Source organism: Microtus oregoni, unplaced genomic scaffold, assembly GCF_018167655.1.
Source record: "Microtus oregoni isolate MIOR12 unplaced genomic scaffold, Mior012 000005F_ref0000423, whole genome shotgun sequence".
Taxonomy (NCBI): domain Eukaryota; kingdom Metazoa; phylum Chordata; class Mammalia; order Rodentia; family Cricetidae; genus Microtus; species Microtus oregoni.
Genome location: NW_024543064.1, coordinates 11,610,878 through 11,741,584, shown reverse-complemented (window position 1 = coordinate 11,741,584; position 130,707 = coordinate 11,610,878). Strand labels below are relative to the sequence as shown.

The following is a 130,707-nucleotide window of genomic DNA, read 5'->3' as shown; positions in this document are numbered from 1 at the left end:
TTGTCTTTGTCACCCTGTTTTCTGTAATCAAGTAAAATCTTAAACTGGGAAGTTAATAATAATATGGCCAACCGGGTGATGGTGTATGCTTTTGATTCCAGCACTCAAGAGGCAGAGACAGGTGGATCTTTGTGAGACCAGACCAGCCTGGTCTATAGAGCTAGTTCCAGGACAGGCTCCAAAGCTATAGAGAAACCCTGTCTCAAAAAACCAAAAATAATAATAATATCATAAAGCAAGCAAAATATACTATCAACTGATAGGTTGACATTCAGAGAATGACTGACCAGCAGTTACAGAGGAAGGTCTGGTTTTAATTTTGAATTATAATTCCTTGGGGCCTTTTTGTTGTTTTTGAAACAGCACAGACTGGCCTTGAGAACTCATCTTCTTATCTGAGGATAAACTTGAACTCAAGAACTTCCTGTCGGGACTGGAGAGATGGCTCAGAGGTTAAGAGCACTGGCTGCTCTTCCAGAGGTCATGAGTTCAATTCCCAGCAACCACAAGGTTGCTCACAACCATCTGTACTGAGATCTGGTGCCCTCCTCTGGCGTGCGGGCATACATCAAGGCAGAATGTTGCATACATAATAAATCTTTTTTTTAATATTTATTTATTTATTATGTATACAATATTCTGTCAGTGTGTATGTCTGCAGGTCAGAAGAGGGCACCAGACCTCATTACAGATGGTTGTGAGCCACCATGTGGTTGCTGGGAATTGAACTCAGGACCTTTGGAAGAACAGGCAATGCTCTTAACCACTGAGCTATCTCTCCAGCCCTAAATAAATCTTTAAAAAAAAAAAAACTTCCTGTCTTGCTGGACAATGGTGGCACGTGCTTTTAATCCCAGCACTCAGGAGGCAGAGGCAGGCAGATCTCTGTGAGTTCGAGGCCAGTCTGGTCTACAGAGCTAGTTCCAGAATAGGCACAAAAGCTACAGAGAAACCCTGTCTCGAAAAACAAAACAAAAAAAAAAAAAAGAGGGCTAAGAGGTCAAGCATGCCCTGTAATGTTACAGGGTCTTGAAGGCTACTCTCTCTAACAAGGAGATGCTTCTGCAGGAGCCAGGGAGCAGGTGCTGAGGGAAGACTTTCTAGCCAGAGCCTTCAAGTAGGAACATAAGCAGCACACAGAAATAATGTGGCTGAAAAACAAGCAAAAGCATGTAGGATATGAACGGTTTTTGTTTATTTTTACATGGAGATGTTGGATACTACAGTGTGGGGTCTTCAAACTTGTCCTGTACTAAAGGTTGACCTTGAACTGAACCTCCTGGCCTCACCTCCCAAGTGTCAGGATTATATACATCCCTGGCCACACCAAGCTCTGAAATAAGATCCACTCCATACATGTGTTTATGTCTCTTTTACATGTACATGTATATATCATGTGCACAAATTCATGCTTCACTGAATGGGAGGGACACATTTTGAGAGGGGTCATTAATTTTGCCTTTATTGGAGCATCATAATATCGCTTGTCAAACCAAAATGGCATGCCTTCCTGTGTGATGTCTTTTAGGACCACCTTTTTTCTTGGCTTTTTGAGACGGGGGTCTCTTTACGTATCCCTGGCTATACTGGAATATGCTTTGTGGGCAAGGCTGGCCTTGAACTCACAGAGATACTTCTGCCTAGTGCTGGGACTCAATGCCCAGCTTCAGGGCCCCTTTGATAGTCATCAATCTTTGCCAACTCTATGTGTAAGGCGAGGAGGTCCTTGTGCTCACAGACAAGGACCAGAGGATGCAGAAATATTAAAACACACTGTAATGACATTTTCTTGATGTTTTTTTTAATATTTATTTATTATGTATACAATATTCTGTTTGCGTGTATGTCTCCAGGCCAGAAGAGGGCACCAGACCTCATTACAGATGGTTGTGAGCCATCATGTGGTTGCTGGGAATTGAACTCAGGACCTTTGGAAGAGCAGGCAATGCTCTTAACCACTGAGCCGTCTCTCCAGCCCCCATTTTCTTGATGTTTTAACAAATAAAGCTTGCCTAAAGATCAGAGTACGGAGCTAAGCCACTAGAGGCCAGGAAGTGATGGCAAACAGCTTCAATCCCAGGACTCCGGAGGATCTCTGTTAGATCAAGGCCACCCTGGACTACAAAAGATTGAGACTGTCTAAAAGAAACAGAGCTCACACAAAGGTAATCCCAGCCCTTGGGAACACAGGCTTTAATCCCGGCACTAGTGGTGTGGAGATAGGAGTGACGTGACTGGGTGGAGGGGGGTGTGGAGACAGGAGGGATATAGCTGGGTGGAGGGGGGTGTGGAGACAGGAGGGATATAGCTGGGTGGAGGGGGGTGTGGAGACAGGAGTGATATATCTGGGTGGAGGCGGGTGTGGAGACAGGAGTGATATATCTGGGTGGAGAGAGGAACAAAGGCAGAAAGAGGAACTCAGTGCTGCCTGAGGTTTAATGGAGGCAGTCTGAGGACAGGATCGCCCCTTCGGTCTGAATATTGGTAGAGGTAAAAGAACTCTCTAGTGGCCTCTCCGCTTCTCTGATCTTCAGCATTAACCCCTATGTCTGACTCTTGGTTTTTATTAAAACCAGCTAAAACTCATGTCACACACACAAGATTGTTCATTTAAAGGGAGGGACACATAACCTATTATCTGCCCAGAAGGCTGGGAGCAGATGTGGTTAATAACCTGGTGACCTTTGCACTATTGGTGTGACTGAGCCTCTCTCAGACGCTTATCATGAGCGAGTCAATCTATAGAACTTATCTTTATGGATGACGTCACGTGTACTTTACAAAGAGTTTGATGTAGTCGGTTCTTAAGCTGGATTGAGTTAATTAGCACAGGACTGAGTTAATTAGCCCCAGGAAGTTTTTCACCAAATTGTGCTATGCTTAAAAATAAGCAACTTGGGGTCAGACTCCTGAAGTTGGAACCAACACTAGCTACTACCTTAGCTGTGCGGTGGTGGAAAACACCTTTAATTCCAGCACTCGGGAGGCAGAGGCAGGAGGATCTCTAGGAGTTCGAGGACAGCCTGGTCTACAAGAGCTAGTTCCAGGACAGGTTCCAAAGCTACAGAGAAACCCTGTCTCTTTAAAAAACAAAAAAAAAAAAAATAAAACAAACAAACAAAAACCAAACTACCTTGCCTCCGGTGATTGTCACTCTGCTGGCCTTGGTAGTCACAAGGCCACCCCTCCACCCCACCCTGCATCTGACATCTTTAGGCTTGGGGGTATTTGGACTGTGTTCTCCCCGTAGAGGTAGCACTTAAGGCCTGGGAACTAAGTGAACTCATAAACAGAGACAGGAAAAGGGAAGTCCTTTATCTATAAAAGTGTGGAAGGTAGGAATCAGCAGAGCTGAGTGGGAGGAGCCACAAGTGAGGCAGAAAGCCAGGTGGAGAGTAGGGTCCAGAGAGCCAGCTGAAGAGAGAGCAGCAGCTATGGAATGACAGACTGTTGCCTGGAAAGGAGGGAGCAGAGCCCTTCACTGGGATGAACTGGAGAAAGTGATTGGATTGTTCCATCAGAGAAGTCAGAGGACCTGGCATTGTGGTCCTCCATAACTCCAGATTCAGGGAATCCAAGACCATCTTCTGATTTCCAAGGATACCTGCATGCAAGTGTAAAGACATACACACAGACACATGTATAAAAATAAAATATCGGGCTGGAGAGATGGCTCCGAGGTTAAGAGCGCTGACTGTTCTTCCAGAGGTCCTGAGTTCAATTCCCAGCAACCATCTGGTGGCTCACAACCATCTGTAATAAGATTTGGTGCCCTCTTCTGGCCTGCAGCAGGGAAAACTGTATACATAATTAATAAATAAATCTTTAAAAGAAAATATCTTTCGAGACCAGCCTGGTCTACAAGAGCTAGTTCCAGGACAGGCTCCAAAACCACAGAGAAACCCTGTCTCGAAAATCCAAGAAACAAAAAAAATATCTTAGCCAGGTGGTGGTGGCATATGCCTTTAGATCCAACACTCAGAAGACAGAAACAGGAGGATCTCTAGGAGTTTGAGGTCAGCAAGTTCCAGGCTAGCCTGCTCCACATAGTAAGACTCTGTCTCAAAAACACAAACAAAACATCAACAAGTAAAGCCATCAAGGAAGACCCATGACACGGTCATGTGCATACAACTGGACACACCACAGTGGGTGTACACAATTGCACATACCACAGCAGATACACACAGCCGCACACACCACGTGAACATCACATAACAGGAGAAAAAAAAAACACCTCTTAATCTAAGTGTGGGAGGTAGAAACAGGAGGATCAGGAGTTCAGGGTCAGCCTCCGCTATGTAATGGGGTTGAGGCCAGTCTGGAATGCGTGAGACCCCATCTATCTCAAAAAGAAAGGAAGGAAAAAATAAATAAATAAATAAAAAAAGAAAGGAAGGAAGGAAGGACGGATGGAAGGAAGGAAGGAAGGAAGGAAGGAAAAGAGAGAGAAAGAAAAGAAAACAAACAGGCTGTGGAGATGGCTTAGCGGTGTGGTGGCTTCAATGTAATTGGCCCTCACAGCCTCACAGGGAGTGACACTATTAGAAGGTGTGTCCTTCTTGGGGTAGGTGTGACTTTGTTGAAGGAAGTATGTCACTGTGGATGGATTTTGGCATTTGAAATGCTCAAGCCAGGCCCATTGTCTTTTTCTCTCTCTTCCCCTTCCCCCACTGCCAGCAGATTGGGGTATAGAACTCCCAACTACCCTCCAGAACCATGACTGGCTGCATGCTACCATGCTTCCCACAATGATGACAATGGACTAAACCTCAATTAAATGTTTCCTTTAGCTGGGTATTTGTGGCATACATTTTTAATCCCAGTACTTGAGAGGGAAGAGGGAGGTAGTTCTCTGTGAGTTCAAGGCCAGCTTGGTATACAGAGCAAATTCTAGGACAGCTAGGGCTGTTACACAGGGAAACCCTGTCTCAAAAAACTAAAAAACAAAACAAAACTGGGTTTTCCGGTTTTCCTTTTAAAACCCAGTGGTGGTAGTGGCGTATGCCTTTAATCCCAGCACTCAGGAGGCAGCAGAAGCAGGTGGATCTGTATGAGTTCGAGGCCAATCTGGTCTACAGAGCTAGTTCCAGGACAGGCACCAAAGCTACACAGAGAAATCCTATCTCAAAAACAAAACAAAACAAAATTTCCTTTATATGAGTTGCCAAGGTCATGGTGTCTCTTCACAGAAATAGAAACCCTAACTAAGACAACAGGTAGGTAAAAGTACTAGCTACCGAAGCCCTGAACACATGTAACTAGCTGGATTTGGTGGTGAGCATCTGTAATACCGTTACTCCCGTTGGGGAATAGGAGGTGGAGACAGAAGTCAGCTAGCCTGGAGTGTGCAGCTGCCATGAGAGAAACAAGAGAGACCCTGTGTCAGCAAAGAGGAAGCAGGAACTGACACCCCTAAATTATCCTGTGACCTCCACACATATGCTATGGTATGAGAGCATGTGAGTGTTCTCTCTCTCTCTCTCTCTCTCTCTCTCTACACACACACACACACACACACACACACACACACACATACATTGAACCAAAGCCTACTTTAACAAACCAGTCAATCGACTCAAATGTATCTGTAATGCTCTGAGTATCTGATTATTTGTTCTTTGTACAGGGGTTTTGTTTTATTTATTTATTTATTTTAGTATTTTTCGAGACAAGGTTTCTCTATATAGCCCTGACAATCCTGGAACTTGCTCTATAGACTAGGCTGGTCTTGAATTCAGAGATCCCGCCTGCCTCTGCCTCCTGAGTGCTGGGACTAAAGGCGTGCCCCACCACCACCAGGCCATTCACGGAGGTTTGTTTTGTTTGTTTTTGAGACAGCATTTCTCTGCATAACTGTCTTGGTTGTCCTGGAACCTTACTGGAGGTTTTATCATGAAAATCCTACTTCCTTAAAAGAGCCAAGAGAAATATTGGAAAACGTTAAATGTTTATGTCTCCTTTCAAAAAGAAGAAAAAAAATAAGTGTGGTATCCATTATATTGGGAAAATCGAAACCATTTGTGCAAAGATCATCCGGGTGTTTTTCTAACCATTGGTTATTGGCCTTCTGAAGAAACTGGACCAAATTTTGGTTTTAGACACAAGTTTTCTATTTACATGAATTTACATACAGTATCGTCTTTATGCTAAACTTCCCTGGATAATATTCTGCATTTGTTGAGTAAATATTTTGTTGGCAGGGGTTTGCTAAAAGCATACAAATTTCAAGAATAAATCAGAGTGTAGCAGCAGCAAATACCCGTAATCCCAGTCCAGGTGAGGTTGAAGCAGGAGGATTGCCAGAAAGATGAGGCAGTGGATAGTTCACAGAAAGACCCTATTTCCAAAGAAAGAGAAAATAAAGACTGGAATGGCAGGGGCTGAATATGTATGTTGGTGGTAAAGGTTTTTTTTTTTTAAGTGTTTATTATTTATGTTTTCTAACCTAGTACCTTTGAACTGGATCCTCCTACATTATCCTTCACAAGCCTACTTTTGTCTTTTTCTGTTTTGAGGTGGAGTTGTCTTACTGTGTCTCCCAGGCTCTTCTCAGACACCTATAAACAAGTGATCTCTCACCTAAGCTTCTGGAGTAGTTGCAACTACAGGCATTTATTTGCTTTTTTTTTTTTTTCTTCCTGGTTTTCCAGGACAGAGTTTTTCTATGTAACCCTGTCTCTCCTGGAACTCGCTCTGTAGACCAGGCTGGTCTCAAACTCACAGAGATCCTCCTGCCTCTGCCTCTGAAGTGCTGGGATTAAAGGCGTGTGCCACCATCACCTGTTTTATTTGCTTTGAATGCAGAAGAAACCCAATGCGTTTGTACAGCCCTGCTGATGACAAAGGAAGTGTCTGAGTGTGCAAGAATGGAAAGAGTTAAGCACATGGTCCATGTCCTAAAGAGCTGGGCTGCCTGAGGAAAGACTGCTCGCAGATGGGAATATAAATAGCTCTCTAGCAGAGGGCTGGAAGCAGAATACATTGAAACAGATGCTGGCAAGCAGATGCGGTTGAGCGAGTCTATGCAAGAAATGCCACTAATTGGCTAAGAAGACGACATGATCACCATGACTTCATTCTTCCAGCTTCAGTACCCCATCAAAGGCACTGGATTCCCATTTTGTATCCCGGGTAGGTTATGTAAGTATTTGGGGCTGTGTTTTGTATGTTTTATTCCACACGGAGTGATCATCTTCTAGAGCAGTGCCTAGCAAATGGTGGTTACTCATTAAATATTCATTGGGTTCTAGAAATGAATCCATTATCTGTACTGCCTATGGTGCAGCCTGTGATGCCAGCACTAGGGAAGGGAAAACAGCCAGCCTGGGCTACATAACGGGCTTGAGGGTAGCAGTCTGGGCTACATAAGACTCTCAAAAAAAAAAAAAACCGACATCATTGTGTTACACCCTTACCATCCCAGCTCTTAGAAGTTAGAAGGCTAGCCGAGTGGTAGTGGCACACACCTTTAATTCTACCACTCGGGAGGCAGAGGCAGGCGGATCTTTGCAAATTTGAGGCTAGCCTGGTCTACAAGAGCTAGTTCAAGGACAGGCTCCAAAACTACAAAGAAACCCAGTCTCAAAACAAACAAACAAAAGAAGTTAGAAGGCTAAGACAGAAGGACCAGAATTCAAGTCCATCTCTAGCTATACCGTGTGTTTCAGACCTGGCTGGGTTACAGAAGACTATATATCTCAGGCTGGAGAGACGGCTCAGCAGTTAAGAGCAGTTATTGCTCTTTCTGAAGACCCAAATTTGATTCCCAGCACCTACGTGGCAGGTCACAACTTTGTATAAGTCCAGTTCCAGGGGATCGAAAGCCATCCTCTGGTCTCTCCAGGTACCAGGTATGCTTAGGGTGCACATATGTTGTAATAGGAGCGGTGGGGCTGCATCCCCGGCACCCGGCCGCCCACACGGCTACCTTATGCCCAGAAATAATTACACGGAAACTGCATTCTTTTAAACACTGCCTGGCCCATTAGTTCCAGCCTCTTATTGGCTAGCTCTTACATATTGATCTAACCCATTTCTAATATTCTGTAGAGCCTGTCCTGGAACTAGCTCTGTAGACCAGGCTGGTCTCGAACTCACAGAGATCCGCCTGCCTCTGCCTCCCGAGTGCTGGGATTAAAGGCGTGCGCCACCACCGCCCGGCTCCAGGGAAGATCTTAACCTGTGTCTGTGTTGGGTGGGAGAATCATGGCGACTCACTGACTCAGCTTTCTTTCTCCCAGCATTCTGTTCTGTTTACTCCACCCACCTAAGGGTTGGCCTATCAAATGGGCCTAGGCAGTTTCTTTATTAATTAACCAATGAAAGCAACAGATTAGAAAGAAATCACTCCCACATCACACATATATACATTCAGGCAAAATGCACAGGAAGTAGTAAGGAGGGACTTTGTCTGTGGTGGTCCTTTTGGATCTGGGACAGTGGAAGATACTTTCTCTTGCTGGGTTGCCAGCTAAGGAGGAATGTCAGCTGGTTGCTTCTCAGCCTTCTCCAGCATCTGACTCCCGAGTCTCTATTGGTAAACTGAACAATAGAGACTTAGTTAAAACTACATGTGGCTGCAGAGGAGGGCTCAGCCAGAACAGCGCGGCAGTGATTGCAGAGCTGCAGTCAGTAGCTGAAGCAGGAGCAATTCAGGTGCAGCCGCTGTACCAACGATAAACAACACAGCTGAGTATGTCAGTGCACATCTGTGATCCAGTGCACAAGAAACTGCAAGTGAGAACGTCAGTGCACATCTGTGATCCAGTGCACGAGAAACTGCAAGTGAGAACGTCAGTGCACATCTGTGATCCAGTGTACGAGAAACTGCAAGTGAGTACGTCAGTGCACATCTGTGATCCAGTGTATGAGAAACTGCAAGCTAGTGTTTTAAGTCATCTTGAGAGAACCTCATATAAGAAAGTGCCTCCAAGCTGGACAGTGGTGGCACCTGCCTTTAATCCCAGAACTCTGGAGGCAAAGGCAGGCAGATCTCTGTGAGTTCAAGGCCAACCTAGTCTACAAAAAGAGTTTCAGGACAGCCAAGACTACACAGAGAAACCCTGTCTTGAAAAAAAAAAAAAACAAAGGGGCTGGAGAGATGGCTCAGCAGTTAAGAGCATTGCCTGCTCTTCCAAAGGTCCTGAGTTCAATTCCCAGCAACCACATGGTGGCTCACAACCATCTATAATGAGGTCTGGTGCCCTCTTCTGGCCTTCAGGCATACACGCAGGAAGAATATTGTATACATAATAAATAAATAATTAAAAAAAAACAAAACAAAAAGAAACACAGAGAGAGAGAGAGAGAGAGAGAGAGAGAGGAAAAAGAAAATCCCTCTATAAGATTGGACTGTAGGGCTGGAGAGATGGCTCAGTGGTTAAGAGCACTGCCTGCTCTTCCAAAGGTCCTGAGTTCAATTCCCAGCAACCGCATGGTGGCTCACAACACTCTGTAGTGAGATCTGGTGCCCTCTTCTGGCCTGCAGGCAGACATGCAGACAGAATACTGAGAATACTGTATACATAATAAAAAATAAAATCTTAAAAAGAAAAAAGATTGGACTGTACATGAGCCTGCAGGTCATATTTTTAATTAGTGATTGATGGGGACAGGCCGAGTCCATTGTGGGTGGAGACATCCCTGGGCTTTGATGGCCTTAGGTTCTATAAGAAAGCAGGGTGATGGGGCCCGGTGATGGTGGCGCACGCCTTTAATCCCAGCACTCGGGAGGCAGAGGCAGGCAGATCTCTGTGAGTTCGAGACCAGCCTGGTCTACAGAGCTAGTTCTAGGACAGGCTCCAAAGCCACAGAGAAACCCTGTCTCGAAAAACAAAAAACAAACAACAAAAAAAAAAACCCAAGAAAGCAGGCTGAGCAAGCCAAGCAGTACCCCTTCATGACCTCTGCATCAACTCCTGACTCCAGGTTCCTGCCCCGTTTGAGATCCTATCCTGACTTCCTTCAATTATGGACTGTGAATGTGGAAATGTAAGGTGAATAAATCCTTTCCTCCCCCAACTTACCTGCTGTGGAACAGTCTTTGTACACTGTAAATATGTATTACTCTTATTGTTAATAAACTGCTGATAGATCAATGGCTAGGCAGAATTTTTGGGAAAGAAAGAGTGGTGGAGTCAGAGAGGAGTCACCAGCGAGACATGGGGAGGAAACAGGAGGTGCAAGGTGAAAGAGAAGGAATGCCATATGGCAGAATGTAGATTAATAGAAATGGATTAATTTAAGTTGTAAGAGCTAGTTAGTCATAAGCCTGAGCTAATGGTTGAGCATTTATAACTAATAGTGAGTCTCTGTGTTGGTTATTTGGGAATTGGCTAGTAGGAAAGAAAAGTCTACCCACACTTGTCTTTTGTTCAAGGTATTTCATTGCAGCAATATAAACCTTAAGACAGAGACTGAAGCAGGAGGATCAAGAATTCAAAACCACCTTCGACTCCACAGTAAGTTTCAGGCCAATTTGAGCTACATAAGACCTGTCTCCACAAAAATGACATTATACTCTATGTATTGAAATTATCAATTAGGAAACAGGAGTCTGGGGGCTGGAGAGATGGCTCAGAGGTTAAGAGCACTGCCTGCTCTTCCAAAGGTCTTGAGTTCAATTCCCAGAAACCACATGGTGGCTCACAACTGTCAGGAGCCATATCCCCCAAAAAGTATGGCAGGGACCATTTTCCTGGGGATGTTTGCAGAGAGCCCCACACCCCAACTGTATTGAGAACTGTTTGTTGGTGGAGCCCACCCCACACCCAACTATCTTGAGAGCTATCTGTTAGCGGAACCCGCCCCACATTCCAACTCTCTAGAGAACTGTGTGTGGTTGGAATCACAAAAGGAACGATTCCGCCGTTTATTTTGTATACAATATTCTGTCTGTGCATATGCCTGCAGGGCAGAAGAGGGCATCAGACCCTGTAACCTCCCAGCGGGTCAGTTAGTCTAGGGTTGTAACCCGCCTGGTAGGTCAGTTATTCCAGGGTCCCGAAGAGGCGCTATCTGAAAAAGACATGGGCAAGAGAGAGGAACGAGGCCAAGCAAGATGTTGTCAAAGTCTCCATTTATTAGCATAATGGCAGCAGCTTATATAGCCCTTGGATGAGGAATTTGGCTTGGGATGGGGGCAGGGGGCAGGGGCATGGGATCTTGCCGGGGCAGCAATGGTCACGAGTCAGTCACAAGTTGGCACATCTAGAGATGGCTCAGAGGTTAAGAACACTGACTGCTCTTCCAAAGGTCCTGAGTTCAATTCCCAGCAACCACATGGTAGTTCACAATCATCTATAATGAGATCTGGTGCCCTCTTCTGGCATGTGAGCATACATGGAAGGAATGTTGTATACATAATAAATAAATCTTTAAAAAAAAGAAAGAAAGAAAAAAGAAATAAACTAATGTAATTGCTGCTTGCTTAACCAATTATATAGCTGTACTTAAAAGGAGCCTGCACATTCCTCTGGAGTCATGACCATTCTGTACAGGTGAACAACCCCACTGCATGCTGATATAATCAATACTCTTAACCCTTACATACCATTTGAGTCTGGGGTTTTGCTTCAGCGTTTCCTCAAACCCTACAATTATATTACCTCTTTTTTAAGACAAGGTCCCATGAAGCCCAGGCTGGCTCTGAACTCCATGTGTAACCTAGGATGACCTTGAAGTTCAGAGTTCTCTTTCTACCTTTAGAGTCCTATGGCCAGTTTATATGGCCCTCAGGATGTTGTGCATGTTTGGCAATTGAACTACACCCCAACCCTCCTCCTCCTCCTCTTCTACTTCTTTTCTTCTTTTTGGGTTTTCTGAGTCAGGGTTTCTCTCTCTAGTCCTGGTCTTTGTGAGTCTGAGGCCAGTCTGGTCTACCAGTTGAGTTCTAGAACAGCCAGGGCTATACAGAGAATGCCTGTCTTGAAAAAAAAAAAGAAAGAAAAAGAAAGGAAGGGAGGGCCGGGCGCTGGTGGCGCACGCCTTTAATCCCAGCACTCGGGAGGCAGAGGCAGGCGGATCTCTGTGAGTTCGAGACCAGCCTGGTCTACAAGAGCTAGTTCCAGGACAGGCTCCAAAACCACAGAGAAACCCTGTCTCGAAAAACCAAAAAAAAAAAAAAAAAAAAAAAAAAAAAGAAAGAAAGAAAGGAAGGGAGGGAGGGAGGAAAGGAGGGAAAGAAAGAGGAAGAAAGGAAGGAAGGAAGGAAGGAAGGGGAGTAAGGTAAATCTGATACAGCAAGAGCAAGGCCCCTTGACATCCTCTTCTGACCTCTGTAAATGCCTATGTGTGCACACGCGTGCGCACGCGCTCGCACACGCACTCACACACACATTAAAGAAGTCAGTGCCTTCCCTTATCTGTCAGCAGCCCTTATTGCTGAGGTCTGCAGGCTGCTTCCTCCTCTGCTTTAGTCTTCGGACGAGCCATACTTGGGTCCTGATCTATCCTGCGAGGGGAAGAGAATCACCTGAGGGCATCATCTCCCTATCGCTCACTTTCACCGCTAGAGACTAAGATGTTACATAATTAGCCAAAGTCACATAAAAGGATTCTATGGAACAGTTTAGGATTAAATTTAGGAAGGCGACATTAGGAACTTTTCAGGGTTCCCATATGTGTTCCTAAGTGTGGCAACGTGGGGATGCTTAATTAGACTACCTGCTGTTACCCAGCACCAGGCCTTTTAGGATTAATTAAAAACAAACGCTCGATTCTCAGAAAATTGCAGAAGCCAATGGCAGGCTGAGGATAGAGGTTTGCTGAGTAAGGAGATGGGTCCCCTTCCGGTAAAGCCAGGAGCCCCGCGTGTGCGCTTCTAAATTGGCCCCAGCAGATTTTTCTAGGCGAGTGTGCTATGGTGAAGTCAACCATTTAGCCTCTGGGGATCTCTGCCGTTTACTGTGAAATTTCTCTCCCCCCACTATGGGAGTCTGCCTGTACTTGTTTCCTGTGGCCCAGTTCTGGGTCGCGTTGTAAGGCGGTGCCACGTGATCTTAACCTACTTTGTTTCCCCCAGTGCCTCAGCAAATAACAGCTGCAGTGACACCCACAAAAAATACGCCTGCCCTCCAAGCAGCACCCACAAAATACGCCTGTCCTCCAAGGAGCACCAGTTCACCTTGCTGTGCGCGCTCTCTCATCTGAAGGACTCGGCGCCTAGCAAACGGTAATTACGCTCCTCAAACACCTCATTGACACGGAGTTGCTTGCCCTGCTACCTCCGTCTTATGATTGGACAGCCTCCGATGAAGGACAAACCTGGGTCAGGAGCCCAGCTCCATTTGTCTGCTTAAACACTTGGCTCTGAGCCTGTGAGAAGTAATGGCCCCAGCCCCTTGCTCCGAGGAGTCTGCAAACAAACGTGACTAGGGGCGCCTCTGAAAGGCCGGGCTGGCTTTTGCCGCTGAGTCGGTCTCTTTATTTAGTCTGGCTAAATGTCTTTTGTGCTTGAATTCTCTAGTCAAAAAAGAGAGAGGGAGGGAGGGAGGGAGGGAGGGGGAGAGAGAGAGAGAGAGAGAGAGAGAGAGAGAGAGGAGAGAGAAGAGAAAAGACAACCCTTTACATTTATACTATAGCGTGTGTCTATGTCGTCATCCCGAGCAGTTCCAGCCGTTTCTGGTCTTTTCTTCCCTTTTTCCTTCCTCTCAGGACAGGACAACATACTCTTTTTTTTTTTTTGTTGGCTGTCAGGGTGGACTTTGGAATCAAGCTGGCCAGTGCTGCCCCCCGGAGGTTGCACTTGCAGCTGCGGGTAGAAGACCTAGCTAGACAATAGGTAAGAAACAAGGACAAAGGTTCCAAGAAAGGACCCCAGGGGTTGTTGTCATTGTAACACAAGAAACTTTTGCTCACGTACTGTTTTGTTTTGTTTTTTGAGAAGGGTGACCTGGAATTCACTGTGTAGCCCAGTCCTATTCCCAGCTAACCTCACACTTAAAGCAATCCTCTTACCTCAAAAAGGCTGGGATCACGCGAATGGACCACCATGCCCAACTCCTCTTGTTTATCCTACTTGCTCGGCATCTTGCTGGCAAAATCAGCACACCTAGGTTCCTCTCCTGAGGTCTCTGCCTGGAAGTCCCACCTACCTCTCCTGCCTAGCTATTGGCCATTCACTTTTTTATATTAAATCAATTACAGCAACACAGTGTAAACTAATATCCCACAACAATACTTGGGTCCTCTGCAAAGAGCAGCCAGTGCTCCTAACCATTGAGCATCTCTCCAGCCCTGCTCTTTTTGTTGTTGTTTGAATGATGATGATGATGATTATTATTATATTATTATTATTACAGAGTGTACATAGCCCTGGAACTCAGTCTGTACACCAGGCTGGCCTCAAACTCACCGAGATCCACCTGCCTCTGCTTCAGCCCTAGGACCTGAGTTCAAGCCTCAGGACCCACATAATGGAAGTAGAGAGCAATTTAAAAATTAAATAAACTGGGCGGTGGTGGCGCACGTCTTTAATCCCAGCACTTGGGAAGCAGAGGCAGGTGGGTCTCTGTGAGTTCAAGGCCAGCCTGGTCTACAAGAGCTAGTTCCAGGACAAGCTCCAAAGCTACAGAGAAACCCTGTCTCAGAAAGAAAAAAAGAAAGAAAGAAAAAGAAAAATGAAATAAAAGGAAGAGGACCGACTTCTCCTAAAATATGGAGAGGTTTTTATTGTAGATATAAGGAAGAAAACCGAGGAAAGAGTCCAGGCTGAACACGGCCAGCAGACTAAACCAGACCAGGAGAGGAGAGAGCAAGAGAGGAGACAAGAGGCCGGATGCTAGATGGGGATCAGGAGAGGGGGCAGTGGTGAGGTGCAGAAGCCCAGCACCTGGGAGGGAAAGGTTTAGAGTTGGGGTGTGTCAGGAGCCAATTTCCTCCTAAAAAAAATCATTACAGGAACCATCACCCAGGGGAGTCTGCAGAGAACCCCACACCCATAATTGTGTTAGGAATCGTTCTATTGACAGAGCCTGCCCCACACCCAAATTGGCTGTTTATGGAAAGCTATCTGTCAATCAACAGGGGTGCAGCGAGGAATGCTGGGAGGGGCCACAGGTACTGCATGGTGCTGGGAGAGCTGGCCAGCATCTGCTTTGAGACATACCAGTCACCTCAGTTAGCCATTTGTCCCTGGTTTCTGAGACCTAACAGAGACAGACTTCCACAGTGCCCACCTCTCTCCGCAACATGAAGGTAATAAAAAAAAATCTTAAATAAAAATGAGACTGTCTTAGAGGAGCCCAAGCTCATGTTCTCAGGCGTGTCTTACTTTCTCCTCAAATGCCTCTGGCTTAGCATCTATATTTAAAAATATCTTGTAGGCTTGGCAAGATGGCTCAGAAAGAAAGATAAATGCTTCCAAGATCGGGGTCTGAATTCAATCTCCACAGCCCACAAGGTGGAGGGAGATAGCATATTGCAGAAATTGGAATGTGTCCACATCCCCCCCCACACACACAAATAAATAAATAACATGAATGCAATTTTAAAATGCCTTTAGGGGCTGGAAAAATGGTTCCGTGGTGAAGAACACTTGCTGTTCTTCTGGGAACCGAAATTATGTTTTCAGCACCCACATTAAATGGTCCACAGTGCCTGTACCTTGACCTCAGAAGACACAACACCCGCTCTGACCACTATGGCCACCCACACACATATGGCCTTCACTCACATACGCATATACACAAATACTTGAAAGGTTGATTGATTTGATGTATTTGGGTATTTTGCCTGCATGTATGTCTGTGTACCAAGTATGTGCCTGGTGCCCGTGGAGGCCGGAAGAGTTCACTGGATCCTCTGAACTGAACTTATAGATGGCTGTGAGTTGTCATGTGGGTGCTGGGAGTCAAACCCAGACCCTCTGCAAGAGCAGCCAGGGCTCTTAATTGGAGCCATTTCTCCTCCCTCAAAAATTAAGCCTTTTGTGCTCGCTTCGGCAGCACATATACTAAAACTGGAAGGATACAGAGAAGATTAGCATGGCCCCTGTGCAAGGAGGATGTGCAAATTCGTGAAGCGTTCCATATTTTAAAAAAATGAACCTTTTTAAAAATAGAGATAGATAAATCAAATAGAAAGTTTTTAAAATCTGGTTTTTCTTTATATCTACATTCCCCAGCTTTGGTTAAGATGGTTCACCCTGCTGGGCAGTGGTGGCACACAACTTTAATCCCAACACTGAGGAGGCAGAGGCAGGAGGATCTGTGAATTCATGTCCAGCTTGTTCTACAGAGCAAGTTCCAGGATAGCCAAGGCTACACAGAAAAATCCTGTCTTGAAAAACCAAAACAAACAAAACCCCAAAAGACAAAACTTTTCACCCTGCTGGTAACCTATCTGGTTCAGGTAGCAAGCTTTCTTTGGGGGAATTCCCTGTCTCTGTCTCCCGCCCCCAACCCCCCCTCCAGTCTGGAATTATGGGTAGGCTGCCATGTCCAGTCACATGTGTGCTGGGTGTTACAGTGGTATTATCAGAGGTGAGCAACAAGACACAGTTTATAGACAATTGAAAATCTTTATTCCAGCCAGCTGGGACAATACTCAGGCACTGGGGACCCAAGCATGGCCCCAAGTGTATTTTTTGGTTTTTGTTTTGTTTTTTGAGACAGGGTTTCTCTGTGTAGCTTTGGAAACTCACTATGCAGACCAGGCTGTCCTCGAACTCACAGAGATCCACCTGCCTCTGCCTCCCAAGTGCTGGGATTAAAGGTGTGAGCCACCACTGCCAGATGGGTAAAAGGTATTTAAAGGCAAAAGCCACATCCTGGCATCTTGTTTGGCAGCTGCAGGGGACACTTCACACCTCGGGAAGTTTAACAGCAGCTATGAGAAGTTAGTTGGGGCATCTTGACCTTGGGCTCTAGAATGAAGCTGGACAGTTTTCCACGGGGTTCACCATCAAGTTTTAGTTAAACCTAAAGTGATCCCATTCCAAAGATGGGTGCCAGGGGTTGGGATGAGGCCCCTGAATTTAATAACCCCCCTCCAGGAACCTCTTGGCCTGCCGTCTTGGCCTGTCACACGGGGATCCAAATGCCCTAGCAGCTTTTCCCCGTGAGGCATCTTTCCAGGGCCCCGAAGAAGGTTTTTCTCCTTGGCTCCTCTTTTTAGCTCTCTCCTACACACGCGGAGGTTTTGCGTTTCTCGCCCTAACTACTAAGCTACATCTAGAAAGTTCCTATCTACCCCTTTAGAAGAGGAGGGGGCCTCGGGCCTAAATGAATACCTAGCCTAAACCTTTCCCCTAGTGACCTGGTCCTTCCTTCCCTGTCTCTGAGAATTTTTGCTTTGGTTTCTTGGAGGCCTTCAGTGTGGGGTTTCCTACCTAAATTCGGCTGGCTCGGGGCTGGAGGGATGGCTCAGGAGTTAAAAGATTGCAGAGGACTTCGCTTGGCACCCAGCACCCAAGTCAGGCATGCTTTCCATTACTCTGGGGGACCGGATACCCTTTCTGGCCTCCAAGACCACCTGTGCTCACGTGCACGCTCCTCCACACATAATTAGAAATGAAAAGATTAATTAAAAAAATAAAACCTTTTTGGGTTTCTCTGTTAAGTGTGCCCCACCCCCCACCCCATCCTGTGACTCATTTTGTACACCAGCCTGTCCTGGAACTCAGAGATCCACCTGCCTCTGCCTCTGGAGTGACGGGACTAAAGGTGTACGCCGCCACCACCCAGCTGGGAAAAACAAAATGGAAAAAACGAAAACTCTTTTTTAAAAAGAAATCTGGTTCAATGATGCTAAATACAGAGCAATGGAATTCGCTCTGTTTCCCCTCTACACCCCCAGCCCCCGGCTGAATGAACGTAGAGAGCCTAACAATGAGCCCGCAGGGAACGGCTTTTGGTTAAAAATGGGGAGGAATGTTTCTGGCCAGCTCTGGCTGCTGTAATCCACCCATTGTGGTTTAGAGCTCTTCCTGCTGTTCTTTAGAACAAGTGAATGACAAAGCCTCAATTTCTTTCCTTCCCTTCCTTTGAAAAGGTGGTGGAAGCTGGATTAGGTTGCACGGTAGGTGGCGGAGGTGGGGGGGGGGAAAGGGGGGGGGAGCAAGGTTATCCAGGGTCTCATAGAGTCTGAGCTGGGCTATAAGGGACCCTGTCTATGAAGAAAAGAAGGATGAGAAAGAGGACCAGGAGGAGAAAAAAAGGAAAAAAAAGAAAAAGGGAGGGAGGGAGGAAGCATTGCTTATTCTTAGGGCAGTGGTACTCAACCTGTGAGTCTCGACCTCTTGGGGTTGAACGACCCTTTCACAGGGGTCGCCTAAAGACCACTGGAAAACATATTTACATTACGACTTATAACAGTAGCAAAATTACAGTTATTGAAGTACTACGAAAATAATTTTGTGTTTGGGGTTCACCATTAAAGGGTCGCAGCATTAGGAAGGTTGAGAACCACTGCCCTGAAGAGCTGTCCCCTTTAAGACGCTGTTCACGCCTTAGAGTTCACTCTTACCAAAAGGCTGAGTTTGGCCCTGGGGGGAAGAATCAGGCTCAACAAGTAGGTTAGGTGAAGATTCCTCAGAGTGCTCTGAGCCCCAGGCTGAAAAGGGAATCCTGGAACTGGCTAGGCTAGGTCAGGTCCTCACCAATTCACCACCCACTTCCTCAGTCCATTATCAGAGTAAGTAGGGCTGGGGCTTAACTCTGGCCTCAGGCATAGCCTTTGGTGCGGGAAGATTCTTAAAATTTTTCCCTCATTCAGGTTGAAGAAGTGGCTCAGAGTTTAAGAACACACAGCACACTCTGCTTTCTGGTTTTTCTAGTTTTTTTTTTTTTTTTTTTTGAGATAATGTCTCACTAAGTAGCCTGGATCTCAACTGTGCAGACCAACCTGGTCTGGAACTCACAGAAATCCACCTGCCTCCGCCTCCTGAGAGCTGGAACCACACCCAGCTTACTGGTATTAATTTTTGTTGTTGTTGGTTTTGTTTGTGTTCTGTTTCTTGAGGAAGGGCTTCTTTGTGTCCCAGCCTGAGGTGTCCTGGAACTCACTCTTGTAGACCAGGCTGAAGTTGAACTCACAGAGATCTGCCGACCTCAGCCTCCCAAGTGCTGGGATTGAAGGAGTGCACCACCACCGCCCAGCCCAGTTATTCAGTTTTTTTTTTTCGTTTTTTTTTAATTGAAAAGAAAAAAAATTTCCGCCTCCTCCCAGCCTCCCATTTCCCTCCCCCTTCTCCCACTCCTCTCCCCCTCCCCCCACTCCTCTCCCCCTCCCTCTACAGTCTGAAGAGCAGTCAGGGTTCCCTGCCCTGTGGAAAGTCCAAAGTCCTCCCCCCTCCATCCTGGTCTAGGAAGGTGAACATCCAAACTGGCTAGGCTCCCACAAAGCCAGAACATGAAGTAGGATCAAAACCCAGTGCCATTGTCCTTGGCTTCTCAGCAGCCCTCATTGTCCCAGTTATTCAGTTTTTAAAGATCTGAAGCACCTCCCAGAATGGAAGCATTCCAGGGTCCACAGACCATAATTTAGAGGCGTTTTCCTGTGAACCTGTAATTGTGCTTATTAACTCCTTCTTCACAGAAGGCTCTCCCACCCTGCCCAGTAGCTACCTTCATACGTGGTGGTGGAAAGGAAGACACCCTTAATTCAGCAGGGCTGTAAAACACAGAACTTGGGACTTTGGCCTTATTTCCCCAGAAGGCCCAGAGGGCAGATCTTGGTCTTTGCTCTCCCAGACGTGTTTGAGTGTTTTCCATACATGTATGTCTGCACAGGTGTGCCTTGCTCAGAAGCGGACAGCAGACCCCCTGGAACTGTTGTTATTGATGGCCGTGATTCATTATGTGGGTGCTGGGATTGGAACCCAGGTCCTCAACCAGAGCAACAAGTATTCTTAACCAGTCAGCCATATTTCCAGTCCCTCTGGCTTTTTTAAAATTGATTGTGGTGGCGCACGCCTTTAATCCCAGCATGTGGAGACAGAGACAGGTGACTCTCTGCAAGTTTGAGGCCAGCCTGGCCTACAAGAGCGAGTTCCAGGACAGGTTCCAAAACTACAGAGAAAACCTGTCTCAGAAAACAAAAAAAACAAAAAAAGATTTTTTTGTGTGTGCATACAGGTGTGTGATGGGGGAAGGGTGTCCCATTGTGTCCCTGTGCTGGTCAGAGGACAACATACCAAAAAAAAAAAAAAAAAAAAAAAAAAAAAAGAGTAGGGAGGGCTGGGTAGGTAGCTGTCAGGTAGGTTCATCATCATAAACCTTACCCAACTGAGCAGGTGTCACACTTAGTGGGAGGTGGTTGAGGAGGGTCACCACAAGTTCGAGGCCAGTCAGTTGTACATAGTGAATTCCAGGCCAGCCCAGAGCTGCAAAAACAACAATAGGGCTGTCCCAATGACTCATGGGTAAAAGGACTTGCCACATATGCCTGATACCCTGAATTTTATCCATGGGACCCACATAAAGGTTGGAGAGAATTGACATCATAAAACTGCCCTCTAACCTTCAGATGCATGCCATAGCATGCTTATCTGCATGTATCATACACAGATAGATTTATATATGACAGACCTGTGTGTATAGACACATAGGGCTCATAACGGGGAGGGGTCTGAAGGTGTGGCTCAGTAGTAGACTTGCTTAGCATGAAAGAGGTTCTGAATTGTCCCTCATCAGCGCTACATCAATAAATAAATTATAGGGGCTTTTTGTTTGCTTGTTTGTTGCTGCTGTTTTTGTTTGTTATTTACTTTTTTTTTTTTTTTTTTTTTTTGAGATAGCTGTGTGTAGCCCTGGCTGTCCTGGAACTTAATCTGTAGACCAGGCTGGCCTTGAGTTCAGAGACCCACCTTTCTCTGCTTCCGGAGTGCTGGGATTAAGGTGTGCTCCACCACCACCCTTCTTTAGGTTTATAAAAAGTATTGTGGGGCTGGAGAGATGGCTCAGTAGTTAAGAGCATTGCCTGCTCTTCCAAAGGTCCTGAGTTCAATTCCCAGCAACCACATGGTGGCTCACAACCATCTGTAATGAGGTCTGGTGCCCTCTTCTGGTCTGCAGGCCTACATGAAGACAGAATATTGTATACATAATAAATTTTTATAAAAAAAAATCAAAAAAAAGTATTGTGTCTGTTCTAAGGGATTCAGGTAATGAAGAAATGAAGAAAGCAGTACCACAGGGCCCAACAAATCACTTGTATACTTAGGAGGCAGAAAAGCATTTGTCCTCACACAGAGCCAGTATGTGAATGTCTGCAGTGGCCCTCTCTGCAAATAGCTAACTGTGAGAAAAGGCTTTGTCAGTCAGCTGAGGAGTGCCCAGGCAGAAAGGGCAGGTTCTCACGTGGGGTATTACTTCACAATAGAAGGACTGAGTATGTTACACGCTACATCTGCCCCGTACATGGCTCCCTCTCCCTTTCAAAACAGGGTCTATGCTGGGCAGTGGTGGCACATGCCTTTAATACCAGCACTCGAGGTAGAGGCAGGCGGATCTCTGTGAGTTCAAAAGTCAGCCTGGTCTACAGTGCTAGTTCCAGGATGGCTAGTCTGTTACATAGAGAAACCCTGTCTGGGGGAGTGGAGGTAGGGAGCAGGGTCTAGACGGGTAATCCTGGCTGGTCTGAAACCCTAAAACTGGCCTTGAACTTGGGGTATTCCTTCTGCATCTGCCTCCTGGAATGCTGTGGTTAAAGGTGTGCACCACCACATCTGGCTTTTCTAAAACTTTTTAAAGTTTATTGTTTTTTTTTTTTTTTTTTTGGTTTTTTCGAGACAGGGTTTCTCTGTGGTTTTGGAGCCTGTCCTGGAACTAGCTCTTGTAGACCAGGCTGACTTTTGAACTCACAGAGATCCGCCTGCCTCTGCCTCCCGAGTGCTGGGATTAAAGGCGTGCGCCACCACCGCCCGGCTAAAGTTTATTGTTATATGTTTATGGGTGTTTTGTCTGCATACAGGTCTAGGAGAGCATCTGATCACTGAGACTGGAGTTACAGACAGGTGTGAGCTGTCATGTGGGTGCTGAAAATTGAACCTAGGTCCTCTGGAAGAGCAGCCAGTGCTCTTAGCTGCTGAGTCATCTCCCCAGCCCCCTGTAGCCTGCTTACAGATCTGGTCTAGAAAAAGAGATTTTTAGAATTTCTAGGTCAATAGGTCGTAACAGATTTCCACATGACTCTTGGTTAAAATTCTTAAGTTACTTCTCTTCAAATTCCCAATTGGTTATGCATTCACTGAACAAATATTTACTAAGGGCTGGTCCTGTACGCTGACAATTGAGTAAAACAAACAAGTCAACCGGCCGGAGAGGGGGCTCACGTCCATGACCTATGACCAGAGACTGCCCTTCCTCCATGCCTTCCACAGACTGACCTCAGCCCAGCATCTTCCCTTCCTTATAGCAGTCCACCCCTCCCCCACAACCGCACCCCATTCCTTTTGGGTTGTTTCATACCGTATCTCACCTGAGAAAATCTGGCCTCTGCCCGTTTCCCCACCTGGCCTCCTGGGAGCTCACGGTCACACGCAGTCTTCGTGGGTAGCGCGCTCATTTGCACTCCGTGTTAGTCTCTCTACAACATAAGGAAATAATTCTCTTTCCTAGGGCTGTCCCCGCCATGTTAGTGCCTGGCACCTGCTAGGTCCTTTATCTGTGGTTGCCACCTGGTGGTTATTTCCAAGGTCCTTGGTCCAGGAGTTCCCTGGTCAGTTTGGTCTCTGGGGAACCCTGCAACCAATTTTTGTTGTGGTGCTTAATGAACCATGTTTTCTGATCAGCCCGGGGGGAAGGGAAGGATCCAGTCAGAGCAGGGGATTTGGCATTGCTTAGGCCCAGGAGAAGGAAGCTCACTCCAAGCAGCCTGCGCCCGGGTGGCAGGTCAAGCCTGACTCAGACTGTGGAAGAGCCACAGTGGAAACTTACCGGCCTCGGATGGAGGGTGTGTGTGTGGGGGGGGGGGGGGGGTTGGGGGGAGGGCGGGGAGGGTGCTGAGAGGGAAATGCAGACGTGGCCTCCCAGTCGGTGCCCAAAGGGCAGAGCAAGGAAAGGAAGCCAGCTGATGTCCCTCCCACGCAAGCCGCGCCCCTCTCCCCCGGGCATCAAGGAGGTTGCACCTCCCTCCGGAGAGCGAGGATCAACCGTAGCACACAGGAGGAAGTGTGAACCTTGGATACAGTGACGGACTTCACCTGGGGCAAATCAACTGTGACGCGTGGAGGCTGCTTATTCTGCTTCCCAGGACAGGACTGTCCGGCCCTGGCCCTCACGCTGATTCTAATTTCATCTGTGCAGCCCCATTCCTCTACCTTCCCTCCTCCAGCCTGATGCTGTCTGTAAGTGGATATTGGAAGGTCATAGACTGTGCCAAGGTTAGGCAGGAAGTGGAAGTCAGGGCACCTGGGGTGTGGCTACTACCAGTCAGTGAGGGACTCTCACCCACTCTGAAGTCCGTCTCCTGGGAGCTGGGCTCCGTATCCTAGGGGTTTCTTACCTCTACAGGCTTTTTTTTCCTGTCAAGAAAGGAGCGGTGGTGGCGCACGCCTTTAATCCCAGCACTCGGGAGGCAGAGGCAGGCGGATCTCTGAGTTCGAGACCAGCCTGGTCTACAAGAGCTAGTTCCAGGACAGGCTCCAAAACCACATAGAAACCCTGCCTCGAAAAACCAAAAAAAAAAAAAAAAAAAAAAAATAGGAGCTCGCTATATAGCTCAGGCTAGACTGAAACACACTATGTAGACTAGGTTAGCCTCAGCAGCAATCCTCCTGCCCCTGCATTCCAAGTGCTGGGATTATATGCCGCCATGCCCTGCTTTCATCTCAAAGATTCTCCCTGGCTTGTGGACGCTCCTTCTTGCTTCCACCTTCACCTTTTAGATCTGTTGGGATTGTCTGACTGTCCCACTCCCCAGGACAGTCGATTGTGTCCTGTACATGCTCTGCTACGCACCTTGCCTGGCTGTGCCCCCAATACTCTATGCTCACCCCTTTTTCCTGCCTTGCTCTTCAGGATAGCAGCGGAGCAGATGCACAGCACACAGTTCCTCTTGTTTCTACCCCACGCGACTGACCGCTGTGCCCAGCACTGGCCTGCCTTTCGAAGGAGTCCAAAGGGGATGAGAAAGCCAGACCACAATACTCTGACCTGAAATCCCAGCACCTGTGAGGGGGTGGAGAATGGGGGTTCAAGGTCATCCTGGTCTGCACAGCTGGAATTGGAGGCCAGCCTGGGTTACATTAGACCCTGTTGAAAAATAAACAAAATAGATGGGGTGGAGACACGGGAGGACCCCGTGGTGGGAGTCCACAGTGGCTGAATCTTCCACTGGAGTCACATGGAACCTTTGCTGCGTGTGCAAATGACAGGCATAGCTAGTCACCTTCAGGAGGCCATGATTCAATGCCTTCCAAAGTGTGGGCTGTGCCCCCAAAATGGTGGTGTCTCCTGTTAGCAAGACTTGATGCATCCTCAGCTGTCTGTCACCTGACTAAGAACCTGCCAGACCCTAAGTCTACCACTAACCCAGGGGAACATGGCTGCCTTTCCCCTGGCCTTCCAGCCTCACCCCAAACAGGAATTCAGGGAATGTGTCAGTTATCTTTCTTTTGTCCCCTCAAATCTTAAAAGGGACCCTGGCAGCAGTGGCACACACCTTTAATCCTAGCACTTGGGAGGCAGAGGCAGGTGGATCTCAGTGAGTTCCAGGTCAGCCAATGTATTTATTTTCATGTGTATGTGTGTTGTTAGGGTTTATGCAGTAGGTGAGGGCCAAGGTTTGCAGCAAAGATCACACTATGCAACAGGTCTCACGGAGAGTGTATATATATATGTATATATATATATATATATAAAATTTATTTTATGCTCATTGTGCTTATTGGGTGCCTGCATGTATGTCTGTGACAGATGGGAGTCACCATGTGGGGTGCTGGGAATTGAACCCAGATTCTCAGAAAGAGCAGCCAGAGCTCTTAACCACTGAGCCACCTCTCCAGCCCCAATGAGAGAAATGTATTGTCGGGTGGTATACAGAGGCTACCTCTGAGGGAGGAAGAAGGGGAAAGAGAGACAGGACAGACCAGGAGACAGACACTGGGTTCTGATATGGGGGACCTTTTAAAGGGCATTGTAAATCCTGAGCCTCCGTCTTTGCAGGCTCCGCCCCTGTGCCCCTTGCACCTTGACCCCACCCCACCCCAGGAGGGTCAAGGCAGCCCACCAAACCTTGTCCCCTCCCCAGAGGAGGTCAGGACCACTCCCCCCAGTCTATTTAAACTGCTCCCCAGAAAGTCCCTTCTTGGCCTTCCCTCTTTCCTCCCAGTGGTTGCGTTGGCAGCTTCCAGGTTCCCCTCGGGGCCACCCTAGAGCGCTGGAGTCCTATTAAACCTGGATATCTTTTAATTTGGCTTGTTTTGATTCGGCTTGATTGATATTTTTGTGTCGACAGAGAGCTCGTATTAGAAAACGTTTCTAACAGGCATGAGTGTCACATTTGGAGGCTGCGGCTGCTGTGGCTGCAGGCGTTGAGCCACTGAAGGCGAGCTAGGGCTACCACGGGTACCTGTGTGTAAGGAAGTTCATCTATACCCCGTGTGTGTGTGTGTGTGTGTGTGCGCGCGTGCGCGCCGCACAGCAGCCCTCAGAGGCCAGAAGGTGTCAGATCCTGTGGCACTGGAGTGGTAGATGCTTTATGGGTGCTGGGAATAAAATGTCGGGGTGCACTGTGTAAGGTGGGTTGAAGAAGGAAGGTACTCCAAGATGAAATTTTAAGGCCTGTCAGGGACCAGCCTCGACAAAAATACCTCTTGCCAGGGTAAGGGTGTGGGGGTTAGAAATATAATAAAGAATATGAAGACACAAATGAAAATAATAAAATGGAAAAATATGTAGGATAGTATTGGGAAGGAATTCCTGTGGGTACTGAAAATTCATCCCTGTTTAATTTTCAATTGCTTAAAATACCCCAACCCCCAAAGGTAGGAGTAAGACAAAAGACTGCATCAATGTCGAACAAGGAAATGAACATACCAACTGAAGGTCACGGGCAACATTCATAGTTAATCATTCTGTAGCTAGAACAAAACAAGTCACACTTAACACCCTAGACCAAAATGTTCTCTAGGCAAACCACTCCCTGGGTGGAATCCCAAGTTATCTCTATAATGGGAACTGTAACTTAGATGGACCCTAACACTCTTGTTTGAGGTAGGAACTATCTACTTCTCTATTCCAGGAGTACAAGGTCTGGCTTTTAGCCACACCTTTGACAAGAACCTTGTGAGAGTAGGAATCTCTGATCTACGTCTCGGTGGGCCCATTGTTTGGGGTAGAAGCGTGATAACCTTGTAGGAACTAGAGGAAATGTCCAACTCTCTGACCTTTGGTCAACATGGAAACAGGGCTCACATTTCTCCACAATGAACTTACCTCTAGTTCTTAACTGCTGAATCATCTATCCAGCCCTAAGAATTAAAACAAGAAGAAACAAGATAATAGTTATTAAAAAAAATAAAATGAGGAGCTAGAGAGATGGCTGAGTAGTCAAGAGGCTGCTCTTCCTGACGACCCAGGTTTAATTCCCAGCACACACTTGATGGCTCACAATGTCTGTAGCTTCATTTCCGGGGGACCCTTTCTTGGTCTCTCAAAGCACCAGGTGCACAGACTTGCAGGCGGGTGAAACACCCTTACAGATAAAAGAAAAGAAAAATAAATTAAAGATAAAATGAGATAAAAAAAACCCCAACCTTCAGGGTTTTGTCCATTTATTTATTTGTTTTGGTGAACAAAGCAAATATTCGAGAACATTTGGAAATATGTTCTCATGTATTCGAGGCTGGCCTCAAAATCTCTACAATTAGCTTGAACTTCCAATCCTCCTACTTCCATCTCCAAAGTGCTAGGATAACAGTCATGCACTGTGATGCCCCAGATTGCAGAGATCCCCCAAAACCAACAAAACTGAGTTTGAACTCTGATTGGCACAATCAGAGTCTCGAGCTCAGTTGGGGTGGGGTTTTTATCATAGTAGAGGTTGGGGTGAGGGATTTTTAAGGTTTAGGGCACCTGATTGGCTGACATTTGTCTAGAGGTGTCTTGGTGAAAAGGGATGGGTGTGTGCTGGGCTAAAGAACATCAGGTGTTCCTATTTACAAAGGTTTGAACGTTAGGAATTTCCTTTGGAATGTTAGGTCATTTCCCCTTGGAAGGTCTCAGTTTGTGGTGTTTCTTGGAACCAGGTATCGCCTTAGGATCTGAAACTCAAGCCTCTGACTGAGTCTTAAATTCCCCCCTCACAAGTACCAATTACAGGACCAAATCCTGGGTTCTGCTTGCTCAGGGGCTTAAGGGAATGGTACTGGTGAAAGACCTGGATAAATCCAGACCCCTCTAGCAGGAAAAAAAATAGAGCCAAAAATTTAAGCAGGGTAGGAAGAATTAGAAATCAGGAACTAGCTGAAGATAAAGTTAGAGTGTAATCTTGAGAATAATCTTGAGAAACAGGGAGTTGCCCCCTTGTGATTATCATTGGTATTTTTGGAATTTTCTATGATGCCCTCCCTACCCCTTTGGATTACTGGGCTGTGGTTTCTTCCCTTAAAAATCCCTTCTCTTGGGGGCTGGAGAGATGGCTCAGCAATTAAGAGCATTGCCTGCTAGAGAGATGGTTCAGTGGTTAAGAGCACCACCTACTCTTCCAAAGTTCTTGAGTTCAATTCCCAGCATGGTGGCTCACAACCATCTGTAAATGAGATCTATGCCCTCTTCTGTCCTGCAGGCACACTGTGTCAGGGGTTCAGACTGACAGAACTACTTAGAGAAAACTTTTAAATAAGCATGCCTGAGTGGTTTTGAGTAACAACATTATACAGTAATTGCCCAGCCATCTTTTTTTTGTTGTTGTTTTTTTGTTTGTTTGTTTGTTTGTTTTTTCGAGACAGGGTTTCTCTGTGGTTTTGGAGCCTGTCCTGGAACTAGCTCTGTAGACCAGGCTGGTCTCGAACTCACAGAGATCCACCCGCCTCTGCCTCCCAAGTGCTGGGATTAAAGGCGTGCGCCACCATCACCCGACTGCCCAGCCATCTTTCCATGAGCCACTTGTCAGATACAAGGGATCTGACAAAAGCTAAACCAAAAGGCAAAGCTTTTTGGTGTTATTGATTGTGAATAAAGTGACTGTCCTTTTCTGTAGATTTTTCACTGTGCCTGACTTCATATTATGTTACATATTTGGGAATTAGTTCCCCACCATTCAGAACTGTTTCGTGAAGAGTTTCCCACTGCCAGGCCTTCATTCCTCTCTTTTAGGTAAACACAGATCTGCCTTCCGGCAATTATCTTTATCAGCAGGCATTTGGTCAGTGCCTAGGGTCCAGGAATAGAGCATCCTATTTAAGATAGTCACAGATATCTAAGGACATAGAAGACATAGAATCACTTTCTGCCCAAGCTGCTGCTCTGGTTTTACCTCACTCAAAAGATTCTTTTTAACACCTTACACTCACTTTCACCTCAGTTTCCTGGTGATTTTTTTTTAAAATTATTTATTTATTTATTATGTACGCAGTGTTCTGCCAGCATGTATCCCTGCAGCCCAGAAGAGGGCACCAGATCTCCTTACGGATGGTTGTGAGCCACCATGTGGTTGCTGGGAATTGAACTCAGGACCTCTGGAAGAGCAGCCAGTGCTCTTAACCTCTGAGCCATCTCTCCAGCCCCTCCTGGTGATTTTTGTTCAGGAAATTTACAGCCTTGTGTTTTACTCTCAATGACAGCAGAAGGGATAATTAACTGCAACCCAGAGAAAGACGCACAACACCCACGATCAGAATGGCTGATAACAGCATAGACTGGGACTGATTGATAATTTAGAGGTCTGGGTCTCTTCTTGGCTTAGAGCAGTAAGTCTAACTCCAGACCCAGGCCTGTAGAAATTATAGTGCCTGGTATGTGCTATCAGATTCAGGGATCATTAGCTTCCCCTTGACTGTTTATGTAGGTTGCCTAGTTACCTGGCATCCTCTATGCATGTTGGGATATAAAAAGCAGCAAACTGATTTAAGCAATTTTGTTACCTGTTCATAATTTTACTAAAAATAAACTTTTTTAGTCCTTTACTAACCACCTAAAATTGTAGCATAGCTGGGTGGGGGTGGCGCACGCCTTTAATCCCAGCACTCGGGAGGCAGAGGCAGGCGGATCTCTGTGAGTTTGAGACCAGCCTGGTCTACAAGAGCTAGTTCAGGGACAGGCACCAAAGCTACATAGAAACCCTGTCTAGAAAAAAAAATAATAATAAAATAAAATTGTAGCATAGCACACTAACTCTCTAGAATTCCCTGATGATTTAACTCCTTTCTTAACTTTCTCCATTAAGGAGTTCAGGGGATGTGTACTAGCTGCTCCCACAGATCTGTGTATGTGAGCACGAGCATGTGTGAAAACCCTTATCTGATTTTCTATGGTGGAGCAATAATTAGCCCTGCATGGCTTAGGCTCTGTTGTAATAGTCCGTATGTCTCTAGTAAAATCTCCTCATCTCTATGAGCAAGCAGTATATCATCTACATAATGGATAATATAAACCTGTGGAAATTGATCTCTAACCTTTCGTATAGCCTGAGCTACAAACTTCTGGCACAGGGTAGCACTGTTTGCCATACCCTGAGTTAAAACGCTCCATTGATCTCTCTCTCTCTCTCTTTTTTTTTTTTTTTTGGTTTGGTTTTTTGAGACAGAGTTTCTCTGTAGCTTTGGTTCCTGTCCTGGAACTAGCTCTTGTAGACCAGGCTGGCCTCCAACTCACAAAGACCCGCCTGCCTCTGCCTCCTGAGTGCTGGGATTAAAGGCGTGCTCCACCACTGCCCGGCCCCATTGATATCTCTTCATTGGCTCTCTGAAATTAACTGAGGGGATATTAAAAGTAAATCTTTGGCAATCTGTGGCACCAAAGGGATGGTATAAAAACAATCTTTTAAGTCTTAAATGATTTTATGGGTGCCCTTGGTATTGCTGTAGGAGACGGCAGCCCTGGCTGTAATGCCCCCATTGGCTGCATGGTTGCATTGACCTCCCTTAAATCCTGAATCAATCTCCACTTTCCTGATTTCTTTTTAATACCAACAATTGGAGAATTCCACAGTGAATTAGATGGTGAAATGTGACCATTATCCAGCTGTTCCTGCACTAACTGCTGGGCAACTTGTAATTTTTCTTGTGTTAGAGGCCACTGATTTACCCTTACAGGTTCATCGCTTTTCCATACTATTGTGTCTGCATGGAGTGCAGGTTTTTCAGTGACCTCTCCTAAAAATACCCTAATCCTGCCCTAGGAGGTCTATCATCTGGTATGACAAGATCGATCTTTCCCTTATTATCCTTGCCGAGACCTTGATTAGGTAATAATTCTTTTTTTTTTTTTTTTGGTTTTTCTAGGTAATAATTCTTGTTGAAACATCTGATTAGTAACGGCTGTGCTAGGGGAATATAAATATACCCCCATTCTGGACATAATATCTCAGCCCCATAAATTTATGGGTAAATAAGGAATAATATATGGCTGGAAAGTTTCCTCATGGCCTTCTTCATCTTCTCAATGCAGTTCATTACTACCCTGTCCAGGATTTCTAGTCTGACCAATTCCTTGTATTTGTGTAATACTCTCTGTTTTGGGCCACTTAGAAGGCCATTGATGGGTGGTTATAATCAAAATATCCGTGCCAGTATCCAGAAGACCAGAAAATCTTTTTCCATTTATAAGCAAGTTAGTTCTGGTTTCTGAGGACCTCCGTCTTGTAGCCAATATGCGTCAGATGAACCAAATCCGTCCTTTTCTCTCTTTTCTTTCTTTCTTTTTTTTCTTTTCTTTCTTGCTTTGACTTTTGGTTTGCACGGCAGGAAGTAAAATTAATTGTGCAAGCCTCTGACCTGCTTTTACTATAGAAACTCCACTTGGTGAGTGAGTCATCACCTTGATCTCTCCCTCAAAATCAGCATCAATGACTCCAGGAGCAACAATTCCTTGCATAGTTGTGCTACTTACTTCTCCCTAACAATAATCCTACAGTGCCTTTTGGTAAAGGCCCATAAACCCCCATGGGGGGAGCTTGCATCCTCTCTTCAGGTGTCAGAACCGTGTATACATAAGAACTGAAACCAAAAGTCAAGCCCTGCGGATCCTGGGGTTGCTTTGAAAAGGTCCAATATAGATTTCCATGTGGGGAAACAGATCGCTGGATTGCCCCATAATTTTGTCTCTGGGCCTGAGGCTGGCCCCAGCATCTGTTTCCCAAAAGGGGATTTCCTAGATCATCTCTTTTTGATCTGCACTCACTAGTCCAATGTTTTCCTCTCCTGCATAATCCTGGTTCTCTTCTTGTCCTCGGGCTTACTCTCCTATCAGGACATTGTCTGACCTGATGCCCCATAAGACTGCATCCAAAACAGCCTCCAGGAATTTCTGTAGTTTGCATTCTTCCTGGGCTTAGGTCGCTCTGTTGGGGTAAGACATCATTAGTTGTCTTTCCCTGCAAGGCAGCAGCTATGGCCATTCCCCATTCCCTGTGTATATGATTGGCCGATATCCGAGCAAAATCAGATATAATCTGCAATGTTACCCTGCTTTTTAAAAGGTCTTAGAGCCCACCTTACATAGAACATTGTTGTTCTCAAAGGCTAGCTGTTTAATTATTACCTGCCCTGCTTCTGTGTCTCCAATCAACCTATTAGATGCCTGGAATATGTTGGTCTGGAAACAAAGTCCTGAAATAATTCATCTGGTCCCTGTCTTATACTAGATAACTCCTCTCCTGTTCTTTTGATGATGGAAGTCTACTCTAGGCCTTCTTGGTCGCTGCATTAATTTGGACATATGCTGCCATATCAGATTCTAACCGCTGATCTGTTCCCGTATAAGGTCCATCACCTGCAGCATCTCATACGAAACAGGAGTCTGCTGAGCCCTGTTTCTCTCAGATATGGTCTGACATTGTTCTGCAAACTCAGTTTTCCACAATAGATAATCTCCTCCTGACAGGCAAGCCTTGGCTATCTGCTTCCAATCTGCTGGCGGCAGAGTTTCCACCACTATATTTTCTAACAGCGTCTGGGTAAATGGCACTGTAGGACCATACTGAGTGCAAGCAGTTTTTAATTCTTTGAGTAACTTAAATGATATAGGAGTATGTATCCTAAGCAAATTTCTTTGCTCATCTCTTTGCTCTATTACGGGAAACAATTGAAATCCTTGCATCTCTTCCCCTCTGCTGGTGGCTTCTCTGATACAAGCTTGTTAAGGAGATTCATTACTATTGCTATGCATCTGCTTCACTCTCGGAGTGCTCTGTACCATAGGGGGATCTAAACCAGCTATTATGGTAGGAAGAAAATTGCTCTTTGGACAAGAGTCCTGGATCTGCAGAGTTTCTAGTCTGTGTGATAGCAGGGTTACCATCCTCAAGCCTTTTAGCCCCTTCTGAACCTCCTTATTCTGTCCCTGTCTCTCAGCATGGCTGGTTGCTAGATGAAGACTTCCCCTTCATAGTCTAAACCATTAGTCTCTGACTGATTGTAACTACTCGGTTCTATAGAAGCATCTAACAACTCCTCTGGTGGTGCAGAGGGAAGTACCTCCTGCTGGTCAAGATTTAAGTCCAACCTTTCCTGTATTAGCGTCCTGAAAAAAAGCGTGTCTACAGGGATGCTTTCTGGTCCATAATTACAATAATGTTGTTGAATCCTTATCCCTACTTCTTTCCTAAAGTACTGTGCTCAGAAAACTGAGGGCATATCTCCTCTATAAATTCTAAAAATTCCTGTATCTGATGCTGCTGTGCTCTTTCTCCTCTGTCCTTTAAAATATCTCCAATCAACTTCTCCAATCAACTGTACAGCCATTTGATGGCTTTTTACTTGCCCCATATTTCTATATTTACAATTTTACTCCCAATATTACTGTCCTGCTTTATCCTATGCTTCTTTTTTTTTAATAAAGATTTATTTATTTATTTCTTGTGTATACAACATTCTGCCTCCATGTATGCCCACACGCTAGAAGAGGGCGCCAGATCTCATTACAGATGGCTGTGAGCCACCATGTGGTTGCTGGGAATTGAACTCAGGACCTCTGGAAGAGCAGCCAGTGCTCTTAACCTCTGAGCCATCTCTCCAGCTCTTATCCTATGCTTCTATAATTCTGTTCTTGAGCGCTTATTACTCATGTATCCACCCATGGTGCAGTTTTCTCTCACGGGTTCCTTACTTTCTCCTCTGTACATCTGGTCACTTCTCCAGCATTTATTGGGGTTCAGTGGTCAGTCCCACGTTGCAGGCACCACTATGTCAGGGTCCAACCCCAACATAAATTATCTTTCTGGAGCAGCGTATAGGCACAGGAATAATTGAGACACAGTTCACACAGCAGAAGAGAGTGTCAGGGTACATTCAAATAACAGCTTTTATATCCAAAGGTAAACTGAGGGAGAAGTTCATTAGCATTTTGTTTCCAGGGTAGCAGGACTAAAGTCACACCAGCAACTATGGCTGCCCTATCACGTAGCTTAGATTAACACCTCTTTTTTAAATTTGCTTTGTTTTGTTTTTTAAGGCAGGGTTTCTTTGTAGCTTTGGATCCTGTCCTGGAATTAGTGCTTGTAGACCAGGATGGCCTCAAACTCACAGAGATCCACCTGCCTCTGCCTCCCAAGTGCTGGGATTAAAGGCGTGTGCCACTACCGCCCGGCCTGGGGCTGCTTTCTTTAGGAGATAGTCCCTGGCCAGCCCTTGGGCGCACCCTAATAAAAAAATCAAGTTTGCTTCAAATTTGGCTCAAATTGTGGTAGTGGTCTTATTCTTGATGTTGGAACTAACAGGCCCTTTTCATTGTTTGTTTTGGGGACATGTTCTCTCTGCACATCCCAGGTTGGCCTTGTACACCTTCCTATGCCCTCTGATTTCTGAAATTACAGGTATGTGCCACAAACACCATTCCTCTTACACCTTTTCAAAGTAGGTCAGGCAGACCTGATATTTACTACATCTTCAGCCTTGAATGGTGTGGGGAGACGGCCCAGTGGTTAAGAGCACGGGCTGCTCTTCTATAGGACGGGGGAGGTGAGGAGGAGAGGGGAGGAGAGGGGAGGAAAGGAAAGAAGGAAGGAAGGATGACCTCGAAGTTTAGAGCCTTCTGCCTCAACTTCCGGGATTTCTGGCTGCTTAGACTTGCCATTAGCTGAGCCCTTCCGATGGTTATTCTAGCTGGGTAGGAAGCTGCAGGCCTTACTGGAGGGGCAGGAGCATGCTAGTGAGGTCCTACTCCAAGTACCTGGGTGTGGCCTCCAGTGAGAGGGACCATGGAACAGGACTATGGAAAAGTTCAAGGCTCCCAAGCTACTCCTGCTCGTGTTGTGTTCGGAGTTCATGTTCTCAGGTCTCATTCTGGGTTTTTCTGGTGCTCCCTCCCTAGAAGGTGAGAGTTTCGGCCCGTGAGGGGCTTAATCTTCAGCTGTAGGTCTTCTTCCGAGAGAACGCATCCTGGTACAGGTGGAAAAGTTTCGTGGCTACGTCACTCTTTAGCGATGTTCTTTGTCTCTGCCGTTCTGCAAACCCGGGTACTTGATGTGCCCGAGTAGCTTTCTGCCGGCCCCACGCAGTGAGAAGCTGCTGAGACACTGAAGAACCTCGGCGCCCGGGTACCACTGCCAGTTCATTCATTGGTCCATGCTGCCCCCTAGTGGCCGTGCGCCACATCTGCCTTGATAGAGCCCAGGGTCCGCAGCTGCAAACTACAAGCAAGCCAGCCAGCATCCCAAGACCCACAAGCAGGGGGATTCAAGTCCAAAGGAGTCCAGAAGCACGTCATCACTTTATCAGCTTCTTTGTTTCTCGATATCTGCTTTCTTTTTTTTTTTCTCTTTTTTCGAGACAGGGTTTCTCTGTGGCTTTGGAGCCTGTCCTGGAACTAGCTCTGTAGACCAGGCTGGTCTCGAACTCACAGAGATCCGCCTGCCTCTGCCTCCCGAGTGCTGGGATTAAAGGCGTGCGCCACCATCGCCCGGCTCGATATCTGCTTTCATTAAGATATTTTTTGTTTGGGTGCTGGGGATGGAAGCCAGGGTCTCAAAAACATGATTTATGTATTCAATCCATTGCACTACATCCCTAGTCACCTATATATACAGGACAGGGTCTCAGTACCTCTGGGTTCGAGCCCTAGAAACATCATCCCAGAATATAGGTGGAGACAGGGGAATTCAAAGCCAAGGCAATCCTGGACTATATAGGTAGTTCAAGGCTAGCCTGGGACACATAAGATGCTATTTCACACAAATGAAACCCAAAAGGAAAACAACTCTTCCCCCGCCAAAAAAAAAAAAAAAAAAAGATGCAAGGAAGGAAATCATGTTTAATTTGTTCTATATGCAGCTTAGACGTTACAAAGCCCAAAAGTGATTTCTTTTCCTTTTTCTGTTTTATATTTTCTATTACTTGTGTATACATGTGTGCAAATGCGTGTGCAAACCAGACGACAGCCTATGGGAAACGGTTCTCTCCTTCCATGAGTGTCCCAGGGACAGAACTCAGGCCTGGTGGCATACACCTTTACCGGCTGAGTCATCTTACCAGGCCTAACATGAATTTCTCTGAAAGGAAGAGCGCTCTCGTGTGGTTATGGGTAGCCCGGCTGCAGGGCCTGAAGTGGGTGCTGGGAGGTACAAATGGGAGACAAAAGGTGTGCCCTTCCCTGGGCTCATCCTGGAAAGACAGAGAAGGAGCCTGTGCAGGCTCAGCCCCAGTGAAGGCTGGAGGGCTGGAGGGAGGAGGCCAGCCTCACCCTTGTTACCTAGCAAATCGAAGGCACTTAATCCATGCCCACAGAGCACTCACTAAAGCACCCAGGAGTGCCGGTAAGCTAGTGGGGGCTACAGGCCACCCTCCTGCTCCTTGACCCCATCCCTACTTCAGCACGTGTGCCACAGGCAGGGAGGAGGGGTGGCCAATATGTCAAGTTCCTAGAATGTTTCTTTTTTCTTTTCTTTTCGATGTGGTCTCTGAATGAAGCCAAGGTTGATCTGGAATTCTATGAAGACCTGGCAGGCCTCAAGCTTCGCGTAGTTCTCCCAAGCACTAGGATCATAGATGTGAACTGCCAAACCCAGCTAATTAAAAAAAAAATACAGCATTTCTCTCTGTAGCCTTGGCTGCCTTCAAATGCAGAGATCGCCTGCCTTTGCTTCCCAAGTACTGGGATTAAAGGCATGTGCCACTACAGCTGATTATAAAGGTTTGTGTGTGTGTGTATGTTCATGCTTGAGTATATGTGCACCACATGCATGTAAGTGCCTGAAGAGGCCAGTAGAGGGCACCATATCTCCTGGAATTGGAGTTACAAATCAAGCATTTAGGAGGCTCCATGGAGATGCTGGGAAGTGAACCCTGGTCCTTCACAAGAGCAGCAGGTATGCTCAGCCACCAAGCTACACTCTTTTTCTTTTCTTTTTGGTTTTTCGAGACAGGGTTTTGTTGGGTAGCTTTGGCTGCCCTGAAACTAACCTAGTAGATCAGGCTGACCTCGAACTCACAGAGATCCTCCTGCCTTTGCGTCCAGCCCCAGCATAAATTTCTTAATTTTCTTTTTTTGTTTTTTTTTTTGTTTTTTGTTTTTCGAGACAGGGTTTCTCTGTGGCTTTGGAGCCTGTCCTGGAACTAGCTCTTGTAGACCAGGCTGATCTTGAACTCACAGAGATCCGCCTGCCTCTGCCTCCCGAGTGCTGGGATTAAAGGCGTGTGCCACCATCGCCCGGCAAATTTCTTAACTTTCAAAATACACTTTCTACAGTAACTGGGCAGGCACACTTCAAACAAACACCTCGGTTCAATACACTAAGCTGGTGTCAGCACTTTCTGCTAGGGAGCTAAGCATCATGGTCAGAGACGAGGGCACCATCCTGAGACTCGTCCCCACAAATGGGTCAGGGCCAGCACCAGAGAGCAGCCAGGGTCCCAGTCTTGTAGTGAGGGGCCTTCTGGTCAGCGGAGGAGGAGGTGAAAGTCTGGGGGGTGCTGTGTACTAGGAGGCCAAGACCCCGTGTCTCAGGCCTTTGTGTCTAGACACCGTGGGCTGAGCAGTGCACTGGTACCCAGCGAGGCTCGAAAGGAACGGATGCAGGGAAGTTAGGCAGGGAAACCAAGTCAGGGCCGGGCCGGCCACAGGGCTTCTCAGCGGCACCCAGCAGCACTCCGCTTGATGTGGCAAGGCTTGCAGAAGAGGTGGTCATTCAGCGGGTAGCAGCCTTGGTCGGTGGGCTCCACAGAGAGGAGGACACTGCAGTCCTGGGGAGACAGAGCACAGGTGGGATCATGTCCTAGGGGACACTCGGCTCTTATGTTTCTGCATTTTGAGACAAGAGTTTTTCTTTTTCTCTTTCTTTTTTTTTTTTTCTTTTTTTTGAGACAGGGTTTCTCTGTGTAGCCCTGGCTGTCCTGGAACACACTCTGTAGACCAGACTGGCCTCGAACTCACAGGGATCCGCCTGCCTCTGCCTCCAGAGTGCAGGGATTAAAGGCATGCACCACCACAGCCGGCTTGAGTCAGGATTTTAAAGCTGAAGCTAGTTTCAAGCCATGCAGCCAAGGGTGACTTCGAACTCCCTGACCCTACACCCAGCTTGGCTTTGTTTTTTGTTTTTAATAATTTATAATTTATCTATTTTTATTTTATGTGCATATGTTTTGCCTGCATGTATGTCTGTGTGAGGGTGTCATATCTCCTGGAACTGGACTTACAGACAGTTGTGAGCTGCCATGTGGGTGTTGGGAATTGAACTCAGGACCTCTGGGTTAACCCTGAGCCATCTCTCCAGTCACGGCTTTGTTCGTTTTGAGACAGGCTCTCTCCATGTACCCCAGGCTGTCCTGGAAAACTGAGTGTAACCCACGGTGGCCTGATCTTCCCACCTCAGCTTCCGGTACTGGGAATGACAGCTGTAGGCCACTATGCCCAGCTTCAGTTTCCTCAGCTGAAATGGGGACAGTACGTCATCTTCCAAGATTGTCATTAGGATTTAATAAGGCAATGTACATGACAGTCTTTTATAATTAAAAAGCACTTTCCACTTATAAAATATGGTCACCCTTCCATCAACAGCAATAAAAGGCCCGGAGCACAGCGTCAGCGGCAAGGCGGAAGGATACCAAGGGCACTATGTGGAGCCGCACTTCTCCCTCTTCCCTGGGAGAATCAGTTCTGTGCTAGACTGCTATGGTGTGAGTTTTACATCTGTGAGATTTTTTTATTTGTTTTTAGGGGTCAGTTTAAGATACAGTTTAGCCTAGGGGTGGTGGCTCATCTCATCACTCAGGAGGCAGAAGCAGGGGGATCTCTGTGAGTGTGAGGCTAACCTGATCTACAGAGTGAGTCTGAGGACAGCCAGGGCCACACAGAGAAACCCTGTCGAAAGAGGGAGAGAGAGGGAGAGAGAGAAAGAAGGAAGGAAGGAAGGAAGGAAGGAAGAAAAAAGATAGGGTTTAAGCCAGGCGGTGGTGGCGCACACCTTTAATCCCAGCACTCAGGAGGCAGAGGCAGGAGGATCTCTGTGAGTTTGAGGCCAGCCTGGTCTACAGAGCTAGTTCCAGGACAGGCTCCAAAGCTACAGAGAAACCATGTATCAAAAAAAAAAAAGTTTAATTCAGCCCCCGCTTGAGCCACCAAGCCTGGCTGGGCCTCACCTATCGGAATGTCACTTTAGAGTCCTGACTCACTAGGCAGCTTTGGTCAGAGTGACCGCGGACAGGAAGTGCGGGTTATTTGCTCAGTCAAGCTTTAAGAGCGCCTGGTACTGGTGGATTTCATCAGGGCTCCGGGACTAATAACAGCTCTGGAGCTTCCTCATCAGCTGGCCAGACCTTGAACTCTAACTGACAAAGTCAGATTACATAGGAAGCAATCAACTTCTCTCCCCAAATCCTCTAGGCTCTCCATTATCTTCTCAAATAAACACAAGGGAATAAACGAAAGGACTATCAGCTGATTGAGAGATCCTGTTCTGGGGTGCTCCAGGAAGGTGATGTAATCATCATCGCCAGAGGGTAGAAAGCTCAGAGCTACATGGATGGCAGTAAAGTGAGGGGGTGGGCAGCTTGGAGCCTCATTGCTGGACCAAGTTCAGCGCCTGCAGGGTCCAGGCAGAAGGAAAGAGTGCAGCCCCAAGATTAAGAACTTCGCCAGGAGTGGTGGTGCACGCCTTAAATCCCAGCACCCGGGAAGCAGAGGCAGGTGGAACCCTGAGTTTGAGGCCAGCCTGGTCTACAAGAGCTAGTTCCAGGACAGCCAGGGATACAGAGAAACTGCATCTTGAAAAAAAAAAACAAAAAAAAAAAAAAGAAAAGAAAAGAAAAATACAAAAACAAAACAAACAAACAAACAAAAAACAAAACCAAAGAGGTCTTGGGCTGGAGGGCTGGTTCAGGAGTTTCGCAGGCTCACTGCTTTCGCAGAGGACCCAGGTTTGATTCCCAGCCCCACATGGTGGCTCACAACCATCCACAACTCCAGGGCCAGGGGATCAGAGGCCCTCGTCAGGTCTCCACAGGCACCAACACACACGGTACAAACATACACAAGCAGGCAAACCACTCATACACATTAACTAACTAAATAAACCTAAAAAAGAAAACAAAAAATAAAGCAGTAGCAGCTGACCCTTCTGATCACCTGACCATTGCCTGGCATTTCCTGCTGGGGCTGCAGAAGGAGTTTCTAAGCAGCTCCTCAAGGAAGCCCAGCCCCTCCCTTTCTTGGCTCCATCTCTTACCCTCCCCCTCCCAGGCACGCTGCATCCCAGACCACCTAGAAACCTCCACTCCCTCTAATCTTCAGTTTCACCTGCTGCAGTGGGTCACCCCCAACCTCCTCTCTCCCCTCTCCTCCTTCCTTGTGCAGGTGTGTGTGCACACAGTCAGAGGATAACCTGCTGTTCCCGAGGACCACCTGGAACTTCGTCAAGGAGGCTGGGCCAGCGACCAGTGCTCCCGAGCCCCTCTTCCCAGCTCAGCCTCGCTGAGATCACAGACTGTGCCTGGCCTTTCAGAGGGGCTATGGGGATCTGAACTCAGGTCCTCATGCCTTTAAGGTTTTCTCTCCTTCTGGATTTCCTTTCCCCTCTATGCAACTGGCAAGCCTATGGTGGGGATCTCATGTAATAGGCTAAATACCCTCTCCTCTACAAAAGTACTTTCTACCCTTCTCTCTCGCAGAAAGGATCTCACTGCGTGTTCCAGGCTGACCTCAAACTCAGGTTCTCCTGCCTTAGCCTCCCCTGGGCTGGGATTACAGTCATGGGCCACCACTTTCTGATACAAGAATTATTTTCCGGGCTGGAGAGATGGCTCAGAGGTTAAGAGCACTGACTGCTCTTCCAGAGGTCCTGAGTTCAAGTCCCAGCAACCACATGATGGCTCACAACCATCTATGAGATCTGGTGCCCTCTTCTGGCCTGTAGGTGTACATGCAGGCATAACACCGTATACATAATAAATAAAACAAAATAAAAAAAAAGAATTATTTTCCTTGTAGTACCCCCTGGTTAGTCCTGGTTAGACTCTATCACAGCCTTTCCCCTCTAAGTGCCGTTTAAATTGCTATTTACAGGGGGCTGGAGAGATGGCTCAGTGGTTAAGAGCATTGCCTGCTCTTCCAAAGGTCCTGAGTTCAATTCCCAGCAACCACATGGTGGCTCACAACCATCTGTAAAGAGGTCTGGCGCCCTCTTCTGGCCTTCAAGCATACAGACAAAATAATGTATACATAATAAATAAATAAATATTTAAAAAAAATAAATTGCTATTTACATTTTAATTTATTCACTGTGCACATATGTGTGGGCATGCTTGTGTTGCCTCGGGGCGTGTGGGTAAGAAAGAGGACAGCGTGCAGAAGTCGGTCCTTTCATTCCACTATGTGGCTCCCAGGGATCGAGGTTAGGTCTCCAGGCTTGGTGGCATGCACCTTTACCCACTATGTCATCTCACTGGCTCCTAAACCCCATTTTTTAAATATTTATTTATTTGTTATGTATACAATATTCTGTCTGTGTGTATGTCTGCAGACCAGAAGAGGGCACCAGATGGTTGTGAGCCACCATGTGGTTGCTGGGAATTGAACTCAGGACCTTTGGAAGAGCAGGCAATGCTCTTAACCATTGAGCTATCTCTCCAGCCCCTAAACCCCATTTTTTAACCTTTTTTTTTTCCTGGCACCTACAAAGGTTTAAGCCTGCCCAGGATCCCTTTCTCTCTGTCTATGGTAGTCAAACCCTGTTCCATGAGGCCACGTGTGATGGTGCACACTTTACTCTTAGCACCAGAGAGGCAGAGGCAGAGGCAGGGGGATCTCCATGAGTTTGAGGCCAGCCTGGTCTTTGTAGTGAGTTCTGGGGTAGCCATGGCTACACAGTGAGACCCTGTCAGGGTGGGGTGAGGTAGGGAGACAGGACAAGACTGGACAGACGGACCTGTTTCATGGGTTCCGTCTTCTGGTTCTAGAGGCTGTCGATCCTAGCTCATCAGCTCCCAGGCTGCGATAGGCTCAGAAGGTATGTTAGCGTCAGCTGTCTATCTGACATGGTGCAGTTTCAGAGAGTCCCAGTCGGGGGACTGCCCAGAGCAGACTGGCCTGTGGCATGTCTCTGGGGGCATTTTCTTGATTGCTAGTGGATGTGGGGGAGCCCAGCTCACTGCAGGCAGTACCTTCCTGAGGCGGGGGGGGGGGGGGGGGGGTCCTGGGCTGTTTAAGAAATCTATCTGAACAGATGCCAGGGGGGGGGGGGTTCGGGCCAGTAAGCAGCATTCCTCCGTAGTTTCTACTCCAGGCTCCTGCCTTGATTTCCCTTAACGATGGATTGTAACCCGTACAATAAATCTTTTTCTCAACCAGTTTGCTTTTGATGATGGCATTTATCATAGCAACAGACAATGACCCATGCCAGGCCAAGCAGGAACCTTCTTGGGACGGGATGCCCCTCCCACAACGGGGTCCACTCTCATTCTCTTGGGGCTTCTAACGACACAAACCTGAGCTATGTGTGCCCACGCGCTGTGCCAACCCTCAGAAAAGAAAGTAAAGGCAGGACCAGGAGGCAGTGATTGGGTTCGGGGCTATCATTTGTCACCACTGTGAGCTAACACAGTCTCGCCACAGGAAGTGATGTGAGCGCACACTGAACTCTGATGGAACCTCGCATGTTCTTATCCACCTTTCCTGGCCTCTGCTGAGGGCAGTGAGCAAGGGAAGGGTGTCCCTGGCCACAGCACTTTACAGCACCTCAGCTCCACTCACCTCACAACGGTAACAGTTTTCGTGGAAGTTCCTACCCATGCACTCAATTTTGTAGGCGTCCTTCCCGTCGCTAGGGATGATGGGATTCTCACAGACGCTGCACACAGGGGCAAATTTCCTAGAGGGAGGGGGAAGCACATGCCAGGAATGTCAGCTACTCACACCGACAACAACATCAGCTGGCAGAAACGGGGTGGCTGCCGTCCACCTCCCAGAGCCTCCACCTCCCACCCGGGGTTGCTAGGTGACAGAATCTGCAGGGACAGTCACAGATGTCCGCCCTTCCTGGCAGAGGCAGGAGGAGGGACCAGTGCAATGACTCCAGCTTCCTAGAGTATAAGTAGCTGAGGCCAGTGATTGATGGGAAGTATCAGGGCTGAGGAGGGTGTTGGTGGACCTGGACATCCATTGTCTTGTACTTTGCTTCATTTAAAATTTTTTAGCAAGCCGGGCGGTGGTGGCGCACGCCTTTAATCCCAGCACTCTGGAGACAGAGGCAGGTGGATCTCTGCGAGTTCGAGGCCAGCCTGGTCTACAAGAGCTAGTTCCAGGACAGGCACCAAAAACTACAGAGAAACCCTGTCTCGAAAATCAAAAAAAAAAAAATTTTTTAGCATACTTATTCAGTCGTATTTGGAGGTCCAAGGACAAAAAGCAGGAGTCAGGTCTCTCCTACTTGTGGGTCCCAGGGATTGAACTCAGGTCATCAGGCTTGACAGCAAACTCCTTTAATCCACCGAGTCACTCCTCAGCCTTATTTATCTATTTTTTGTTTACTTATTTATTTATTTATTTATTTATTTTGGTTTTTCAAGACAGGGTTTTTCTGTGTCGCTTTGGTGCCTGACCTGGAACTAACTCTTGTAGACCAGGCTGGCCTCGAACTCACAGAGATCCGCCTGTCTCTGCCTCCCCAGTGCTGGGACTAAAGGCGTGCGCCACCACCACCAGGCTGTTTACTTATATTTTGAGACAGGGTCTCACTGGGTAGCCCTGGCTGGTCTGGAACTTGCCATGTAGACTAGGCTGGCCTGGAATTCACAGAGATCTGCCTGCCTCTGCCTTCTGAGTGCTGCTGTTTGCTTATCTTATGAGACAGGGCCTTACTCTACACTCCAGGCTGACCTCAGACAGGCAGCACCAATCCTCCTGCCTCCGTCTTCACAGGCAGGAACCACCATGCCCCATCTCTTCCTTTCAAATAGGGGGACAAAGCGCAAATCTCTTTTACTTCTGTATCCCCAGTCCCCCGCTCCAGTTCCCAGGGGAGGGGACATAGCCTAGGATCCCAAGTCAAATCCTTTTCATTTTCTTGAGACAGGGTGTCATATAGGCCAGGCTAGCCTTGAACTTGCTAGGATAGCCAAGGATGACCATAAATTTCTGACCGTCATGCTTCTAGGTCTGGAGTGCTGGGATTCCAGGTGTGTGTCACCATGGTGTGTTTACACGGTGCTAGGAATCCAACCCCTCTGGGCTTTATGCAGGCGAGGCAGGGACTCTGCGAACTGAGTCACACCTTCAGCTCCCAACTCAAGTCCTTAAACGGAAGCCTCATTGCACCTTGGTTACCGTGTGCCTCAGTTTCTATTTCCGCTAAAATGGACTCTTTCACTGGGCTCTCTGGCCATAGAAAGTGTGAGGATTGCATGGAGTACCTCAGATGATGAACCTGAGGAGCGCAGGGACTCAGAGGCTTCCAGCAGACGCCCCACGGACCGTATGGGGAACCTAACAGGAAGATGGCATCTCTCGGCACAGAAGCTGTACAAGTACTGGCCTGACCCCCAGTCCTGCCTGGTCTTCCCCACTGCCCAGCCCCAATCTCCTCTCCCACCTGTAGAAGTCAGTCACGCAGTACACCTGGTTCTGGTTGTCCAACGCGAAGCTCTCATCCCCGATGCACCGGGCACAGGTAACACAGGTGAAGCAGGGTGGGTGGAAGGCCTTGCCCATGGCGCGGATGACGCAGTCTCGGACCACCTCTCCACACTTGCCGCACTTCTCCAGAGTGTCCTGGGTCAGAGAGCCACTGTATGAGCCAACCCACAAACACGCCTACCCAGAGACAGGAGGCGTCTCTAGCCCTCACACACACCTACCCTGAGACAGGAGGGGTCTCTAGCCCCTCCCACACCTACCCTGAGACAGGAGGGGTCTCTAGCCCCCTCAAACATGCCTACCCAGAGACAGGAGGGATCTCTAGCCCCCACACACACCTACCCTGAGACAGGAGGGATCTCTAGCCCCTTCAAACACGCCTACCCAGAGACAGGAGGGGTCTCTAGCCCCTTCAAACACGCCTACCCAGAGACAGGAGGGGTCTCTAGCCCCTTCAAACACGCCTACCCAGAGACAGGAGGGGTCTCTAGCCCCCACACACACCCACCCTGAGACAGGAGGGGTCTCTAGCCCCCCCACACCTACCCTGAGACAGGAGGGGTCTCTAGCCCCCTCAAACACGCCTACCCTGAGACAGGAGGGGTCTCTAGCCCCCTCCTTGTCTTCATCTCTCCCACCCTCTTTCCCTTCCTTCTTTCAGTACCAGGGATTGAATCTGGGGCCTTGTGAGTGCCGGGTAAGCACACTGCCACCGAACCACACACTCAGTCTGAGAACTCCCTTAACAATTTTTCAAAAGGCTCTCATCCCCTTTTCTTGGTTACTTTTGAGACAGGATGTCATGTCACCCAGGTTGAACTAAAAAATCACTAAGGATGACCTGGAACTCTTGAACCTCCTGCCTCCACCCAAGTATTTAGATCTCAGGTGTTTGCTTCATACTCAGGCCTTCTTAACAAATTCTTTTTGTTTGTTTGTTTGTTTTTTCTGAGACAGGGTTTCACTGTGTAGCTCTGGCTGTCCCGGAACTCTCTTTGTACACCAGGTTGGCCTTAAACTCACAGAAACCCACCGACCTCTGCCTCCCAAGTACTGGGATTAAAGGCGTGCAACACCATGCCCAGCTCTCTCTTTTTTTTTTCGGGGTGGGGGGGGGAATGAGTTAACAAATTCTTAAGTGATCAACACAACTATTGATTATTGGTATCTAAATTCTTTGCTTATTATTATTATTATTATTATTATTATTATTATTTTGAGACACGGTCTCGCTTTGTAGCTCAGGCTCTTTGAACTATTCATCCTCCTGCCTCAGGTTCCTGAATGTTGGGAACATGTGAACACCACCACAGCTGGCTTATTATTCAGAAGTGGAGGAAGGAGGGTCAGGAGCGCAAGATCACCCTATGTTGTAGTCTCAAAACCCCCCAAAAGAGGCCAGGTATGGTGGTGCAAGCCTTTAATCCCAGCTCTTGGGAGGCAGAGGCAGGTGGATCTCTGTGAGTTTTAGTCCAGCCTGGTCTGGGACTTGAGAGTTCCAGGACAGTTGGGCTATTACACAGAGACACCCTGTCTTGAAAAAACAAACAGACAAAACGCCGAAAAGAAACCGGAAAAGGCAAGGAAATGCCTCCTCCCCCAGAGCCTACAGAGCGAGACAGGAGGCATCCTCATTTGGATCTAATGACCCTGATAACTATAAGAAGTGTGTTCACTTGCATATTAAAACGCTGCATCAATCTACCAGGCCTGAGCTCCAGGGGGCGCTGTTGGGAGCTGTTGGGGTCTTAGGAGGAGGGGCCTAAAGAAGTCTGTGTTCCTGGGGATGTGGCTGAGTCCCTTCTTCTTAGTTCGCTGGCCATGCGGGGAGTCCGTTCACACTGCTAGAGTCTCCTGCCAGGGTGCACTGCCTCACCACAGGCTCAAATTGGCAAGGTCATCTTGCTACGAGCTGGAATCTCTCAACCAAATAAATCTTTTTTTCGTTGCTGGGAAGCGGACACAAGGATCATAGCAGCTGCAGGAACCGAGTCCCGCTCCGGTCCGTTTTCTCCATTCTGACTCTCAGCTGGGTCCACAGCGCCCATTCTCTTAGGAATTCCGAAAGGAAAGAAATATCGGCGGCCGTGGAACCTGACCTGGGGGCTGCATGCAGGGGCGTACCTCGTAGCAGGGCTCGCACAGGGGGCGCCCGTCCTTCTGATAGAATTTCTGCCCAGCGAGCTGGCGGCGGCAGGTGCGGCAGGTGAAGCACTGGGCATGGTACTGCCTCTTCATGGCCTCGACGGCCAGTTCTCGAGGGGACACAGGCTTGTGACAGAAGCCGCAGACATCTGAGGGAGGGGAAACACAGGCAGTCACCAGCTAGGGCAGTACCCAATCACCGCCCAGAATACGATGCCCAGTGTGCCCAGGGCCCAGCCTCGAAGTCCTCCTCAACTGATACATATGGAAAATCACGGTGAGCACCAGGAAGGACGGTGAACAGCGCTTGACACAGTATTATGTTGGGCACCATGACGCACACATTTTTGTCGTTGCTGTCTTCAGGACAGGGTCTCACTATGTAGCCCTGGTTGTCCTGGAACTATGTAGACCAGGCTGGCCTCAAACTTACAGAGATCTGCACAACTTTAATACCAGCCCAGCCTGGGCTACACGGCAAGACAAAAAAACAGACAAAGCCTCCGTGGCATATAGCTTCTCATCTCCTAGAGAGTGGAGGGGGTCTTGGTGACGACACCAACACCCAGATGATCCCGATCCAAGGTCTCTATGTAAAAAACGGAAGTGACAAGAATTCTGAGGGAGGGGGCTGGAGAGATGGCTCAGAGGTTAAGAGCATTGCCTGCTCTTCCAGAGGTCCTGAGTTCAATTCCCAGCAACCACATGGTGGCTCACAACCATCTGTAATGGGGTCTGGTGCCCTCTTCTGGCCTGCAGGCATACACGCAGAAAGAATACTGTATACCTAATAAATAAATAAATAAATATTTAAAAAAAAAAGAATTCTGAGGGAGGAGATGAGATGGCTCGTCCATTAAGAACACACACTACCTTACAGAGGACCTGCGTTCAGTCCTCTCACCCCCATCCGTCAGCTCACAACTGCCTGTAACTCCAGGGATCCACTGCCCCCTCCTGGACTCAGAGGGTAATGCACTCATGAGCACAAACCCACTCTCAGAAACACACTCATACATGTAATTAGAAATAATTCTGGTCTGCAGGCATACATACAGACAGAACATTGTATACATAATAAATAAATAATAATAAAAAAAAGACAACAACAAATAACAAATTGAGGGTACTCTCAAACGCAAAGATCCTACCTCTGCCTCTTGAGTGCTGGCCTGGCTAAAATAAATCTCAAGGAAATAAAGTACTAAGAGATTCTGATGTTGGGTGTTGGGTTTGCACCTGTAATCCAGCACTCTGAAGGCTGACAAAAGTGGACAGAGTTCCCGGCTAGCCTGGGCCATACCTTAAAAAAAATTTAATTTGTGACAAAATCTACCATAAGTCACAAGATAATTGACAAACTGAGAAAAACATTTGCCCCTGTGTCTTGCTGTGTGACCCAGGAAAGAGGACGCGGCCTTAGGTGAAGCTGTGTCTTCAGTGCCTGGGGCACGATCTGAGTAAGCCGGTCACAGCTCAAACACAGCCCACAGTGCGGGAGAGGCGGCTAGGAAACAACTCAGCCCTGCTGGGGGCGCACGTAGGCTGGATGACTAAGGCAGGTGATTTGACAAAAAAAAAACGCAAGACTCAGGGAAAAAAAGTACTTTTTTATAGGGTACTTCCTCTTCTAGGAATTTACCCCAGAAAACCCTGCACATGGTGAGGTGAGCCAGTTAGGTGAGTCAGCTTGGCGCAGTTAGGGCAAGAAACCACCTACAAATCCATCAGGAGGCAGCTGTGTAATCCACCACACCTAGGTTCAGCCCTTAAAAAAAAGGGCGAGGAGCTGCTACACAGCCTGATGGGAAACCTGCTCAGAGACACACCGGGAAACCCAGCAATGAGAGCTGCAGCAGACGGGATCCCCAGGCCCAAAGCTCAACAGGCAAAATTAGAGACTTGTGGGTGTAGGTGTGTGTGTGTGCGCACGCGCATGTGTTTGGGGGGTGGGAGGTAATGGAGGAACAAAGTCTCACTGTGCACCCCCACCTGGCGTGGAACTTGCTATGTAGAAACAGCTGGCCTCAACCTCAGACATCCTCCCATCTTGGCTTCATAAGTGCTGGGATTAAAGGTGTGTACCACCATGCCTGGTTGACTCTGTGGGAATTTTTTTGTTTTTGTTTTTTCAGACAATGTCTCCCGTAGCTCAGGGTAGCCCCCAACTTACTATGTAGCTGAGGATGACCTCAACCTTCTTTTTATTTCTAAAATGTTTTATTACTTTATATGTATATGTATTTGCCTGCATGTATATCTGTGTATGACATGCATATCTGGTGCCAGAAGAGGGAATTGGATCCCCTAGAACTGGAATAACAGTCATGAGTTGCCATGTGGGTGCTGGGAATTGAACCCCAGTAATTTAGAAGAGCAGCCAGTGCTCTTAACTGCTGAGCCATCTCTCCAGGCCCAATCTTAAACTTCTAATCCTCCTGCATCATACACATAGGCATGAAATAAACAAATGAAAAAAATGACTAAAAAAACCCTTAATTTTCATTGATTGGTTGTGTGTATGTCTTGTGTGGAGATCACAGGGAACAGCCTCTGAGAGTCTGTTTCACCACGTGAGCCCCAGGGATCGAGGTGAGGTCATCAGTCTTGGAGACAAGCTGTGCGACCCATTCCCCACAATGAAAAAAGAATTTAAAAAAAAGAAAGAAAGCTGAGCACAGTAGCTCTGTAATCCTAGCACTGAGGCTGAGGCAGGAGGACTGCCACCACTTTGAAGCCAACCTGACTTCACAGTGAGTTCCAAGCCAACTAGGGCCAGCTATAGAGTGAGGTCTCATCTCAAAAACACAGAGAGAAAAAGAATTTTTTTTTAAATATGGAACGCTTCACGAATTTGCGTGTCATCCTTGCACAGGGGCCATGCTAATCTTCTCTGTATTGTTCCAATTTTAGTATATGTGCTGCCGAAGCGAGCACGAGAAAAAGAATTTTTAAAGGGCCAAATGAGGCGGAAGGATCTCAAACCAGATTTGGCTGGAAAGAGACCTTGCCTCAACACAAGCAAAGGTTAGGAATGTGTCTGGGGCAGTACAGACTGTGATCTTTAGGGGTGAAGCATTGGCTTCTACCTGCACAGTGGCACACTGTAACCCTAGCCCTCAAGAGGTAAGGCAGGTGGAACATGAGAAGGGCATCCACACCTACTTATCAAATTCAAGGCTAGCTTGGACTACATGAGCTCCTATCTCAAAACCAACGACAAACCAGAAGCAAGCACATGGCAGCCACAAACACTCAGTGGTTGCACGCTTCACGGACAGTCTCTGTCATGCAAGCAGGGAACCCTGCTCCCCCATTTCCCATGAGAAGCCCATTCTGGCCCCCAGGAGACCTAGAGCCTATGGCTGTACCTATGGAGGCCTCTCTCTCTGGAAAGGTGACAGGCTCTTCTGGAGGAGGGGGTAGCTCCTCTTTCGAGGGTCTGAGGTCACTGGGCCGAGGCCGGACAGAAGATTCCTTTGGAAGAGGCTGTGGGGACACAGAATGAGGAGACAGAAGAGAGGTCAGCTGGTAGGGACCCCACCAGAACCTCCCAGCTTGGCTTTTTGTCTGGGTGACTCCAAGAACAATTGGTTACATTGTACAGATGAGGAAACTGAGGCTGGAGATGCAAGTGTCCTGCCTCTATAGCTTAGCAGGAAGGTTGCTATGGCAGCAAGAGCCAGGACTTCCCTGCTCCCTGCCTGGGGCTCCCTCTTCCAAAGTGACTCTCTCCTGCTAGCTAGGTAAACACTCCCTCACTTCTAACTATATCCCCAACATTTTTTTTTTTTTTTTTTTTTTTTTTTTTTTTGGTTTTTCGAGACAGGGTTTCTCTGTGGTTTTGGAGCCTGTCCTGGAACTAGCTCTGTAGACCAGGCTGGTCTCGAACTCACAGAGATCCGCCTTCCTCTGCCTCCCGAGTGCTGGGATTAAAGGCGTGCGCCACCACCGCCCGGCTATTTTTTTAACCTTTTAGTTTGAGATAGGGTCTCAAAAGTTGCCCAGGCTGGCCTTGAACTCACTTTGTAGTCCAGGCTAGGCCTTGTGATTAACCTCCTTAGTGTCTGGGATCATGGTCCCACAACCATCAGGCCCAGTTTGACTCCTGTTTCTGAAAACTTCCTGGGAATGACGCGTCCCACCCACCAACGCTGAGCTGGAGGTGACAGAGACCTTGGCCCCGGACACCATCCCGTTGACAACCCTCTCTACGAAGAGCAGAGGATTAATCGGCTGTGTGTGTGGTGTGGAAATTTGGGTTGGAACCCGTGGTCTTGGGGCAGAGTGGGTAATTAAAGAACTAAGGGGGCAAGGGACACGTCCAGGGACCTTGGAAATCCCAGTTTCTACCAGCTTTGGGGCTCGGACGAGCTTTGAAAACCAACTGCCTTCAAATAGAAGGGACCAAATCATGCCCACCTTGATAATGCTGGAAAGGCCAGGTCCCCTCCCACAGCTAGGAGCCAAGGCTTGGGGACACTTGCAGTACCTGTGTTAGAGGTGGAGGTGGGGGCGGGGGCAGGTGTAGTTGCTCCAAGTCAGAAATGAGCGATGTTCCGGTCAGGGCAGGAGGCTCCTCTTCTGGGAGAGGCAGGTAGGCCGAAGGGGGTGGTGGGGGAGGCGGGAAGAGGTCTAAGTCCTCATCATTCAGGGGAGGAGGCGGGGGAGGGCACCCTACAGTGGAAGAAGAGAAGGGTTGCCCAGATTCCCGCAGGGCACAGGGCTCCTCACCCAGAAGGCCAAGCGGCAGTGTGGAGAGGCTGGGTTCTGGCTCCAGGCCTTGCTCCACCCACCCTGGACTACGGTCTCTGTCTTGCTATGGGGCTTTCGGCATGAGCGTCAACTCTTTGAGTCTTAAATTGTTCCTCTGGAAAGTGGGCAATGCCAGGTGGTGATGCATACATACCTTTAATCCTAGCACTTGGGAGGCAGAGGCAGGAGGATCTCCATGAGTTTGAGGCCAGCCTGGTCTACAGAATGAGTTACAGGACAGCCAGGACTGCACAGAGAAACCTTGTTGTTGGGTGACGGTGAGGGGTGGGCGTAAAGAAAAAAAGAAGAAAGCTAGGCATGCCGATACTACTCTTGGAAGCTGAGGCAGGAGAAATCAGTTTGGGCTACATGGCTCTTGCCTATAACCCCAGTATTTGGGTGGAGGAGGCAGAAAGATCAGGAAAGGAAGGACTAGATTAAACCTTGATGACAGATTAAAACTGGATCTGGAGAGGAGGGGCTAAATAAACACAAAATAAAGCAAAACAGAACAAAAGAACATGCTTTAAACAAAAACAAAAGGAGGGGGCTGGAGAGATGACTCAGAGGTTAAGAGCACTGGCTGTTTTTCCAGAGGTCCTGAGTTCAATTCCCAGAAACCACATGGTGGCTCACAACCATCTGTAATGAGATCTGGTGCCCTCTTCTGGCCTGCAGGCAAACATGCAAGCAGAACACTGTGTACATAATAAATAAATAAAATCTTTAAAGGGGGGGGGGAGAGGATGCACCATCGTGGGGACTTAGTGGGTAAAGGAACTTGCTACCCCTGACAACCTGACCTTAATTTGATCCTTAGGACCCAAAGGATGGGCGAGAAGAGACTACTCCAGGTTGCCCTCTGACCTGAGGCACACACATATAAGTAAAGGCGGGGAAAAGACGCTGACCACAGAAGGACAAGTACCGAAAGCTCTAGACTTCTCAGAGCCTGAAGACCTGGGTTCTAGCACCAGGCCCATCCTCAGCTAATTTTCACAGTCACTTCCCTGGGGTCAGATTTCCCAGCCCAGCCCATTCTCTCTAGGGCTGAACGGACCTTACGAATAGATGTGTGTTCTAGATGGGCCCCGAGGAAGCAGCAGAATGGCAGAATCGTGGAGGCCAGATTGGATCACTGTCGTGGGCCGGGAGTCATTCATCAAACAGACACAAGAGCATTAGCAGGTTCGGGTGCAGCTGCGTGGAAGGAAAGCTCGGCTCTCCTCTCTTCTCCCCCTTTTCTGACAAGTTCTCATTAGGGCACCCAGCTTCTAGCTCCCAATCCTTCCTCAGCCACCTGAGAGCTGGGATTTCAGGCCTGTGCCACCACACCCAGAAGGAGAAGAGCTCCCGCTGCACTTGGCGACAGTCATGGATTTCAAAATAGCTAACAGGATTCTGAGCGTTCCCACCACCAAGAAATAAGCATTCGAGGCAGTGGACATGCCGGTTACTCTAACCTGATGATGACATGCTGCCTTCAGGCTGTAACACACGCTACAGCATCCCACAAACACGAACCATTACCATGGGTCAATGGGAGTGTGTTTTGTGGGACACGGCCACTGCTCAGGGGGCAAAGGTGCCTGCTGCCCAGTCTGAGGACCCGAGTTCCATTCTCAGGGCCTACAAGGCAGAAAAAGAGAACACACTCGTACAGTTGTTCTCCGAGCTCACATACAAATGCCATGGCACACATACAATAAAAAAATGTAATTTAAAATTGATTTTAAAAAGGGGGGCTAGAGGGGGCTGGAGAGATGGCTCAGCGGTTAAGAGCGTTGCCTGCTCTTCCAAAGGTCCTGAGTTCAATTCCCAGCAACCACATGGTGGCTCACAACCATCTGTAATGAGGTCTGGTGCCCTCTTCTGGCCTTCAGGCATACACGCAGAAAGAATATTGTATACATAATAAATAAATAAATAAGTTTAAAAAAAGGGGGGGGGGCTAGAGAGGTAGCTCAGCAATTAAGCCATGTACTGCTCTTTTTTTTTTTTTTTCGAGACAGGGTTTCTATGTAGCTTTGGAGCCTGTCCTGGAACTAGCTCTAGCAGACCAGGCTGGCCTCGAACTCACAAAGCTCTGCCAAGCTCTGCCTACCTCTGCCTCCCGAGTGCTGGGATTAAAGGCATACACCACCACCACCCGGCACCATGTACTGCTCTTATAAAGGATCCCAGTTCAAGACCCAGCACTATATCAGGCAGCTCACAGCAACCTGTAGCTCCAGAGGATCCTGCGCCCTCTTCTGGCCTCTGAAAGTACTGCACTTGCACGTGCACAAACCCACACACAGATACAACCCACACGCAGATGCACGCACACATAAAAATGAGATAAATCTGGGGCTGGTGGGTCTACAGAGTGAGTTCCAGGACAGCCAGGGCTGTTACACAGAGAAACCCTGTCCCAAAAAAACCAAAGTAAATGAATGAATGAATGACTGAATGAACGAAGGAAAAGATTCACTACAAAGTGTACTAAGTACCCAGAAAAGAAGAAAAAGGCAAATTAAAACCTCAATTCCACCTCTGAGGTGGGGCCCAACTGTGTTGGAAAAAGCCCAGAGGAGACACTGGTGTGACTGACCAGCTATGGGAGTTTGGGAACCAAATTCTATGCAAGCTTGCAAGTCAGAATCCAGCTCTCTCAGAGGCATCGAAGGCTGGCTTCTCTCCTACCTATCTATGTCTCACTTCTGGGACGATGAGCTGAGGGAGATCAGCAAGCACTCGGATCCTCTATAAGAGCAGTACATGGTGGGGAGAGGCGTGAGTAGCTCAGCCGAGAAAGGTACTTAACGCCAAGGCTGACGGCTTGAGTTCAACCCCAAGGACCCACGGGGTGGAAGCTCTCTTTCTTCTTCTCTCCAACTAGCTTGGTTGTCCTCTCTCCTCCGTATATCACACACATAGACACTCGCAGACACACAGACACACACACACACAATTAAAAGTGAATCATAGGGCTAGTGAAATGACCCAGTGGGGAAAGACACTTACTACCAAGCCTGATGATCTGAGTTCAATGTCCAGGACCCATGCAGGGACTGAAAGGAGAGACCACCACCCACAAGCTGTCCACTGATGTCTACACACACACACACACACACACACGCGCACGCACACACACTCACACGCATGTGCTCCACCACACAGAAAGAAAGAAATCGCACAGCAGGTAAGCCGTGATGTCCAAGAACAGAATGGGAACATCTTTCAAACCCTCCAAGCTCATTTGTCTCAGGGCCTCCATAACTATTTCCACTTCCCCCGTCTGGCAGCAGCCTCAGAGAACACTCCTCAGAGCAGCCACAGAAAGAGCTAGCCCTTCTGGGTGGCACCGGGCTCCGTTGTAAGGCTTGCTCTTTTGACATTTGATACGCTTTGTTCTCTCTTCTTTCCTTCTTTTCTTTCTTTCCGGTTTTTCTAGACAGGGTTTCTCTGTGTAGCCCCAGCTGTTCTGGAACTCGCTTTGTAGACCAGGCTGGCCTCAAACTCAGAGATCCTTCTGCCTCTGCCTTCCAAGTGCTGGGATGAAAGACTTGTGCCACCACCGCCTGGCTCAATATGTATTTTTCAATTGTTACTTTACTTAGTGTGCTTGTGTGTATCATGTTTGTGTGTGTGTGTGTGTGTGTGCATGTGGAGGTCAGAGGTCAACCTGCAGGAGTTGATCTATGCTTCCACCTTTGCGTAGGTTCTGGGGATTGAACTCGGGTCCTTAGGTTTGTCCAGTGAGCATGTTTACCTGTTGAGCCGTTTTGCTGATCCTGCATTAATGCTCTTAATCCTCACAACTATACTTCGAAGTTTTTGACATTGAGGCACAGAGAGGTTAAGTGACCTGCAACATCACAGAGCTGAGAGGAGCCAGGACTCATGTGTAGGCAGGTGGGTTCCATAGTAGGCCCGGTACACGGTACACACCTGAATGAATGAGTAACCCGAGCCTGTTCTTTCCTACCTGCCTTGGTTCTGTCTCTGTCCTGGTCCCCTTCGGGCCACTCTTACCTCCATTGGAGAGCTGGGGTGGGGCTGCGGGGAGCGAGGCAGTGGTCCTGCCAGAGGGTGTCCAGGTGTTGGGGTTCCTGCTCAAGCCAGTCCCAGGGGTCTTCGTGGGAGCGAGGGTCTCCCAGGGCCGGGCGTGTCGGGCTTCACAAGCTGCCTGGCCCACTTCCTCAGTCACAGCCACGTCACGGCGTGGGGGTGCCAGGGTGATAAAAACAGAAGAGGCCACTCTCTTCTCGGGCTTGGAGGCCATGATCAGCGAGCACCTCCTGCCGGGGCTGGAGGCACAGGGGTTGAGGTTGACAGGGTATCCCACCGGCCCAGAGGCTCCTTTCTCTATGTACTGTACCCACCGGCACACCCAACTCCACTGGAGACAGGGCTGAGGCAGGAGAATGGTGAGTTCTAGGCCAGTCTGGGTCGTGCAGTGAGAAGGGAGGAAGGGAGGAAGGTGGGAGGGGCAGGGGACAACCTTCAGAGACGCCAGGTGGTCACCAGGAGGCCAGATCATGGGGCCTACAAACCCTGAAGGCCCCTCCCAGTGGCCTATGGACAGCCCCGCAGCAACTCAGAGATCACCTTCCCTGGCCACCTTCTCCAGAGCCCAACCCAGGCAGCTGACAGACACAGGCTCTGATACCTGCCAACAGCCAGCCCCTCCCTCACCTGAGATACCGATTCTGTTGAAGACAAGGTCCAAGGTTCAGGCCAGATCCACTGGAAGGAAACAGAAACAGAAGAGCGACCGGTGAACAAAAGACAGGCCCCACTCTGTTCCCATGCTGCCTTGAGCCCCCAGCAACCCTGTTATCACCCAATCTCACCAATGGGTGAGAAAACAAAGACTCAGAGACATCAAGTCCCTTGTCCAGGGTCACACAGCACCAGAGCTGGCATTTCAGTCCAGAGCCACACACTTGATCACTCGGGTCTCTTCTGCCCTCTCCACCCAGACCCAAACCAGCACGTTCTCTCTCTCTCTCTCTCTCTCTCTCTCTCTCTCTCTCTCTCTCTCATCCCTAATCTTCCCTAAGCATAAATCTGATTCTCTCTCTTCTCTCTCTCTCTTTTTTTTTTGGGGGGGTGTGATTCGAGACAGGGTTTCTCTGTAGCTTTTGGAACCTGTCCTGGAACTAGCTCTTGTAGACCAAGCTGGCCTCAAACTCACAGAGATCCCCCACCTCTGCCTCCCGAGTGCTGGGATTAAAGGTGTGCGCCACCACTGCCTGGCTCTCTTCTCTTTAAAAGTTGTTCAAGGCAGGGTTTCTCTGTGTAGCCCTGGCTGTCCTGGAACTCGCTCTGTAGACCAGGCTGGTCTTGAACTCACAGATTCTCCTGCCTCTGACTCCCAAGTGCTGGGATTAAAGGTGTGCACCACCATGCCTGGCTATTTTTGTTTTTTCAAGACAGGGTTTCTCTGTGTAGGCCTGGCTGTCCCGGAACTCTCTTTGTAGACCAGGCTGGCCTCAAACTCAGAGATCTACCTACCTCTGCCTCCCTGAGATTAAAGGCATGTACTGCTGCGCCTGGCCCCTCAAGTTATTTTTAAGCACCTTAGTCTTTTCTCCCCCAAGACTATCTTTCTCTGTTGGAGGACCCAATCAGCTTTTCCCTTTCCAGTTTCCACAGAGTTAATTTCAGCTCTTTGAGACCCAGGTCAAACTTCACCTCCTCTTCCACGAAAGCCTCCCTGACTCCCACCCTGGGGTGATCGGTGGCTTCCCTGGGGTGAGGAGGACAGCTGTCTCATTATCCAAGGGTCTGATCCCCTCAGGTAACCTCGCCTGCCTTCAGCTGTCTGTATCAAGAGCCGGAAAGAAGTTCACAGAGCAGGTGTGGAAGCAGAGACCCCGGCAGGCGAGGCCCCTTCATCTTGTGAGAGCCAGGCAGTCCCTGAAGACAGCAGCCTCTGGGGCCGAGGTCTAGGTGGGTCACTGCGGGTGAACTGGCCACAGAAGTTCTCCCTGGCACCCAACCATAGTTCCCATGGCTAAAAATGTGTCCTTTATCTCCCTTCTTCTTTCTGTGTGGGCCACCATGATAGGACCGAAGCCCGGTCACAGGCGCTTGGAGAGGAATTTAGTTAGTCTCAAGCAATGGAGCTGGACAGTGTGCGGGAGGGGTGACAGCCCCAAGAGACCCTGAGGGCAGACGTGGATCCCATGCAGTCCCTCACAGGTTTCCCTGATTCTCTTTTTTTCCTTCCTTTCTTTCTTTCTTCCTTTCTTTCTTCCTTCCTTTCTTCCTTCCTTTCTTTCTTTCTTTTTTCCCCCATTTTGTTTTCCAAACAGGGTTTCTCTGTGTAACAGTCCTACCTGTCCTGGAACTAGCTCTTGTAGGCCAGGCTGGCCTCATACTCACAGAGATCCACCTGCCTCTGTCTCCCAAGTGCTGGGATTAAAGGCGAGCGCCACCACCGCCCGGCCTCCCTATGATTCTCAAGGTACATCAGTACCCATGGACTCTCTCACGGGAGACTGAGAAAAATGCCCCTAAAATATTTCTGGGGGCACCAGGTAGGATAGCACACACTTTTAATCCCAGCACTCAAGAGGTAGAGACAGGTGGATCTCTGTGAATATGAGGCCAGCCTGGTCTACATAGTGAGTTCCAAGATAGCCAGGGCTACATAGAAAGATCCTTTGAAGCCTGTAATGATATAATACAAACCTGTAATCTCAGCACTCAGGAGGCTGAGGCAGGAGGATTTCCATGAGTTCATATTGAGACCCTGTCTCAACCCTGGCCCCATGAATAGAATTTCCTTTTTAGCGGTCTTCAGAATCGGAAGAGAAACCCTAACAGTGGCATTTATAAATCCAAGAGCTCAGACCTCAAACCTCAGTGGTAGGGAGGCTCTATCACAGGGTCCCACCCAGAATTTAAGAGCGTTTCCCTGGCCCTTAAGCCTATCGGAGAACGGCGCAACCTGGAAGTCCACGGGCATCCCTGGACTTTTTCTTCCCTGGACCATACAAGCCTCCTCCCACACCCCAAGCCACTCCCCTTCCCCCAAATGACCCAATCCAGACCAGCTTCTTGCGGTCAACACATTCTAGGCGGGTCCCCTGGGGCAGGCTGTGGGACTCTTCAGGAACCCCCCTACCTCCCCCTCTCTGACTCCCCCCCCCCCACTCCATTCCGCCCGCTTTTTCTGAAGCATCCAGCATGGAGGCCAGATGTTCACAGCTGGGCAGCCATACCCGCCCCTATCGTTGTCAAGCAGCCCTGGGGATCTCGGACTGGGGATTTTTCAAAGCCCTGTCAGGAGAGCCTGTTGGCGCTTCCCTCTGGTCCCACTGGCCCTGAGTTCACCCTGGAGTGGGGGAAGGCGCTGTATGACAACTTCCCAGCCGACCCTCCACCCCCATCCTTCCTCCCCCGGAGGGCAAATCAGACACTCAGATCCAGTTGGGTAAGCGGAGAAAGTGGGAACAAAGGGAAGGAAAGTCATTTCCTGTCAAGAGGAAGGAAGGAGGTTGAGAGCCGGCCAGTCAGCCAGCCAGCCAGGGTCGGCTTTAGGTAGGCTACAATCCCTGCGTGGGGATGTGCTGGCTGCTTGGAACAGTCCCCTCGTTCTAAAGCCACCACAGAGTCACTTAGCATCGCTCTTTCACACAGCTCCACAAAGCAATCTGAGTTTGGGGCCAGAATTAAACTTTGCTGGATGAGGGAGAAAGTATACGTTCCCGCTCACTTCCACAAGACACCTTGCAGTCTCAAAACGGTTGGGAGCTCTCTCATCCTCTTTCCCACTCCAGAGAAGGAAGAGGCACAGAGCTGGGTTCTCCCCCATCGTGGCTCGCACTGGGTGACCTTGATACAGTCACCCAACCTCTCTGGGCCTGGTTTTTTAGTCATCCAGTGAACAGACATTTGCCCTGGAGGGAGACGGCGAGGACACCAGCTGGTCATTCAGTCCCAGAGGACAGGCGGAGCCCTGGGGCTGGAGGACAGTGGTCTCCATTGTTGAGAGCAGGAATCTGGGCGCTGCCCAGCCTCTCCTCTGGGACCTCAGGTTTGGGCTAGAGAGGGGGGAGTAGCTGCACACACCTTGAGGATCACCCATTCCCACACCTTGCCAGGCCGGGCGAGGAGACCCCAGAACCCTTCTTCCCCTCTCCTGACTAGAGCTGACAACAGGGCTCCAGGGCCATGGGAGCTTGGGAACCTCCCGCGCCCTGGAACAGCAGCGGAGCGGAGCAGCTGGCCGGGTCACTGCGGCAATTATAATTCAATCCATGTGCGGAACGCTGTCCTCTTTGTGCAGGAGCTTCCGCCCTGCTCGCCCCGTCCCACTTCAGAGCAGGGACAAGACACAACCGCACCGTCCCCGCCCGCAGCACTCAACCTCCCGGGGTTCCCAAAGGTTCAGATCCTGGGACACACGGGAACAAGAGAACACAGGGATAGTACCCGCCCCGAGCCCCCCAGCAGCGCCAGGCGGGGTCCACCGCGGTGGCCGAGATTTGCCCGTGCGGCCACCTGCGGGTGACCCTACCCGGGGCGCACGGCTGGGACCCCCCACGCCGCGCCCGCTTACCTGCTGCGCGCCCCACGCCCCGGCCTCCGCCGGCGATGCGCCTCCGCCCCTCGCTCCCGCCCCGGCCTCCCTCCGCCCCGCCGCCCCGCGCGCCTTACCATAAAAGGTGACGCTCGGGGAGGGGGCGCGGGCTCGCCCTACCTGCGGCCGCGCCCCCTCCTTTTGTTCCCGCCACTCCTCTCCCCACTTCCTGTGGCTCCTCCTCCTCCGTTGCCCACCCCCACCGTGCACCCGGGGGTTCCTTAGCCACCTTCCCCCTAGGTCACCTGGATGAGCGGGCCCCACCTGCCCCATCTGGTGAGGAGGGGTACTTACACCCAAATTGGCTCTGAGGTCCTTCAGGGGTCCTGAGTGAGGCTAGACGCAGGACCCGGGGCCGTTACTCTATCTCCATAAACCTCAGGTTCTTTAATCCCTGAAAGAGGGTTCCCATTGCCTACCTCTGCTACTTGGCCAGGAGTTAAAGCGACCATGCTAAGAGAATCAGGGGCTAACACAGGCCGGGGTCATGGGGCTTTTTCAAGGAATGCCTGGGATAGGGGTCCCCAGAGACCCCAGTGAGGCAAGTCACCTGGGTCTGCTATCCTGGACTGTCACTGCCTGCCTGGACCTGTTAATCCGTCTACAAGTGGGTCCTACAGTGGGAGGAGGCCCCAGCAGGAGACCAGGGGGAGACAATCAAGTCACCTGTTGGCTTCCTGGCCCTGTTACAGGCTCCTGAAGAAGCAGAGCCCTGAGGCCTGGGGCCTGGGTTGGGGCTGGGCTGTGCAGGTCCCAGGAGACCTCGGGACATTGCTGGGGACAGGAATCTGGGTCTGATTCCCAGGCAAGCAGATTGTTCTTTTCATTAAAGCCACAATGGGGAAGGGAGCAGGGAAGAGCTGGACCCAGAGTCATCTGGGGGTAGCCAGGCAGGATTGGGTCCCCTTCCGCAGCCCACAGCCAACCACTCCTCAAAGTGGTCCTGGGATTGATGCTGAAGGGACCATGACACCAAGAGGTCAGAGTGAGGTACCGGGTGCTCAGCTCCATCCTCCTTCTCTTCCCCACTAAGCCCCCCCACCACGTTCCCCTTTAACAACTCCCCCCCCCACACACACACACACACGTTGTCGCCAGTGTTTTCCATTTGGCTCTTGCAGCCAGTGTGGAGTAACAAAGACAATCACTACAGTAGCTGCCCTTTCTAGAGGTGTCCCTTGTGGCCCTTTCAAACCTTTTTTTTTTTTTAACCCTTCCAGATTCTTCTCCAGGACTGAAAGATCCCACCCTGCAGACCAGACCCTGAAGCTGGAGAGGATCAAGGGTTGTGCAACAGGCAAGGGGCAAGGGGCAAGGGGTAAGGCTGGATTCAAGCCAGACAAGAGGGTGCCCCTCAGGTGCATGAATCTGCTAGTCCCAGAGGCTGGATTGCTGCCACCGTCCCCAGATAAGAGCCAAGGATGGAGCCTGGTACTACACTAAGGCTATCTGTGCCCAAGGGCCCCTTGGGTATGTTCCCAACCTGGCAACGGGGCCTCTGCGACAGGTGTGAAGGCTCTTACAGCCTCTACTGGAAAAGGAGTCAGACACAGCCATGGTGCCATGCAGGGGGTTCAGGCACTTCTAGCTGCAGAACCTCAGAACTCTTGTAAGTCAGAATGGATCCAGCCTGTTCTCTGTACTTCCACCCTATTCCCCAGTCTACCCGGCTACCCCACTGTTCCATCCAGTGGGACAATGAGGCACTAACTTGGGGCCTGATCTAGTATGGGGCCCCATTAAACTGCTGCCACTCACCGGCTGTCCTGCACCCCTGGCCTCTGTTCCACCTCCTGCTGCTGCTCCCCAGTCGGGGGGTTGTCCTGGCTAAAAGTCGCCTGCACCAGCCTGGGTATCAGTGGCACCGATAGGCAGGTGCCAAACTTCCTGCAATGGAAACCCAGGAAGTATGCTGGCCAAGGAAACACGCCCTCTGCCTGCCAGCTCATAGGCTCTGCTCCCCTCCTCCCTCCCTGCCAGGCTCAGCTCTCTTCCCTCCTCAGAAGTTCCAGCAGGCAAGGGGACACAATCTTCTACTAGGACCATGACAGCTGAGGTTGCAGGGCAGAAGGAAAAGGGCTTAGAGACAAGATCCAGGCAGCAGGTGACAATTTGCTGCTATTTGGGCTAGTCTGATGGGAAGTATAGCTCACTTGCCATCCACAGTGGTGGGATTGAGGGTCCATAAACATGGACTGGCCACTAGCCAAAGGACAGGGAGAGTTAGGAGCCAATAGGAATCAAGCCTAGCTATTAATCCTTGTCCTTAAAAGGGGAGATTATCAATGGGGTGTGACAGGAAGGAGCACACTCAAAGAAGTGTGAGGGCGAAGTCATAAACACAACAGTTATAAGTAGTGGGGTGTGCTAAGGTACAAGGTCAAGGGAAGGAGACCGAGAGGTGGGAGATGGGAAGGCCTCTCCGAGGTCTCGGTCAAGCTGGGACGAGGGACTACAGAGGCATAGAGAAAACAAACTCTTAATAGTCTAGTGTTAGCTGACCTTGAACAAGCACCCGCCCCCCCCCCCCATTTTGCCCATTTTGGACAGGGTCTAGGGTTTCCCTATGTTGCCTTGGCTAGACTGAACCCAGGCTGGCTTCGAACTCAGAGAGATCCACTTGCCTCTGCCTCCTGTGTGCTGGGGCTAAAGGTGTCTGCTGCCACACGCCACAGGGAAGGGACAGACTTCCCTTAGTGGAATGTCAGAGCCACAGTCATCGAAAGGGCACACCGAGGATTGGCTCGACCATCGGCACCCTCCTATAGAAGGTCTGGGGGTTCGGCTTGACCATCGTCACCCTCCTATAGAAGGTCTGGGGGTTCCGGCATTGTTCTCACCTACTTTCTGGAATATTTTGCCCAGGGCAATTACAGTCCAGCAAGATCCAAGAACAGGGACCAAGTGTTTGGAGGGCAAGAAGTATCTTTCTCTCTGGAAGCATGGCCACATTGCTTTCAGGCTCCCTGAGGGCATGCACTCTGGGCCAGGGACCTCTGGAGGGGAATGTCCCTTCAGCTGCCTCTCCCTGGTGAGCTTGCTGGGCCAAGTCAGAACCAACTGCCCAGCCTCAGGTTGGTGCTGTCTATATGTACATCTGGATTAAGTGTGGGGGTCTAACCTTGGCAAATAGTCCCAGGAGGACCCTGGTCTCCCCAACCACTTCCTCCATCTTCCAGCTTATCTGCTTGGACCGAAGCTGAAGGAGCCTGGATTTCCTGAACACAGCCTCACAAGTGCCCTGATGGGCACGGCTGGGGCTGCAGTAGGTGAGGCCTGGAGGGGTCCCAGATGGCGGCAGGGATGTGAGTGACCCTGGAAAGCTGTGACCTTGGGCAAATGGCTTCTCTAGACCCCACCCTCCTCTCTGCAACCCACGTCTGTGGCCTTCTTGTAAGTGATGGGAAAGCTCTAAGGACTGTGCTGTGGAGTTTTCTGAGACAGGGTTTTTCTGTATAGCCCTGGTTTTCCTGGATCTCTCTTTGTGGACAAGGCTGGCCTCGAACTGACAGAGATCATCCTACCTCTGCCTCCAGAGTGCTGGGATTAAATGCCTGGCTTGTACTAGCTAGCTTTATGTCAACTTAACACAAATTAAACTCATCTGATAGGAGGGAACCTCAAGTAAGAAAATGCCTCCATAAGATTGGGCTGTACATGGGCTGGAGAGATGGCTCAGTGGTTAAGAGCATTGACTGTTCTTCCAAAGGTCCTGAGTTCAATTCCCAGCAACCACATTATTGTAATGAGATCTGGTGCCCTCTTCTGGCAGGCAATCATGCACACAGAACAGTGTATACATAATGATAAATTTTGGGCCTGGCGGTGGTGGCGCATGCCTTTAATCCCAGCACTCGGGAGGCAGAGGCAGGCGGATCTCTGTGAGTTTGAGGCCAGCCTGGTCTACAAGAGCTAGTTCCAGGACAGGAACCAAAAGCTACGGAGAAATCCTGCCTCAAAAATAAAATAATAATAATAATAATAAATCTCGGGCGGTGGTGGCACATGCCTTTAATCCCAGCATTCAGGAGGCAGAGGCAGGTGGATTTCTGTGAGTTCGAGGCCAGCCTGGTCTACAAGAGCTAGTTCCAGGACAGGCTCTAAAACTAGAGTGAAACCCTGTCTCGGAAACAAACAAAAAATAATAAATAAATAAATCTAAGAAGAAAAAATTAGCTCATATACAAACCTATAGAGCATTTTCTTAATTAATGATTGATGAGGGACAGCCCAGCCCATGGTGGGTGGTGCCACCCCTAGGCTGATGGTCCTGGATTCTGTAAGAAAGCAGACTGAGGCCGGGCGGTGGTGGCGCACGCCTTTAATCCCAGCACTCGGGAGGCAGAGGCAGTCGGATCTCTGTGAGTTCGAGGCCAGCCTGGTCTACAGAGCTAGTTCCAGGACAGGAACCAAAAGCTACGGAGAAACCCTGTCTCGAAAAAATCAAAAAAAAAAAAAAAAGAAAGCAGACTGAGCAAACCATGGAGAGAAAGCCAGTAAGCAGCACTCCTCGATGGCCTCTGCATCAGCTCCTGCCTCCAGGTTCCTACCCTGCTTGGGTTCCTACCCTGGCTTCCTTCAGTCATGGAGTGTGAATAAACCCTTTCCTCCCCAGCTTGCTTTTGGCCATGGTGAATCATCACAGTCATAGGAACCGAACTAAGACAAAGGTGCCTGGGACCTAGGAAGCCTTCAGCTGGGACCCATGCATGTACAGAACAGAAATTTGGGGAATACTGTCCTGAGAAATAAGTGCTAAGGTTGGCGTGTGGGATCATAGGAGATGGTTTGCCTTCCCTAATGCTGGCGGGACACCTGCCTTCTTCTGCGGTGACCCTCCTTTTACTCTCAGAGACTGGGGTACCAGTAGGATTGCCGCAACTCCCATGGTTATATGCACATGGCCCAGGTTTAGCCAATCATGGTTTAATCCAAAATGAGTATCCGAACTACTCCTGGCCTGTGGCTGGGACGATCTGGAAATAGGCAGTATCTTCCTGGAGGGTTTGTTGACAGGCAGGATAAAAGCCCCGACACACTCTTAACCTCCTCCTGGACCAATGCAGAGGGTAGCAGAGCAAAACAAGGTTGACAGATAACTGATGTCTTCACTTAAGCTGGATCTAGCCACACCTGAGACCCATATTAGGAGGGCTAGACCCAATCCATTCTTTTTTATTGCTGATCTAAGGCAGGGTCTCAAGTATCCCAAACTGGCCTCCAGCTTATTCTGTAGCTAAAGATGACCTTGAACTTCTGATCCCTTCCCTGGACACTGAATCCAGAGTCAAGAACACACCAAAAGCAAGGATTCTGCTGCTGAACCACATCCCCAGCCTCTCAATGAATATTTTTAAATCTTACTTTCCCCACAAACCAGTTAAAATTACATTTCTGAGCCAGGTATGGTAAGTAGCACATGTGTGTAATCCCAGTACTTGGGAGGTCCTGCATAGTTACATTGTTGAGATCCCAGTCAGTCTGAATCATAAAGTAAGATCCTGTATTAAACAAAAACAAGCATGGTGGCACATGCCTAGAATCCCAGCACTTTGGAGGTGGAGGCAGGAGGATTAAGTGTTTAATGTGAGCCTTGGCTACATGAGTAAATTTACTTGGTAAATTTGAGACCAGCCTGGACTACATGAGACTTTGTCTCAAAACAAAACCCCAAAAAGAACAAACAGGCTAAGACGAAGACTCAGGGGTGAAGAACAGTGGCTGAGGACCTGGGTTCGATTCCCAGCACCCATGTGGTGGCTCACAACTGACTGTAACTCCAGTTTCAGGATCTGGTGCCATCTTCTGGCCTCTTTGGGCACTGCACACACATGGTGTGCATATGGGTGTACATGTAGGTAAACAAAATAAAGAGAAAATGTTCTAAAGAGGCAAGGGAAGAGTAGGGAAAGGGAAGAGAGGGAAGGGAGGGGAAGACGAAGGAGGGGAGGTAGACTCAACTCCACCATTTGCAGCTTGTGAGTGACCCTGGCAGCCTGTGACCTTGGGCAAATGGTGAGTTGCGACCTCAGTCTCCTCTCTTGCAACCCATGCCTGTGGCCTTCTTGTAAGTGATGGGAAAACTGTAGATAAAAAACGCCTGGGAGCTGGGAGGCACTCAGCTGTGACCCACGCATGAAGTCCCACAGTCGGTCCACAAGCCAGTGTCCACCTGCCTCCCCAGGCAGGCAGGGCCATCATCTGTCCTGACTGTGAAGATAAAGACTGGGTGCTGCCCCTCTGATTTGGGGACCTGAGCTGACTCTGGCCAAGCCAGCCCAAGCCTGTCATTTCCCACCCTGAGCTGGTGAGAAGGCTAGACCTGGAGGTGGGAAGTGGGGGATGGGCCAGGAAGGTTCTGGAGCCTTCAACAGTCTGGGAAGGCCTTTCTTCTGGTCTCACTTTCTTGAAAGGGTCCCTGAACCTGCCCTGGGTCCTCAGCTGTTTTCTGAGACCGAGTCCCTTCACTAAAGGCAGTCCCACTTCCTGGACCCTCTCTTCCTGAGAATTATCTCTTCTGGCCTGGCACACCAACCTCGGTCCTCCCAATTCTGTACTCCACATGGCCCGCTGGCCTCCCCAGTTCTCAAACCCCAGGGGTGTTTGGTGTGAAGATAAATAGGTTCTTGTCCGGCTGCACTCACTAGGTCGAGAACCCCGGGGGGCGGGGGGGCTAGGATTGGATGGGGGTTAAGAAGGATTGCAAACCACAAAGGGCAGCCAGGTTATAGGCAAGAAACCCTGCCAGTAAGCATTCCTGGCTGTCTGCCCAGCAAGATGTCAGACGAATGGGCCCCAGCACCACGTCTCCAATGATTAAATGTGCTTTCTCTAAATCAACATTCCCATTTCGTAAGAAGTTCATGTTCTTTTACCTGTAGGTGAGTACGCATGTGTGTGGTTTTATGTGTATAGGCACATACATGGAGGCGGGGAGCTAACTGGCTAACCTGGAGGGTCATTCCTTAGGCGCTATTTTTCTGTTTTTTTTTTTTCCCCTCTTTTATTCTTTGCTCTTGTCCCCCCCCCCCCCCAGCTCTCAAATAAATACACAGAGGCTTATTTTTTCTTATAAATGCTCGGCCTTAGCTTGGCTTTTCTTTCTTTCTTTCTTTTTTTTTTTATTTATTTCTTATGCATACAACATTCTGCCCCCATGTATGCCCACATGCCAGAAGAGGGCGCCAGATCTCATTACAGATGGTTGTGAGCCACCATGTGGTTGCTGGGAATTGAACTCAGAACCTCTGGAAGAGCAGCCAGTGCTCTTAACCACTGAGCCATCTCTCCAGCCCCAGCTTGGCTTTTCTTAACAAATTATCTTGTCTACCTTTTGCTTCTGGGCTTTTACCTTTCTCTATTCCTGTATATCTTTTCCTCTTTGAGACAGTGTCTCATGCATCCACCCCAGTCTGACTTTGAACTTACTAAACTCACTATGTACCTAGAGAATGACCTTGAAGTTCTGACCCTGCCTCCACCTCCCAAAGGCCGAGATGATAGGCATGCAAACCCACGCCTAGTTTATACAGGGCTGGGAATTGAACCCAGGGCATGCTGTGTGGGAAGCAAAGTCTATCAACGTAGTCACATCCCCAGCTCTTTCTATTCTGGGGGGCGGGGGGTGAACACACATTAGAGGTAAGAACTATACTTCTGAGCTACAGTCTCAAGCCTGAGTGACCAAACTTTTATACTCTTGCCAGACACAAAATAATATTCAGAAAAATAATTTGATAAGATAAGAAATCTTTCCCAGCTCACACGTTCCAATTTTGGTTTGGACAATGGTCCCCGTGCCCATAAAAAGGAAAGGACAGACGAGTCCTGTTCTCTCCCAGATGCTGCCAGTGGATTCCCAGCCAGGCTGTGGGCTGAGACTGGAATGCCTTCCAGCACAAACAGCGGCTTCTGTCGGAACCCAGAGCCAGTCTGGGTCTGACGGATGCTGGCCTTCCGCCCACCAGATGAGTCGTTTCCTTCAGACAGGGCAAGTTGAGGGACTGAAGCCAATTCACACAGCAGGGGCACGGGTATTGTTCTGAGCAGAACTTCCACTGCCCAGCACCACCAGGCTAGCCTTGAGCTGCACCTGCCCGGGGTTGCAGGTCTGCCTTGGGTAGAGAGGAGAGAACCAGAGGCCAACAATTTCTAGGTGGTCACGGTCTTTCTGTTTTGGTGTTTGAGGCAGGGGTTCTTGTAGCCCAGGCTGGTCACAAAGTTGGTGTGTAGCAGGAGATAACCTGAGCTCCACTTCACAAGAACTGGGGCTGCAGAGGTACACACTGCCGTGCCTGTTTTATGCAGTGCTGGGGATTGAACCCAGGGCTTCCTGCAAGTCCTCCAACCAAATTACATCCTCATTGCACTCAGCCTGTGGTGGTATTTAGAGACAGGAAGGACTTCAACAGGATCTGGGATCCTCAAAGAGTTCTCCAGGCCTCACCTCCTCCCTGTCACTCCCATGCAGGCCAGGCCGGCTCTCTGGTTCAAGAGGCCTCTTTGTAGTAGGTTGCTTTTTGTTTTTGTTTTTTTCCTCTTTTGGCTCTTACTCTTTGTGGGCCCATCACCCAGCTCCCAAATAAACACACAAAGGTTTGTTCTTTCTTATGAATGCCCATCTTAGCTTCTTTCTTGTCAGTTTTTCTTAACTTAAATTATCCCATCTATCTTTTGCCTCTGGGATTTTACCTTTTGCTATTCCTGTATATCTTTTCTTTCCTTCTCATTCTGTGTCTGGGCTGTTGCTGGCCCCTTCTTTTCTTGCTTCTTCATCCTTTTCTTCCATATTTCTCCTAATTATATTTTCTGCCTGGCAGCCCTGCCTATCCTTTCTCCTGCCTTGCTATTGGCTGTTCAGCTCTTTATTAAACCAATCAGGTGTTTTAGACAAGAAAAGTAACACAGCTTCACGGAGTTTAAAAGATGCAGTATAAAAGAATGCAACACATCTTTGCATCATTAAACAACTGTTCTACAACATAAGCAAATGTAACACACCTTCCACTAATATTCCATAACACTTCTTAGCAGATTGGGCACCTCTGCCCTGTAGGTCTCCTCTAGTGAAATCCCCACAGAACCAAACTGCTGGGTTTCTGGCCGAGAACAGGCCTGATGGGTGTCTCTCTCTGCCTGAGACATAAGGTGACCAGACCCACATTCCAGAGCCACCTGGGTGGATCTGCCAACTTCTCACACGCAGCCCTGTTAGTCCCCTAGACCTAACCTTCAGCCAGACAAAGGGAGCAAGGATCATGCAAAACATGAGCTCTGGGGTGAGAAGGGATGGGGTGCAGGGTGCCAGAGTTCAAATCCTGCCCAAGCTGGAAGGAAGCCTCATCGGTCCAGAGTACTTGCTGCTTTTGCCGGGGACTGCGGTTTGGTTCCCAGCATCCTTGTGAAGCAGCTCACAAATGCTGGTAACTCCTGCTCCAGATCTGACTCCCTCTTCCATCTGACTTCCTCTTCTGGCCTCTGAGGACTCTAGAATATACAAGTGCCAACACTCCCCCCCTCTCACACATGCAAATACAAATTCTGTGTCCTCAAAAAAACGACTTAACCTCCAAGATCAGGGCATAGTATTACCTACCTATAATCCCAGCAATTGGGAGGTTGAGAGGAGTCCGTGAGTTCAAGGACAGCCTGGGCTACATATCCAGATCATTAAAAAAAATCAGACACCTGGACGTGGTGGCACAGACCTTTGATTCTTGTACTTAGGAGGTAGAAGCAGGCAGATCTCTGTGAATTTGAGGTCAGCCTGGTCTACAGAGTGGGTTTCAGACCAGTCATAGTGAGACCCTGTGTCAAAAACAAAGCAGGGCATCAGAAAAAGAAAGAAGGGGGAGAAAAAGGGTCAAAATAGGTTAGTAAATAGGATTCTGAGTGTGAACACCCAACATATGGTATTAATGTTTAATGGTTTTATGATTTTTAAAAAATTTTTAAAACTGTTTATTTATTTATTATGAATAGTGTTCTGCCTGAAGAGGGCACCAGATTTTATTAAAGATAAGTGTGAGCCATCATGTGGTTGTTGGGAATTGAACTCAGGACCTCTAGAAGAGCAGCCAGTGCTCTTAACCTCTGAGCCATCTCTCCAGCCCCTATGCTTGTTTTGCTTTATTTTGTTTTGTTTCTGAGGATTTTTTTGAGGATTTCTCCATGTAACAGCTCTGGCTGTCCTGGAACTCCCTCTGTAGACCAGGCTGGCCTCAAGCTCACAGAAATCCACCTGCCTCTGTCTCCTGAGTGCTGGAATTAGCAACCCCCTTTAGCAACCCCCTGCCCCAGGCAGTAATTTTTTTTTTTGGTTTTTTTTTTTTTTTTTTGGTTTTTTGAGACAGGGTTTCTCTGTGGTTTTGGAGCCTGTCCTGGAACTAGCTCTTGTAGACCAGGCTGGTCTCGAACTCACAGAGATCCGCCTGCCTCTGCCTCCCGAGTGCTGGGATTAAAGGCATGCGCCACCACCGCCCAGCACCCAGGCAGTAATTCTTTAGCTAGGCTCAGAGAGGGCAATAGCTTGTCCATAGTCACACAGAAGGTAGGCAGAAGAGTGAGTACCCAGCCCTTTCTGTCCCTGATGTTGGCCCTGAACAGGGCTGAGATGGAAACCATCCTCATTACCTTGACAAGCCAGGATGGGAAGCTGGATCCCCAAGAGCAGCTCCACCCTGGATGGGACAGATCACTATGCTGTACATCTTAGGTGCAGGTGGATATTAGACTCTACCACCCCACCTCACCTCATTGGCCACCTCAGCAAAGATGGCACCTCATCCCTGTGTTTCCTGTCTGCTTTTCCTCTCTCTCTCTCTCTCTCTCTCTCTCTCTCTCTCTCTCTCTCTCCCCGGAAGTCCCGCCTATCCTCTCCTGCCTAGCCATTCAGCTCTTTATTAAACCAATTAGAAGGCGCCTTGGCAGGGACATATCCTCACAGTACACAAAAATATTACCCAACATGTGTAGCCCTGACTGTCCTGGAACTCGCTCTGTAGACCAGGCTGGCCTCGAACTCACAGAGATCTGCTTGCCTCTGCCTCCTGAGTACAAAGGGTGTGCCCAGTCACCATCACTTGGATGTGTTTCCCCTTTCTTAACAAACTGTCTCAACACCTTTCCATTTTAAATTCTGTGTGTGTGTGTGTGTGTATGTGTGTGTGTGTGTGTCTAAGTGCCCAAGGAAGCCAGAGGCATCACACCCCACAGGACCTCCTCCAGACAGTCGTGAGCTGTCTGAAATAGGATCCGGGGAGTAAGAGCACTACACGCTCTTAACCCTGAGCCATCTCCAGCTCCCAACCATCTTGATAACCATGTGTTCCTGCTGCCATTCTTTGTCCTGGAACCAGGGAACCTCAACCTGTGTCCTTGGCCCCTAGGAGACCCAGAGCAGAGGCAGGCTTGAGGCTCATATCCCAAACCCCTGCTAAATGAGGGTTTTTGTGGGTCTCGGGAAGTCTCTTTTTTCTTTCTACATCTTTGTAATCCTCAATACAGGCTGAGAAAAAGTCAACTTTATTGTTTGTGGAAAGGAGCAAGGTGGGGGAGGGGCGGCAAGCGGGCAGGGAGCCATTCTGAGGTCACAGTTGTCGGCTGTCCTCCTGCCTGGCCAGGAAGGGTGGGTCTGATGAAACTGTATCCACTGCCCATCTTCAACGGAGAGGGATTTACGCAGAGGCCTCCATGTCCCCACCTTCCCAGGTCCCCAGCCCTAGCCGTCCCCTTTCTGCAGGGGCCCCCATGGCCTGCTCTGAACTCTAGGTGGGGACTAGCTCTGTCACCCAGTCTCCAGGCCACATCTTGTGGTCAAGACCTTGCTGGTCAGCCTGTACAGACAGGCCTGAGACTGACTTTGAGTCCTCCATAGGGCAGGTCAGGAGGGGGCCTCGCTTCTGGACAGAACAGGTGTGGAAGGCCGGGGCTCGCATGGATCTGACACTGTTGATACCTTTCCTGGTGTTACTGCTGCTGTTACTGTAGGCCTCTGGGATGGAAAGCCCTGGGGGAGGGTCAGAAGGGACACACACACCCCGTTAGTCTCAGGTCCATTATCATCAGGACCCTATTACCCCCTGGGACCCTGGGGTGCCAGCTGGAATGGTCCCTTCCACTTCCCTACTCCTAGTGACCTAAAAGACACCTGGGTCTCATACTCTCCCCAGTCAACACAGCCCTTGTCAAACTTGGGCCTCCGGAGGTGCTGGGAGCCTTGGAAGCAGGGTGGGAAGCTGGGGTCACATGGAGGTGCCTACCTGTATCTGGCAGAGGTCGATTAGGATGCGAACACCTGCCATGCACCACAGCTCACCCAAAAGGGAGACAAAGACGCCAAGGAGGTCCAGCCATCGGCCCACAGTCATCAACAAAATGAAGAGGCCACCCATGCGCACCAGTACCGTCTGGACCTGGCCCTGGAGGCTGAAGCAGTGCTGCCGCTGCTCCTCTGCAAGATATATTTGCCACTGCCTCAGACAGCGCCCTGTGTCAGCTGGAGCCAGCCTGTTCCACTTCTCAACCGCCTTCCCCAGGGACAGTATCACCTTCCCCGACTGCCCTTCTGTGTCCCAGCTCCCCTCTCTGGGCGCCCACAAGACTTATTGACCACCTTTAAGTCTCTCTCTGGTCGAGGACAGAGCCCCTTGCCAGCTGATGACAAGGGACCTAAGATTCTTCTCTTTTGCCCGTGAGTCTGGTTCACCCGCAGCCCGGTCCACTTCTGCCTGGCACACACCCCACTCTCTTGCTCCCCACCCGCTGGTTCCAGTCACCTCCCCCTCCTGCTGAAGTTCATCCATGGGGCTCTTCTGTTCCTGAACAAGTTCTACTGACCCGCTAAAGTCACCTGCACATGTCAATCAGATGACACCATTCTTCTGCTGAGAATGCTCCCAGGGCTTCTATGGCTTTTAGAGTAGAGTTTGAATCCAAGCCTTGTTTTACGAGGTCAGGCTTGATTCTGCTCAAGTCCACTTACCCACCCTCAGCCAGTCTCTGACCCATGCTCCCCTTACTTACAGAGTCAGGCATCCTGGCTTCTCATTTTGCACGTGGAGCCTGCCAAGCTTATCTACCCCGTCAGGGTCTTCACACTTTCTGTTCCTACTGCCTGGACTACCCTTCTCTGACGGGCCACTCTCTCCTGTTTAGCACCCTGGCCAGCCAAGCTGGACCAGGCTTTTCTTTCTTTTTCAAGACAGTTTCTCTGTAGCTTTAGAGCCTATCCTGGAACTAGCTCTTGCAGACCAGGCTGGCCTCAAACTCATGAGATCTGCCTGCCTCTGCCTCTCGAGTGCTGGGATTAAAAGTGTGCACCACCACCGCCCAGCTGGACCAGGCCATTTTGAAGTTGGCCAGCCTTGCCCCAATCCCTGTTGCCCTTGGATAACAGCCCTGAACCACTCAGTGTTTCTGCATGGCCATGCCCTTGCTCTGTGCTTTGGCAGGCATTTCTCCTGCCCACAACCCCCTTCACCGTACCACAAGACCAGCCCAGGTCCCAGCTCTTTAGAGTTCCTATGTCCCGACACTACTTTGAGCAGCCTACAGCACACCCATAGTAAAGTACACCCTGGACAGGGTGGCTGGGATGGCAAGGGGAGTGTGGCCACTGGAATGGACTCCAGCCCAGGGGCTCTCACCCTGCATGTAGATGACCAACAGCGTATAGCAAATGGTGAGTGGCGTCCAAAAGCGCACGGCCTCTGACGTGCTCAGGAAGTCCTGGTTGATGAGGGCCACAGCTGCCAGGTCACTCACAGCAAAGGCCACTGCCAGAGTGCGACCCAGGAGCCTGGGCAGGCCATGCTGGCCAGCCAGCAGGCCCAAGCAGACCCCGCAGTAGCGCTGGCTAGTGTGCAGCTCATAGAGGCTACAGACGTGTTGACGGAAGCGCCGAGCACCCAAGCACAGCAGGGCGGCCAGCCCCAGGCTCAGCAGCAGGTTCAGGGTGCAGTGTGGGGCGCCTTCCTGTAGGAAGCTCAGGCCACAGGTCAGCCCACAGCCCAGCGAGAACTGACACACCAAGAAGAGCTGGAGCCGCTCCTTGTCCCCCGAGCCCTGCAGGGGAAAGGAGTCCAGGTTAGGGTGTACTGGGGAAGACCGGCACGTGGGTTTCTCTTGCCCATCTATGGCTGGAGGGTGATGGCGCAGGGTCTTGAAGACCTGGTTTCACACCTTACTCCCTGACGACTATTGATCACAGACAAACCATGTGCTCCCCTGAGCCTCAGTTTCCCCACTTCTGGAGATCAGGTCAGGACAGCTGTCAGGACAATATGGGCCAAACCCCACAAGGTACCTAGCCAGGGCAACACAGGATTTTTTATTTTATTTTATTTTTGAGACCAGATCTCATGTGTTTCAAGTTGGCCTCAAGCCCAATAGCCAAGGATGACCCTGAACTTCTCATCCTCCTGCCTCCACCTCTCTCAAGTGCTGGGAGTACAGGAATGAGCCACCATGCCTGGGTTTACACAGAGGGAGATCAAACCCAGGGCTTAGTGCATGCTAGGCAGGCACTCTATCAACTGAATCACATTGCCAGCTCACAGAACTGACATTTTGCGGGTGTGTGTGTGTGTGTGTGTGTGTGTAGAGATCCGACTGTGCTGCCATGGAGATGTGACTTTGGCAATCCAAACTCCAGGTGACAAACTCCAGTCTCTACAATCTCTGGTCTCCACCTGAAGGAAAAGAGCCCTACTTCCCAATGCAGAGGAAGAAAGTGGCCCAGACTGGCCCCACCCTGCAGTCTCACCTTGCTCAGGGACAGCACTGTGGACACAGCCCGGAGGGAGAACTCCAGTACCACGAGGGCGGCCACCCGGGCCCCCACCACGGTCAGGAACAGGGTCAGACCAGCCAGGTGCACTGTCTCCAGTGAGGCCCACTGCGCTCGCAGCCGCTGCTTATGGGTCTGCCGCTGGGGGTCACTGTGGGGGCAGAATGGGGTGCGGGCTGGGAGGTGGGATCACAGTGTCCGGTCCTGGGAGGGATGCCAGGGTCCCAGCCCCACTCTTAGCGGAAGCCAGATTCCGCGCAGGGACCAACTGCCTGGGTAGGGCTGGGTGGCACCGACGTGGGCACTCACTTGACACAGGCCACGAAGAAGTAAACTTTTAGGAGACTGTTGAGAACCGAGACTCCAAGGGCCCCGATTAGGCCTAAGCCGGACAAAGGAGAGGGTGAGGGGGGCGTTAGGATCGTAGGGGAGGTGGCAGGTTAGGGCAGGGGGCAGCTGGGTGCGGAGCCGCCCCCCCCCCCACGTGGGTGGTGAGGCCCACCCTGCACCCCGCCCACCCGAGGAGGGGGCGGAGCCCAATGCACATCTAGGAGGCGCTCACCTTGCAGGAGGCTGTCGAAGAGACTGGAACCCCACTCAAAAGAAGGGAGGCCGGGGAGCCAGGAGGAGAGGGAAGGGAGGGAGAACATGGCAGCCTCCAGGAATCCAGCCCCAGCCTCGGGCCGGGTCTGTGCTGGGACAGACCCAGTGACATCACCGGTCAAAGGTGTCTCTACAGGACAGGGGAGGAACTAGGACGGGGTCAAAGACCTGGGGGCGGAGCGGGAGAGCCAGAAGCTTTAGACTGTCCAGCCAGCAGGAATCAAGGGGGTGCTGTCAGCCCGCTGCCGCTGGTGGCTTCTCATTTGGGCCTGAAGGGCAAAGCAGTTAACTCTAGTGCTGTCTGTCCCCGCTAGACCGTCAAGCTCCATGCCTTCCCTCTGCTCACCCGGCCTTCCCAGACGCAGGTGTGTCCCGCACTCCACCCAAGTTCCCAAAGCACAGGGTCTTCTGCACAGCCTCTGTCGCCCCTTCTGAGATCTAGAAGTCTAGTTTCTCTAGGCCTCAGGGGAAGAGGGGTTTGGAATCCTCTGAAGACTCTGGCCGAATGCCGCCTGCCTCTCGGACATACTGTTCCTCTTGGGTCCACTAGGTGGCAGGCCTCACCTGGGCAGGTGGCGGCTGGTTTCTGGGTCCTTCCTAGAAAGGGCTTGAGAGCTGAGAGTTTGGCAGTCAGGGTCAGGGAAGCACAAGGGAGTCGCGGAAGTACACAAAATAGAAAACTTTATTGGAGTGTCGGTCTAGAGCAGTTTTTCGCCCTTGGGATGTGGTTGGGGAAGGAGCTGCCTGGCCGAGGCGTTGGTTACTGGGGGCCTCACAAACACTCCTGTCTCAACAGTCTCCTGGAGTGTGGCTGCAGTCCGGAGAAAGGGCACCCTCTTATCTGAGCCCCCACCTCCTGCGCACCCTCTGGATATACACAAATGCGAAGCCCTCAATAAAAGTCTGAACTCAGGGATGCTCCCAGGTTCGTGCTGAAGGCCTAACCCCAGTTCCTCAGGAAGGGACAGTGGAGACAGTGGTAGCTACCTCTAATTTAACGTGCAGTTCCTGTGCCGGCCCTGTCCAATATAACTGCGTTTTCCCTGTCTCTTCTCCCCATCCTCACGCCTCTCCCTTTCTTTTTCTTTTTTTTCTTTTCTTTTTTTTTTTTTGGTTTTTCGAGACAGGGTTTCTCTGTAGCTTTGGAGCCTGTCCTGGAACTCCCTTGGTAGACCAAGCTGGCCTTGAACTCACAGAGATCCACCTGTCTCTGCCTCCCAAGTGCTGGGATTACAGGCGTGCGCCACCACCTCCCGGCTGCCTCTCCCTTTCTTTATCCCTCTTTCTCTCCCCCACTCTGCTCTTCTCTCTGTTCTTCCCTCTCTCTCTCTCCTCTCCCCAAACCCTTTTCTTTCTCTCCTCTCTTTGGGTCTCGCATAGCCCAGGCTGGCCTCAAACTCACCATGCATCTGAGAATGAACTTGAACCCCTTGATCCTCCTGGCTCTACCTGTGTGTGCAGTGCTGAGATCACAGGCATGTGCCATCAGGCCTGGTTTATTCGGTGCTGGGGATGGAACCCAGGGCTTCATGAGCACCGGGCAGGCAGGCTGCCGGCTGATCTGTCTCCAGCCTGACTGGGAAGAAGCTGCCCAGCTCAGAGTCAGGGACAGAGGCCTCTGGAGAAGTAAGCCCTGGGCTAAGGATGTCAATTGCGTAACTAACATGCCCAGACCCTGGTTTTACCACATCACAAGTAACAGAAATAAATGCTAACACTGCCCATACCTTCTTGGGCTTCCAGGCTTCTGAAAGTAAGAAAATAGGTTTTTGTTTTTCAAGCTGCCAAGGCTTTGGAACTTTGACCAGCTAGAGTCTGGGGACCCCAAGGCCTCCCTCGGGGCTCAACCATGAGTCTCCTCATGTGCCGTGGTTTCTGAGGGATCTGTGGCCCAAGGGTTCTGACTGTTCCCTTGCTGAGAGCAGAGGATTGGGGTGGGCAGACTCCAACCACAGTCCTGTGTCTGTCACCACAAAGCCGTGTGGTTCCAGCCAGAGTGGTGTCTCAGTTTCCTTGTGCTCCGAGAGGATTGTGTGGTCCCACAGTGGCTGGAGGACGGAGGAGCCGGTGTCACTGAGTGGCTCTGTCCATGGGCACCCTTTCATGAGGGTGCTACTGCGGCAATATACTACAGCATGGTAACCCAGGGGAGAGGAAAGGGTGAAGGGGCGGTGACTTGGGGTGAACTAGTCCTGGGGCTCTGGTCGATCACAGTTGTCCACAATCCCGACTCAAGCCCCCCATCTGGGCCTGACTCAAGCTGGCTCGGGGCAGCCAGTTCTATAGAAGCCAGCCATCACTTCCACCAAATGCCAGGCTTGGTGGTGGGCTGAGGGACAAGGCTAGGTGCCCTGGTGCTGGGCCCTTGTGGTCAGCTTCCGCAGCTCATCCCAGAAGAACATGCTAAGGATGGTGTGGGGGCCCAAGCGCAGATAGGCAAGGCCTAGGCCCTTGTAGAGTGCTAGGGGCCCCTCCTGTTGGCAGATCTTCACCAGGCAGTCAGCGAGGCCGCTGTACAGCTGGCCCTGGGGATAAACATAGGGTGAGGGTCACATCAAGAGTTGAGAGGTCCCAGGTGACAAAAGCAAGTGTGTCTAGCGGTGGGGTCAGAAGGAACACCCAGTCCTACAGGCCTGGGCGGATTATACATTGTGATGTTAACAAGGCCCTCGTCCCTCAGGCAGATAGCCTTCTGCAGGGGTGCAGCTCGTATAACCCACTCAATCATCTCGGTTCTGACACTTCCGACTGGCATCACCACAGGAAGGCCACGATTCCGATCCTGCCCCTTCTGCTGACCCTCTCGGCAGCCTCCACTTGACCTCTCTGAGCTGATTTCCTCATCAGGAAATAGAATAAAATCCAGTCGGAGGACTTAGGACATGCATGCTTCCGTGTTGTGAATATGATGTGTGTGTGTGTGTGTATTGTGTATGTGTGTATGTGTGTGTGTGTATGTGTGTGTATGTGTGTGTGTATGTGTGTGTATGTGTGTGTGTGTATGTGTGTGTATGTGTGTGTGTGTATGTGTGTATGTGTGTGTATATATGTGTGTGTGTATGTGTGTGTATGTGTGTGTGTATGTGTGTGTGTATATGTGTGTGTGTATGTGTGTGTATGTGTGTGTGTCCCATTGCCCCACAGCCTACATTTCCTCGTCTCCTGCTCACCTTGCCAGCTCTGTCCACCGGTTGGTTGTATAGGCGAGTGCTGACCACGTCGAAGGGAGCCATGACTGTAGCCACAGCTATACTGCTAATCATGCCTCCAGCTAGGGCCACCATCCAGCTGTCCTCCAGAAACCACTGTGGGGATGGATCAGGCTGTTGACCCTGCCCACTGCCCTCTGCTCACCCATGCTGGGCCCTCCCTGCCCCAAGCCCACGAAGGATGGAAGGCTTTGGGTAGGCAAGCAAATCAGACCTCTCCAGCCATTCCCAGCCTGCAACACCAATCCTGTGTTCCTCCATGGTTTTAGGGTTCACTGATGACCCCTAGCTCCTATTGGACAGAAGGGCTAGGTCACAACTACAGTGACAGAGCCAACAACTTTATTTTCTTCCTCCCTTCCCGATCTCCTCTTCCCTCCTCCCCCTCTTCTGTTTCTTTTTGTTGAGACAGGTATTGCTATGCAGCAGGCTGTGCTCCAATTGCAATCCTCCTGCCTCCACCTTCTAAGTGCTGAGATTACAGCTGAGAAACATTGCCCTTAGCTGCGACTCCCCTCTCCTTCCTCCATCTCTCGCCTTCTTCCCATGACTCCTCCTCTCTTCCTTCTATCTCTCCCTCCTTCTCCCCTTCCTCCCTTCCTCCCTTCCCCTGTCTTTCTTCCTCTCTTTTGACAGGGTCTCATGTAGTAGGTAGCCTAGACTGACTTTAAAACCTGTGTAGCTGAGGACCACCTTAAGATTCTTGATCCCCCTGCCTCAACACTCTAAGTCTTAGGAACGTAAGTGTGTCTCACCACATTCAGCAAGATCAGGTTTTATTCTGGACCCCATCTGTCACCACCCGTGTGTGAAAGAGGCAGGGGCCCTCCCTCTCCATCTAGACAGTGTCCCCAGCCCCTTACCTGTCGCTCCTGTACCCAAGCCTTAGCAGATGCAAAGGTGGCCAGCTGGGCAGCTGAGCCCACTGTGACTCGGGGCACAGCCCCGCCCACACCCCGCCACAGCCCCAATAGGCCCTGCTGGCGCCAGATGGTCTCCAAGGCACCCAGGACACTCTGCGGGGAAGAAAGGGTGTGGGTCACTAGAGAGCCACAGTCCTGCACAGCCTGGAGCCCAGGGTTCTGGGGAGATGTTTTACCTGATGCTGGTGCTGATGCCCCACGGCCATAGCAGCCACTGTCTGGGCCTGCAACTGGGTCTTGACCTGGGAGTCCAGAGCAGATTGAGGGCTTTAGGATAGAGACTGGGGAATGAGCTGGGCACGTTTGAGCCCCTCTCCTGTATGGTAGCCCTCAGTTCACACCTGAAGCTTGGAGGTAGTCTCAGTGGGCTTGAGTTCACTCAATATTTACTTTGGTTCTCTTTTGAGACAGGGTTTCTCTGTGTATCCCTGGTTGTCCTGGAACTCACTCTGAAGACCAGGCTGGCCTCGAACTCACAGAGATCCAGTTGCCTCTGCCTCCCGAGTGTTAGGATTAAAGGCATGTGCCACACCTGGCTTCAAGTTTCTTAAGTAGCCCTTTGGGCCTCTGTCCTACCACTCTCTCAAGGACAGAGGACTTCAGTGGCCAGATCAGGATGCAACAACTCACGCTCAGCGGAAGCTTTTATTCCTACCATATGCCAGGCTATGCAGAACTAATCACAAGCAAATGACAACTAGGGTCTACCTACTGCATAGCCTGCTCTATCTTCTGGCTAAGACAAGTGGGCATGGGCCCCAAAAGAGCAAGGGTTGTCTGAGCGAGGGCAGATTCCAGATCTGAGCCTGATATTCCCAGGAAACCGTCCCCTCCCAGCCTTCCTCGCCCAACCCAGGGCCACAGAGAAAACACTCACCAGGTAAGCAGGACTTCCCACAAAGGCTCCCAGTGCCCCGGCCACAGCACCTGCAACCACAGTCCCCCCTGGTTGCTGGGTGAAGCCAGCCTGGCATGCCAGACTATAGCAGTAGAAGCGGACACCATTCATGAGGCCCTGGTAGAGAAGGCCAGCGGCCAGCCCCTTCTGCAGGCCCCACAGGCCATCTGCATGGGCAATGGCTGCAGCAGAAGACACAAGGCCCCGGTAGGGCCGTGGGTAAGTGCCTGGGGCCTGCAACTCCCCTTGCAGCTGCAGACGAGTCTTTACCACTTCCAAGGGATTGGTGAACACGCATGCCAGGCAGCAGGCTGAGGCACCCAGCACCAGGTCCACAGTTGGGGTCACCATATCCCGTGCATCCGTGGCAGGAGCCATCTCTGCCTGGATCAGCCACAGCACAGGCCATAGGTGGCCGTGTCTAGGCTGTTTGCACCCATGTGTGGCCGCAGGCCTGGGGACCGAGGGGGCCCCGTGCCATCTCTAGAGGACAGATCTGGTCAGTGACTGGAGGCCCAGGGTCTGTCTTGGAAGTCCACCTGTTGTTCAGCAGACTGGGGCTGTGGGAGTCTGGCCACACCCCCTCTGGCTCGGGCCAATCCCAGCTGCTGCAGGCGAGGCGGGCCTGGACCCTGGGATCTGGAGTAAAGGTCACCAGGGACGGGAAGGAGAGTGGAGCAGGAAGAAAGAGCCAAATTAGGGGAGGGTGTTCCTCCTTGTCCTCTAGACCTCTGTCCCATCTCTAGTCCCTGTCTGGCTCCAGCTAAAGCCCTGGGCATGTGGCAGCTTGGCCCTAGGCACAGGCTACCTGCACTGACCAGCAACTGTCCCGTCTCTGCATCCGCCATAGCCTGTGTGAAATCCTCAGTCTTCCAGTCTGCTTCCCTCAGATTATGGCTCCGTTTCCTCCCTCCCTTCCTTCCTTTAAGTTCCACTTAGTTTTTAGTATCTTTCTTTCTTTCTTTTTTTTTTTTTTTGAGACAAGGTCTGTGTAACTTTGCTATCCTGAATCAGCTTTGTAGACCAAAGTGACATCAAGGTACAGAAATTCACCTGCCTCTGCCACCTAGTGCTGGAATTAAAGGTGTGCACCACCATTCCCACACCCAGCTTTTTATTTTAGTTTGTGTGTGTATCCCTGGCTGTCCTAGAACTCACTCTGTAGACCAGCCTGGCCTTGAGAGATCCACCCTCTGCCTCCCAAGTGCTGGGATTAAAGGTGTGGCCACCACCGCCCAGCTTTCATGGTTGCTTTTCCACAAGAGGTTATGTAAAGGAGGACCCCAGAGCCCCATTGATGAGGCAGGTCTCATTTCCAGACTGGCTGGGACTCAGCGTATAGCCCAGGCCACCTTCAAACTCATGCCAATCTCCAGGTGCCTCTGCCCCGCAGCACCTGAGGGCTGGCAGTACAAGCAGGCACGTCCATGCCCACTTTCACTTATTACTTGTTTATGTATAGGGGTGTTTTACCCACATCTATCTCTGTGTGTACCGGATGTCCATGGAAGCCAGAGAAGGTGTTTTATCCTCTGGAACTGGAGCTACCATGTGGGTGGGTGCTAGGAATTGAACCCAGGTCCTCTGGAAGAGTTCTAACCAAGAACAATTTCTCCAACCCCATTAATCTTTCTTTTTTTTCTTTCTTTTTCTTTCTTTCTTTCTTTCTTTTTTTCTTTCTTTCTTTCTTTCTTTCTTTTTTTTTTTTTTTGAGACAGGGTTTCTCTGTCTAGCTCTGGCTGCCCTGGAACTATGTAGACCAAGCTGGCCAGGGACCACAGAGATCCGCCTGCCTCTGCCACTTGAGTGCTGGGGCTAAAGGTGTGTGACCATGCCCAGCCAACCCCATTTATGTCAATGCATATATACACACACACACACACACACACACACACACACACACATATATATATATATATATGAGACAGGGTCTCACTATATAGTTTAGGCTATCCTGTATGTGTACATGTTTATGTGTGTGTGTGTGTGTGTGTGTGTGTGTGTGTGTGTAAGGGGATACACACAGGACAACTTCTTTGGGAGCCATTATTGAATAAAAAAAAAAAGGGTGGTTACTTGAACACAAATCCTGCTCCGGCATCAGAACAGACACTCTGGACAATGGGACTAGCCACCCCGGCCACACTGCACACCCACTCAACCCAATGCACATACTTACAACTGCTCATTTCTAGAGTTTTCCCTTCCCTATTTTAGATTTCAGGGAATCAGACCGTGGAGAATGGTCTGCTGACGAGGGGGAGGAGGGGTCACCGAGCATGACTCTGGTCTCCATTGGGGGACTGATGTGTGAAGAGCCTGCTTCGAACAGCGCCTCCCACAGAAGAGGTCCACACCCTCCTCAATCCCCAACTTCTAGTACCTCAGCCTGGTTCACCCAAAACTTCAGAGTCCTTGGGTGGGAGGGCTGGAAAGGTAAGGGCCACTGTGAAGAGTAACCTTTGTGGCTCTAGGCATTTCCTTAACAACCGGACCACCAGGCTCCCACTCTTGGCTATGTAGGAAACAGAAAGGCTGGGGGTGGTGGTGTTCTGGGCCTCAATCCTTCAGGCAGTGGAACCATGGAAGCAGCTGGGGCAGACCTGGTTCTGATTCTTCTTCTTTTTCTCCCCCCGAGATAGGGTTTCTCTGTGTAACCCTGGCTGTCCTGGAACTTGCTCTGTAGAACAGGCTGGCCTAGAACTCACAGAGATCTGCCTGCCTCTGCCTCCTGAGTGCTGGGATTAAGGGATTAATAGGCGTGCACCACTACTGCCCAACTCTGGTTCGGATTCTACATGGCAGTTTGTTGGGCACAGAATGGACGATGAAGATGTTGCAGTGGGGAACCCTCCCTCCCCATCTCACGCCTAAAGAGGGCCAGTGACAAGTCTCAGCAATATAATGTCAATTTTATTTAAAAAAAAAAAGACAAAGTCCAATCCATCTGACCCATCCCCAGAGGGATCCAACGAAGACCTCAAGAAGGGCCAGCTCTAGCCAAGCCTGGGTCAGTCAGGTGTCAAAGAGCCCAAGCTCATGGGCTCTGCTCTCCCAGGCCCTCTCCTTTGCTCCTGGCAAGAGGCGCCAACGGATCCCTGGCTCCTCCAAGCTCTGTTGTACTTGAGGGAGAGGAGAGGCAGAGCTGTGGACATGCAAGGCCTCCTGGCAGCCATGGAGGGCTGCTGGTTGGGCCCAGGCCGTGTGAGCAGGCCACTGTGCACGGGGTGGATGTGTCAGAGGAGGCATGCACAGCTACCTAGTGTTCCCACTTTCCTGCACAGTGAGGACTGTTCAAAAACGAACAAGAATGGCTGGGCACTCACGACCCCCAGGGGGCCCTGACCATCTGCCCAGGCCCCTGGCCCAGGAAAAGAAGATGGCACGCCCGCCCTCCTGATCTCTTTGCTCCCCTTAAGTGGATGCTATTATTCTCACGGCCACCCCGAGCAGATGGAAAGGACTCGAATGGTGGCCCAGGGAACACCATGTGTCTACAGAGCCCACAGGGCTCAGACCTTCTCCCCAGTGACCTCTAGTCACTCCCTGTTGGGCGGGACACGCAGAGGTCTAGGCGCCCACTCTGGATCCCTGTCTCGAGCCACACTAGTGGTTCTGCCACCCCAAGGCAGGAGTGGGCTGTAGAGGCCTGTGGACACCTGAATCCGAAACAGCATGGTGGCACACCACAGTGTACATGCTGCCCAGCCACGCCTCAGCACCAGGGGTCCCGGGAGGCTCTCCCTCGGCACAGACTGTCACTTCGCTGCCAGGCGCTATGAATGAGGCTCAGGGCGTCTTCGAATTTCTGCTTGATGGAAGCTTCATGAATTGCCTTGTGAGGGAGATCTACCTGTGGCGGACAAGCAGGAAGCATAAAGGCTGCAGGCTGCGTTCCCAGGAGCCATGGAAGACCTTTAGGGCCCTACACACCCCTTTGGGAACATCGTCCATGTTGCGAGTTTCTCTTTTGCTCTGTTCACACAACCCAAGCTCTCAGGTCTACCTGGAATTCACTAGGCATGTTTCTATCCTTGACTGTTCTTCACCTCAGTGTATAGCTCCTCCAGAACCACAGTGGGCAGGGAGCACATGTGTGCAAAACAGTACCTCTCCCTGGGTGTGGTGTGATATGGGAGTCCCCTATGTATGCTGTGGATACCATTGGTTAATAAAGAAACCGCTTAGGACCTATAGCAGGTAGGTGGGGAAAACTAAACTGAATGCTGGGAGAGAGGAGGTGGAGTCAGAGAGAAGCCATGTAGCTCTGCTGGGCACAGACACTGGAACTTTACCCAGTAAGCCACAGCCTTGTGGCAATACACAGATTAATACAAATGGTTAAATTAATATGTAAGAGTTAGCTAATAAGAAGCTAGAGCTAAGCCGGGCGGTGGTGGCGCACGCCTTTAATCCCAGCACTTGGGAGGCAGAGGCAGGCGGATCTCTGTGAGTTCGAGACCAGCCTGGTCTACAAGAGCTAGTTCCAGGACAGGTTCCAAAACCACAGAGAAACCCTGCCTCGAAAAACCAAAAAAAAAAAAAAAAAGAAGAAGAAGCTAGAGCTAATGGGTCAAGCAGTGATTTAATTAATACAGTTTCTGTGTAATTATTTCAGGGCTGAGCAGCCAGGAACCAACAAACGACCTCCTTGCAACATGGCCATAGCACATGCTACCCAGGAACCAGAGGCAAAGGGTTCCCTGTGAATTCCAGACTAGCCAGAATTGCACAGCAAGACCTTGTCTCTACAAAAAACAAAAACCCCAACCACAACAAAACAAAAAACAAAAGCTACTACCTCTCCAGGGCTCTGGGGAAGAGGAGCTCCTGTTTTGGGTCTCACCAGGCCCCATTTTTAGCTTTGACAAACTAGCTGATATTGGGACATGCCACTCTGGCCCTAAGTTTCTGTGTCTCAGCAATGTTTGTGAATTGCTGCCCCCAGAACCCTGCAGGTGAGGTCAGGCCCCAAGAACCACTAGGTACCTACCTGGTAGATGGCTTTCCACCCAGAGCTCAGGGCAGTCAGGAAGCGGTCCAGTTCAGAAGTACAGCTCAGATAGATGACCCAGGGTTGGAGCAGCTGTGGGCTATCCTGGGAGAACTCCTAGAGACAGCAGGTCCTGGGTGAGCATGCATGGATTTCCTTGGGCAGGGCCTGTGCCCTTGTTCCCACCCAACTCACCAGGATGCAGTACTCCTTGCCCAGTTCTGTGGAGATGGCACTGATGTCAGCCAGCCTGGCTGTGCCCAGGGAGCGGAAGAAGCTGGTTTGGCAATCCTCATGGCATGTGAAGAGGCGGTCCTCGGTGATTACCAGGCAGCAAGGGATACAGGGGCTGGGAGCCACCCCTTGGGGTATGACCTGGATATTGGCAGAAGGTGGGAGAGGCAACCTGTTTCTCCGGGGTGACCTGTACCAGGAATCCCCTATCAGACTGTCTACCTTAGCGGTGGAGGAAGAGGTGGGAGAATGGTTCAGGCTACAGTCCCCTGAGCCTGTGCTCATTCTTGGGCTGTCCCCTGGGGTCTACCATCCTGGCCCTCCCAGGCTGGGCTGATGGTGCAAGCAGGACACTTACTCCTTTGGACACGGCCTGGCAGAGATGCTGCATCCAGTCAGCCATCTCAGCCTCGCTGTCGGCACTCAGCTCCAGGCAGGGCCGGTCAGCCAGAATGACCTGGAAGGCGTGGGGCCGATCTGTGGTGTTGGATCTCCGGCAGCCACCGCACTGCTCCCCCCTGGGCCAGAGGAGGAGGGTGAAATGGCAGGTGAGGAGGCTGGAGCGGGAGACCCTGGCGCTGGCTGAGGTGTGCAGACACCGGGTCCCGGGCCCTGGTTCTAGGGACACTGATGTGTGCTTAGCAACCCCACTGTTCCTGGCTGCATGACAACCTGTATCTCCAGAAGTGCCAAGAGCCCTTGGGGTACCCGAACATAGCCAGGTGAGAGGGTACAAAGCCACTCACTGCACCTGCTCAGACCCAGGGGTCTGCTTCTCATTGGGTGGGGCTCCCTTCTCTAGGCAAAGGGTGCCTCCTCATTCATCCTGCCTCCATGGCTCCCTACAGCTTGTGAACCCCAAGACACTAGGGGGCTGCTGGATAGCGGAGAGAAGGGCAGAAGGACAGCAAGTTCTCGGCCTCGGACTCAGAGTGGACTCCAGACAGGACACCTAGCCACGACACCTGCCCCGTACCCTTTTCCTGGGACACTTACCCCATGTTCACGGAGAGCAGGGGAATGACGTCAGTGCGGTCAGGATACTGGTAGAGGATCCCGTTGCTGTAGAGTCACAATGCAGTGAGGTGAGGCCTGGCTAAGAAGATCCCAGGGGTCCCTTATAAATTGGCTGGGAACCAGGGACCTGCTTTCTTTCTTCCTTCCTTCCTTCCTTTTCTTTTTTTAAGGTTTGGTTTTTTGGGGAGACAGGGTTTCTCTGTAGCTTTGGAGCCTGTCCTGGAACTAGCTCTGTAGACCAGGCTGGCCTTGAACTCACAGAGATCCGCCTGCCTCTGCCTCCAGAGTGCTGGGATTAAAGGCCCGCCACCGCCGCCGGGCTGGGGTCTGCTTTCTATGGGAGGGGTTATAAAAGGAATCTGAGAATGGCTGGGGAGAACACTGCCCCTTCCTGGGCACAGCTGAAGGTCTGTCATCAGGGTTTCGGGCATCTGGGAATCTGTGCCCTAAGAACTGGCTGGACAGAAAAACTAACCCCACAATACTGTGGAGAAAGGAGGCATCCTCCCCTGGGCCTCTCATGCTAGGGACCTGACATCCCCAGGGCCCACTGCTGCGGGGGTTCCCACCTGAGCACCACAAAGCAGGTCTTCCAGTGTTCCTTGCCCAGATAGGAGGTGCCAGCCTTGTAGTGCAGCACACCTTCTTTGGTGATGGTGCCCTCGTGGGGTGAGCACTGGCAGGGGACAGGGCCCAGGGCCTCGTCCATGGGGTCCTCCCAGTGCACGAGCCCGTAGAAATGCACGGTCACGGTGGATGCCTGGGGTTCAGCAACAGACAGAGCCTCAGCTTACCATAACCCAGCCCCAGGGACAGTGAGAACAAAGTAACCTCAGGACATAGCCAAGTGAGCAAGAGGATGGCCCAGGAGGAAAGCCCTCCCTGCGAGGTGACTGAGAAAGGATATGGGCACCATTTGTATTATTCAGACAAGGCAGGCTGACGTTGGCCGCTCGAGTTTCCTCCCCAGTCACTGACCTCACATTTGGATTCCTGGGCGACAAATTTGGCCAATGCCAACTTTTCCATGGTGGCATCAGTCAAGATGCTAGGGTAGGGTGGCTCCCGGCAGCCTTTGATCATGGCTGACTTCAAAGATGCCAAGAAGAGCCTGTGTGGGGAGTGCGGTTTGTTGTCAGAGGCCTTGGGGATAGGTCCTCGGTGATCAGGACTTTGTCCTGAGAACTCCTGGCCCAGAGGGCTAAGAGAAACTAGGGGCTGAGGATCCTGGAATCAGGGCAGTGGTGGACCCTGCATCCCTGGATGGTGCCCAGAAAAGGCCTGACCATTCCTAGTGTCCAAAGGGCCCTGGATTCTAAAAGTAAAGAGAGACTAGCCAAAGTGTTGGCCAGTAGGACCTGACCACTCCGGTCAGTACAGTTAGGACCTCAGCATGTAATTCTCTGTCTGTAGTCCAGGGCACACCCAGGACAGTAGCCTGGCTCCTGGGTCTCCCCTCCCATTGGACCTCACACCAGCCCTTTCCTCTCCATGAGTCCTGAGGGGCTGAGGTCACCTGGGCTGACAGGAGTCAGATGGCCAGTGACCATCGACTTCCCTGCCTCTGTAAAGAGACCGCACGCTCTTAGGGGAACAGTTGGGTGTCTGTTTTTACCCCTAGCCATGCCCGTGGCAGATGTTGAGTCCCCTGTCCTGTTGGGGGGGGGGGGGAAGCTAACACTCACTCAGCCAGGGCCACGTCAGCCGTGTCCAGCAGAAACTGCTTCCTGCGGTTGGTGCAAACCAGCTTGATGGTCTGTTGGTCAAGACCAACCTGTCAGAAACCAAACAGGGCTTGGTCACTGCCCAGCATAAGGGGCAGCGTGGCCAGATTGAGGGTTGGCTGGGATCAGGAAGGGAGAAAGCACACGTTTGGGGTCACTACTAGGAAGGCCCCTGACCAAGAAATGAGGTCTCTCATGAGTTAGGGAAGATGTCAGAGATCAGAGACACCTTCGCATTTGACTCCTGTCTCTCGTGTGTGCAGAGGCCTCTGGATGTTGGTGCCCAACCCAGGATGGACCTTGCTCTGCAGCTCTGAGCATGGGTGGCCTGAGAAGCCGCATCCCTAGGCGGGTCCACCCACTGCAGAGTCTGCACTCACCGACACATAGTCAAGTTCATTGTAAGAAACGGCTTCTTCCACCAGGTATGGTTTCTCTGTGGCCCCTGAGAGAGGAGATGACAGCACCCATTACCCTGGCTGGTCTTTTCCCCCTCCCCAGCCCCCTCCGTACCCAGCAATAGTGGAGCAGAACGACAGACTGGGTGCGGGTGCGTAGCCCAGCTAGCAGTACCTCCCTGGGGACACCTTGTCATTAGTATATACTTAAAGTGGGGGCAGGGGGCTGGGACAGGGGAGCTCAACCCCACCCTCTCTGGCCTGGGGTGGCAGGCACCTTTCCGAAGCAGGTAGACGTAGCAGTCTGTGAGTAGCACGTACAGCAGCTGCAGGTTGCCCTCCATGTGCCCCGTGCTCATCCGGATCATCTAAGTCGAAGCAAACGGGAGTCAGCTCAAGCTCCTGCCCTGCCGGACTTGCATGCACACTGAGGAGTGTGGGTGTCCCAACCCGCCTTTGCTGCATCGCGCGATGGCTCCCCACTTCGGGGACTTACTTTGAACAACTGCTCTTCGTTTTCTCTAAAGACATGGATCATCAGTAGGAGCAAGTGATTGTTGTCTACTCTGTGACAGACAGGGACAAGGGTCGGGAGGAGCGGGGTCAGACGCAGGGTCACAAGCCTTTCCGTCTCCTGACAGCAGGCTAGACCTCCCATCCCTGCTGACCTGGCAGATCCTGCACCAGGTGAAGACAGCCCTCACCTGAACTCGGAGGGGTGAGTCATCTCTGAAGGGCTCCCCTGACCCTCATCTACCCCAGAGTCCTCAGCGCTGCTCAGACACGGACTGGGCTGGTCTCGCTTGAGCTTGCAAAGAGCTTCCTGGGTTCCGAGTTCAGGCTGGGACACAGGTTCAGGCATGGGCTCCTGGCAGGCCAGTGGCAACTGGGTGTCCTGTTCCCGAGGCTCTGGCTGCTGAGCTTCCTCTTGCGAGTCCTCTAAGGGCTCAGGTGCCTGTCCCTCTCCTCTTCCTCCCTCCTCTTCTTGGACAGCAGTCGCAGGGCTACCAGGAACATGCAGCGGTTGGCTAGGCCCTGCAGGGTCATGGTGGCTGCCACCTGCTGCAACAGTACTTGGACTCTCGACCGTAAAGCGGTAGAAGTCCATTGGGGCTGGAAGCCCCTCACTAAAGTCGCCAAATGGTGGTTTCTCCGGGGCCTCCCCCGGAGAGCCGGTCCGAAAGGACTGATCTGGGGGATCAACGTGGGAGCACCACGTGCTTGGGTCCAGCTGTCCATGGAGCTTGTCAATGACCTTGCTCAGGGGCTGTCCCAGGCACTCCATGGAGGTGTCCTTCATCTCTGGGATTAACAAGCCCATCTGGCTGAGCTCGGAGTGTTCACTGCTCTCAGCTGCACTGCTGGGCCCCTCCCCTTGCTCCTGCGGGGAGGCAAGTGCAGTAGCTGGCAAGTCCCGCCCCAGGTTTGGGGTGCCCACAAGTCCGTCACCATCCCCCTGCCTAGAGGTGGGGTGCAGCGGGCTTGCTTCCTCGTCCAATTTGGTCTTTTTCTTCTTACCAATTTTCTTCTTCTTGGTGACCCTGCGACAGCAGTGACAGGAAGTTAATGCTTTAGTACCCACTGTGTATAGGCTGGGTCAGAGTGGCAGTTCGGAGGGTATATGGCCCTGGGCAGTACAAGGTGAGAGACTTATGGTGCTGGCAGAGATGGGTAGGAGGGACAGCCAAGAGAGGCAGAAATGACTCCTGAGCAGGTCTACAAATTCTAGCTGATAGAATTGAGGTAGCAGCCAGGCCTGCTGGTGCAAACTTATGGTCCCAGCACTTGGGAGGTGGAGGCAGGAGAATTGTGAATACAAGGCCTGCCTGGGCTACACAGCTAGAACCCATCTCAAACACAAAAAGCAGAAAAAAAAATCTGAGCTAAGTTAGGCCCAGGAGCCCAAGTCTATAATCCCAGCACTAAGGAGGCAGAGGTAGAAGGTCATTTGAGGCAAGCCTGATCTACAGCTGAGTTCCAGGCTAACCAGGGCTATTTAGTGAGACCTTGTCTCAGAAACAAAATAAAGCAAAACAAGCCCAGCCGAGCCGCCACGCCTGTCCAGGAAGCACACCCGTCCAGGAAGCACGCCTGTCCAGGAAGCACACCCGTCCAGGCCACGGTTAGCTGAACCGACGACTCTGTACTCGGTGCTACCCCTCAGGATGTGATCAGATCTTTCCTAGGTACCACTGGGGATAAACCATGTGCTCCGAAGTGCCTCCCAGTTTCTGGGTCTGCCGTCTTGGCTTTGCTCCGAGTTTCTGGGTCTGCCGTCTTGGCTTTACTCGTTGGTTCTAAGATGGCTGAGAGAGCCCAGCTAAGATACTTCAGGGCTGAGTCTCTTAAAGCTCCTGTGTACTTTAACCAACCTGAACAAGAGTATGTGTGTATGTGTGTATGGGGGGGGGGATGTGTGTGTGTGCATGCATGTGAGTGTGTGTGTGTCCCAAGCCCAGACCCTAGGGAGTAATGCTCCTTCCTCAGGCCAGAGGTGTGATGGGATATGGGACTTCTTTCCTCATATGATGGGCTCTGGAGAGCTCTCAGAGTAGGCCCCAGGGAGACCAGAGAGCTGAGATGGTTCTGGTCAAGCGCCCCCTCCACTCCCCTTTGCATAACTTTGTCCATGTGTCAAGGACATGAACCATGAAGCAGGCTTGATGAGAACCAAAACCAGAGATCTCAGAATGTGTGCTGATTTCTTAGCCCTGGGAGGCTGGGGCAGGAGGATGGCAAGTTTCAGTCCAACCGGGGGTTCACACATATATAGTAAGGTCCTGTCTTACAAACAAACCTAACAGAGCAAATACTCCAGGAAGGTGGTGGACCCCAAGGTGGTTTCTGGTCCTGGCTGGGCTAGACAAAAAGCCCAGAGGCCAGGCAGCGATGGCTGCTGCCAAGGCCAGTCCCTCCAGGGCTTACTCCAAGATGTATGCTTGTGTCCCTCTCAAGAGGAACACTGACCAAGTAATGGTGTCAAAAGGGGTGCTTCTGAGAGGTGCTAAGGCCACGGGGCAGAGCCCTCTGAATGGGACCATGGTCCTAAAAGAGAGGTGTCTCCATCCTGACATGAGAACACACTCAGACAGATACGTGTGGACATAGAGAAGGTCCTTCTCTCAGGGACTGTGGGTGTGGCACCCTCACCTCGGCCTCCAGAATAAAGATCTGATGTGGCCCCGTGAGATGGTGCATATCTTTAATTCCAGTACTCAGGAGGCAGAGGATGAGTTTGAAGCCAGTCTGGTCTACATAGTAAGTTCCAGGGTGGCCAGGGCTACACAAAGAAACCCTGTCGCGGACCAAAAAAAGTCCCCCCTTCTGTTATTTCTGCCACCTGTCTCTGCACTTGGTTACAGAAGCCTGCCTGCGACAGATCTTCTGATCCCTGTGGCCCCAAACCGTACAAGGTGTGAAGGGGATGCTTCTTAAGTCTCAGTGATGTCCTCTGCCCTTGGGACAGCCCTTGTCTGCCCTGGACTACATGGCGAGCCCAGAGGTGGACGCTGGGCACTAGGTGCTCACCCACCTTCTCCGGGCCCCTCCCTGCTGACCTGATGACTTCAAGCTCTGTACAGGCATCTGATTGGTCTGGGGTCTGGGCCTCTTCCTTCTCCTGAGAGGTAGCATGCACAGGGGTGGTGTCAGACGATGACACAGCCTCGGGCTGCTCCTCGTTGAAGGGGTTATGGCGCTGGGTGGGGCTCTTGGTGGATGCCTTGCTACTGGTCAGGTCCGAGGCAGTGGAGCGGGGACCGCTGATGGTATCTGTGAGGTCTCCATCTGTAAGGACAAAGAGACAGGACACACACAGCCCATCAGCTCCCAACTGGGCCCCAGAGGTTGCCTTCTCTCAGGGGAGGTGGCCGAGTTTCTCCCAGGGAAGCCTGACCACAGTGGCCCTAGTTCAAGAGCAGCAGCCCCAACCCATAGGACATGCAATTGATGCTTTGGGAGCCAAATGATGGGGATGCCCTTTTCTCTGCCACTGGGAGCCCTTAGAGCTCACACTTAGCCAAATTCAGTTAAGGGTCCACAGTGTGAAACAGCTTCTAGACCTAAGCCCTGGCCACGGTGACTGATGCTCCCAGGGTGGCTGGGGCCCCAAGAGCAGACAGGTTGCCTACCTCCTAGGACAACCTCAGAGCCCTCTCCTGTGAGGACTGGGGGTGCCCAGCAACCTCTCAACACCACTTCTTGTGCAAAGTGATACCGAAAGTCCTCTGCAAGCCCTCTCTCCCACAGACAACAGGGAACAAAGGAAGCAAGAAGAGCAGAAGAGACAAGGAAAATGAAAGCATAGGCTGGGGAGGGGAACGCAGGACCCAACACCACAGAGAACAGTGACAGACAAATCAGGGACAACAGGATGAGATGCAGAGAGGAAGGGGTGCAAGGGGCTGCCCCCCAAGACACTTTGCAGGCTCTGGGAGGATACTGACTTTTCTCCCCCAAATCCAACAGCACTCCTGGGGGACCCCTCTAAGGGCGAGCTGCCTGTCAGTGAGGAGCTGGTCTAACTGGCTTCCTCCACACCCATCCATTCTAACTTACGGGACTAGGCAGACGGGGAGCAGCATCGTGGCGAGTATAGGGGGCCACTTTCCTGGCGGCAGATAGGAGCTGCCCAGGCAGAGAGCTGAGGCCTGGGACCAGCCGGTGGGACCGCCTGGGTGATGGCAAGGCCACCCATACTCTAGCAGTGCACATCTCGCTGGCATTAGCTGTGCAGAAGGAGAGGAACACGCTTCCCGAAGCACCCAAGAAGTGCCGGGACTTGCTGGCTGACACAGTACTTTGTTTCTCTTGTTTTAAAGGTCTGTCTTTTCTCATTTTTATCTTTTTGAGATGGGGGGTGGTCCTCACTATGTAGCCCTGTCTGGCCTGGGACAATCAGCAGTCCTCCTGCCTCAGGAAGGGTCAGAAGAAGGAAACCCCGCCTTCTGACCCCACAGAGGCTCCCACAGGGCAGAGATTTCTACCCGTACTTCCCCTGGTACTTACAGCTGCTATGGAGGGGTCATGAGAGTGAACACAGACCCCAGGATGTGGATCACCCTACCCAGACCTGCTCAGGGTCCCAAATTTGAATTTGCAACCCCCCCCACCCCCGCTCAAATCTTGCTTTCTTCCAAGCTCAAGGAGACACTGGGGCCTTAGCTAGGTGAGTTGCCGGGGTGCTGGAGAACTCGGAGAGTCACTGCTGCCATGAATATAACCCTGCCTGGGTCTGGCCCGGCCTGAGCAAGCTGGGCCATTAGTTCCTGTGCAAAAACTACCACAGGGCTGGAGAGGAAGGTCAGAGGTCATGGCCTGCCTGTCAAGTGATTGTAAAGTGTGCCAGGAAAGGGTTAGTGGTTAGAGTCAGAGGTAAAAACCAACGCCGACAATATGCTTCAGAAGAGGCCGAGAGGAGAAAGGATGCTAAGGTGGAATTCCGGGTCTCACTACCTGCACTCAGACACACTCCTCAAAGCTACCTTCTTGGCCGAGCGATACAATTTACCTCTCAGTGTTGGAGCCCATGTCTCTCCAAGCTAAGCTAGTTCACGCTCACATGCCATGGGAAGCATGAGCTCTTGTCCACTGCTCAGAGGTCACCCTCAGGGGGAACCCCACCTAAGGCAAGAAGGGGTGGCTGGGGCAGGAGCTCTTTGGGAAGGGTGTGTTGGATAACCTTAGATTTAAGGAGCAAACATTTACCATATCAAACAGAGACTCTACTTGGAGTAAGTCCTGAAACCTTGAAATCTCTGTGTGAATTTGTCCAAGCCCAGGCGTGGGTCACAGGCAGAAAAAAATGCCCCCACAATGCTGATGCCCAGAGGGCAGCATAGGAAGTTCAACCGCTTTAAAAGTTCAAAGAGAATCTCCCTGCTGGAAGCTTTCACACTGACTAATTTATGGGGTGGGGCAAGCTTGTGTGTGTACACAGAGGTCAGAGGATGCTGTGTGTGTGTGTACACAAAGGTCAGAGGATGCTGTGTGTGTGTGTACACAGAGGTCAGAGGATGCTGTGTGTGTGTGTGTACACAGAGGTCAGAGGATGCTGTGTGTGTGTACACAGAGGTCAGAGGATGCTGTGTGTGTGTACATAGAGGTCAGAGGATGCTGTGTGTGTACACAGAGGTCAGAGGATGCTGTGTGTGTGTACAGAGGTCAGAGGATGCTGTGTGTGTGTACAGAGGTCAGAGGATGCTGTGTGTGTGTACAGAGGTCAGAGGATGCTGTGTGTGTGTGTACACAGAGGTCAGAGGATGCTGTGTGTGTGTGTACACAGAGGTCAGAGGATGCTGTGTGTGTGTACATAGAGGTCAGAGGATGCTGTGTGTGTGTGTACACAGAGGTCAGAGGATGCTGTGTGTGTGTACATAGAGGTCAGAGGATGCTGTGTGTGTGTACAGAGGTCAGAGGATGCTGTGTGTGTGTACAGAGGTCAGAGGATGCTGTGTGTGTGTACAGAGGTCAGAGGATGCTGTGTGTGTGTACAGAGGTCAGAGGATGCTATGTGTGTGTGTACACAGAGGTCAGAGGATGCTGTGTGTGTGTGTACACAGAGGTCAGAGGATGCTGTGTGTGTGTGTACACAGAGGTCAGAGGCCATCTTGGGGATATTAGTTCTCTCCTCCCACCATGAGGCTTCCCGGGAAAGAATTCGAGTGGTCACGGTTGGTGGCAAGTGCCTTTGCTTGCCAAACCATTTTGCTGACTCCCTGTGGAGATCTTTAGCGACGCCTGGGCAGTTTCCTCACTTGGATCTCAGTCCACTAGGGACAGCCTGAAAGGACTGAGCCTTCATCTTTCTCCTGGATGCTCGGGTGGTGGATGGGAGCTTACAATACCTGTATCTCAAAGCATTGCTCTTATGGAACAGGTTTGTGCTCCAGTGAGCCAGGTCATCATCTACACCATTAGTATGACGATTGGCCCCGGAATCAGGAGGGTGGCTTGGTGTTTGGGCAACAGTCACTTAGTTCCTACGGGCCAAGTTCCCCTACTGCAGAATTCCACCTACTCCAACACCAGCGGTGGCATCGTTATGACCATGGGCATTGTTAAAAGTAACAAGGAGCTGATTCTGAAACATGCAGCAAGCTCGGCGTGGAAACGTTGCAAAACAGGAAAAGAGGGTCACAGAGGACTCTGTCCCACCTTCCCAGTCTGTGCTGGGTACAGACGGCACTGCTGGAAACACATCTCCAAAATCATAATCTATAAAAACGAGGGACAAAACTCAAGATTAGAAACGGGCAGTGGAAGGAGGTCGGGGCAGCAGATGGGAGACACAGGAGAAGAGAGGGGGAAGAACTGGGTACACCTTCTCTAAAAGCCGACTGTGACCTCGGCTGTCCTGAGGGCCACTCCTTCCCAACCCAGAGTCTGTTCTGGCACACAAGAACCTGGGTCTCCTTGCCTTCCTTCCCTCTGTGGCCCTGAGGTTGAAGTCCCGCCCTCTGGCTAGAGTTTGATGGTATAGCCTCCATCCACAGATGGCCTGGCTGCTTCCTCAAGGCCTGTCCATCCCTCTGACCCCATGAGGCCCACTCACGGAGACTGAGTGGCATCTTCAGTTATTCCATAAGCAAATAAGCAGTCCAAATCTTTTTTTTTTTTTTTTTTTTTTGGTTTTTTTCGAGACAAGGTTTCTCTGTGGTTTTGGAGCCTGTCCTGGAACTAGCTCTGTAGACCAGGCTGGTCTCGAACTCACAGAGATCCGCCTGCCTCTGCCTCCCAAGTGCTGGGATTACAGGCGTGCGCCACCACCGCCCGGCAGTCCAAATCTTTTTACTATTATTGGTTTTTTGAAACACATTTTCATGTAGCACAGGCTGGTCTTGAACTTGCTACATAGTAGAGAATGACCCAGAACTTCTGATCCTCCTGACTACTCCCTAAGTGCTAGGATTACAGGTGTGCCCCATCATGCCTGAGGGGTGTGTGTGTGTGTGTGTGTGTGTGTGTGTGTGTGTAAGCACGGGTGTGCGGGTGTCACAGTGAGAGTGGCCTGGTGGGTTCCCAGGATCAGTCAGGCTGTCAGGTGTGTGTGTGTGTGGCAAGTGTTTTTGAGCCACCAGGCCATCTCACCAGCCACAAGCTTGGGTTTATACAGTGCTGGGGGTCGAGCCCATGGCTGCATACACGCTAGACCAGCACTCTACCCATTCAGCTACACTGCTAACTCCTGCAATGCAAATCTTGCTGAAGCAAGTCTGAAAGTGGGACACGTGACCCATGGCACAAACAGAAACAAAGAATGAGGAAGGTCAGATCTCAAGGGAGGCGACCAGGGGGCCAAGTGAGTTCTTGGAGCCACCTCCCAGGAGGTGAGGCTGAGTGAATGAGATCAGATCAAGGCAACCTAGATCTCACTGAAGTGGGGGCAATGGCCAGGTTTATGAATGCCAACACCTAAGATCTGAGGAAGCCAGGGTTATCTAGTAATCCCACCTATAGTTTGTCTGACCCATGGAGGGGTACTAGAGGAACTGCCCAAGAAACCATGAGGGTTCATGTCCCCTCAGACCTCCTGCTTGTCTCTCCTGGGCTTGCACAGACTCTGTGTAGAACCTGCCACAGGACAACTTTCCCCAGGCAGGTGATGCTCAGCCCTGACTCAGGCAAATTTCGTGGGTGCATTGCTGTGATCCCTCCTTGTTCAGAAGACTGTCCCTGGGCATGAGGCTAGAAACTTCTGGAATGGTTAGGAAGGTACATAGGGCCTGATATTTGCTTTTTTTTTTTTTTAAGTTACCACAGAAATGAAGATCTCAGAAATGACCAGCTCTGTGAATTCCAAACACCAGAGACATTGTCACCCAGCTGGTCTTAGGAGACTCTAGAGGCCACTCCAGGGCACAGGCCTAGTTCCTTTCACCCTGGGGCCACTTACCCTCACTAGATGGGGCAATGGCACTGTCATCCCATTCCAGGTTGGTGGAGGTGACAGAGTTGAAGGAGTTGAGGGACAGGCTGTCTGAGCCATGGACAGAGCTGGGAAGGCGATCTTCGAAGTCCAGCAGGTACTGAGGTTTATAGTAGTCAGGCATGTAGGGGGCCAGATCTAAGTAAGGGGCATCCTGGGGAGACAGAAGAGGAAGAGAGGGGCGTCAGATAGGAACCTCGGGGCAGCCAGCAAACAAGGCTTAGCAAGTAGTCACCAGAATCAGGACAGGATGGAAGATGGGGATCACACACACACACACACACACACACACACACACACACACACCACATAAATACCATTCACACACAACACAGACAGACACACACACCACATACATAACACACACACAACACAGAGACAGACACACACATATACCACACACACCCCACCCCACAGATAGACACACATACTACACAACACCGCACTCATAGATTTATACCAAACAGATACAGACATACCACATACACACACCATCCCACAAACACAAACATACACAAACCACGCACACATATCCCACAGATATACGCACAACATACACACACATAGACACAGATACACACCCTCACACAGACACCACAGACAGACAGACAGACACACATACCCCCCCCCCCAACACACCCCATGCTCTCTTTTCTTAAGGAAATCAAGATGTTTAGGAGTTAATTGGGAAGTAACTGCCCCATGGAGTAAGGAAAGAGTTTGGAAGCCTTGGATGGATAGGATGTCAGCAGTGCGCAGGAATGCATGCCTGGCTGGGTTCCATCAACAGTGCCGCAAAAGAGGAGGGAAAAAATCGTAGAAATCGAGTCGGAGCAGCTAACATTCCCCTGATGGCTCTCAGCATTAGAATCTCTCTCTTTCTCTCATTTCTACTACTGCTGAGTCCCACCTCCATCTGTTAGGGCCGGAGTAGGGAAAGGGTGTGACCAGATGGGGCAGTTAAACTAATCTTGCCATGCCTCTGAGAGGCTTTGGCCTCTTTGGGGTCACTGTCCTTCCTCTGGGTACAGGCACTTCCTCTGGCTTGTGGCTTCGCTGTCTACGGTTTGCTACTATAGTCCGGAAATATTAAATGAGAACTTGCAGAAATAAAAACTGATAGGTTTTCAAAAGTTTTTGGAGCTAGGCATGTGGTATGTGCCTTTAATCCCGGGCAGAGACAGGTGGATCTCTGTGAGTCCAGCCCAGCCAGGAGTATTTAGTGAGATCATGTCTCAATAAAAAATTATTTATCATTTATCTTTTATTATTTTGTGTGCATGATGTGTGTGTGGTGGTGGTTGGGGGGGATTTGTGTGGAGGTCAGAGGGCAGTTTTGAAGAGTTGCTTCTCTCCTTCCACTTTTATGTAGGATCTGGGTGTTGAACTTGGGTAGACAGGTTTGTGTGTAAAGTGTTTTCACCTGCTGAGCTAAATCGCTGCCCCCCTTTCTTTTCTTGTTTCTGTTTTGTCCTGGAATTCACTCTGTAGACCAGGGTGGCCTCGACTTCACAGAGATCTGCCTGCCTCTGCCTCCCGAGAGTTGTAATTAAAGGCATGTGCTACCACAACCCAGCTGGCCCCAGTTTTTGTCGTTGTATTTCCAATAGGGTTTCATGAATCTTGGGCTGGGCTTGACGTTGCTACACAGCTAAGGGTGACTTTGAACTCTGGATCCTCCTGACTCTCCTATACAAATCATAAGTTTTTTTTAAAAAAATCTAAAACAAAACTCTTATATGTTATATTATCCTGCTTTGCCACTATCATTGTTATCTCTTACAGAGACTAGCTTTTTAGTTTAATTTTGCTTTTTTGTTTGTTTGCTTGTTCCAGGACGGGTTTTTCTGTGTAGCTCTGGCTGTCCTGGAACTTGCTCTGCAGACCAGGTTGGCCTTGAATTCAGAGATTTGTCTGCCTCTGCCGGCTGCATCACCACTACCCAATTTAAGGTTTTATAGTTAAGTGTTGATATGTGTCTGTGTCAGATAATGTGCACTTAAAAGTGCAATACCCTCAGGGGCCAGAAGAGGGCATCAGATTCCCCTGGCACTGAGGTTACAGGTGGTTGTGAGCTGCCTGTCATACAAAGGTGTTGGTAACTAAACTCAGGTTCTCTACAAGAGTACTACATGCTCTTAACCACCAGGCAATCCCTCCAGTCCCTGTGTCTAATTTACAAATTAAACTATTACAGAGGAAAAACCACAGCGCATACAGAGTTTGGTACCATCTGTGACTTTAGGGATGGGGGTAGTCTTAGAAAGTGAGCTCTGTGACCATGGGAAGGTCTATCCAGTATATGGATGAGATTTGGAGTGGGGTTGAGAGCTCCTGCGGGGAAGCAGAGCCAAGGACACTTGTCAGGGTTGCAGGAATTTGTCTTGGACCTCTCAGACACTCAAGTCTTAAACATAAAGGGGAGAGCCCTTCTGAGCTAAAACACTTGAGGCAAGGTGGTGTTTCCGCATTGTGCAGAGAGGCCGGAAGACGCTGAAACAGGGCTGTGAGCAAGCCATGAGAGAGAACAGCGTTTCAGCCAAGCCCACGGACCCCAAAGGTGCCCTTTATCTGAAGAAACAGGCGTGGCCAAGTTCAGCCACACCCAACAAGCTCCAGACTAGAAAATGAAGTCCTCCCCCGACCAAGATCCCAGGTGTCTCACCAGCTCCAGGTCGAACCGAATAAACTCCAGCCCAGACACCAAGGTCAGGAAAAGAGTCAGGTGATCGTGACTGCAGACCAGGGCATTCCTGCCAGACACAGAAAAAACAACCTGAGGATTTCTGAGTCTGGTCACCAGCCTGGTTCAACATCCCCAGAAAGCCTACAGTGTTGAAATTGGATGCATGACAGCCCACCCCTGGAGGGCACCCAGCTGGCTCCGCCAGGCCCTCCTCCTCATCCAGTGTCGCCTGGTCTCTTACTGGCTGTGAAGCATACTAGCATCTCCAGAGATGGGCCTGCAGATCAGTGGCTGCTATGAACACTCTGTCCCTGGAGTGTCCCCAGCAAAAAGGGAAGGCAAACACTGGGCATTTGGTCAGCCTGAGGCTAGGGCAGACACCAGACTGTTTATAGAGCCCAGCTGGGACTCTGGGGGAAAACTCTGAGCTCTGCTGGAGGAAGCCACCAGACTGCCAGCAAGACTCCACGGCTCTCTGGCATCACTGTCAGGCCCTTGGTGTGTGATACCAAGCTAGGCCTCTGTCTCTGTGTGACAGGCGGTGTTAGGTAGAGAGTTAGTTCCAAACACTCACCTGACATAGTACTTCTGCAGCAGGCCCAGGTTCTCCTGGAACAGCCGCAGGTAGCTCTCCAGGGAATTCTCATTGAGAGCCAGGTAGAGCCAGGCGCGGCCTATGGAGAAGGTAGGAGGAACTCAGCTGCTTTTCATCTGCCAAACAAAGGCCTGTGAAGAACTAGGCAGCCCACAGCCTGTAGGCCAGGCCCGAGCTTGTGGTCAGCCAGAGTGCAGAAGGCAAGATGGTGTTTGGTGGTCAGTGCTTTTTTGAGCTATTCAAGGGACATTGCCCCGAGCCTGCGGCCTAACACACTTCCCTTATGTGCTTGGCCTGGGACTCCAAAGGAATCCAGTTTTCTTGTGGATCATGTTCCCCTTCACTTCATCAGCGACACACCCACACCCTGTCATATGCACAGGGAAAAAGTGAGGCTTTGTGGAAAGCGCTGGCATTTGACCCACCACCGTCACCGCCACCACCACTGGACACTACAAAGCAGATGGCTGCCTCAGGCTGACCTGGGCTGGACCTGAGCCACAAGCTCCCCACAGGGAGAGCACAGCTGGCCCCTGGTTCTACTCACTGCGCCCCAGGTTGGTGGACACGTGCTGTAACACCTCGATCTGCTTGATGGCCTCTCTGCGGGTGAAATGGACCACGAGCACCCAGTAGCCGGAGGAGAGGTCTTGCAATCTGTAGGGCCAGGACAACAGCTGAGCCTAGGTAGAACCGCCTCAAGCCACCAGCCGCTTTCCTTCCATCCCCACCCCAGGACAGAGGCAGACAAGGATGGGAATGCTTCTCAGGGGGGCACCTGGGTCCCCAAACCTGGCTCCATCAGCCCCAAGAGCAGCCTGCACTCACCCGTACAGCAGGGCGTGGTCCAGGTGCTCACACAGGCGTTGCAGGACCTTGTCGTGGTTCCGGATAGCAGGGGTCTCGTCCTCACACGCTGCAAAGTAGCTCTGCAGCTAGAAGGAAGAGAAATAATGCTGCTGAGGGAAGTTCCAGGCATAGGATGCCCTGGGATGGCCGGCAGAGCTGGCTTCCAACGGGCCTGCTGAGCACTGACCTTGCCTAGGAGGTAGAGGGCAAAGGCGCTCGGGAGGGGCTCTGCATAGACAGCCAGTGCAGCCAGCACAAGTGTTGGGTGGTACCAAGCTTTGAGGCAGGGCCATAGGCTGCACTTGCTGCCTGGGTACCAAATACAATGGTGTCTATATAAGTCAAGCATACACAGGCACACACACACACACACACCCTGTTGGTAAGGCCGGAAGTCATTTGAAAGATTCCCAATCAGCCCCTTTTAAAAAATTCATGCATTTACTGTGTAGGCATGCTTGGAGCTGCCCTCTGCAAACACTGAGGTCTGGTAGACCAGATCACCTGCTCTGATGACCTTCCTGCCAGAGGCTGACATGGGCATTGAATTTGCTGAGGAACCTGGCCAGATCTAGGTGTGTGCCAGGTTCATGTCAAGCCCTATGCCAAGAAAGACACTGTTCCCAGGGCTGGAGACAGGAACAGAAAAAGAAGAGGGGGAAGGGGGGGGAGACAGAGAGAAGGACAGATGGACGGGGGAAGTTTGAGATCGCAGATGAGGTTCCCTGAAGAACCCCCGGCTCACCAGGGTGACTCAGGTGGCTGAGTTCTATGCAACCAGATCAGAACCCTCCATTCCTGTCACCTTTCCAGTGGCCCAGATGGCAAAGGCAAGAAAAAGGCGCAGATCCCCGAGCCCCGGGGTGGGGTTTAAGCTCCAGGGACAACTGGATTCTCAAGTGTTCTCTGGAGGCAGTGACAGAGATGGCAGCAGCAGCCGAGATGGGTCAGCCACACCAGGGAGCATGTGCTCTTGGAGGGAGGCCAACCATTCAGCTCCCACAACAAGAATAATCTCTTCTCTGCGACCAGAGCAAGCCCAGCCGCCTGGCTGACCAGGGACAGAGTTCAATCCCAAAGGGTCAGCTCACTTGTCATGCAGGCAGGAGCAGAGGGAGGAGAGCCTTCTGGAGCAGCCAGATGGACTACACCCACAAAGCAGCACAGCGGCCTGCTGGCAATGGCTGGAGGCGTTTGGGGCTTTTGTTTTTTATTTTTATTTATTTTTATTTTTTTTTGAGGCAGGGTTTCTCTGTAGCTTTGGAGCCTATTCTGGAACTAGCTCTTGTAGACGAGGCTGGCCTCGAACTCACAGAGATCCACCTGCCTCTGCCTCCCGAGTGCTGGGATTAAAGGCGTGCACCACCACCACCTGGCTGGGGCTTTTGTTTTAAATGGTTCCCAATTGGCAATTTAAAATTTTGTGTTAATTGCTGGGTGGTGGTGGCACACACCTTTAATCCCAGCACTTGTGAGGTAGAGACAAGCAGATTCCTGTGAGTTGGAGGCCAGCCTGGTCTACAGAGCAAGTTCCAGGATAGGCTCCAAAGCTCCAGAGAAACCCTGTCTTAAAAAAATCAAAAAAAAATTGTATTATTTATTTTATGTATATGAGTGTGTTATTTATGTGTATGTCTGTGCACCACATGCATGTCTACTGCCCAACATGGCCAGAAGAGGGCATCAGATCCCCTGGAACTGAAATTACAGATGGCTCTAAGTGGCCATGTGGGTGCTGGGCATTGAACCGAGGTCCTCTGCAGGAGCAGCCAGGGCTCTTGCCCCCTTAGCCATTGCCCCAGTCCCTGAAGTCACTCTTGCACACTTCAGTGTAGCATCACACTGTCCCATCAGTGACCCTCCCTGACCTGGCCTCAAATCCATGGTCCTCCTGCTTCAGCCTCCCAAGGGCTGGGATTCCAGATGTGTAGCACCACACCTGGTCTGCTTGTCTTTAAAAAGAATATTATTATTATTATTATTGTTGTTATTGTTATTGACAGGGTCTTAAAGTGTAGCCCCGACTGTCCTGGAACTTGCTTTGTAGACCAGGCTGGCCTCAAACTCAGAGATCCACATGTTATATGCTTAGAGGGGCTGACATTTGGGTCCGCACTCAACAAGACACATCTTCTGGAAAGCTCTGTCTCTGACCACCCCACTCCTGCCCTTCGTCTTCTGTGCTTACTCTTTTGAGCATGAAGCTGAGGGTCACCTGTGTTAGTTCTGGAAGGGTGACCCATTTTCTCACAGCCCAGCCTCTTGCCACCTTATCCATGAGTCAACGTGCCCTTTCTGGACTCTTCTGTGTTGTTGGTCTGTTGTCTGTTGTCAGTTCCCATATCAGCCCCCAGGGTAATTATTTCCTCTTTACTCAGCACTTGGATGTGGGCAGAAGTCCTCCTGGCCCCCACCCAGCTATTCTTTTCCAAAATTGTTACTCCGGCCCCCCTTAACATTTCATCTAGTTATTGGGGGTATGTATGTACATGTCACGGCCACATGTGGAGGTCAGAGGACAACTTACAGGAGCTGGGTCTCTCCTCTCACCCCACAGATCCGATCTGGGGATTGAACTCAGGTCGTCAGGTTTGGCGGCAAACACCTTCTTACATGCTCAACTACTTTGCTGACCCCAAGCCTTCCTTTAACAAATCAAAGCTCACCACCATTCCATTTTGAATTTTTTTTTACTATTATTTTATGCTGGGCAGTGGTGGTACATGCCTTTAATCCCAGTACTTGGGAGGGAAGGGAGAGGTAGGGGATCTTGGAGTTTAAGGCCAAGCCTGATCTACAAAATGAGTTCCAGGACAGCCAGGGCTACACAGAGAAATTCTGTCTCAAAAAACTGAAAAATTTTTATGTGTATGGGTGTTTTGCCTGCATATGTCAATTGTACAGATTTTTGTGAGCTGTTATGTGGGTGCTAGGAATTGAACTCCGGTCCTCTGGAAGAGCAGCCAATGCTCTTAACTGCTGAGCCATCTCTCTCTCCAGCAGCCCCCACTCCACTCTTGAATTTATAATAGAATTCCGCTGAACCCAGAGATTGTTTACATGGAAGAATACAGGCTCCACCCTTATACCCTCTGACAGCTGTCTTCGGGTATGTCTTGCACGTATCAAGGTGAGTCGCAAATCTACACATGACATTATGACTCAGAGAGCACTCTGCAACCACGAAACCATTAAAAAAAAAAAAAAAAAAGGACATCACGGCCAGTGAGGGAGCTCAGTGTCCAAGCCTGACGACCTGATCTCAATCCTTGGAGCCCACACGGTAGGCAGAGAGAACCGACTCTCATAAATTGTCCTCTAAACTCTAGACACATGCCACAACATGTGCACCCCAACACACACCTGCAAAACAAAGGAAAAAGTAAACTAGAGAAACACAAACCGCGATGGCGCAGAGGATGGAGGCGGGAAGCGAGTGTTCAGCCTGGCACCGTGCACAGCAGCACACCCTCAGAAACTTACTCGACTTTTCCTACTCACCCCCCCCCTAAAATGAATTAAAGGGACTTTTAGAGATGAGCTGTCCAGTACAGTGCCTGCTAGCCTTGTGTGGGGCTGCGATGTGGCTGCACGTACTTAGAGTGTACACAGCCTGAGCTCAGTCCCCAGAACCAGACATAACGCACATTTTAAAAAGCAAAACAGAATCGAAGCTAACTTAAAAACATCAGAATGCCCACTCCAGTAGCACCGGCCATATTTCAAGTGCTCAGCAGTCACCAGAGCAAGCAGCTCTGTCCTGGTCATCACAGCAGGGCAGGCTGTCCTGCTGGCTGCTGCTGGCAGATGCTGGCTGCTGCTGGCTGCTGCTGGCTGCTGCTGGCTGCTGCTGGCTTAGGGGATCAGGTAAGAGAGAGCGCCCAAGAGGCTCAGCACAGCTGGTGAGCAGCACCTGGCAAGAAAACATTAGCTGGGATGACCAGTAACAATGAAGCCGGATTCTCCCTCACACCAATGGTGTAGACCTGGCTAAGCACACACTTCCGCCCTCAGTAACTATTCTATTAGCAGTGGTTCCTACTCTTCAGGCGTTCTTTTTTTTTAAAAAAAAAAATAACTTGTGTGCTCGTGTTTTAGTTTGATCTATGTTGGAGTGATACGTTATGTTGACAAAAGTCAACTTAGGAAGGGTTTGTCTTCGCTCACAGTTCCAGGTCATAGACCTTCATGGTGGGGGAAACCAAGGCAGCAGAACGTGACATATCACATCCACAGTCACTGGCAGAGAGACACGGATGTGTGCACGCTAGCTTGAGCTCAGGTCCCCCTGCTTAAGGAATGGTGCTGCTCACAGTGGCCTGGCTCTTCCCACACCAGCTAACATAACCAAGACCGTCCTCTAGATGTGCCTACAGGCCAGCCTCGATCTGGGAAATCCCTTGCTGAAATTCATTCCAGATGGTGTCTGTCACATTGACAGTTAACATGAATCATCACAGCATGTGTGTGCATAGTGTACATGTGTGAATATCTCTGTGTGTGCATATCTGTGTATGTGCATGGTGTACATGTGTGAATATCTGTGTATATGTGGTATGTGTGTGTGCATATCTCTCTGTGTCCATGATGTATCTGTGTGCATGGTGCGTGTGTATGTGTGTATTTGTGTGTGCATGGTGTGTGTATATGGATGGTGTATATGTGTGTTTAACTGTGTGTGTATATCTCTATCTCTGTGTGTGCATGGTGTATGTGTGTACATGATGTTTGTGTGTACGTGCATATCTGTGTGTGTGCATGGTATATGTGTGCCTATCTCTGTGTGTGCATATCTGTGTGTGCGTACATCTATGTATGTGCATGGGAAAAAGGGCAGATATTGACAGTGAGTATCTTCTGCAATTATTTCTTAAGATTTAAAAAAAATCTTTTTTTAAAGACTTATTTATTATGTATATAGTGTTTTGTCTGCATGTATGCTGCAAGCCAGAAGAGGGCACCAGATCTCATAGATGGCCTGGTGTGGTTGCCGGGAGTTGAACTTAGGACCTCTGGAAAAACAGCCTGTGTTATTAACCACTGAGCCATCTTTGAAACAGGGTCTTGCTATGTAGCCCTGGCTGTCCTGGAACTTGTTATATAGCCCAGGCTGGCCTTAAACTCAGAGAGCCATCTGTCACAGACTCCCAAGTGCAGGGAGAAAGGTCTGCATCACTCTGCCAGGCTACCTACCTATTTTTTTTTTTAAGAGTTTAAGAGTTTCTGAACCAGGAGCTAAGCTAGTTGCCAGTAGGCTCCAGTTCTGCCTGACTCTGCCCCACTAGCTCTGTAACAACACTGGGAGCCACCATGTCTAGCTTTTCAGTGGGTCCTGTAATCGGCACTCAGTCCTCATGCTTGCAAGGTAGGCGCTTCACCAGCTGAGCCATCTCCTTCACTCCCTTAGGCTGGTTTAGAATTTCTGTTATCTGAAGGGGTTCGGTCCGGTGCTGGCACTAGGCCAGGCACAGATCTTGAGAAGAGCAGGAAGAAGAATGCCCATGCGTCGATAACGCAAGAGCTGCGTCAACAGCTCGAGTTCATCCGCTGGGAGCTGGTCAGCAGAGCGGGCACAAAGGTGAACAAGCAGCAGAGGTGCTCTCTGAGCCAGGAGAGGCGGCTGGCAGCCACCCACGGCCTTAGGTCTGGGACAGCACACAGTGGATGAGGACTCCAGAGTGATGGAGCCAGGAGACAGGACATAAGGAGCAGCCTATAAGTGCAGCTGGCATCTTTTATGCCGAATAAGTCTGGTTGCAATCGATATTTGTCGATAATGCTAATATCAGCTATAATCAGATCTGTCCGTCACATACTGAGTGCTCCTTATGTGCAAGGGTAAGAGGATGAGTCCTGAGATCAGATGCGGGTTACATGCTGACTCTGCTCTCACTGGGGAACCAAGGTTACTCAGCTGCTTCAAACTCTAAAGGTTTCCAGGAGGCTTCAGACAACAGTAACACCTCAGGCATCAAAGGGCCAGCCAGGCAGTGGCGGCGCACTCCCTTCATCCCAGCACTCCGAAAGCAGAGGCAGCAGGATCTTGTGAGTTCAAGGCCAGTCTACAGAGTGAGTTCCTGGACAGCCAAGACAACACAGAGAAACCCTGTCTCAAAAAACACCAACAAAAATCAAAGGACCTCGTAAACACTTTACACGTGTGAGCGGCACGATGCTGACGGCAGTGACTCAGAGACACCATTTAATCCTCGCGGCCACACCGTAGCTGAGGTCACACAGCTAGCAATTGGCACAGCCAGATCTTAAACACAAGTATTTTCATCATGCTTGGGTTCAAAATCCCTGAGCGGACGTCAGAGTTCCCAGGTTGGTGGTACACGTTGTCATCCCAGCACTGGAGACCGAGCTAGCTTAGGCTACACAGGCAGCCCTTACCTCAAAGACCAACACAGAGCAAGCAAACAAAAGTGAAGACTCTGTTTACATTTTCTTCTAAACCAGGCGGCAGTGGCACACACCTTTAATCCCAGCACTTGGGAGGCAGAGACAGGTGATCTCTGTGAGTTTGAGGTCAGACTGGTCTACAAAGCAAGTTCCAGGACAGCCAGGACTGTTTCACAGAGAAACCCTGTCTCAAAAAACCAAAAAAAAAAAAAAAAAAAAAAACAAGAAGAAAGAAAATTATCTTCTAATATATTTTAAAAGAGTCCAAGAGGACTGGAGAGATGGCTCAGAGGGTAAGAGCACTGGCTGCTCTTCCAGAGGTCCTGAGTTCAGAGTTCAATTCCCAGATACCACATGGTGGCTCACAACCATCTGTAATGAGACCTGGTGCCTTCCTTGCTGGCAGTACAGTGTATGCTTAATAAATAAATCTTTTTTTTTAAAAAAAAAAAGAGTCCAAGAAAGAAAGTCAGTGTAGATCCCGAGAGACAGCTCTGGGGTCAAGAGCACTGACCAATCTTGCAGAGGACCTGGGCTCACTTGGGCTCACGACCATCTGTAACTGCAGTTATAGGGGACCCAGTGCCCTCTTCTGGCCTTAAGCAGCTGGCACACATGTGGTGCACATACACACATGTGGGCAAAACATCCACACATGCAAAATAAAAATAAGTAAATCTTTGAAAGCCTGTAGAGTTGAGCCTGTTTCTTGGATGATGGTCCAGAGCTGTTGGAAGCCACGGACCTGTGACTCCCTCCTTGTGTCTCCCGAGTCTCACTTCTGGGGTGAACTCACCCTGCTGATCAGAGGGTTTCCCCTGGGCGAAGGCAGAAGGTTTCCGAGTTGGCAGAACATACCGTTCTGTGTGTGTTATCTCTGCTGCCTTGGTGTCACGGTGACAGAATCCAGCAGCTACCACAGAGGTTAAACAGACAGAAAGCGGTCCATAGCTCTGAGCAGAAAATGATGCTGGCCCATGGCCTAAGGTCTTGAGAGAGGTGGCAAGCAGCACTCACTGGGACAGCCGGGCAGTGAGAGGAGCCGTGTCTCCTAAGGTCAGTTCAGCAGAGGCCAGAAGTGGGTGGCGCAAGTCTTCAGGAGTCATATAGCTCAGTAAACACTACTAACTACCTAGTATATATGGATATGAACATTCCCCCCATCGCAGGCCAATATGGCAGCCCGGGGCTCAAAACCAGGGCCTTGTGCATGCTAAACAACCAGAAGACACCGAATACGTCCCTAGCCTCGGATCCCATTCTTCACAGAAGTCCACGACGTCCTGGCATCTGGAACACTTACATTCTGGTGCTAAGGATAAACTATATGAAACTGTACATTCCATACAGCATCAGGGATGATAAATACTACTTTAAAGCAAAGAAGGGCATGGGCCTGTTGCTCATTCTGGACCAGGGATGATCCCTCCAAGGACGGACGATCACTGAGGATTCTAAGGGACGAGTGTTTGTGTCTCAAACAGGAGCAAAGGTCCGGAGGCAGAAGCAACAGTGAAGTTGATATGGCTGAGTTCAGGGAATGAGGATCGGAGTCGTATGGGATGTGGCCATGAAAAAGCTTCCTGCTTCATCTCCAGTTTGATGTGAAGCTGCTAAAGGCTTGAGCAGCAGAAGCTGACTTGGTCAGATGTGTGTCACAGGCTACTGCTTGGTTGGGAGAGGGGACCAGGGCAGCCGTGGTGGTGGAGGAAGTGAGGAGGGGTCAGAGGAAGGAGGGGAAAGTGGTGTCCAGGGGTTCATCCATGGCTGAGACGCACGTATGAGGAAAGGGAACGATGGTGAGTCTAGGCTTTCTGGTCCCAGCCACAGAATGGTCCCATTCATAGATCAGGTGGCACTCTGCCACGAGACGTGAAAGGGGAGCTTTCCAGGAGGTGGTGGGGAAATGGGCTGAGATGCACAGACTGTCCTGCTGGATGCTGAGGTCAGGAAAGGTCCTCTGAGTGTTGCCCAGGGGGTGACAGCCTTTGACTAGGGTGCTCCACAGGGCACTTGGAGAACTTGAGAAATACAGCGATACCCAGGCCCCTTCCTGGACCAATACAGCAGAGTTTGTAGATGGCCACACACTGCCTTTCTTTCAGCAACCCCAGGAAGTCCCACGCAAGGCCAGTGTGCTAGGGGAACAGCAGGCATGAGGTCCTGCGGCAGGACCACCACTAAGTGATCCAACATGGCTGCAGCCAGCAGCTGACAGGGTGGGTGACTGCGAGCAGCGGGGCAACAGAAGTCAGACCAGAGAGCATATGCTGCAGAAGCCATGGGAAAGAATTTCCAGACAGAGGGCACCATGGGTTCACAGTGGCCAAGGACCTTGACAAACCCTGGGCTGAGAGGCAGGGGAGTGCCATTGAACATGTTTTGAATAAACAAGGAGTTTTTAAAGGACTGCAATAATTTGGAACTCAACCCCCAGCAGGTTCTTGATCTTTCTGCTTTGAGTCAAGGTCTCTTGTAGCTCAGGCTGGTCTTGAACTTGCTATGTAGCCCAGGATGACAAACTTCTGATCCTCCTGCCTCCAACTCCCAGGTGCTGAGATTACAGGCTTGGTTAGGCCTGGTTTATGCAGTGCTGGGGATGGAACCCAGGACTCCAAGGATGTCAACCCTGCTCTTGGCCAACTGAGCTGTGACCCAACCCTGACGGCATTAGGGATATTTGCCACCAGTTTTCCCCCCAAGACAGGGTTTCTCCGTGTAGCCCTGGCTGACCTGGAACTTATTATGTAGGCCAGGCTGGCCTCGAAATCATGGAGATCTGCCTGCCTCAGTCTCCTAAGAAATAAAATTAAAGGCGTGCGCCACCACCAGAGCTATTATCACCAATTTCTAAAGGAGGTAATTGTGGCATCAGGCCCTGTGGGAAGAACTGTCTATAGGCAATGCACACTGAAGGTGCTATGGATGACAAGAACATGTTCAAAATAACAGGAAAATAAGACAGCCGAGAGAAAGGGCAGAGAGGAAGGAGGGGCCCCAAGAACAGTTGGCGACAAATACCAAAAACTCCTTTGACCAGTTTTGCTAAAAGGATGGCGGGAAAAACAGGTAGAACAAGAAAGCCAGCCTCCTGTGACAGACACAGGTGGGCTGGCATGCTTGACAATGCGACTGTAAGAAAGTTCTCACCAGAGGAAATTTAAAACCATCAAGGGGCTGGAGAGATGGCTCGGTGGCTGAGGGCACCGGCTACTCTTCCAGAGGACGTGAATTCAAATCCCAGCACTCACATCAGGTGACTCACAGCTGTTTGTAACTCCAGCTCCAGGGACGTGAATTCAAATCCCAGCACTCACATCAGGTGACTCACAGCTGTTTGTAACTCCAGCTCCAGGGAAGCCAATCTCCCTATGCAGGCACATGCACATGCCTCTGCAGGCACATGCACACACACGGCATGCACTTACAAGACAAATAAAATAAAATAATACCAAAAAAGCAAAATCAGCTGGGCCAAAGAGGGACTATTATACTATTCTGTAAAGCTGCCCATTTTAAGGCTGCCTTGTTCCCAGACCACACCCTGGACTAGCTAAGCTGATTACTCTGTCCTCCATTTGGGGGTGTGCTCAGGCACTGGGCCCAGGGAGCGCTTACCTGGTTCATCCTCAACTCCCTTAAAGCCAGGAAGATGCACTCTTTGAGCGCCCCGGGGAGACTGGTCATCACATGACTGCAGCAGCCCCGTGACTTCAGGGAACCATGGGTGGCACTCACCACCGAGCCAAGAGCTGTCTGACGCACAGCATTCTGATGGGGCAGGTTCCACTCTCTGTCCTGAAACCTCTCCTATAGACAAGTGCCGTAGGACAACACCGATTCCAGGACAGGCGCCAAAGCTACACATAGAAACCCGGTCTCGAAAAACCAAAACCAAACCAAAACACTGAATCCCATGACAGGTCCCGTGCAACCCTTTAGGGTTGGTTAAAGGGTAGCTGTGTAAGATCATAAATGACCCAGTGCAAAGATGGGGGCAGGTGACCTCTCTTCTTGTGTCCTAGTCAGTCAGAACTGAAAGAGGCCACAAAGCTGTCTAGACACAGAGAGACCCAGGTTCCAGCTCTGCCATTGGCTGAGGCTGCCCTGGGCACAAAGTTGGTCCTACTCCTGTCTTCACAGGGCAGGATAAACCCTGCTTCAACAACATCAGCAGAGTGTGCAAGGCATGATAGATCGGGGCTGTACAAAGGCTGTTTTAACCGCCCAGCTGCTAGGAGGCTCCCGAGCTGCGCATGTGCATCTCACACCTGCCAGTCACAAGGCAGCCGGGCTCCTAAGCCTGCCCCATCCTTGCGCCTGCCTCATCCCTGCTCAGAGGGTACAAACCTAGAAAAATGAAAGAAACAGCCTGGCAACATGGAAGACGCATCTCTCTTCTGCTGCCGGGGTGGAGGTACCCGGGACAGCAGCCTTCCTGATGGCCTCACCAAGAACACGCATATTCTGAGGGCTCCCTGCTAAGAGAGCCCAGATTCCAGGTCTAGAAGCAAATGAAGGACGGGTGCTGCCTCACCTGTTACCCTTTACGTAATTAAGTCGATGGGGGTCACGCTTAAATGAGCTCGAATGAGCGCTGGAGCAGACAGAGCGATCCTCTGGGGTCCTCGGTCTACCTGTGAAGCTTCCCTCACTCAGTGTTGTGGCTGGGTGTGCGAGCAATCGTGTGTCCCCAAAGTGACAGCGCAAATGTCTGCCCTGCGGTTTGGAATTCTCTTCCAGGCACGGTCACTGACCGGACAGACCGCAGGACTTTCTGTTTGTGCAATTTTGAGTCAGGGTGTCTCACTGTGTGCACCAGGTTGGCAATCTTCTCACCTCAGCCTGTCAAGTGTTGGGATTGCTGTGTGTACACAGACACTTGCTCTTTCTGACGCAGGTCCTTGGAGGAACAGCAGAGACTGAGCCATACAACCATTTATCATCTTGGGAATTGGGGTGTCCTCAAATTCTGATCCCTAAACTTCTCAAGACGAGGCCAAAAGAGAACATGTCCAACCAGCGACAGATGGAAAAGAGCCAGTGTGACTATGTCCCTTCAGGGGGGGCCTCCATAAATCTGATCCTTTTAAAACTTTTCATATGTGGAGGTCTGAATATGAATGGCCCCCATAGGCTCACATATTTGAGCGCTTGGTCACCAGGGAGTAGAACTGTTTGGGAAGGATTAGGAAGTGTGGTCTTTTGGAGGAAGTGTGTCACTCGGGGTGGGCTGTGAGATTTCAAAAGCCCACGCCAGGTCCATGTCTCTGTCTCTGTCTCTGCTTATGGATCAGGATGTTGTCTCAACTACTTATTGAGCACCGTGCCTGCCGCCACGCTCCCTGCCACCTTGCTCCCTGCTGCCACGCTCCCCATGGCCATGCCAAGCTCCCTGCCGCCACGCTCCCCATGGCCATGCCAAGCTCCCTGCCGCCACGCTCCCTGCCGCCTTGCTCCCTGCTGCCACGCTCCCCACAGCCATGCCACGCTCCCCACCACAATGATAACGGACTGAGATTTGGAAACAGTAAGCAAGCCCCCAGTGAAATGCTTTCATTTGTAAGAGTTCCCATTGTGCCTCTTCACAGCAACTGACATTGACTGATACAATAGGTAACTCAGGTTGGCCTTGAACTTGAGATCCTCCTGCCTCAGCTTCCCAATGAAATTGCATTTCAAACTTTTGCAACCAGGCTCAGCTTAATACTGATCAGAAGTCTGGACCATCTTCAGGCACAGATGCCAGAGTCTTGAAGGGAAAGACTGGTACCCATCACCTAGTCTATCAAAAACAAACAGATATATAGGTGTATGGTAAAAATGCGCAAACAAGGTAACCAAGGCAGATGTTTTTTTTTTCTTTTAATGAAGCTTCTTTAGGGGTGTGAAAGGGGATCTATGCAGCCAAGGATGATCATGAACGTCCCTTCCTCGTGCCTCAGCTTCCCAAATGCTGAAGTTAGAGGTGTCCGTCATCGCGCCTGGCGAGCACAGCCCAAGCCTTACGCTAGCTAGACAGCCCCCCCTCCAACCAACTGAGCTGCATCCCCAGTCCCACGAAGCTCCTTAAGAACAATAATGCCTGTGTCATGTGATCCAAGGAGCAGAACACCACTGCCAACAGCAGGGTCTTAGTCAGGACCGGATACTGGCCAGGGTGGAAGAACTCTGACATCCAAGTGTTTCTAAGACAACCATCTGACCATCAACAGTTTCCCACGGCCTCAGTAAAAATGCCCCATGTAGGATGGCATGTGAAAGGCGAGAGACCCAGAGAGCGGGGGCAGTGTGTGGCAGCAACCAAAGTGAGCATACACGCACGCACACACACACACACACACACGCACACACACACACACACACACACACACACACACGTACACACACTGCAAAGTCAGTAAAATAACTCCTGGACCAGATCCCTCGCTTTATGGCCGAAGAAGGCAAAGTTACCACCTGGCCACATGTGCTGAGACCCCAGAGCTGGCTCCCCCACCTCTATCCCACCTGAGATAAAACACCGGTTTCAAGGGGCTTCGTAACCCGGGCCATGGTGCTGGAATGTTCTAGTTGCTTCCTTCCTCCCCAGCATTAGCGTACAGCCCCGGGCTGTCTGTAGCTCCAACAACACCTGCAGAGCTTCTGACTCAGTCTGCTGGTTTTAAAGTCTCTACCCTAAGGTCCCACTCCACTTTACCCTGGAACAGATTCCCAGTGACAACAGTTACAGTGGTCCACGGAGCCGGAGAGCACAAAAATCACCCTGCTTGAAAACCAATGAGAGACCTTGAGATTCACACAGGGCCAGTCTCGTTTCCTCACGGGCATGGCACTCCTGATTTGAGCTGATGTCTCTGGGGGGCAGTCACCCCTAAAGGGTCTGTTGGCCCTAACCTGCGTTGTCCTTGAACCAATACTGGTAAAACTAAAGCTTTCTGAACATACAACATTTGGATCCTACAGCTTTCCCGCCGCCTCCCAAATCCCTGCTCACAGCCCAGGACAGCAGCAGACACTACGCTAGGCGGGCAGATCCTCTGAGAAGCAGCTGAGGGAAAAAGGAAAACAGGTTCTGGAGTTTGTGTGTGTGCCTTGTTTAGGCTGTAATGGTGACTGAGGAGGGCAGATCTCTTAGGTAAACTGACAGAATATGTTTTCTAAGAGCCTGGGCTGGGGATGCAGCTCAGCTGGGAGAGCACTCACTGAGTATGCAAGAGGCCCAGTGTTCACGTCCCAGTACCACACACATCAGAGATGGTAGCACACGCCTGTATCACAGAGGTAGGAGGTCAGAATTCAGTCACTCTCAGTAGCACAGGGAATTTGAGGCCATCAGGGATACGTGGGACCCTATCTCAAAAGAATAATAATAATAATAATAATAATAATAATAATAATAACAATAATAATTAAGGGCCCGAGAATTGGGTCAGAGGCTAAGAGCACCAGCTGCACCAGGCAGTGGTGGTGGCGCACGCCTTTAATCCCAGCACTTGGGCAGAAGCAGGTGGATCTCTGTGAGCCCGTGGCCAGCCTGGTCTACAGAGTGAGTTCCAGGACAACTAGGGCTGTGTTATACAGAGAAACCGTGTCTTAAAAAACAAACAAACAATAAATAATTTTGCTCTTTTTTGAAAACAAAAGTTTTGTGTATAAATTGTTTCACCTGCAACTGTGTATGTGGCCATAGCATGTCTAGAACCTGAAGAGGACGTTGGATACCCCAGAATTGAAGTTAAAGATGGTTGTGAGCCATTATGTGCAGGCTGGGAACCAAGCCAGAGTCATCTGCAAGAGCAGCCAGTGCTCCTAACAGCTGAGCCATCTCTCCAGCCCTCAAAAGAATTCTTTAAGTAGTTGAATAGTTCTTCCAGGAAAGAGAGTGCCCAGACTGCAAAGTCGTGAGGAACCCCTTTGGGAGGAACCAAGGTCAAGGGTCCCTGGCAAACACCAGACGCCCAGAAGGCAGGCACTGGCGGGTTCTGCTCCATTCTTCTAGGCTGGTGCTGGCAGACACCCTGCCTGTTTTCTCAGTCACCGGTGCTGTGGGCCATGCTGATGCAGGGGAGGGATCTCTCAAAGCCTACTGTAAGCCCGGCTCCCAAGCTGCACCTTCCTTGCCTCTCTGCTCTCTTTCAGTTCCCTTTCCTCTCTCCACTGTGTCTGCGTGACCTCACGAGGGCTTCCCCCACCCAGCAGTGTGCTGCCAAAGGAAAATGGCCACCAAGGTCACTGTCTAAATACAGTGTTAGTCTGGAGAACATGGCGGAGACCCTTCTCCAGTCCAAGGCTCATGCAATGCCATGGTCTAGTCAGATAACATTACAGGCTGGAAACGCAAACGCGGGGGTGAGGAAACCAGCCAGGAACATTCTAGGTTACAAACCAAGGTTACTTAAGGATAGGGGAGAGGGCTTGGAAAACACATCCAGCCACTGTAATTCTTACTTTTTTACATGGCCAGAAGGTGTAGTGCACGCCTTAAGTCCCAGAAGCAGGGAGATCTCTGTTAGTTCAAGGCCAGCCTGGTCAAGGAACCCTACCTCAAAAAACAAACACAAACTAAAGACTTACTTTTTATGTTTGTGTGTGGGGAGTTATGCAGAAGTCAGGAGACCACCTCTAATGTCTGTTCCTCAGGAACACTGTACACTTTGGGGTTTTTGAGCTTAGGTCTCACACTTGGCCTGGAATTTACTGGATGGGCGGGGATGGCTAGCTGTCAAGCCCAGGAACCCTGCTGTCACTGCCTCACCTGAGGCGAGCATGGTCCTATGGGCAGCCTTTTAAAGTGGGTTCTGGTGATCACACGCCGGTCCTTGTACACTTCACTGACTGACATATCCCCATAGAGCCCCCACTGCCACCTGCCTCGTGTTTGACCCTAGAATGTACCCGTTTCCCAGGATTGGCTCACTGCTGATCCCTAGCGAAACAAAGTCACCTGGCGAATCGTTTATAACATAGCGGGCCAGCCCACAAGGCTAACCCATGGAACTGGGAGCAGAGATGCAGTAGGGGACACACATGAGCAAAGTATAATGATGCACACATATGAGTGTCGTGATGGAATCCATTGTTTGTACATTACAAAGACCGACCTAGAGAGACACGATTATCATTTTAAGACGGGCATCATAGAGAAATGGGAAAAAGCAGGAGCCAGAAAACTGGTTCCAAGGTCAACCCTGCTCTTTCTGAGATTAACGGCTTTGGACACCCTGCCCCTCTGAGTCTGCCCTGAGTGAGGCAGGCAACAAGGGGTGTCCTGTCACTGTGTGGTGTTGCTGATGGGAAAGGGGTGGACACAGGAGTTGGTTCTGAACAGATTAAATGTAAGGAGCCCACTTGTGGGATCCCCTTTTCCTCTCAGTGGGTCAGGCTGCCTCATGCCTCAGCAGCCTCCAAACACCCAAAATGCAGAGTTTGAGTAAGGCTGACGGGATGTGGCTCAGTGGGCAGGGAGGGGAGCTCGCCTAGTGTGCTCAAAGCTTTGGGGTCCAACCCCAGAACACATAAAACTGGGTGAGGTGCTCCATGTGGAGAGAGGGGGATCAGAAGTTCAAAGTCATCCTAGGCTACGTGGTGAGTTCAAGGCCAACAAGGGCTTCCTGAGACCTTCAAGAGACCCTCTAAGGAAAAAAAGCAGACTAAGTGGTCTACCTTTACACAAAATATTGCCTTCCAGTACACAACCTTGTATCCTTTCTGCCTTTTCAATCACGATCAAAACTGATGGAACAAAAGGTACTTGTTTAGATAGGTGTGTTCTCCCTCTTTATTTTTTTTCTTTTTTAAGCCTTTCTTGAGATAGGGTCTTATATGCTACAGCTCAAGTTGGCCTCAATCTAGAAGTTTTCTTGCCTCTGTCTCCTGAGTGCTAAGATTACAGACACACAACACCATGCCTGACTGCTTCCTTATTTTCTATACTTGGACCCTGCATTCCGACCTTGTCTACACTGACTTTGAAACCATTCCTCCTAAAGTTACCAACAACCTCCACATAGTCAAACTCATATTTTTTTTGAAAACTGCCATTAATAAACCTGTGGCTTGACACAGTTGGTCCTTCTTCCAAATTTACCACTTTGTTATCATGTGTTGTATTATTTTCTATACCCTATCTGTCCCCTCTAAAAGTTCATTCATACCCCTCTCCATGCAGGTACAAGCAAATCCATTTCTCTCTCTACACTGTCTGAACTCCAGACTTAGGTTTCTAGCAACCCATTATGTATTTCCGCTAAGCAGTCTTATTACCACAGTGAATGCCATAAATCTAAGTTTAATATGTTTCTGGTTCAACCTATATTCTTTTTCACTTTCTTACCTCGGTGAAGGGGAGCATCCATATGCACAAACTGGAATCTAAGCAGTTTTTAACTGTTTGCATTGGGACAGAGTTAGCAATTTGGATTTTTTTTTTTTTTGTTTTGTAATCTAATCGGCGTTGGAATGCTTAGAATAGGTATGTGTGAGGAGGAATGGGCTGATAGGGTGTCATGGTGCCAGTGGCTAGGGTTACTTCATGAAGGCATAAGAGTTCTTATCCTAGCAGGGCAGGAGCAAGATCTAGTGAAAGCAGTCCTGTGTCAACACCCTCACAGTGAAGAGGAGACAATGATGTCTTACATTAAATAAAATAACTGAGCAAATAAGTAAATGCTTTGAGGAAAATTGAAGCTAGCTTTTTCAGGCTTGAGACATTTTTTACAGAAACGTAGAAAGGAAGGATAAAATTACCCCCATGATGTTAAATGGAAATAGAAAGTTGATATGATTGCTTTAAAGGGGAATTACATGTGTCAATTGATAGAAAGGGTGGTGTACCTGCATGCCTCCAATTCTGACCTCTGCGCACTGAGGGGGATAGAAATGGCCCTTCAGTAGCTAATGAGCGCGCCTGCCTCAGATCGCTGGACTTCAAGTACTATTCTCCACTAACAGGGAATAGAATGGACTGCAGAAATGAATGCACTTGTATATGGTGAACTGATTTTTAACAAAAATGACAAGACAAATGAATGGGAGAAACAACAGTCCTTTCAACAGCTGGAGATCTGACAACCAGATGTCTGCACAAAAGCTGGACCCCACCCCACAGCACGGCGAGTGTAACTATAATGTGTTAACGGTTTAAATGTAAGAATTTGTAACTATTAAAATATTAAAACATTTAAGAAAGAAAGAAAGAAAAAGCAGAGAACTTGTGCTAAAACTGATCAGTGACCTGTGACTTCCACAAACTCCAGTCGGGATCGTGTGGATTTCAAATGTGCACAGTCCCTTCCTTGTTCTTCCTTGCCAATGGGTTACTTTGACTTTCTTGGGTCCCGCTATTAAACAGCTATCTGGAGAAGACAATAGACTATAGGAAACAGATGCCTTCTTCCCTGTGTGTCTCTGCTCAGGTCCCCAGGTGAAACCAACAGACCAGTGATTTCCAGCCTTGGCCTGAGACCTCACCCCTCCCCCGACTCACACATGTGTTTGAGACATTCACACACAGGAGGCAGCCAGGAGGATGAGTGGGAGAACAGACTGGCAAGGAGCATCCGCTCACACCCACCAGGACTGCCGCCTAGGCTGGACCAGGGGGCCAGTTCTAGCCGCACTGCAGGGCAGGTTCCAAACGCCACACTAGGGAGCCCCTTCGCCACCAAAGCGGCCACCTGGGAGAACTGTGCAGCAGATAGGAGGCCCCCAGTGTTTCCTGTGGGTACAGAGTACTGTCAGTTCTGACGGCAACACACACACCAGGATGATGAATTGTGGGGCTGAGATAAGCCCTCCAACAGGACAAACGATCTGCACCATGAGCGACCTCGAAGGGCCAGCCTTCTCCTCCCTGCAACATGCACGCTGTTCCTTTCTCGCCATCTTGACCACTGCACCCTCACCCAGTCTCCTGCCAGACCTGACATGTGACAGCCGACAGCAGATGCTCAGTTTTTCTATGACCTTCTTTCAGACCGGGTTCCAAACAGATGGGTTTCCTGGGAGATCACAGAACCACCACAGAACGGAGCACCCAACTCCTGAGTGCTGGCCTTGGTCTGCCACAGAGCCCACTACTGCCAGCAGGTGGCTGTTTCTCTCTGCCCAGGAGCAGGCCTTTCAATATGAATGGCTCTAAGCTAGAGCCAAGGCCAGGATGGACAAGCCCTCGAGTGTTCTGGGATGGGGTGGGAAGGACCACAATGTCACGCGGCTTCAAATAGAAACCTGATGTCAGAAGAGTCGCATAAAAAGAGAAGTATATTGTAAGCCGAATGGGCAGGGCTAGGGAAAAGCAGGGAATACTTGTCTCACATCTGTTCCTAGGCCTCAGTGGGGTGACCTTCAGGGTCGGAGCTGGCCTGCACACTGTGATTCCTGCCTGGGGGTCCTTGGGTCCTTCGCAGCCTTTTCTGCAACCAAAGAAAAGGACCCATGGCCAGAGCCACAATCCAGCAGAAGGAAAAGGGAAGCACCTCACTTGGTAAAATGTGTTCGTGGCTATTATTTTATTTAGCTCTTCACCCGGGGCGACTTAAGTCATTGGGGGTTTGTAGAACATTTTCCCTGGAAGCAGACAGAACAAATTGATTTTGAGCAGTGGGCCAGGACTTTCACTAATTTTCAGTGCACTAGCAGGGCAAAGCTATCTGAAGGAGTTAAAAGGTGGGGAAAGGCCAGACGTGGGAGCACGCGCCTTTAAACCCAGCAGGTAGAGGCAGGAGGATCTCTGTGAGTTCAAGGCCAGCCTGGTGTACAGAGTGAGTTTCAGGACAGCCAGGGAGACAGCAGAGACCTGTCTCAAAAAATAAACAAAAGAAAATCAGGGAAAAACCCACCCCTTAGGACAGCCTCTGCTGCAGCAATGCTCAGCTGGGCTGGGAAACAGCTGCAGCCTGGATCCAGACCCAGTGGGGCCAGGAGGGGGAAGGGGCTCTGTGTGATGGGGGCCTCCGGCTGATGGGGAACTGGGGGGAAGGAGGCCCTCTGAGCCTCATTAGTAGGCGGCAGTCTACCTCAAACCAAGCAGGCGAAGAAGCCTACTGGACCAGCAGCCACTGTGCTACAATCATTGTCTCATGAATTCATGTTTAAAAAGAGGGAGACACAGGACAGTACTTTTCATTGTATACTTGAAGTACCTGTGGCTTTATTATTAAAAATAATAATCAGGATAATAATTTTGAATGCAGGGTCTAAGCTAGCCTTAGCTTCATGGCAATCCTCCTGTCCTCGCCTTCCTGCTCCTGAGTGTGTGTTTTTATTGTTTAAATGTGGCGGGCGGGGGGGGGGGGGGTTGTCTTGGCTTTTTTTGTTGGTTTTGTTTGTTTGTTTTTGAAACAGGGTCTGGTATAGCCTAGGCTGGCTTAGAACTCTCTATGTAGCTGAGGATTATCCTGAATTTTGGATCCTCCTGCTTCTACCTCCTAGTGCTGGGATTACAGGTGTGCACCCCCACATAGTGCTGGGGATCCAGTCAGCACTTTATGCATGCTAAGCCCTACCACTGAGCTACACCACCAGTCCATATTTTCAGGTGTGTGGCATGTCTGGCACCTGTATGTGTGGTGTGTGTGTGGTGCATGCCTGTGTGAGGCATGTTTGTGCGGTGTGCGTAATGTGTGTATGGTTTTGGAACGTGTTGCTTAGCGTATTGTCACAGGCTGCAACGCCAGGGAGGCACTGTTACCGGAGGCTGGTCTCCTGAGCTACAGGGAGTTTGATCAGGCTACAGCGTGACGCCCTGTCTCTCTTCCTCACTCAAGAGAAGACCTGTTTTCTTAGAATACATCTTATTTTTTCCCTTCAGGAGCGATCTGTGCTGAAGCTAGCCTCTCCTGAGTCTTCATCACACTCCGCCTTAGGCCTGTACAGCACTGGCTAGAACCTGAAAGTCTTCGATAAGACTGGACTAAAAAGTCCTCATCTTCTTTTTTTATTTTATTTATTTTTTGGTTTTTTTCGAGACAGGGTTTCTCTGTGGCTTTGGAACCTGTCCTGGAACTAGCTCTGTAGACCAGGCTGGCCTCGAATTCACAGAGATCCGCCTGCCTCTGCCTCCCGAGTGCTGGGATTAAAGCCATGCACCACCCTGTCCTGGCTAATTCCTATCTTCTACTATAAGGTTGCTTTCAGGTGGATGAAGACCTTTTCCCATGTGACCTTCCTAGGGCTTAGACCAATGGTTCTCAACCTTCCTAATGCTGCGACCCTCATACAGTTCCTCATGTTGTGGGGACCCCAACCACAAAATTATTTTTGTTGCTACTTCCTAACCACCATCATTTTGCTATTGCTACTACTAATCATAAGTAAATATCTGATATGCGACCTCTGTGGGGGGTGCGACCCACAGGTTGAGAACTGCTGGCCTAAAACAATGAGGATCACAGGAAGGTACACGAACCTGAATATGTTTCATCACCATGTGGTTCACGGTGCCCACACTCACCCCACAAACCTATAACATAAAGATGCTGCTGCAATACACATGGAATCCTTCAGGCCTGGTCACCCTCCCCAGCCCGCCTTGACAGGGACTTTTTAGGGTAGACCCATGTGTCCATATATAAACAACGGCTTGGGGACCAAAATTTGGCCTACTTATTTTTATAAAGGTTTGCTGGGATACAGCCTCACCCATCAATTGGTTGCTCTAGGGCAAAAAAAAGGAAAGACTTGGGTAATTTCAGTGAAAGCTATGCAGCTTGAAAATACCTTTAAGAAGATTCTTTAAGAAGTTTACAGGAAGCAGGTCATGGTGCCCCAGGTCTATAATTACAGCTATTTTGGAAGCAAAGGCAAGAGGACATAAGTTCAAGAGCAGCCTGGGCAACGTAGTTAGACCCTGTCTCAGAAAGGTAAAAAAAGAACACTCAGGATGTAGCTCAGTGGGCGGAGCACCTGCCCAGTATCCAGAGGCCCTGGACTCAATCCTCAGCAACCCATGCCATGGTGGTGATGCCCACCTGTAATTCCGGCATGTGGGAGGGGGAGGGAAAGATCAAAAGTCCTCAGAGGCCATTTTTGTCAGCCTGGACTATCTAAAAAAAAAAAAAAAGTAAAATAAAATAACGAAATTAAAAAGGGCTGTGTTTATAGATCATGGTGGAGAGCTCACAGAACATGCACAGGCCCTGGGGTCCAGCCCTATCACACGGAGAAAAGACAAGGAAATGCCGCAGGTCGCAGTGGCTGCTGAGACAGTATTTCGGCCCAAGTGTGTGGCAGATATTGCGTTGAGCATTGCAGGTATGTCATCCCATGGAACTGAATTCCCATTATAGCCTGACTGCTGATGTCAACAGAGCTCCCATGGTCTGCTAGCATCATTGTGCCCAGTGATAAATCCAGAATCCAAAGCCAGGCCTGGGTCTATGCGCCTCTGGCCTGTGTGCCAGGCTGCATGGCTTCTCCAGAGTGCACAGCCTAGCCACATCCAGCAGAACCCTTGATACTTCTGTGATTAGTCTGTCTCCCCAGTGTCCTCAGAAGATCACTTAGGGGCTCCCACTTCTTTAGGGATGCTCCTTCAAGCCTGAATACCTACTTCTTTCTCTCTGAGAACTCTACCAGTTTGTCAAGGCTTAGTTAAGGCTCCCTCTCTCAACCAACACAGAGACTTTGGAGGCCATGGCTGCGGCTTAAAAGGTTTATTTTCATTATTTTTATTAAGGTGTGTCTCTGTGTGTGGGTATGTGCACACAGTGCAGGTGCCTGAAAAGACAGAACAGGCTTGGGTCACGTGGAACTGGAGTTACAAGCAGTAAGTAGTGCAATAGTGAGCCACCCAATGTGGGCAGTGAAATCCCAACCTAGGTCCTCTTGAAAAGCTGCCGGTGCTCTTAGCTGCCAGGCTATCTCTCTACCAACTTTTTTTTTTTGAGACAGGGTTTCTTTGGGGCCTGGCCTGGCCTGGAACAAGCTCTTCTAGACCAGGCTGACCTTGAACTAACAGAGATCCACCTGCCTCTGCCTCAGGCTTGCTGGGATTAAAAGCACGTGCCACCACCGCCCAGCTCCAACTTTTTGTTGTTGTTGTTGTTGTTTTTAATTTAATCCTCTTTTTCCACCGTGAGTTCTGGGGGTTGAACCCAGGCCATCCAGTTTGCACACCAACTCAGGCTTGCAAGCACTTTTACCGGCTCCACCACCTTACCGGGCCTGCCATGGCTGCTCTTAGAGCATGGATGAGACTTGGCCTCCAGAGGCCTCTGTGTCCACTGCTGGAGCTGGACTCTTCTTCCAGGTTTTGAGATAGACTATCACCACATAGCTCCAGCTGCCTTCCAACTAAGCGGTCTTATTAGAAGCAGAACTCTTTTTTATTTATTTTCAAGTTATGGCGTCACTACGTAGCTCTGGCAGCTGTCCCGGAACCAACTGTGTAGACCAGGCTGGCCTCAGACTCATAGAAAGCAGCCTTCCTCTGCCTCTGCCTCCCAAGTGCTGGACAAAGTCATGTGCCGCTATGCCCAGCTAGAAGCAGAAGGAGCCTTAAAGGAGGCCAGGCATAGTGGTGTGCGCCTTTAATGCTAGCACTTGGGAGGTAGTATTCGAGGCCAGCCGGGTCTACAAAGCGAGACTATTAAAAAAAAAAGAAATGAAGAAAAGAGAAGCACGAAGAGGGCCAGAGAGATGGCTCAGTGGGCACAGCACTTGCTACCAAGACTGACAACCTGAGTTTGATGCCTGGAACTCACAGGACCGGAGAGAACCAATTCTCAAAAGTTGTCCCTCTGACCTCCACTCTCCCACCTGGGCATGTGGGCACCCACATATATGGAGATATACACGTTCACATACACAGAGTAAATAAAATATAATTTAAGAAAAAAAGAGCAGAAAAGGAAAGCTAGTTAAATATTTTCCAGTCAGGCGAGGCAGGAGTTCAAATAATAAAAACTAAATAGAAATAAATCTCTCCTGATGGCCCATGTAGGTTTTCGGTGACTATGAATTCCACCACCTAGCTTGGGATCCTTTTTGGTTTGTAGGTCCTACCTATTACTTTTTGTTTTTGAGACGGGGTCTCACTATGTGGTCCAGGAGCGCCTAGATCTCAGGATTCTGCTTTGGCCTCCTTAGCGCTGGGATGACAGACAGGCACCACCACACCCGAACTTTTGAGACTGGCCTGTCTCCTCACCCGTGTGCATGCCCTTGACAGGTAGTCATTCCATCAGGAACTGGGGCGATGACCAACGCTAGCAAGCCCCGACGCAAAGCTTCTTAGTGTCACTTCGTCCCACGACTCACTATCCAAAAATACAATCCTAGGCAATCCTAGGACAATCAGAACTCTGCAATGAGCTTTTTCTAAAGGGTCATCCCGGAGTAGGATGACTTGGGGACTCCCCAGGAGCCAGGCAAGTGCTGGTCCTCGGCCTTTGCCTTGAGTAAGGGTGGATGCAGTGGATTCCTTGGGGATGCTCACTGTGTCGGGTCGTCCCCGGAACCTTCCCTAAGTGTCATCGGCCCCTCTAGGGACGGCACGGCAAGGCCAGGTCGGGCACCGGGGAGCTCCGAGAACGCTGACCTCAACTTTGTTTCTTAAAAATAGCTCAGAGGCCGCGGTGCTCCAGGGAGCCGCCAGCTTCCCCTGCAGGGCTCGGGGTCGCCGGGAGGTCGGTGGCAAGGGATCCTAGGCACAGAGGCGACCCGGGGGGTGAGCGACAGGGCCCGGGGAGGGGCCCGGACCGAAGGAGGCCGCTTACCTTCTTCACCGACAGCGAGATGTTCTCCAGGATTCGGTCCTTCACCTCCCGCGGCTCCATGGCGCCGCCGCCGCCGCCCCGTCGCCGCTTCCCGCGCCGGGCGCCCGGGGCCGCCGCCAACCGCTGCCGCCGGCCGTGCGGGGACTCCGTGGTGCCGGCCGCGGGCCCCGGCGCCCGCCGCCCTCGCTTCGCCTCGCCCGGGCCTCGCTCCGCCGCCGCCGCCTCCCGAGCGCGGAGCCGGGAAGGAGACGCGGGCTGTGCGCGGCGGCAGGAACTGATGTCAGTCGGGGCGGTGCCAGCACCGGCCGAGAGAGACGGCGGGGACCGGGCGGGCCCGCCTCCTCTGAGTCCCGGGCCGGCGGAGACCTGCGAGCTCCGGGACTCGGGGTCGCGGAGACCTGGAGACTCGGGGACCCAGGAGGAATCACATAACTCGGATCACACAGACCCGGGACCTCATAGAGCCGGCATCGCATAGACCCGGGGACTCCTAGACCCGGCATCCCTGAGACTCGGACCTCAAACACTCAGGGACTCAGAGACCTTGTCTCTCCGCCCCTCCCCCCAACCGCCTTACCCACTCCGGCACAACTCCGCAGAGACACCGTGTTATCCCCGACCCCCGCAACAAGGCCCTCCCTGTTCAAGTCTGGAAACCCGCATAACTCCTTAGAGATCACCCCCTCCCTCCTTGCTCCTATCCCCCTCCCCTGCAACATTCAAAGACCCTCCTCCCAGGATCTCTGTCCAACTCCTTGGAGACCCCCACTCAGGACCAGCACAGACAGCCCCCCTCCCCCACCACAAATCTGGCATTCCTCACCCTTGCCCACAGGGGACGCCATACATACCCGCACGCCTGAGACTCTAGAGCCAAGGCCTGGCCAGTCAGAAACTCCCACCCAGAGTTCAGGGGTTCAGACGGCATAGAAGCTCCAGGACCCAAACTTGGCCCTGACTCCAGAGCTCAACCCTCCATCCTCCCCAACATTCCAACGGATCATCTTGGAAGTCCAGTCCTCAACTTCAGGTCATTGCAAATCCCTGGTGGCTCTCCTACTTCCAAAACAGCCCCATTTCCCAAGCAGCCTTCATACCTTCTGTCCCCGCAGCTTTAGGTCAGGGACACAAGCTAGGCTCGTCAGAAAGGAGGGAACCTCAATTAAGAAAAGGCCTCCTAGCCCGGCGGTGGTGGCACACACCTTTAATCCCAGCACTCAGGAGGCAGAGGCAAGCAGATCTCTGTGAGTTCGAGGCCAGCCTGGTCTACAAGAGCTAGTTCCAGGACAGGCTCCAAAGCTACAGAGAAAGCTTGTCTTGAAGAAGAAAAAGAAACAAAGAAAGAAAGAAAGAGAGAAAGAAAGAAAGAAAAGAAAAGGCCTCCATAAAGTCGCTATAGGTAAGCCTGCAGAGCATTTTCTTAATTAGTCAGCCAGTTAGCAGCACCCCTCCATGGCCTCTGCACCAGCTCCTGCCTCCAGGTTCCTGCCCTGTTTGAGTTCCTGCCTTGGCTTCCCTCTATGGACTGTAATTCAGGATATAGAAGCCAAATAAGCAGCTTTGGTCCCCGTGTATCATGCTTCATCACAGCGGTAGAAAAGCTAACTAAGACACTTACACGCTATGCCCCTAAGGGCTTCACTCCCTCAGCCTGAGAACCATAACACAGACCCTACCCCAAGCTCACCAACTCGACACTTGGGTTCTGTCTCCTACCCTGGGTCACTTCTCTAAGTCTGATCCCCAAATAAACACGTCTTCACAGAGTGACACGTCCATTCTTTCGACACCAAAACTCTCACTTCTGGCTCCTTATTTTTCTTTTTTTTTTCTTTTTTTTTTAATATTTATTTATTTATTTGTTATGTATACAATATTCTATCTGTGTGTATGCCTGCAGGCCAGAAGAGGGCACCAGATCTCATTACAGATGGTTGTGAGCCACCATGTGGTTGCTGGGAATTGAACTCAGGACCTTTAGAAGAGCAAGCAATGCTCTTAACCGCTGAGCCATCTCTCCAGCCCCATGGCTCCTTATTTTTCAACAGTGTCTGCTCAGGCTAACTCACCTCCAAAGTCCCCCTTGGAGCACCAATCCTATAATCTTTGAACAGAGGACCCCACCCTTTCCCTGACCACCAAAGGGAGACCAAAGATGGTGATGGCTTTGTTTCCTAGGAGTGAGTAAGGGGAAAAAAATAAACTCTGCAAAGGGAAAGGGAATCTGGGATTCCGCTTGGGGCTAGTGTTAGCCAGACCAGCACACAGCTGTTATTGGCAGGACTATCAGGAGTTAACAAGCCATTCTCAGCTATAGAGAGAGGTGAGTTGTAGGAGGCCAGCCTGGGCTATGTGACACCCTGTCTCAAACAACCAAACCAAAACAACAACAAAAACCTAGGCGAAAACATTAGGCCATGCCTATAACTCCAGTGCTGTTTTGTTTTGCTTTGGTTTTTTGAGACAAGTCTCACTCTGTGGCCCTAGCTGCCCCGAACTCACTCTGTGGATGAGGCTGACCTTAAACTCACAGAGATCTGTCTGCCTCTGCTTCCCCAGTTCTGTGATCAAGGATATGTACAACCACACCAGTAGATCCAGGACTAGTTTTTGAGCCACAGTCTCACACCCCTTCCTGGCCTTGAACTTGAGGCAATCCTCCTGCCTCAGACTCCCAAGTATTGCGACATACACCACCAGGATCAGCCTGAAATAAGTGTTTTCCATAGAATCTAGATCACAACTCCAGGAATCACTCAGAAGTTTTTCTGACCCCAGGACCTGTTTTATGTTGTTGTAGGTTGTTCTAACAGGCCACCCTAAGGGTTTGGTCTAACCTTTAGAAGAAAAGTAGAGTCTCTAGAACAACTGAAGCCAGGGAGTTTTAAATTTGTTTTGAATCCAAGAAAAACAGAGCCGCCATAGAACTGGGTAGAGGGCAAAAGAGTTGGGGATCAAGGCTGCATTTGTTGCCCAAGTAAAGAAAAGATTGAGGGCAGAGGACATGTTACATTAACGATAAAGAAAGAGACAGATGCCCAGAGGTGTCTGTGGTAAGAAGGAAGATTAGTCTGAATGAATGACTCCTTTCCCCATCCCTTCTAGCTAGGGTTCCTACAGGCCCCAACCTATGAGTTGCAGGCCTGGCTCTTCAGAGCTGCTCAGACCAAAGTATAAGCTATGAGCTATGTGGTTATTCCCTGCTATTAAACGTCAAGTCAGCTGCTCAGCACCATGTTCCAACAAATGCCTCTTCATGTTTTGAACTCAGGACAGGTGTGTGTGTGTGTGTGTGTGATGCTTAGGAACCATGTCATGCTTAGCAACACTATCCTTCTTTGAGACAAAATCTCTCATTGGCCTGCCACTCACCAATTAGTCTAAATTGCTCTGCCCCTGGGTGCCCAGCTATGGGATTAGAATGAGTCACAGTGCCCGGAACTGGGTAAGGGGGCAGTGTCCTTACAACAGGCAAGTGTTTTGCTAACACGCCACACCCCACCTCACCCCAACCCCACCCCACCTCCCCGCCCCCTTTTGTATGTTTTTAAAGAGTATTTCATGCAGCCCAGTCTCTACTCGAACTCCTTGCAGCTGAGGAATACTTTAACCTCTGATAGTTCCGGGGGCTGGAGTGGCAGGTATGTGCCATCACAACCGATTTATATGGCACTAGATGGAGTCAGAGCTTTGGGCCAGAGAGATGGCTCTGTAGTTTGGAGTGTTTGCTTGTCTCATAGAGGACCTGGAGATGCGTTCCCAGCACCCCTACTGGCTTACAATGACCTGTAGCTCCAGCTCAGGAGGTCTGGTTCCCTCTTCTGATCTCCCCATACATAAATAATTTAAAAAACAACAACAATAAAACAAACAGGTGTGGTAGCCCACACCTTTAATTCCAACACTAGGGAGGTAGGGTGGCAGAGGCAGGCAGATCTCTGAGTTCGAGGACAACCTGGTCTACATAGGGAGTTCTAGGCCAGCCAGGATTACATAGTAAGACCTTGTTTTAAAAAAGATAAAATAAAGGGCCGGGCGGTGGTGGCACATGCCTTTAATCCCAGCACTCGGGAGGCAGAGGCAGGCGGATCTCTGTGAGTTTGAGGCCAGCCTGGTCTACAAGAGCTAGTTCCAGGACAGGCTCCAAAACTACAGAGAAACCCTGTCTCGAAAAAACCAAAATAAATAAATAAATAAATAAATAAATAAATAAATAAATAAAAAGTATAAATAAAAATAAAACACAAAGCTGGGCAGTGGTGGCACACGCCTTTAATCCCAGCACTTGGGAGGCAGAGGCAGGCAGATCTCTGTGAGTTCGAGACCAGCCTGGTCTACAAGAGCTAGTTCCAGGACAGGCTCCAAAACCACAGAGAAACCCTGTCTCGAACCCCCCCCCCCGCCAAAAAAAAAAAACAAAAAAACAAAAACAACACAAAAGATAGCAATCCAGGGCTCTGTACAGGCTAGGCAGACACTCTACCAACTGAGACTGTCCCAGCAACAGGTATTTTCATTCTGGCCATGTGCTGAGATTGTCCACTTCCTCTGTTACGGGGAAGGTGGTGGCATTTCTGCCATGCTGTCGCACCTGTTGGAGGATTACAGTCCCAAACAACGTTTCACAGCTTTTGGAGGAACATGTGTTCTCTGCCCGCCAGCTTCCCAGGGTGTTCTGGGGTAAGTGTGTATCTAGGAAGAGAGGGACACGCTTAGTCTGACAGGACCTTCTGACTGAAAAAGAGACCACACATGTGTTCATGAGCAGGCCACTGCACCATGCTTGGGGTGCCCTGTCACAAACAGGGTGCCTGAAGAGATGGTTCAGCACCAGCTACTCTTCTGGAGGACCTGGGTTTGATTCCCCACAACCACATGGGGGTTCATAAACATCTTTTAGCTGCCCTTCCAGGGAACCAGACATCTTCTGGCCTCTAGGGGCACCAAGCACGCACATGGTGCAGAGACACACAGGCAAAACATCATACACATAAAATAAAAGATTAAAAATATAAAAAAAAATAGCGACTGTGGGAAACACAGGCATCCTACTGCTGGGAATCACGAAGCTGGAAATGAAAAGCCATTCTTTTATT

The 130,707-nt window shown here is 50.3% G+C and overlaps 4 protein-coding genes and 2 non-coding genes across 10 annotated transcripts; 1 reads left to right on the top strand and 5 right to left on the bottom strand.

The window, feature by feature from the left end:
* The first annotated feature begins 15,931 nt into the window (after nucleotides 1-15,931).
* LOC121449001 lies at nucleotides 15,932-16,038 on the top strand. The gene has a single exon (XR_005974460.1). It is a non-coding gene; the product is annotated as a U6 spliceosomal RNA (small nuclear RNA).
* A 20,593-nt stretch (nucleotides 16,039-36,631) lies between these two features.
* Nucleotides 36,632-61,527, bottom strand: Fblim1 (filamin binding LIM protein 1). 3 transcript variants are annotated; one of them, XM_041652403.1, is made up of 9 exons: nucleotides 61,402-61,527; nucleotides 55,746-55,796; nucleotides 55,083-55,357; nucleotides 50,803-50,987; nucleotides 49,682-49,799; nucleotides 46,290-46,459; nucleotides 44,122-44,300; nucleotides 42,285-42,402; nucleotides 36,632-37,282 (listed from the first exon to the last, which is right to left on the bottom strand). In XM_041652403.1, exons 3-9 carry the CDS (start codon nucleotides 55,330-55,332, stop codon nucleotides 37,169-37,171), a joined length of 1,134 nt encoding a protein of 377 aa, XP_041508337.1. In that variant the 5' UTR covers nucleotides 55,333-55,357; nucleotides 55,746-55,796; nucleotides 61,402-61,527; the 3' UTR covers nucleotides 36,632-37,168. The 3 variants fall into 3 exon arrangements, with proteins under 3 accessions (XP_041508337.1, XP_041508338.1, XP_041508339.1); XM_041652404.1 differs by lacking the exon at nucleotides 61,402-61,527 and adding an exon at nucleotides 59,623-59,674; XM_041652405.1 differs by lacking the exon at nucleotides 61,402-61,527 and adding an exon at nucleotides 56,748-56,765.
* Nucleotides 49,141-49,247, bottom strand: LOC121448993. Its single transcript, XR_005974453.1, has one exon. It is a non-coding gene; the product is annotated as a U6 spliceosomal RNA (small nuclear RNA).
* A 9,623-nt stretch (nucleotides 61,528-71,150) lies between the features above and the next one.
* Nucleotides 71,151-75,180, bottom strand: Tmem82 (transmembrane protein 82). The gene is made up of 6 exons (XM_041652675.1): nucleotides 74,994-75,180; nucleotides 74,741-74,813; nucleotides 74,408-74,582; nucleotides 73,290-73,707; nucleotides 71,904-72,094; nucleotides 71,151-71,650 (listed from the first exon to the last, which is right to left on the bottom strand). Exons 1-6 carry the CDS (start codon nucleotides 75,079-75,081, stop codon nucleotides 71,525-71,527), a joined length of 1,071 nt encoding a protein of 356 aa, XP_041508609.1. The 5' UTR covers nucleotides 75,082-75,180; the 3' UTR covers nucleotides 71,151-71,524.
* A 1,137-nt stretch (nucleotides 75,181-76,317) lies between these two features.
* Slc25a34 (solute carrier family 25 member 34) lies at nucleotides 76,318-80,589 on the bottom strand. Of its 2 annotated transcripts, XM_041652719.1 has the most exons (5): nucleotides 80,044-80,589; nucleotides 79,343-79,408; nucleotides 79,107-79,259; nucleotides 78,205-78,339; nucleotides 76,318-77,559 (listed from the first exon to the last, which is right to left on the bottom strand). In XM_041652719.1, the coding sequence occupies exons 1-5, from the start codon at nucleotides 80,440-80,442 to the stop codon at nucleotides 77,377-77,379; spliced, it is 936 nt and encodes a 311-aa protein (XP_041508653.1). In that variant the 5' UTR covers nucleotides 80,443-80,589; the 3' UTR covers nucleotides 76,318-77,376. The 2 variants fall into 2 exon arrangements, with proteins under 2 accessions (XP_041508653.1, XP_041508654.1); XM_041652720.1 differs by lacking the exon at nucleotides 79,107-79,259.
* Nucleotides 80,590-82,957: 2,368 nt separating this feature from the next.
* On the bottom strand, nucleotides 82,958-125,808 carry Plekhm2 (pleckstrin homology and RUN domain containing M2). 2 transcript variants are annotated; one of them, XM_041652460.1, is made up of 20 exons: nucleotides 125,612-125,808; nucleotides 101,466-101,572; nucleotides 101,185-101,294; nucleotides 100,617-100,716; nucleotides 100,022-100,109; nucleotides 97,324-97,510; nucleotides 95,586-95,645; nucleotides 91,988-92,216; nucleotides 89,135-89,971; nucleotides 88,927-88,996; nucleotides 88,708-88,798; nucleotides 88,413-88,477; nucleotides 87,994-88,082; nucleotides 87,287-87,419; nucleotides 86,878-87,068; nucleotides 86,288-86,353; nucleotides 85,650-85,809; nucleotides 85,253-85,432; nucleotides 85,058-85,174; nucleotides 82,958-83,917 (listed from the first exon to the last, which is right to left on the bottom strand). In XM_041652460.1, the coding sequence occupies exons 1-20, from the start codon at nucleotides 125,669-125,671 to the stop codon at nucleotides 83,780-83,782; spliced, it is 3,078 nt and encodes a 1,025-aa protein (XP_041508394.1). In that variant the 5' UTR covers nucleotides 125,672-125,808; the 3' UTR covers nucleotides 82,958-83,779. The 2 variants fall into 2 exon arrangements, with proteins under 2 accessions (XP_041508394.1, XP_041508395.1); XM_041652461.1 differs by lacking the exon at nucleotides 95,586-95,645.
* Between the last annotated feature and the right edge of the window lie 4,899 nt (nucleotides 125,809-130,707).

Bases quoted from the DNA above. Each gene is read 5' to 3' on its own strand.
- Fblim1 (XM_041652403.1), bottom strand. From the start codon at position 55,332: ATGGCCTCCAAGCCCGAGAAGAGAGTGGCCTCTTCTGTTTTTATCACC. The intron at 49,800-50,802 runs GTACTGCAAGTG...GTGTCCCCACAG, and splicing joins CACCTCCACCTCTAACACAG to CCTCTTCCAAAGGAATCTTC. The intron at 46,460-49,681 runs GTACAGCCATAG...CCCCTCCCTCAG, and splicing joins AGAGAGAGAGGCCTCCATAG to ATGTCTGCGGCTTCTGTCAC.
- Tmem82 (XM_041652675.1), bottom strand. From the start codon at position 75,081: ATGTTCTCCCTCCCTTCCCTCTCCTCCTGGCTCCCCGGCCTCCCTTCT. The intron at 74,814-74,993 runs GTGAGCGCCTCC...TGTCCGGCTTAG, and splicing joins CTTCGACAGCCTCCTGCAAG to GCCTAATCGGGGCCCTTGGA. The intron at 74,583-74,740 runs GTGAGTGCCCAC...CTGCCCCCACAG, and splicing joins TTCTTCGTGGCCTGTGTCAA to TGACCCCCAGCGGCAGACCC.
- Slc25a34 (XM_041652719.1), bottom strand. From the start codon at position 80,442: ATGGCTCCTGCCACGGATGCACGGGATATGGTGACCCCAACTGTGGAC. The intron at 79,409-80,043 runs GTGAGTGTTTTC...CTGGACTCCCAG, and splicing joins TGGGAAGTCCTGCTTACCTG to GTCAAGACCCAGTTGCAGGC. The intron at 79,260-79,342 runs GTAAAACATCTC...TCTTCCCCGCAG, and splicing joins GGCATCAGCACCAGCATCAG to AGTGTCCTGGGTGCCTTGGA.
- Plekhm2 (XM_041652460.1), bottom strand. From the start codon at position 125,671: ATGGAGCCGCGGGAGGTGAAGGACCGAATCCTGGAGAACATCTCGCTG. The intron at 100,717-101,184 runs GTGAGTAGAACC...CCTTCTCCATAG, and splicing joins GTCCACCAACCTGGGGCGCA to GCCGCGCCTGGCTCTACCTG. The intron at 85,810-86,287 runs GTAAGTGTCCCA...CCTCTGGCCCAG, and splicing joins CTGCTCTCCGTGAACATGGG to GGGGGAGCAGTGCGGTGGCT.